Consider the following 144,179-nt stretch of genomic DNA (forward strand, 5'->3'; position numbering starts at 1 on the left):
ACCCTATGACCCAGCCATCCCATTACTGGGTATCTATCCTAAGAACCTGATATCAGATATCTCAAGAGTCCGTTGCACCCCTATGTTCATCGCAGCATTATTTACAATAGCCAAGACGTGGAACCAGCCTACATGCCCAGAAACTGATGATTGGATAAAGAAGATGTGGTATATATACACAATGGAATACTACTCAGCCATAAAAAAAGACGACATTGGCCCCTTCACAACAATGTGGATGGACCTCGAGGGCATTATGTTAAGCGAAATAAGTCAGTCAGAGAAAGACGAACTCTATATGACTCCACTCATAGGTGGAAATTAGTATATTGAGAAGGAGATCTGATCGGTGGTTACCAGGGAAAAGGGGGGGTGGGGGGAGGGCACGGAGTGGGAAGTGGTGTTCCCACAACATGACTAACAAAAATGTACAACTGAAATTTCACAAGCTTGTAATCCATCATAACATTAATAAAGAAAAAAAAAAAAAAAGATGCTTTGGGGCCCATCTGCCCCTATGGAAAGAACGCAGCACTTTGTGCCTTGCAGCTCTAGGGCAATGCAGCACACCCCGAGCAGAAGTTCTACTTTAGCCAGATCAGGCCCGCAAAGAAACTGCGTTTCACAGGCCTTTGTAAGAGATGTTCCCGGTAGGCTGTAAGAGCACTGCGCAGAGCGAGTTGTTTCTTAGCTTCCCAAAGAGCCGGAAGCAAGATGCTTTGGGGTCCTTCTCACCCTTTGTAAAGAAGGCAGCACTTTGTGCCTTGCAGCTCTAGGGCAATGTAGCACATGCAGAGCAGAAGTTCTACTTCAGCCAGATCAGGCCTGCAAAGAAACTGCGTTTCACAGGCCTTTGTAAGAGATGTTCCCTGTAGGCTGTTAGAGCACTGTGGAGAGCGAGTTGTTTCCTAGCTACCCAAAGGGCCGGAAGCAAGATGCTTTGGGGCCCTTCTCACCCTTTGGAAAGAAGGCAGCACTTTGTGCCTTGCAGCTCTAGGGCAATGTAGCACACCCAGAGCAGAAGTTCTACTTCAGCCATATCAGACCTGCAAAGAAACTGCGTTTCACAGGCCTTTGTAAGAGATGTTCCCTGTAGGCTGTTAGAGCACTGTGCAGAGCGAGTTGTTTCTTAGCTTCCCAAAGAGCTGGAAGCAAGATGCTTAGGGGCCATCTGCCCTTAAGGAAAGAAGGCAGCACTTTGTGCCTTTCAGCTCTAGGGCAATGTAGCACACCCAGAGCAGTTGTTGTACTTCTGCCAGGTCAGGCCTGCAAAGAATCTTCGTTTCACAGGCCTTTGTAAGAGATGTTCCCGGTAGGCTGTTAGAGCACTGTGCAGAGCGACTTGTTTCTTAGCTTCCCAAAGAGCTGGAAGCAAGATGCTTTGGGGCCCTTCTCACCCTTTGGAAAGAAGGCAGCACTTTGTGCCTTGCAGCTCTAGGGCAATGTAGCACACCCAGAGCCGAAGTTCTACTTCAGCTAGATCAGACCTGCAAAGAAACTTCGTTTCACAGGCCTTTGTAAGAGATGTTCCCGGTAGGCTGTAAGAGCACTGTGCAGAGCGACTAGTTTCTTAGCTTCCCAGAGAGCTGGAAGCAAGATGCTTTGGGGCCCATCTGCCCTTATGGAAAGAACGCAGCACTTTGTGCCTTGCAGCTCTAGGGCAATGTAGCACACCCCGAGCAGAAGTTCTACTTCAGCCAGATCAGGCCTGCAAAGAAACTGCGTTTCACAGGCCTTTGTAAGAGATGTTCCCGGAAGGCTGTTAGAGCACTGTGCAGAGCGAGTTGTTTCTTAGCTTCCCAGAGAGCTGGAAGCAAGATGCTTTGGGGCCCGTTAATTTTATACCCTGCTACTTTGCTGTAGTTGTTGGTTATTTCTAATAGTTTTTCTGTGGATTCTTTGGGGTTTTCTATGTATAAGATCATGTCGTCTGCAAACAACGCGAGTTTTACTTCTTCGTTACCTATTTGGATTCCTTTTATTTTTTTTTCCTGCCGAATTGCTCTGGCCAGCACCTCCAGTACTATGTTGAATAGGAGTGGTGAAAGTGGGCACCCTTGTCTTGTTCCTGTCCTCAGAGGGATGGCTTTCAGCTTTTGTCCATTGAGTATGATGTTGGCTGTGGGTCTATCATATATGGCCTTTATTATGTTGAGGTACTTTCCTTCTATACCCATTTTACTGAGGGTTTTTATCATAAATGGGTGTTGGATCTTGTCGAATGCTTTCTCTGCGTCTATTGAGATGATCATGTGGTTTTTGTTTTTCATTTTGTTGATGTAGTGTATCACGTTGATTGACTTGCGGGTGTTGAACCATCCCTGTGTCCCTGGTATAAATCCCACTTGATCATGGTGTATAATCTTTTTGATGTATTGCTGTAATCGGTTTGCCAAAATTTTGTTGAGGATTTTTGCATCTATGTTCATCAGTGATATCGGCCTGTAGTTCTCCTTCTTTGTGTTGTCCTTGTCAGGTTGGGGGATCAGAGTGATGTTGGCTTCATAGAATGTGTTAGGGAGTTCTCCATCTTTCTCAATTTTCCGGAACAGTTTGAGGAGAATAGGTACAAAGAACTCACACTGCTTAACAACAAAAAAACAAACAACCCGATCAAAAAATGGGCAGAGGACATGAACAGACATTTCTCCAAAGAAGATATGAATATGGCCAATAGACACATGAAAAGATGTTCATCATCGCTAATCATCAGGGAAATGCAAATCAAAACTACACTAAGATATCACCTTACCCCCGTTAGATTGGCAAAAACATCCAAAACCAAGAACGACGAATGTTGGAGAGGTTGTGGAGAAAGAGGAACCCTCATACACTGTTGGTGGGAATGCAAACTGGTACAGCCACTATGGAAAACAGTATGGAGACTTCTCAAAAAGTTAAAAATAGAAATACCCTATGACCCAGCCATCCCATTACTGGGTATCTATCCTAAGAACCTGATATCAGATATCTCAAGAGTCCGTTGCACCCCTATGTTCATCGCAGCATTATTTACAATAGCCAAGACGTGGAACCAGCCTACATGCCCAGAAACTGATGATTGGATAAAGAAGATGTGGTATATATACACAATGGAATACTACTCAGCCATAAAAAAAGACGACATTGGCCCCTTCACAACAATGTGGATGGACCTCGAGGGCATTATGTTAAGCGAAATAAGTCAGTCAGAGAAAGACGAACTCTATATGACTCCACTCATAGGTGGAAATTAGTATATTGAGAAGGAGATCTGATCGGTGGTTACCAGGGAAAAGGGGGGTGGGGGGAGGGCACGGAGTGGGAAGTGGTGTTCCCACAACATGACTAACAAAAATGTACAACTGAAATTTCACAAGCTTGTAATCCATCATAACATTAATAAAGAAAAAAAAAAAAAAAGATGCTTTGGGGCCCATCTGCCCCTATGGAAAGAACGCAGCACTTTGTGCCTTGCAGCTCTAGGGCAATGCAGCACACCCCGAGCAGAAGTTCTACTTTAGCCAGATCAGGCCCGCAAAGAAACTGCGTTTCACAGGCCTTTGTAAGAGATGTTCCCGGTAGGCTGTAAGAGCACTGCGCAGAGCGAGTTGTTTCTTAGCTTCCCAAAGAGCCGGAAGCAAGATGCTTTGGGGCCCTTCTCACCCTTTGGAAAGAAGGCAGCACTTTGTGCCTTGCAGCTCTAGGGCAATGTAGCACATGCAGAGCAGAAGTTCTACTTCAGCCAGATCAGGCCTGCAAAGAAACTGCGTTTCACAGGCCTTTGTAAGAGATGTTCCCTGTAGGCTGTTAGAGCACTGTGCAGAGCTAGTTGTTTCTTAGCTTCCCAGAGAGCTGAAAGCAAGATGCTTTGGGGCCCATCTGCCCCTATGGAAAGAACGCAGCACTTTGTGCCTTGCAGCTCTAGGGCAATGCAGCACACCCCAAGCAGAAGTTCTACTTCAGCCAGATCAGGCCTGCAAAGAAACTTCGTTTCACAAGCCTTTGTAAGAGATCTTCCCGGTAGGCTGTTAGAGCACTGTGTAGAGCGAGTTGTTTCTTAGCTTCACAGAGAGCTGGAAGCAAGGTGCTTTGGGGCCCGTTAATTTTATACCCTGCTACTTTGCTGTAGTTGTTGATTATTTCTAATAGTTTTTCTGTGGATTCTTTGGGGTTTTCTATGTATAAGATCATGTCGTCTGCAAACAACGCGAGTTTTACTTCTTCGTTACCTATTTGGATTCCTTTTATTTTTTTTTCCTGCCGAATTGCTCTGGCCAGCACCTCCAGTACTATGTTGAATAGGAGTGGTGAAAGTGGGCACCCTTGTCTTGTTCCTGTCCTCAGAGGGATCGCTTTCAGCTTTTGTCCATTGAGTATGCTGTTGGCTGTGGGTCTATCATATATGGCCTTTATTATGTTGAGGTACTTTCCTTCTATACCCATTTTACTGAGGGTTTTTATCATAAATGGGTGTTGGATCTTGTCGAATGCTTTCTCTGCGTCTATTGAGATGATCATGTGGTTTTTGTTTTTCATTTTGTTGATGTAGTGTATCACGTTGATTGACTTGCGGGTGTTGAACCATCCCTGTGTCCCTGGTATAAATCCCACTTGATCATGGTGTATAATCTTTTTGATGTATTGCTGTAATCGGTTTGCCAAAATTTTGTTGAGGATTTTTGCATCTATGTTCATCAGTGATATCGGCCTGTAGTTCTCCTTCTTTGTGTTGTCCTTGTCAGGTTTGGGGATCAGAGTGATGTTGGCTTCATAGAATGTGTTAGGGAGTTCTCCATCTTTCTCAATTTTCTGGAACAGTTTGAGGAGAATAGGTACAAAGAACTCACACTGCTTAACAACAAAAAAACAAACAACCCGATCAAAAAATGGGCAGAGGACATGAACAGACATTTCTCCAAAGAAGATATGAATATGGCCAATAGACACATGAAAAGATGTTCATCATCGCTAATCATCAGGGAAATGCAAATCAAAACTACACTAAGATATCACCTTACCCCCGGTACATTGGCAAAAACATCCAAAACCAAGAACGACGAATGTTGGAGAGGTTGTGGAGAAAGAGGAACCCTCATACACTGTTGGTGGGAATGCAAACTGGTACAGCCACTATGGAAAACAGTATGGAGATTTCTCAAAAAGTTAAAAATAGAAATACCCTATGACCCAGCCATCCCATTACTGGGTATCTATCCTAAGAACCTGATATCAGATATCTCAAGAGTCCGTTGCACCCCTATGTTCATCGCAGCATTATTTACAATAGCCAAGACGTGGAACCAGCCTACACGCCCAGAAACTGATGATTGGCTAAAGAAGATGTGGTATATATACACAATGGAATACTACTCAGCCATAAAAAAAGACGACATTGGCCCCTTCACAACAATGTGGATGGACCTCGAGGGCATTATGTTAAGCGAAATAAGTCAGTCAGAGAAAGACGAACTCTATATGACTCCACTCATAGGTGGAAATTAGTATATTGAGAAGGAGATCTGATCGGTGGTTACCAGGGAAAAGGGGGGGTGGGGGGAGGGCACGGAGTGGGAAGTGGTGTTCCCACAACATGACTAACAAAAATGTACAACTGAAATTTCACAAGCTTCTAATCCATCATAACATTAATAAACAAAAAAAAAAAAGATGCTTTGGGGCCCATCTGCCCCTATGGAAAGAACGCAGCACTTTGTGCCTTGCAGCTCTAGGGCAATGTAGCACACCCAGAGCAGAAGTTCTACTTCAGCCAGATCAGGCCCGCAAAGAAACTGCGTTTCACAGGCCTTTGTAAGAGATGTTCCCAGTAGGCTGTTAGAGCACTGTGCAGAGCGAGTTGTTTCTCAGCTTCCAAAAGAGTTGGAAGCAAGATGCTTTGGGGCTCATCTGCCCCTTTGAGATGAAGGCAGCACTTTGTGCCTTGCAGCTCTAGGGCAATGTAGCACACCCTGAGCAGAAGTTCTACTTCAGCCAGATCAGGCCTGCAAAGAAACTGTGTTTCACAGGCCTTTGTAAGAGATGTTCCCGGTAGGCTGTTAGAGCACTGTGCAGAGCAAGTTGTTTCCTAGCTTCCCAAAGAGCTGGAAGCAAGATGCTTTGGGACCCTTCTCACCCTTTGGAAAGAAGGCAGCACTTTGTGCCTTGCAGCTCTAGGGCAATGTAGCACACCCAAAGCAGAAGTTCTACTTCAGCCACATCAGACCTGCAAAGAAACTGCGTTTCACAGACCTTTGTAAAAGATGTTCCCTGTAGGCTGTTAGAGCACTGTGCAGAGCGACTTGTTTCTTAGCTTCCCAAGGAGCTGGAAGCAAGATGCTTTAGGGACCATCTGCCCTTAAGGAAAGAAGGCAGCACTTTGTGCCTTGCAGCTGTAGGGCAATGTAGCACACCCAGAGAAGTTGTTCTACTTCTGCCAGGTCAGGCCTGCAAAGAAACTTCGTTTCACGGGCCTTTGTAAGAGATGTTCCTGGTAGGCTGTTAGAGCACTGTGCAGAGCGACTTGTTTCTTAGCTTCCCAAAGAGCTGGAAGCAAGATGCTTTGGGGCCCTTCTCACCCTTTGGAAAGAAGGCAGCACTGTGTGCCTTGCAGCTCTAGGACAATGTAGCACACCCAGAGCAGAAGTTCTACTTCAGCTAGATCAGACCTGCAAAGAAACTGCGTTTCACAGGCCTTTGTAAGAGATGTTCCCGGTAGGCTGTTAGAGCACTGTGTAGAGCGAGTTGTTTCTTAGCTTCCCAGAGAGCTGGAAGCAAGATGCTTTGGGGCCCGTTAATTGTATCCCCTGCTACTTTGCTGTAGTTGTTGATTATTTCTAATAGTTTTTCCGTGGATTCTTTGGGGTTTTCTATGTATAAGATCATGTCGTCTGCAAACAACGCGAGTTTTACTTCTTCGTTACCTATTTCGATTCCTTTTATTTTTTTTTCCTGCCGAATTGCTCTGGCCAGCACCTCCAGTACTATGTTGAATAGGAGTGGTGAAAGTGGGCACCCTTGTCTTGTTCCTGTCCTCAGAGGGATGGCTTTCAGCTTTTGTCCATTGAATATGATTTTGGCTGTGGGTCTATCATATATGGCCTTTATTATGTTGAGGTACTTTCCTTCTATAGCCATTTTACTGAGGGTTTTTATCATAAATGGGTGTTGGATCTTGTCGAATGCTTTCTCTGCGTCTATTGAGATGATCATGTGGTTTTTGTTTTTCATTTTGTTGATGTAGTGTATCACGTTGATTGACTTGCGGGTGTTGAACCATCCCTGTGTCCCTGGTATAAATCCCACTTGATCATGGTGTATAATCTTTTTGATGTATTGCTGTAATCGGTTTGCCAAAATTTTGTTGAGGATTTTTGCATCTATGTTCATCAGTGATATCGGCCTGTAGTTCTCCTTCTTTGTGTTGTCCTTGTCAGGTTTGGGGATCAGAGTGATGTTGGCTTCATAGAATGTGTTAGGGAGTTCTCCATCTTTCTCAATTTTCTGGAACAGTTTTAGGAGAATAGGTACAAAGAACTCACACTGCTTAACAACAAAAAAACAAACAACCCGATCAAAAAATGGGCAGAGGACATGAACAGACATTTCTCCAAAGAAGATATGAATATGGCCAATAGACACATGAAAAGATGTTCATCATCGCTAATCATCAGGGAAATGCAAATCAAAACTACACTAAGATATCACCTTACCCCCGTTAGATTGGCAAAAACATCCAAAACCAAGAACGACGAATGTTGGAGAGGTTGTGGAGAAAGAGGAACCCTCATACACTGTTGGTGGGAATGCAAACTGGTACAGCCACTATGGAAAACAGTATGGAGATTTCTCAAAAAGTTAAAAATAGAAATACCCTATGACCCAGCCATCCCATTACTGGGTATCTATCCTAAGAACCTGATATCAGATATCTCAAGAGTCCGTTGCACCCCTATGTTCATCGCAGCATTACTTACAATAGCCAAGACGTGGAACCAGCCTACATGCCCAGAAACTGATGATTGGATAAAGAAGATGTGGTATATATACACAATGGAATACTACTCAGCCATAAAAAAAGACGACATTGGCCCATTCACAACAATTTGGATGGACCTCGAGGGCATTATGTTAAGCGAAATAAGACAGTCAGAGAAAGACGAACTCTATATGACTCCACTCATAGGTGGAAATTAGTATATTGAGAAGGAGATCTGATCGGTGGTTACCAGGGAAAACGGGGGGTGGGGGGAGGGCACGGAAGGGGAAGTGGTGTTCCCACAACATGACTAACAAAAATGTACAACTGAAATTTCACAAGCTTGTAATCCATCATAACATTAATAAACAAACAAACAAAAAAAAGATGCTTTGGGGCCCATCTGCCCCTATGGAAAGAACGCAGCACTTTGTGCCTTGCAGCTCTAGGGCAATGTAGCACACCCAGAGCAGAAGTTCTACTGCAGCCAGATCTGGCCCGCAAAGAAACTGCGTTTCACAGGCCTTTGTAAGAGATGTTCCCGGTAGGCTGTTAGAGCACTGTGCAGAGCGAGTTGTTTCTCAGCTTCCAAAAGAGTTGGAAGCAAGATGCTTTGGGCCTCATCTGCCCCTTTGAGATGAAGGCAGCACTTTGTGCCTTGCAGCTCTAGGGCAATGTAGCACACCCAGAGCAGAAGTTCTACTTCAGCCAGATCAGGCCTGCAAAGAAACTGCGTTTCACAGGCCTTTGTAAGAGATGTTCCCGGTAGGCTGTTAGAGCACTGTGCAGAGCAAGTTGTTTCCTAGCTTCCCAAAGAGCTGGAAGCAAGATGCTTTGGGGCCCTTCCCACCCTTTGGAAAGAAGGCAGCACTTTGTGCCTTGCAGCTCTAGGGCAATGTAGCACACCCAAAGCAGAAGTTCTACTTCAGCTAGATCAGACCTGCAAAGAAACTGCGTTTCACAGACCTTTGTAAAAGATGTTCCCTGTAGGCTGTTAGAGAACTGTGCAGAGCGAGTTGTTTCTTAGCTTCCCAAGGAGCTGGAAGCAAGATGCTTTAGGGACCATCTGCCCTTAAGGAAAGAAGGCAGCACTTTGTGCCTTGCAGCTCTAGGGCAATTTAGCACACCAAGAGAAGTTGTTCTACTTCTGCCAGGTCAGGCCTGCAAAGAAACTTCGTTTCACAGGCCTTTGTAAAAGATGTTCACGGTAGGCTGTTAGAGCACTGTGCAGAGCGACTTGTTTCTTAGCTTCCCAAAGAGCCGGAAGCAAGATGCTTTGGGGCCATTCTCACCCTTTGGAAAGAAGGCAGCACTGTGTGCCTTGCAGCTCTAGGGCAATGTAGCACACCCAGAGCAGAAGTTCTACTTCAGCTAGATCAGACCTGCAAAGAAACTGCGTTTCACAGGCCTTTGTAAGAGATGTTCCCGGTAGGCTGTTAGAGCACTGTGCAGAGCGAGTTGTTTCTTAGCTTCCCAGAGAGCTGGAAGCAAGATGCTTTGGGGCCCGTTAATTGTATCCCCTGCTACTTTGCTGTAGTTGTTGATTATTTCTAATAGTTTTTCTGTGGATTCTTTGGGGTTTTCTATGTATAAGATCATGTCGTCTGCAAACAACACGAGTTTTACTTCTTCGTTACCTATTTGGATTCCTTTCATTTTTTTTTCCTGCCGAATTGCTCTGGCCAGCACCTCCAGTACTATGTTGAATAGGAGTGGTGAAAGTGGGCACCCTTGTCTTGTTCCTGTCCTCAGAGGGATGGCTTTCAGCTTTTGTCCATTGAGTATGCTGTTGGCTGTGGGTCTATCATATATGGCCTTTATTATGTTGAGGTACTTTCCTTCTATACCCATTTTACTGAGGGTTTTTATCATAAATGGGTGTTGGATCTTGTCGAATGCTTTCTCTGCGTCTATTGAGATGATCATGTGGTTTTTGTTTTTCATTTTGTTGATGTAGTGTATCACGTTGATTGACTTGCGGGTGTTGAACCATCCCTGTGTCCCTGGTATAAATCCCACTTGATCATGGTGTATAATCTTTTTGATGTATTGCTGTAATCGGTTTGCCAGAATTTTGTTGAGGATTTTTGCATCTATGTTCATCAGTGATATCGGCCTGTAGTTCTCCTTCTTTGTGTTGTCCTTGTCAGGTTGGGGGATCAGAGTGATGTTGGCTTCATAGAATGTGTTAGGGAGTTCTCCATCTTTCTCAATTTTCTGGAACAGTTTGAGGAGAATAGGTACAAAGAACTCACACTGCTTAACAACAAAAAAACAAACAACCCGATCAAAAAATGGGCAGAGGACATGAGCAGACATTTCTCAAAAGAAGATATGAATATGGCCAATAGACACATGAAAAGATGTTCATCATCGCTAATCATCAGGGAAATGCAAATCAAAACTACACTAAGATATCACCTTACCCACGTTAGATTGGCAAAAACATCCAAAACCAAGAAAGACGAATGTTGGAGAGGTTGTGGAGAAAGAGGAACCCTCATACACTGTTGGTGGGAATGCAAACTGGTACAGCCACTATGGAAAACAGTATGGAGATTTCTCAAAAAGTTAAAAATAGAAATACCCTATGACCCAGCCATCCCATTACTGGGTATCTATCCTAAGAACCTGATATCAGATATCTCAAGAGTCCGTTGCACCCCTATGTTTATCGCAGCATTATTTACAATAGCCGAGACGTGGAACCAGCCTACATGCCCAGAAACTGATGATTGGATAAAGAAGATGTGGTATATATACACAATGGAATACTACTCAGCCATAAAAAAAGACGACATTGGCCCCTTCACAACAATGTGGATGGACCTCGAGGGCATTATGTTAAGCGAAATAAGTCAGTCAGAGAAAGACAGACTCTATATGACTCCACTCATAGGTGGAAATTAGTATATTGAGAAGGAGATCTGATCGGTGGTTACCAGGGAAAAGGGGGGGTGGGGGGAGGGCACGGAGGGGGAAGTGGTGTTCCCACAACATGACTAACAAAAATGTACAACTGAAATTTCACAAGCTTGTAATCCATCATAACATTAACAAACAAACAAAAAAAAAAGATGCTTTGGGGCCCATCTGCCCCTATGGAAAGTACGCAGCACTTTGTGCCTTGCAGCTCTAGGGCAATGTAGCACACCCAGAGCAGTAGTTCTACTTCAGCCAGATCAGGCCTGCAAAGAAACTGCGTTTCACAGGCCTTTGTAAGAGATGTTCCCGGTAGGCTGTTAGAGCACTGTGCAGAGCGAGTTGTTTCTTAGCATGCCAAAGAGCTGGAAGCAAGATGCTTTGGGGCCCTTCTCACCCTTTGGCAAGAAGGCAGCACTTTGTGCCTTGCAGCTCTAAGGCAATGTAGCACAAACAGAGCAGAAGTTCTACTTCAGCCAGATCAGGCCTGCAAAGAAACTGCGTTTCACAGGCCTTTGTAAGAGATGTTCCCGGTAGGCTGTTAGAGCACTGTGCAGAGCGAGTTGTTTCTCAGCTTCCAAAAGAGTTGGAAGCAAGATGCTTTGGGGCTCATCTGCCCCTTTGAGATGAAGGCAGCACTTTGTGCCTTGCAGCTCTAGGGCAATGTAGCACACCCAGAGCAGAAGTTGTACTTCAGCCAGATCAGGCCTGCAAAGAAACTGCGTTTCACAGGCCTTTGTAAGAGATGTTCGCGGTAGGCTGTTAGAGCACTGTGGAGAGCGAGTTGTTTCCTAGCTTCCCAAAGGGCCGGAAGCAAGATGCTTTGGGGCCCTTCTCACCCTTTGGAAAGAAGGCAGCACTTTGTGCCTTGCAGCTCTAGGGCAATGTAGCACACCCAGAACATAAGTTCTACTTCAGCCATATCAGACCTGCAAAGAAACTGCGTTTCACAGGCCTTTGTAAGAGATGTTCCCTGTAGGCTGTTAGAGCACTGTGCAGAGCGAGTTGTTTCTTAGCTTCCCAAAGAGCTGGAAGCAAGATGCTTTGGGGCCCTTCTCACCCTTTGGAAAGAAGGCAGCACTTTGTGCCTTGCAGCTCTAGGGCAATGTAGCACACCCAGAGCAGAAGTTCTACTTCAGCTAGATCAGACCTGCAAAGAAACTTCGTTTCACAGGCCTTTGTAAGAGATGTTCCCGGTAGGCTGTAAGAGCACTGTGCAGAGCGACTAGTTTCTTAGCTTCCCAGAGAGCTGGAAGCAAGATGCTTTGGGGCCCATCTGCCCCTATGGAAAGAACGCAGCACTTTGTGCCTTGCAGCGCTAGGGCAACGCAGCACACCCCGAGCAGAAGTTCTACTTCAGCCAGATCAGGCCTGCAAAGAAACTGCGTTTCACAGGCCTTTGTAAGAGATGTTCCCGGTAGGCCGTTAGAGCACTGTGCAGAGCGAGTTGTTTCTTAGCTTCCCAGAGAGCTGGAAGCAAGATGCTTTGGGGCCCGTTAATTTTATACCCTGCTCCTTTGCTGTAGTTGTTGATTATTTCTAATAGTTTTTCTGTGGATTCTTTGGGGTTTTCTATGTATAAGATCATGTCGTCTGCAAACAACGCGAGTTTTACTTCTTCGTTACCTATTTGGATTCCTTTTATTTTTTTTTCCTGCCGAATTGCTCTGGCCACCACCTCCAGTACTATGTTGAATAGGAGTGGTGAAAGTGGGCACCCTTGTCTTGTTCCTGTCCTCAGAGGGATGGCTTTCAGCTTTTGTCCATTGAGTATGATGTTGGCTGTGGGTCTATCATATATGGCCTTTATTATGTTGAATTTCTTTCCTTCTATACCCATTTTACTGAGGGTTTTTATCATAAATGGGTGTTGGATCTTGTCGAATGCTTTCTGTGCGTCTATTGAGATGATAATGTGGTTTTTGTTTTTCATTTTGTTGATGTAGTGTATCACTTTGATTGACTTGCGGGTCTTGAACCATCCCTGTGTCCCTGGTATAAATCCCACTTGATCATGGTGTATAATCTTTTTGATGTATTGCTGTAATCGGTTTGCCAAAATTTGGTTGAGGATTTTTGCATCAATGTTCATCAGTGATATCGGCCTGTAGTTCTCCTTCTTTGTGTTGTCCTTGTCAGGTTTGGGGATCAGAGTGATGTTGGCTTCATAGAATGTGTTAGGGAGTTCTCCATCTTTCTCAATTTTCTGGAACAGTTTGAGGAGAATAGGTAGAAAGAACTCACACTGCTTAAAAACAAAAAAACAAACAACCCGATCAAAAAATGGGCAGAGGACATGAACAGACATTTCTCCAAAGAAGATATGAATATGGCCAATAGACACATGAAAAGATGTTCATCATCGCTAATCATCAGGGAAATGCAAATCAAAACTAGACTAAGATATCACCTTACCCCCGTTAGATTGGCAAAAACATCCAAAACCAAGAACGACAAATGGTGGAGAGGTTGTGGAGAAAGAGGAACCCTCATACACTGTTGGTGGGAATGCAAACTGGTACAGCCACTATGGAAAACAGTATGGAGATTTCTCAAAAAGTTAAAAATAGAAATACCCTATGACCCAGCCATCCCATAACTGGGTATCTATCCTAAGAACCTGATATCAGATATCTCAAGAGTCCGTTGCACCCCTATGTTCATCGCAGCATTATTTACAATAGCCAAGACGTGGAACCAGACTACATGCCCAGAAACTGATGATTGGATAAAGAAGATGTGGTATATATACACAATGGAATACTACTCAGCCATAAAAAAGACGACATTGGCCCCTTCACAACAATGTGGATGGACCTCGAGGGCATTATGTTAAGCGAAATAAGTCAGTCAGAGAAACACGAACTCTATATGACTCCACTCATAGGTGGAAATTAGTATATTGAGAAGGAGATCTGATCGGTGGTTACCAGGGAAAAGGGGGGGTGGGGGGAGGGCACGGAGGGGGAAGTGGTGTTCCCACAACATGACTAACAAAAATGTACAACTGAAATTTCACAAGCTTGTAATCCATCATAACATTAATAAACAAAAAAAAAAAAAAGATGCTTTGGGGCCCATCTGCCCCTATGGAAAGTACGCAGCACTTTCTGCCTTGCAGCTCTAGGGCAATGTAGCACACCCAGAGCAGAAGTTGTACTTCAGCCAGATCAGGCCTGCAAAGAAACTGCGTTTCACCGGCCTTTGTATGAGATGTTCCCGGTAGGCTGTTAGAGCACTGTGCAGAGCGAGTTGTTTCCTAGCTTCCCAAAGAGCTGGAAGCAAGATGCTTTGGGGCCCTTCTCACCCTTTGGAAAGAAGGCAGCACTTTGTGCCTTGCAGCTCTAGGGCAATGTAGCACACCCAAAGCAGAAGTTCTACTTCTGCCAGGTCAGGCCTGCAAAGAAACTTCGTTTCACAGGCCTTTGTAACAGATGTTCCCGGTAGGCTGTTAGAGCACTGTGCAGAGCGACTTGTTCCTTAGCTTCCAAGGAGCTGGAAGCAAGATGCTTTGGGGCCCTTCTCACCCTTTGGAAAGAAGGCAGCACTTTGTGCCTTGCAGCTCTAGGGCAATGTAGCACACCCAGAGCAGAATTTCTACTTCAGCTAGATCAGACCTGCAAAGAAACTTCGTTTCACAGGCCTTTGTAAGAGATGTTCCCGGTAGGCTGTAAGAGCACTGTGCAGAGCGACTAGTTTCTTAGCTTCCCAGAGAGCTGGAAGCAAGATGCTTTGGGGCCCATCTGCCCCTATGGAAATAACGCAGCACTTTGTGCCTTGCAGCTCTAGGGCAATGCAGCACACCCCGAGCAGAAGTTCTACTTCAGCCAGATCAGGCCTGCAAAGAAACTGCGTTTCACAGGCCTTTGTAAGAGATGTTCCCGGAAGGCTGTTAGAGCACTGTGCAGAGCGAGTTGTTTCTTAGCTTCCCAGAGAGCTGGAAGCAAGATGCTTTGGGGCCCGTTAATTTTATACCCTGCTACTTTGCTGTAGTTGTTGATTATTTCTAATAGTTTTTCTGTGGATTCTTTGGGGTTTTCTATGTATAAGATCATGTCGTCTGCAAACAACGCGAGTTTTACTTCTTCGTTACCTATTTGGATTCCTTTCATTTTTTTTTCCTGCCGAATTGCTCTGGCCAGCACCTCCAGTACTATGTTGAATAGGAGTGGTGAAAGTGGGCACCCTTGTCTTGTTCCTGTCCTCAGAGGGATGGCTTCCAGCTTTTGTCCATTGAGTATGATGTTGGCTGTGGGTCTATCATATATGGCCTTTATTATGTTGAGGTACTTTCCTTCTATACCCATTTTACTGAGGGTTTTTATCATAAATGGGTGTTGGATCTTGTCGAATGCTTTCTCTGCGTCTATTGAGATGATCATGTGGTTTTTGTTTTTCATTTTGTTGTTGTAGTGTATCACGTTGATTGACTTGCGGGTGTTGAACCATCCCTGTGTCCCTGGTATAAATCCCACTTGATCATGGTGTATAATCTTTTTGATGTATTGCTGTAATCGGTTTGCCAAAATTTTGTTGAGGATTTTTGCATCTATGTTCATCAGTGATATCGGCCTGTAGTTCTCCTTCTTTGTGTTGTCCTTGTCAGGTTTGGGGATCAGAGTGATGTTGGCTTCATAGAATGTGTTAGGGAGTTCTCCATCTTTCTCAATTTTCTGGAACAGTTTGAGGAGAATAGGTACAAAGAACTCACACTGCTTAACAACAAAAAAACAAACAACCCGATCCAAAAATGGGCAGAGGACATGAACAGACATTTCTCCAAAGAAGATATGAATATGGCCAATAGACACATGAAAAGATGTTCATCATCGCTAATCATCAGGGAAATGCAAATCAAAACTACACTAAGATATCACCTTACCCCCGTTAGATTGGCAAAAACATCCAAAACCAAGAACGACGAATGTTGGAGAGGTTGTGGAGAAAGAGGAACCCTCATACACTGTTGGTGGGAATGCAAACTGGTACAGCCACTATGGAAAACAGTATGGAGATTTCTCAAAAAGTTAAAAATAGAAATACCCTATGACCCAGCCATCCCATTACTGGGTATCTATCCTAAGAACCTGATATCAGATATCTCAAGAGTCCGTTGCACCCCTATGTTCATCGCAGCATTATTTACAATAGCCAAGACGTGGAACCAGCCTACATGCCCAGAAACTGATGATTGGGTAAAGAAGATGTGGTATATATACACAATGGAATACTACTCAGCCATAAAAAAAGACGAAATTGGCCCCTTCACAACAATGTGGATGGACCTCGAGGGCATTATGTTAAGCGAAATAAGTCAGTCAGAGAAAGACGAACTCTATATGACTCCACTCATAGGTGGAAATTAGTATATTGAGAAGGAGATCTGATCGGTGGTTACCAAGGAAAAGGGGGGGTGGGGGGAGGGCACGGAGGGGGAAGTGGTGTTCCCACAACATGACTAACAAAAATGTACAACTGAAATTTCACAAGCTTGTAATCCATCATAACATCAATAAACAAAAAAGAAAAAAAAAAAAGATGCTTTGGGGCCCATCTGCCCCTATGGAAAGAACGCAGCACTTTGTGCCTTGCAGCTCTAGGGCAATGCAGCACACCCCGAGCAGAAGTTCTACTTTAGCCAGATCAGGCCCGCAAAGAAACTGCGTTTCACAGGCCTTTGTAAGAGATGTTCCCGGTAGGCTGTAAGAGCACTGCGCAGAGCGAGTTGTTTCTTAGCTTCCCATAGAGCCGGAAGCAAGATGCTTTGGGGCCCTTCTCACCCTTTGGAAAGAAGGCAGCACTTTGTGCCTTGCAGCTCTAGGGCAATGTAGCACACCCAGAGCAGAAGTTGTACTTCAGCCAGATCAGGCCTGCAAAGAAACTGCGTTTCACAGGCATTTGTAAGAGATGTTCGCGGTAGGCTGTTAGAGCACTGTGGAGAGCGAGTTGTTTCCTAGCTTCCCAAAGGGCCGGAAGCAAGATGCTTTGGGGCCCTTCTCACCCTTTGGAAAGAAGGCAGCACTTTGTGCCTTGCAGCTCTAGGGCAATGTAGCACACCCAGAACATAAGTTCTACTTCAGCCATATCAGACCTGCAAAGAAACTGCGTTTCACAGGCCTTTGTAAGAGATGTTCCCTGTAGGCTGTTAGAGCACTGTGCAGAGCGAGTTGTTTCTTAGCTTCCCAAAGAGCTGGAAGCAAGATGCTTTGGGGCCCTTCTCACCCTTTGGAAAGAAGGCAGCACTTTGTGCCTTGCAGCTCTAGGGCAATGTAGCACACCCAGAGCAGAAGTTCTACTTCAGCTAGATCAGACCTGCAAAGAAACTTCGTTTCACAGGCCTTTGTAAGAGATGTTCCCGGTAGGCTGTAAGAGCACTGTGCAGAGCGACTAGTTTCTTAGCTTCCCAGAGAGCTGGAAGCAAGATGCTTTGGGGCCCATCTGCCCCTATGGAAAGAACGCAGCACTTTGTGCCTTGCAGCTCTAGGGCAACGCAGCACACCCCGAGCAGAAGTTCTACTTCAGCCAGATCAGGCCTGCAAAGAAACTGCGTTTCACAGGCCTTTGTAAGAGATGTTCCCGGTAGGCCGTTAGAGCACTGTGCAGAGCGAGTTGTTTCTTAGCTTCCCAGAGAGCTGGAAGCAAGATGCTTTGGGGCCCGTTAATTTTATACCCTGCTCCTTTGCTGTAGTTGTTGATTATTTCTAATAGTTTTTCTGTGGATTCTTTGGGGTTTTCTATGTATAAGATCATGTCGTCTGCAAACAACGCGAGTTTTACTTCTTCGTTACCTATTTGGATTCCTTTTATTTTTTTTCCTGCCGAATTGCTCTGGCCACCACCTCCAGTACTATGTTGAATAGGAGTGGTGAAAGTGGGCACCCTTGTCTTGTTCCTGTCCTCAGAGGGATGGCTTTCAGCTTTTGTCCATTGAGTATGATGTTGGCTGTGGGTCTATCATATATGGCCTTTATTATGTTGAATTTCTTTCCTTCTATAGCCATTTTACTGAGGGTTTTTATCATAAATGGGTGTTGGATCTTGTCGAATGCTTTCTCTGCGTCTATTGAGATGATAATGTGGTTTTTGTTTTTCATTTTGTTGATGTAGTGTATCACTTTGATTGACTTGCGGGTCTTGAACCATCCCTGTGTCCCTGGTATAAATCCCACTTGATCATGGTGTATAATCTTTTTGATGTATTGCTGTAATCGGTTTGCCAAAATTTGGTTGAGGATTTTTGCATCTATGTTCATCAGTGATATCGGCCTGTAGTTCTCCTTCTTTGTGTTGTCCTTGTCAGATTTGGGGATCAGAGTGATGTTGGCTTCATAGAATGTGTTAGGGAGTTCTCCATCTTTCTCAATTTTCTGGAACAGTTTGAGGAGAATAGGTAGAAAGAACTCACACTGCTTAACAACAAAAAAACAAACAACCCGATCAAAAAATGGGCAGAGGACATGAACAGACATTTCTCCAAAGAAGATATGAATATGGCCAATAGACACATGAAAAGATGTTCATCATCGCTAATCATCAGGGAAATGCAAATCAAAACTACACTAAGATATCACCTTACCCCCGTTAGATTGGCAAAAACATCCAAAACCAAGAACGACAAATGGTGGAGAGGTTGTGGAGAAAGAGGAACCCTCATACACTGTTGGTGGGAATGCAAACTGGTACAGCCACTATGGAAAACAGTATGGAGATTTCTCAAAAAGTTAAAAATAGAAATACCCTATGACCCAGCCATCCCATTACTGGGTATCTATCCTAAGAACCTGATATCAGATATCTCAAGAGTCCGTTGCACCCCTATGTTCATCGCAGCATTATTTACAATAGCCAAGACATGGAACCAGCCTACATGCCCAGAAACTGATGATTGGATAAAGAAGATGTGGTATATATACACAATGGAATACTACTCAGCCATAAAAAAAGACGACATTGGCCCCTTCACAACAATGTGGATGGACCTCGAGGGCATTATGTTAAGCGAAATAAGTCAGTCAGAGAAAGACGAACTCTATATGACTCCACTCATAGGTGGAAATTAGTATATTGAGAAGGAGATCTGATCGGTGGTTACCAGGGAAAAGGGGGGGTGGGGGGAGGGCACGGAGGGGGAAGTCGTGTTCCCACAACAAGACTAACAAAAATGTACAACTGAAATTTCACAAGCTTGTAATCCATCATAACATTAATAAACAAACAAAAAAAAAAAGATGCTTTGTGGCCCATCTGCCCCTATGGAAAGAACGCAGCACTTTCTGCCTTGCAGCTCTAGGGCAATGTAGCACACACAGAGCAGAAGTTCTACTTCAGCCAAATCAGGCCCGCAAAGAAACTGCGTTTCACAGGCCTTTGTAAGAGATGTTCCCGGTAGGCTGTTAGAGCACTGTGCAGAGCGAGTTGTTTCTTAGATTCCCAAATAGCTGGAAGCAAGATGCTTTGGGGCCCTTCTCACCCTTTGGCAAGAAGGCAGCACTTTGTGCCTTGCAGCTCTAAGGCAATGTAGCACACCCAGAGCAGAAGTTCTACTTCAGCCAGATCAGGCATGCAAAGAAACTGCGTTTCACAGGCCTTTGTAAGAGATGTTCGCGGTAGGCTGTTAGAGCACTGTGCAGAGCGAGTTGTTTCCCAGCTTCCCAAAGAGCCGGAAGCAAGATGCTTTGGGGCCCTTCTCACCCTTTGGAAAGAAGGCAGCACTTTGTGCCTTGCAGCTCTAGGGCAATGTAGCACACCCAGAGCAGAAGTTCTACTTCAGCCAGATCAGACCTGCAAAGAAACTGCGTTTCACAGGCCTTTGTAAGAGATGTTCCCTGTAGGCTGTTAGAGCACTGTGCAGAGCAAGTTGTTTCTCAGCTTCCAAAAGAGTTGGAAGCAAGATGCTTTGGGGCTCATCTGCCTCTTTGAAAGGAAGGCAGCATTTTGTGCCTTGCAGCTCTAGGGCAATGTAGCACACCCAGAGCAGAAGTTCTACTTCAGCCAGATCAGGCCCGCAAAGAAACTGCATTTCACAGGCCTTTGTAAGAGATGTTCCCCGTAGGCTGTTAGAGCACTGTGCAGAGCGAGTTGTTTCTTAGCTTCCCAAACAGCTGGAAGCAAGATGCTTTGGGGCCCTACTCACCCTTTGGAAAGAAGGCAGCACTTTGTGCCTTGCAGCTCTAGGGCAATGTAGCACACCCACAGCAGATGTTCTACTTCGGCCAGGTCAGGCCTGCAAAGAAACTGCGTTTCACAGGCCTTTGTAAGAGATGTTCCCGGTAGGCTGTTAGAGCACTGTGGAGAGCGAGTTGTTTCCTAGCTTCCCAAAGAGCCGGAAGCAAGATGCTTTGGGGCCCTTCTCACCCTTTGGAAAGAAGGCAGCACTTTGTGCCTTGCAGCTCTAGGGCAATGTAGCACACCCAGAGCAGAAGTTCTACTTCAGCTAGATCAGACCTGCAAAGAAACTGCGTTTCACAGGCCTTTGTAAGAGATGTTCCCTGTAGGCTGTAAGAGCACTGTGCAGAGCGACTAGTTTCTTAGCTTCCCAGATTGCTGGAAGCAGGATGCTTTGGGGCCCATCTGCCCCTATGGAAAGAACGCAGCACTTTGTGCCTTGCAGCTCTAGGGCAATGTAGCACACCCAGAGCAGAAGTTCTACTTCAGCCAGATCAGGCCTGCAAAGAAACTGCGTTTCACAGGCCTTTGTAAGAGATGTTCCCGGTAGGCTGTTAGAGCACTGTGGAGAGCGAGTTGTTTCCTAGCTTCCCAAAGGGCCGGAAGCAAGATGCTTTGGGGCCCTTCTCACCCTTTGGAAAGAAGGCAGCACTTTGTGCCTTGCAGCTCTAGGGCAATGTAGCACACCCAGAACATAAGTTCTACTTCAGCCATATCAGACCTGCAAAGAAACTGCGTTTCACAGGCCTTTGTAAGAGATGTTCCCGGTAGGCTGTAAGAGCACTGTGCAGAGCGACTAGTTTCTTAGCTTCCCAGAGAGCTGGAAGCAAGATGCTTTGGGGCCCCTCTGCCCCTATGGAAAGAACGCAGCACTTTGTGCCTTGCAGCTCTAGGGCAACGCAGCACACCCCGAGCAGAAGTTCTACTTCAGCCAGATCAGGCCTGCAAAGAAACTGCGTTTCACAGGCCTTTGTAAGAGATGTTCCCAGTAGGCCGTTAGAGCACTGTGCAGAGCGAGTTGTTTCTTAGCTTCCCAGAGAGCTGGAAGCAAGATGCTTTGGGGCCCGTTAATTTTATACCCTGCTCCTTTGCTGTAGTTGTTGATTATTTCTAATAGTTTTTCTGTGGATTCTTTGGGGTTTTCTATGTATAAGATCATGTCGTCTGCAAACAACGCGAGTTTTACTTCTTCGTTACCTATTTGGATTCCTTTCATTTTTTTTTCCTGCCGAATTGCTCTGGCCAGCACCTCCAGTACTATGTTGAATAGGAGTGGTGAAAGTGGGCACCCTTGTCTTGTTCCTGTCCTCAGAGGGATGGCTTCCAGCTTTTGTCCATTGAGTATGATGTTGGCTGTGGGTCTATCATATATGGCCTTTATTATGTTGAGGTACTTTCCTTCTATACCCATTTTACTGAGGGTTTTTATCATAAATGGGTGTTGGATCTTGTCGAATGCTTTCTCTGCGTCTATTGAGATGATCATGTGGTTTTTGTTTTTCATTTTGTTGTTGTAGTGTATCACGTTGATTGACTTGCGGGTGTTGAACCATCCCTGTGTCCCTGGTATAAATCCCACTTGATCATGGTGTATAATCTTTTTGATGTATTGCTGTAATCGGTTTGCCAAAATTTTGTTGAGGATTTTTGCATCTATGTTCATCAGTGATATCGGCCTGTAGTTCTCCTTCTTTGTGTTGTCCTTGTCAGGTTTGGGGATCAGAGTGATGTTGGCTTCATAGAATGTGTTAGGGAGTTCTCCATCTTTCTCAATTTTCTGGAACAGTTTGAGGAGAATAGGTACAAAGAACTCACACTGCTTAACAACAAAAAAACAAACAACCCGATCCAAAAATGGGCAGAGGACATGAACAGACATTTCTCCAAAGAAGATATGAATATGGCCAATAGACACATGAAAAGATGTTCATCATCGCTAATCATCAGGGAAATGCAAATCAAAACTACACTAAGATATCACCTTACCCCCGTTAGATTGGCAAAAACATCCAAAACCAAGAACGACGAATGTTGGAGAGGTTGTGGAGAAAGAGGAACCCTCATACACTGTTGGTGGGAATGCAAACTGGTACAGCCACTATGGAAAACAGTATGGAGATTTCTCAAAAAGTTAAAAATAGAAATACCCTATGACCCAGCCATCCCATTACTGGGTATCTATCCTAAGAACCTGATATCAGATATCTCAAGAGTCCGTTGCACCCCTATGTTCATCGCAGCATTATTTACAATAGCCAAGACGTGGAACCAGCCTACATGCCCAGAAACTGATGATTGGGTAAAGAAGATGTGGTATATATACACAATGGAATACTACTCAGCCATAAAAAAAGACGAAATTGGCCCCTTCACAACAATGTGGATGGACCTCGAGGGCATTATGTTAAGCGAAATAAGTCAGTCAGAGAAAGACGAACTCTATATGACTCCACTCATAGGTGGAAATTAGTATATTGAGAAGGAGATCTGATCGGTGGTTACCAAGGAAAAGGGGGGGTGGGGGGAGGGCACGGAGGGGGAAGTGGTGTTCCCACAACATGACTAACAAAAATGTACAACTGAAATTTCACAAGCTTGTAATCCATCATAACATCAATAAACAAAAAAGAAAAAAAAAAAAGATGCTTTGGGGCCCATCTGCCCCTATGGAAAGAACGCAGCACTTTGTGCCTTGCAGCTCTAGGGCAATGCAGCACACCCCGAGCAGAAGTTCTACTTTAGCCAGATCAGGCCCGCAAAGAAACTGCGTTTCACAGGCCTTTGTAAGAGATGTTCCCGGTAGGCTGTAAGAGCACTGCGCAGAGCGAGTTGTTTCTTAGCTTCCCATAGAGCCGGAAGCAAGATGCTTTGGGGCCCTTCTCACCCTTTGGAAAGAAGGCAGCACTTTGTGCCTTGCAGCTCTAGGGCAATGTAGCACACCCAGAGCAGAAGTTGTACTTCAGCCAGATCAGGCCTGCAAAGAAACTGCGTTTCACAGGCATTTGTAAGAGATGTTCGCGGTAGGCTGTTAGAGCACTGTGGAGAGCGAGTTGTTTCCTAGCTTCCCAAAGGGCGGGAAGCAAGATGCTTTGGGGCCCTTCTCACCCTTTGGAAAGAAGGCAGCACTTTGTGCCTTGCAGCTCTAGGGCAATGTAGCACACCCAGAACATAAGTTCTACTTCAGCCATATCAGACCTGCAAAGAAACTGCGTTTCACAGGCCTTTGTAAGAGATGTTCCCTGTAGGCCGTTAGAGCACTGTGCAGAGCGAGTTGTTTCTTAGCTTCCCAGAGAGCTGGAAGCAAGATGCTTTGGGGCCCGTTAATTTTATACCCTGCTCCTTTGCTGTAGTTGTTGATTATTTCTAATAGTTTTTCTGTGGATTCCTTGGGGTTTTCTATGTATAAGATCATGTCGTCTGCAAACAACGCGAGTTTTACTTCTTCGTTACCTATTTGGATTCCTTTTATTTTTTTTTCCTGCCGAATTGCTCTGGCCACCACCTCCAGTACTATGTTGAATAGGAGTGGTGAAAGTGGGCACCCTTGTCTTGTTCCTGTCCTCAGAGGGATGGCTTTCAGCTTTTGTCCATTGAGTATGATGTTGGCTGTGGGTCTATCATATATGGCCTTTATTATGTTGAATTTCTTTCCTTCTATAGCCATTTTACTGAGGGTTTTTATCATAAATGGGTGTTGGATCTTGTCGAATGCTTTCTCTGCGTCTATTGAGATGATAATGTGGTTTTTGTTTTTCATTTTGTTGATGTAGTGTATCACTTTGATTGACTTGCGGGTCTTGAACCATCCCTGTGTCCCTGGTATAAATCCCACTTGATCATGGTGTATAATCTTTTTGATGTATTGCTGTAATCGGTTTGCCAAAATTTGGTTGAGGATTTTTGCATCTATGTTCATCAGTGATATCGGCCTGTAGTTCTCCTTCTTTGTGTTGTCCTTGTCAGATTTGGGGATCAGAGTGATGTTGGCTTCATAGAATGTGTTAGGGAGTTCTCCATCTTTCTCAATTTTCTGGAACAGTTTGAGGAGAATAGGTAGAAAGAACTCACACTGCTTAACAACAAAAAAACAAACAACCCAATCCAAAAATGGGCAGAGGACATGAACAGACATTTCTCCAAAGAAGATATGAATATGGCCAATAGACACATGAAAAGATGTTCATCATCGCTAATCATCAGGGAAATGCAAATCAAAACTACACTAAGATATCACCTTACCCCCGTTAGATTGGCAAAAACATCCAAAACCAAGAACGACGAATGTTGGAGAGGTTGTGGAGAAAGAGGAACCCTCATACACTGTTGGTGGGAATGCAAACTGGTACAGCCACTATGGAAAACAGTATGGAGATTTCTCAAAAAGTTAAAAATAGAAATACCCTATGACCCAGCCATCCCATTACTGGGTATCTATCCTAAGAACCTGATATCAGATATCTCAAGAGTCCGTTGCACCCCTATGTTCATCGCAGCATTATTTACAATAGCCAAGACATGGAACCAGCCTACATGCCCAGAAACTGATGATTGGATAAAGAAGATGTGGTATATATACACAATGGAATACTACTCAGCCATAAAAAAAGACGACATTGGCCCCTTCACAACAATGTGGATGGACCTCGAGGGCATTATGTTAAGCGAAATAAGTCAGTCAGAGAAAGACGAACTCTATATGACTCCACTCATAGGTGGAAATTAGTATATTGAGAAGGAGATCTGATCGGTGGTTACCAGGGAAAAGGGGGGGTGGGGGGAGGGCACGGAGGGGGAAGTCGTGTTCCCACAACAAGACTAACAAAAATGTACAACTGAAATTTCACAAGCTTGTAATCCATCATAACATTAATAAACAAACAAAAAAAAAAAGATGCTTTGGGGCCCATCTGCCCCTATGGAAAGAACGCAGCACTTTCTGCCTTGCAGCTCTAGGGCAATGTAGCACACACAGAGCAGAAGTTCTACTTCAGCCAAATCAGGCCCGCAAAGAAACTGCGTTTCACAGGCCTTTGTAAGAGATGTTCCCGGTAGGCTGTTAGAGCACTGTGCAGAGCGAGTTGTTTCTTAGATTCCCAAATAGCTGGAAGCAAGATGCTTTGGGGCCCTTCTCACCCTTTGGCAAGAAGGCAGCACTTTGTGCCTTGCAGCTCTAAGGCAATGTAGCACACCCAGAGCAGAAGTTCTACTTCAGCCAGATCAGGCATGCAAAGAAACTGCGTTTCACAGGCCTTTGTAAGAGATGTTCGCGGTAGGCTGTTAGAGCACTGTGCAGAGCGAGTTGTTTCCCAGCTTCCCAAAGAGCCGGAAGCAAGATGCTTTGGGGCCCTTCTCACCCTTTGGAAAGAAGGCAGCACTTTGTGCCTTGCAGCTCTAGGGCAATGTAGCACACCCAGAGCAGAAGTTCTACTTCAGCCAGATCAGACCTGCAAAGAAACTGCGTTTCACAGGCCTTTGTAAGAGATGTTCCCTGTAGGCTGTTAGAGCACTGTGCAGAGCAAGTTGTTTCTCAGCTTCCAAAAGAGTTGGAAGCAAGATGCTTTGGGGCTCATCTGCCTCTTTGAAAGGAAGGCAGCATTTTGTGCCTTGCAGCTCTAGGGCAATGTAGCACACCCAGAGCAGAAGTTCTACTTCAGCCAGATCAGGCCCGCAAAGAAACTGCATTTCACAGGCCTTTGTAAGAGATGTTCCCCGTAGGCTGTTAGAGCACTGTGCAGAGCGAGTTGTTTCTTAGCTTCCCAAACAGCTGGAAGCAAGATGCTTTGGGGCCCTACTCACCCTTTGGAAAGAAGGCAGCACTTTGTGCCTTGCAGCTCTAGGGCAATGTAGCACACCCACAGCAGATGTTCTACTTCGGCCAGGTCAGGCCTGCAAAGAAACTGCGTTTCACAGGCCTTTGTAAGAGATGTTCCCGGTAGGCTGTTAGAGCACTGTGGAGAGCGAGTTGTTTCCTAGCTTCCCAAAGAGCCGGAAGCAAGATGCTTTGGGGCCCTTCTCACCCTTTGGAAAGAAGGCAGCACTTTGTGCCTTGCAGCTCTAGGGCAATGTAGCACACCCAGAGCAGAAGTTCTACTTCAGCTAGATCAGACCTGCAAAGAAACTGCGTTTCACAGGCCTTTGTAAGAGATGTTCCCTGTAGGCCGTTAGAGCACTGTGCAGAGCGAGTTGTTTCTTAGCTTCCCAGAGAGCTGGAAGCAAGATGCTTTGGGGCCCGTTAATTTTATACCCTGCTCCTTTGCTGTAGTTGTTGATTATTTCTAATAGTTTTTCTGTGGATTCCTTGGGGTTTTCTATGTATAAGATCATGTCGTCTGCAAACAACGCGAGTTTTACTTCTTCGTTACCTATTTGGATTCCTTTTATTTTTTTTTCCTGCCGAATTGCTCTGGCCACCACCTCCAGTACTATGTTGAATAGGAGTGGTGAAAGTGGGCACCCTTGTCTTGTTCCTGTCCTCAGAGGGATGGCTTTCAGCTTTTGTCCATTGAGTATGATGTTGGCTGTGGGTCTATCATATATGGCCTTTATTATGTTGAATTTCTTTCCTTCTATAGCCATTTTACTGAGGGTTTTTATCATAAATGGGTGTTGGATCTTGTCGAATGCTTTCTCTGCGTCTATTGAGATGATAATGTGGTTTTTGTTTTTCATTTTGTTGATGTAGTGTATCACTTTGATTGACTTGCGGGTCTTGAACCATCCCTGTGTCCCTGGTATAAATCCCACTTGATCATGGTGTATAATCTTTTTGATGTATTGCTGTAATCGGTTTGCCAAAATTTGGTTGAGGATTTTTGCATCTATGTTCATCAGTGATATCGGCCTGTAGTTCTCCTTCTTTGTGTTGTCCTTGTCAGATTTGGGGATCAGAGTGATGTTGGCTTCATAGAATGTGTTAGGGAGTTCTCCATCTTTCTCAATTTTCTGGAACAGTTTGAGGAGAATAGGTAGAAAGAACTCACACTGCTTAACAACAAAAAAACAAACAACCCGATCCAAAAATGGGCAGAGGACATGAACAGACATTTCTCCAAAGAAGATATGAATATGGCCAATAGACACATGAAAAGATGTTCATCATCGCTAATCATCAGGGAAATGCAAATCAAAACTACACTAAGATATCACCTTACCCCCGTTAGATTGGCAAAAACATCCAAAACCAAGAACGACGAATGTTGGAGAGGTTGTGGAGAAAGAGGAACCCTCATACACTGTTGGTGGGAATGCAAACTGGTACAGCCACTATGGAAAACAGTATGGAGATTTCTCAAAAAGTTAAAAATAGAAATACCCTATGACCCAGCCATCCCATTACTGGGTATCTATCCTAAGAACCTGATATCAGATATCTCAAGAGTCCGTTGCACCCCTATGTTCATCGCAGCATTATTTACAATAGCCAAGACATGGAACCAGCCTACATGCCCAGAAACTGATGATTGGATAAAGAAGATGTGGTATATATACACAATGGAATACTACTCAGCCATAAAAAAAGACGACATTGGCCCCTTCACAACAATGTGGATGGACCTCGAGGGCATTATGTTAAGCGAAATAAGTCAGTCAGAGAAAGACGAACTCTATATGACTCCACTCATAGGTGGAAATTAGTATATTGAGAAGGAGATCTGATCGGTGGTTACCAGGGAAAAGGGGGGGTGGGGGGAGGGCACGGAGGGGGAAGTCGTGTTCCCACAACAAGACTAACAAAAATGTACAACTGAAATTTCACAAGCTTGTAATCCATCATAACATTAATAAACAAACAAAAAAAAAAAGATGCTTTGGGGCCCATCTGCCCCTATGGAAAGAACGCAGCACTTTCTGCCTTGCAGCTCTAGGGCAATGTAGCACACACAGAGCAGAAGTTCTACTTCAGCCAAATCAGGCCCGCAAAGAAACTGCGTTTCACAGGCCTTTGTAAGAGATGTTCCCGGTAGGCTGTTAGAGCACTGTGCAGAGCGAGTTGTTTCTTAGATTCCCAAATAGCTGGAAGCAAGATGCTTTGGGGCCCTTCTCACCCTTTGGCAAGAAGGCAGCACTTTGTGCCTTGCAGCTCTAAGGCAATGTAGCACACCCAGAGCAGAAGTTCTACTTCAGCCAGATCAGGCATGCAAAGAAACTGCGTTTCACAGGCCTTTGTAAGAGATGTTCGCGGTAGGCTGTTAGAGCACTGTGCAGAGCGAGTTGTTTCCCAGCTTCCCAAAGAGCCGGAAGCAAGATGCTTTGGGGCCCTTCTCACCCTTTGGAAAGAAGGCAGCACTTTGTGCCTTGCAGCTCTAGGGCAATGTAGCACACCCAGAGCAGAAGTTCTACTTCAGCCAGATCAGACCTGCAAAGAAACTGCGTTTCACAGGCCTTTGTAAGAGATGTTCCCTGTAGGCTGTTAGAGCACTGTGCAGAGCAAGTTGTTTCTCAGCTTCCAAAAGAGTTGGAAGCAAGATGCTTTGGGGCTCATCTGCCTCTTTGAAAGGAAGGCAGCATTTTGTGCCTTGCAGCTCTAGGGCAATGTAGCACACCCAGAGCAGAAGTTCTACTTCAGCCAGATCAGGCCCGCAAAGAAACTGCATTTCACAGGCCTTTGTAAGAGATGTTCCCCGTAGGCTGTTAGAGCACTGTGCAGAGCGAGTTGTTTCTTAGCTTCCCAAACAGCTGGAAGCAAGATGCTTTGGGGCCCTACTCACCCTTTGGAAAGAAGGCAGCACTTTGTGCCTTGCAGCTCTAGGGCAATGTAGCACACCCACAGCAGATGTTCTACTTCGGCCAGGTCAGGCCTGCAAAGAAACTGCGTTTCACAGGCCTTTGTAAGAGATGTTCCTGGTAGGCTGTTAGAGCACTGTGGAGAGCGAGTTGTTTCCTAGCTTCCCAAAGAGCCGGAAGCAAGATGCTTTGGGGCCCTTCTCACCCTTTGGAAAGAAGGCAGCACTTTGTGCCTTGCAGCTCTAGGGCAATGTAGCACACCCAGAGCAGAAGTTCTACTTCAGCTAGATCAGACCTGCAAAGAAACTGCGTTTCACAGGCCTTTGTAAGAGATGTTCCCTGTAGGCTGTAAGAGCACTGTGCAGAGCGACTAGTTTCTTAGCTTCCCAGATTGCTGGAAGCAGGATGCTTTGGGGCCCATCTGCCCCTATGGAAAGAACGCAGCACTTTGTGCCTTGCAGCTCTAGGGCAATGTAGCACACCCAGAGCAGAAGTTCTACTTCAGCCAGATCAGGCCTGCAAAGAAACTGCGTTTCACAGGCCTTTGTAAGAGATGTTCCCGGTAGGCTGTTAGAGCACTGTGCAGAGCGAGTTGTTTCTTAGCTTCCCAGAGAGCTGGAAGCAAGATGCTTTGGGGCCCGTTAATTTTATACCCTGCTACTTTGCTGTAGTTGTTGATTATTTCTAATAGTTTTTCTGTGGATTCTTTGGGGTTTTCTATGTATAAGATCATGTCGTCTGCAAACAACGCGAGTTTTACTTCTTCGTTACCTATTTGGATTCCTTTTATTTTTTTTTCCTGCCGAATTGCTCTGGCCAGCACCTCCAGTACTATGTTGAATAGGAGTGGTGAAAGTGGGCACCCTTGTCTTGTTCCTGTCCTCAGAGGGATGGCTTTCAGCTTTTGTCCATTGAGTATGATGTTGGCTTTGGGTCTATCATATATGGCCTTTATTATGTTGAGGTACTTTCCTTCTATAGCCATTTTACTGAGGGTTGTTATCATAAATGGGTGTTGGATCTTGTCGAATGCTTTCTCTGCGTCTATTGAGATGATCATGTGGTTTTTGTTTTTCATTTTGTTGATGTAGTGTATCACGTTGATTGACTTGCGGGTGTTGAACCATCCCTGTGTCCCTGGTATAAATCCCACTTGATCATGGTGTATAATCTTTTTGATGTATTGCTGTAATCGGTTTGCCAAAATTTTCTTGAGGATTTTTGCATCTATGTTCATCAGTGATATCGGCCTGTAGTTCTCCTTCTTTGTGTTGTCCTTGTCAGGTTTGGGGATCAGAGTGATGTTGGCTTCATAGAATGTGTTAGGGAGTTCTCCATCTTTCTCAATTTTCTGGAACAGTTTGAGGAGAATAGGTACAAAGAACTCACACTGCTTAACAACAAAAAAACAAACAACCCGATCAAAAAATGGGCAGAGGACATGAACAGACATTTCTCCAAAGAAGATATGAATATGGCCAATAGACACATGAAAAGTTGTTCATCATCGCTAATCATCAGGGAAATGCAAATCAAAACTACACTAAGATATCACCTTACCCCCGTTAGATTGGCAAAAACATCCAAAACCAAGAACGACAAATGTTGGAGAGGTTGTGGAGAAAGAGGAACCCTCATACACTGTTGGTGGGAATGCAAACTGGTACAGCCACTATGGAAAACAGTATGGAGATTTCTCAAAAAGTTAAAAATAGAAATACCCTATGACCCAGCCATCCCATTACTGGGTATCTATCCTAAGAACCTGATATCAGATATCTCAAGAGTCCGTTGCACCCCTATGTTCATCGCAGCATTATTTACAATACCCAAGACGTGGAACCAGCCTACATGCCCAGAAACTGATGATTGGGTAAAGAAGATGTGGTATATATACACAATGGAATACTACTCAGCCATAAAAAAAGACGAAATTGGCCCCTTCACAACAATGTGGATGGACCTCGAGGGCATTATGTTAAGCGAAATAAGTCAGTCAGAGAAAGACGAACTCTATATGACTCCACTCATAGGTGGAAATTAGTATATTGAGAAGGAGATCTGATCGGTGGTTACCAGGGAAAAGGGGGGGTGGGGGGAGGGCACGGAGGGGGAAGTGGTGTTCCCACAACATGACTAACAAAAATGTACAACTGAAATTTCACAAGCTTGTAATCCATCATAACATCAATAAACAAAAAAAAAAAAAAAAAAGATGCTTTGGGGCCCTTCTCACCCTTTGGAAAGAAGGCAGCACTTTGTGCCTTGCAGCTCTAGGGCAATGCAGCACACCCCGAGCAGAAGTTCTACTTTAGCCAGATCAGGCCCGCAAAGAAACTGCGTTTCACAGGCCTTTGTAAGAGATGTTCCCGGTAGGCTGTAAGAGCACTGCGCAGAGCGAGTTGTTTCTTAGCTTCCCATAGAGCCGGAAGCAAGATGCTTTGGGGCCCTTCTCACCCTTTGGAAAGAAGGCAGCACTTTGTGCCTTACAGCTCTAGGGCAATGTAGCACACCCAGAGCAGAAGTTGTACTTCAGCCAGATCAGGCCTGCAAAGAAACTGCGTTTCACAGGCATTTGTAAGAGATGTTCGCGGTAGGCTGTTAGAGCACTGTGGAGAGCGAGTTGTTTCCTAGCTTCCCAAAGGGCCGGAAGCAAGATGCTTTGGGGCCCTTCTCACCCTTTGGAAAGAAGGCAGCACTTTGTGCCTTGCAGCTCTAGGGCAATGTAGCACACCCAGAACATAAGTTCTACTTCAGCCATATCAGACCTGCAAAGAAACTGCGTTTCACAGGCCTTTGTAAGAGATGTTCCCTGTAGGCTGTTAGAGCACTGTGCAGAGCGAGTTGTTTCTTAGCTTCCCAAAGAGCTGGAAGCAAGATGCTTTGGGGCCCTTCTCACCCTTTGGAAAGAAGGCAGCACTTTGTGCCTTGCAGCTCTAGGGCAATGTAGCACACCCAGAGCAGAAGTTCTACTTCAGCTAGATCAGACCTGCAAAGAAACTTCGTTTCACAGGCCTTTGTAAGAGATGTTCCCGGTAGGCTGTAAGAGCACTGTGCAGAGCGACTAGTTTCTTAGCTTCCCAGAGAGCTGGAAGCAAGATGCTTTGGGGCCCATCTGCCCCTATGGAAAGAACGCAGCACTTTGTGCCTTGCAGCTCTAGGGCAACGCAGCACACCCCGAGCAGAAGTTCTACTTCAGCCAGATCAGGCCTGCAAAGAAACTGCGTTTCACAGGCCTTTGTAAGAGATGTTCCCGGTAGGCCGTTAGAGCACTGTGCAGAGCGAGTTGTTTCTTAGCTTCCCAGAGAGCTGGAAGCAAGATGCTTTGGGGCCCGTTAATTTTATACCCTGCTCCTTTGCTGTAGTTGTTGATTATTTCTAATAGTTTTTCTGTGGATTCTTTGGGGTTTTCTATGTATAAGATCATGTCGTCTGCAAACAACGCGAGTTTTACTTCTTCGTTACCTATTTGGATTCCTTTTATTTTTTTTTCCTGCCGAATTGCTCTGGCCACCACCTCCAGTACTATGTTGAATAGGAGTGGTGAAAGTGGGCACCCTTGTCTTGTTCCTGTCCTCAGAGGGATGGCTTTCAGCTTTTGTCCATTGAGTATGATGTTGGCTGTGGGTCTATCATATATGGCCTTTATTATGTTGAATTTCTTTCCTTCTATAGCCATTTTACTGAGGGTTTTTATCATAAATGGGTGTTGGATCTTGTCGAATGCTTTCTCTGCGTCTATTGAGATGATAATGTGGTTTTTGTTTTTCATTTTGTTGATGTAGTGTATCACTTTGATTGACTTGCGGGTCTTGAACCATCCCTGTGTCCCTGGTATAAATCCCACTTGATCATGGTGTATAATCTTTTTGATGTATTGCTGTAATCGGTTTGCCAAAATTTGGTTGAGGATTTTTGCATCTATGTTCATCAGTGATATCGGCCTGTAGTTCTCCTTCTTTGTGTTGTCCTTGTCAGATTTGGGGATCAGAGTGATGTTGGCTTCATAGAATGTGTTAGGGAGTTCTCCATCTTTCTCAATTTTCTGGAACAGTTTGAGGAGAATAGGTAGAAAGAACTCACACTGCTTAACAACAAAAAAACAAACAACCCGATCAAAAAATGGGCAGAGGACATGAACAGACATTTCTCCAAAGAAGATATGAATATGGCCAATAGACACATGAAAAGATGTTCATCATCGCTAATCATCAGGGAAATGCAAATCAAAACTACACTAAGATATCACCTTACCCCCGTTAGATTGGCAAAAACATCCAAAACCAAGAACGACGAATGTTGGAGAGGTTGTGGAGAAAGAGGAACCCTCATACACTGTTGGTGGGAATGCAAACTGGTACAGCCACTATGGAAAACAGTATGGAGATTTCTCAAAAAGTTAAAAATAGAAATACCCTATGACCCAGCCATCCCATTACTGGGTATCTATCCTAAGAACCTGATATCAGATATCTCAAGAGTCCGTTGCACCCCTATGTTCATCGCAGCATTATTTACAATAGCCAAGACATGGAACCAGCCTACATGCCCAGAAACTGATGATTGGATAAAGAAGATGTGGTATATATACACAATGGAATACTACTCAGCCATAAAAAAAGACGACATTGGCCCCTTCACAACAATGTGGATGGACCTCGAGGGCATTATGTTAAGCGAAATAAGTCAGTCAGAGAAAGACGAACTCTATATGACTCCACTCATAGGTGGAAATTAGTATATTGAGAAGGAGATCTGATCGGTGGTTACCAGGGAAAAGGGGGGGTGGGGGGAGGGCACGGAGGGGGAAGTCGTGTTCCCACAACAAGACTAACAAAAATGTACAACTGAAATTTCACAAGCTTGTAATCCATCATAACATTAATAAACAAACAAAAAAAAAAAGATGCTTTGGGGCCCATCTGCCCCTATGGAAAGAACGCAGCACTTTCTGCCTTGCAGCTCTAGGGCAATGTAGCACACACAGAGCAGAAGTTCTACTTCAGCCAAATCAGGCCCGCAAAGAAACTGCGTTTCACAGGCCTTTGTAAGAGATGTTCCCGGTAGGCTGTTAGAGCACTGTGCAGAGCGAGTTGTTTCTTAGATTCCCAAATAGCTGGAAGCAAGATGCTTTGGGGCCCTTCTCACCCTTTGGCAAGAAGGCAGCACTTTGTGCCTTGCAGCTCTAAGGCAATGTAGCACACCCAGAGCAGAAGTTCTACTTCAGCCAGATCAGGCATGCAAAGAAACTGCGTTTCACAGGCCTTTGTAAGAGATGTTCGCGGTAGGCTGTTAGAGCACTGTGCAGAGCGAGTTGTTTCCCAGCTTCCCAAAGAGCCGGAAGCAAGATGCTTTGGGGCCCTTCTCACCCTTTGGAAAGAAGGCAGCACTTTGTGCCTTGCAGCTCTAGGGCAATGTAGCACACCCAGAGCAGAAGTTCTACTTCAGCCAGATCAGACCTGCAAAGAAACTGCGTTTCACAGGCCTTTGTAAGAGATGTTCCCTGTAGGCTGTTAGAGCACTGTGCAGAGCAAGTTGTTTCTCAGCTTCCAAAAGAGTTGGAAGCAAGATGCTTTGGGGCTCATCTGCCTCTTTGAAAGGAAGGCAGCATTTTGTGCCTTGCAGCTCTAGGGCAATGTAGCACACCCAGAGCAGAAGTTCTACTTCAGCCAGATCAGGCCCGCAAAGAAACTGCATTTCACAGGCCTTTGTAAGAGATGTTCCCCGTAGGCTGTTAGAGCACTGTGCAGAGCGAGTTGTTTCTTAGCTTCCCAAACAGCTGGAAGCAAGATGCTTTGGGGCCCTACTCACCCTTTGGAAAGAAGGCAGCACTTTGTGCCTTGCAGCTCTAGGGCAATGTAGCACACCCACAGCAGATGTTCTACTTCGGCCAGGTCAGGCCTGCAAAGAAACTGCGTTTCACAGGCCTTTGTAAGAGATGTTCCCAGTAGGCCGTTAGAGCACTGTGCAGAGCGAGTTGTTTCTTAGCTTCCCAGAGAGCTGGAAGCAAGATGCTTTGGGGCCCGTTAATTTTATACCCTGCTCCTTTGCTGTAGTTGTTGATTATTTCTAATAGTTTTTCTGTGGATTCTTTGGGGTTTTCTATGTATAAGATCATGTCGTCTGCAAACAACGCGAGTTTTACTTCTTCGTTACCTATTTGGATTCCTTTCATTTTTTTTTCCTGCCGAATTGCTCTGGCCAGCACCTCCAGTACTATGTTGAATAGGAGTGGTGAAAGTGGGCACCCTTGTCTTGTTCCTGTCCTCAGAGGGATGGCTTCCAGCTTTTGTCCATTGAGTATGATGTTGGCTGTGGGTCTATCATATATGGCCTTTATTATGTTGAGGTACTTTCCTTCTATACCCATTTTACTGAGGGTTTTTATCATAAATGGGTGTTGGATCTTGTCGAATGCTTTCTCTGCGTCTATTGAGATGATCATGTGGTTTTTGTTTTTCATTTTGTTGTTGTAGTGTATCACGTTGATTGACTTGCGGGTGTTGAACCATCCCTGTGTCCCTGGTATAAATCCCACTTGATCATGGTGTATAATCTTTTTGATGTATTGCTGTAATCGGTTTGCCAAAATTTTGTTGAGGATTTTTGCATCTATGTTCATCAGTGATATCGGCCTGTAGTTCTCCTTCTTTGTGTTGTCCTTGTCAGGTTTGGGGATCAGAGTGATGTTGGCTTCATAGAATGTGTTAGGGAGTTCTCCATCTTTCTCAATTTTCTGGAACAGTTTGAGGAGAATAGGTACAAAGAACTCACACTGCTTAACAACAAAAAAACAAACAACCCGATCCAAAAATGGGCAGAGGACATGAACAGACATTTCTCCAAAGAAGATATGAATATGGCCAATAGACACATGAAAAGATGTTCATCATCGCTAATCATCAGGGAAATGCAAATCAAAACTACACTAAGATATCACCTTACCCCCGTTAGATTGGCAAAAACATCCAAAACCAAGAACGACGAATGTTGGAGAGGTTGTGGAGAAAGAGGAACCCTCATACACTGTTGGTGGGAATGCAAACTGGTACAGCCACTATGGAAAACAGTATGGAGATTTCTCAAAAAGTTAAAAATAGAAATACCCTATGACCCAGCCATCCCATTACTGGGTATCTATCCTAAGAACCTGATATCAGATATCTCAAGAGTCCGTTGCACCCCTATGTTCATCGCAGCATTATTTACAATAGCCAAGACGTGGAACCAGCCTACATGCCCAGAAACTGATGATTGGGTAAAGAAGATGTGGTATATATACACAATGGAATACTACTCAGCCATAAAAAAAGACGAAATTGGCCCCTTCACAACAATGTGGATGGACCTCGAGGGCATTATGTTAAGCGAAATAAGTCAGTCAGAGAAAGACGAACTCTATATGACTCCACTCATAGGTGGAAATTAGTATATTGAGAAGGAGATCTGATCGGTGGTTACCAAGGAAAAGGGGGGGTGGGGGGAGGGCACGGAGGGGGAAGTGGTGTTCCCACAACATGACTAACAAAAATGTACAACTGAAATTTCACAAGCTTGTAATCCATCATAACATCAATAAACAAAAAAGAAAAAAAAAAAAGATGCTTTGGGGCCCATCTGCCCCTATGGAAAGAACGCAGCACTTTGTGCCTTGCAGCTCTAGGGCAATGCAGCACACCCCGAGCAGAAGTTCTGCTTTAGCCAGATCAGGCCCGCAAAGAAACTGCGTTTCACAGGCCTTTGTAAGAGATGTTCCCGGTAGGCTGTAAGAGCACTGCGCAGAGCGAGTTGTTTCTTAGCTTCCCATAGAGCCGGAAGCAAGATGCTTTGGGGCCCTTCTCACCCTTTGGAAAGAAGGCAGCACTTTGTGCCTTGCAGCTCTAGGGCAATGTAGCACACCCAGAGCAGAAGTTGTACTTCAGCCAGATCAGGCCTGCAAAGAAACTGCGTTTCACAGGCATTTGTAAGAGATGTTCGCGGTAGGCTGTTAGAGCACTGTGGAGAGCGAGTTGTTTCCTAGCTTCCCAAAGGGCCGGAAGCAAGATGCTTTGGGGCCCTTCTCACCCTTTGGAAAGAAGGCAGCACTTTGTGCCTTGCAGCTCTAGGGCAATGTAGCACACCCAGAACATAAGTTCTACTTCAGCCATATCAGACCTGCAAAGAAACTGCGTTTCACAGGCCTTTGTAAGAGATGTTCCCTGTAGGCTGTTAGAGCACTGTGCAGAGCGAGTTGTTTCTTAGCTTCCCAAAGAGCTGGAAGCAAGATGCTTTGGGGCCCTTCTCACCCTTTGGAAAGAAGGCAGCACTTTGTGCCTTGCAGCTCTAGGGCAATGTAGCACACCCAGAGCAGAAGTTCTACTTCAGCTAGATCAGACCTGCAAAGAAACTTCGTTTCACAGGCCTTTGTAAGAGATGTTCCCGGTAGGCTGTAAGAGCACTGTGCAGAGCGACTAGTTTCTTAGCTTCCCAGAGAGCTGGAAGCAAGATGCTTTGGGGCCCATCTGCCCCTATGGAAAGAACGCAGCACTTTGTGCCTTGCAGCTCTAGGGCAACGCAGCACACCCCGAGCAGAAGTTCTACTTCAGCCAGATCAGGCCTGCAAAGAAACTGCGTTTCACAGGCCTTTGTAAGAGATGTTCCCGGTAGGCCGTTAGAGCACTGTGCAGAGCGAGTTGTTTCTTAGCTTCCCAGAGAGCTGGAAGCAAGATGCTTTGGGGCCCGTTAATTTTATACCCTGCTCCTTTGCTGTAGTTGTTGATTATTTCTAATAGTTTTTCTGTGGATTCTTTGGGGTTTTCTATGTATAAGATCATGTCGTCTGCAAACAACGCGAGTTTTACTTCTTCGTTACCTATTTGGATTCCTTTTATTTTTTTTTCCTGCCGAATTGCTCTGGCCACCACCTCCAGTACTATGTTGAATAGGAGTGGTGAAAGTGGGCACCCTTGTCTTGTTCCTGTCCTCAGAGGGATGGCTTTCAGCTTTTGTCCATTGAGTATGATGTTGGCTGTGGGTCTATCATATATGGCCTTTATTATGTTGAATTTCTTTCCTTCTATAGCCATTTTACTGAGGGTTTTTATCATAAATGGGTGTTGGATCTTGTCGAATGCTTTCTCTGCGTCTATTGAGATGATAATGTGGTTTTTGTTTTTCATTTTGTTGATGTAGTGTATCACTTTGATTGACTTGCGGGTCTTGAACCATCCCTGTGTCCCTGGTATAAATCCCACTTGATCATGGTGTATAATCTTTTTGATGTATTGCTGTAATCGGTTTGCCAAAATTTGGTTGAGGATTTTTGCATCTATGTTCATCAGTGATATCGGCCTGTAGTTCTCCTTCTTTGTGTTGTCCTTGTCAGATTTGGGGATCAGAGTGATGTTGGCTTCATAGAATGTGTTAGGGAGTTCTCCATCTTTCTCAATTTTCTGGAACAGTTTGAGGAGAATAGGTAGAAAGAACTCACACTGCTTAACAACAAAAAAACAAACAACCCGATCAAAAAATGGGCAGAGGACATGAACAGACATTTCTCCAAAGAAGATATGAATATGGCCAATAGACACATGAAAAGATGTTCATCATCGCTAATCATCAGGGAAATGCAAATCAAAACTACACTAAGATATCACCTTACCCCCGTTAGATTGGCAAAAACATCCAAAACCAAGAACGACAAATGGTGGAGAGGTTGTGGAGAAAGAGGAACCCTCATACACTGTTGGTGGGAATGCAAACTGGTACAGCCACTATGGAAAACAGTATGGAGATTTCTCAAAAAGTTAAAAATAGAAATACCCTATGACCCAGCCATCCCATTACTGGGTATCTATCCTAAGAACCTGATATCAGATATCTCAAGAGTCCGTTGCACCCCTATGTTCATCGCAGCATTATTTACAATAGCCAAGACATGGAACCAGCCTACATGCCCAGAAACTGATGATTGGATAAAGAAGATGTGGTATATATACACAATGGAATACTACTCAGCCATAAAAAAAGACGACATTGGCCCCTTCACAACAATGTGGATGGACCTCGAGGGCATTATGTTAAGCGAAATAAGTCAGTCAGAGAAAGACGAACTCTATATGACTCCACTCATAGGTGGAAATTAGTATATTGAGAAGGAGATCTGATCGGTGGTTACCAGGGAAAAGGGGGGGTGGGGGGAGGGCACGGAGGGGGAAGTCGTGTTCCCACAACAAGACTAACAAAAATGTACAACTGAAATTTCACAAGCTTGTAATCCATCATAACATTAATAAACAAACAAAAAAAAAAAGATGCTTTGGGGCCCATCTGCCCCTATGGAAAGAACGCAGCACTTTCTGCCTTGCAGCTCTAGGGCAATGTAGCACACACAGAGCAGAAGTTCTACTTCAGCCAAATCAGGCCCGCAAAGAAACTGCGTTTCACAGGCCTTTGTAAGAGATGTTCCCGGTAGGCTGTTAGAGCAGTGTGCAGAGCGAGTTGTTTCTTAGATTCCCAAATAGCTGGAAGCAAGATGCTTTGGGGCCCTTCTCACCCTTTGGCAAGAAGGCAGCACTTTGTGCCTTGCAGCTCTAAGGCAATGTAGCACACCCAGAGCAGAAGTTCTACTTCAGCCAGATCAGGCATGCAAAGAAACTGCGTTTCACAGGCCTTTGTAAGAGATGTTCGCGGTAGGCTGTTAGAGCACTGTGCAGAGCGAGTTGTTTCCCAGCTTCCCAAAGAGCCGGAAGCAAGATGCTTTGGGGCCCTTCTCACCCTTTGGAAAGAAGGCAGCACTTTGTGCCTTGCAGCTCTAGGGCAATGTAGCACACCCAGAGCAGAAGTTCTACTTCAGCCAGATCAGACCTGCAAAGAAACTGCGTTTCACAGGCCTTTGTAAGAGATGTTCCCTGTAGGCTGTTAGAGCACTGTGCAGAGCAAGTTGTTTCTCAGCTTCCAAAAGAGTTGGAAGCAAGATGCTTTGGGGCTCATCTGCCTCTTTGAAAGGAAGGCAGCATTTTGTGCCTTGCAGCTCTAGGGCAATGTAGCACACCCAGAGCAGAAGTTCTACTTCAGCCAGATCAGGCCCGCAAAGAAACTGCATTTCACAGGCCTTTGTAAGAGATGTTCCCCGTAGGCTGTTAGAGCACTGTGCAGAGCGAGTTGTTTCTTAGCTTCCCAAACAGCTGGAAGCAAGATGCTTTGGGGCCCTACTCACCCTTTGGAAAGAAGGCAGCACTTTGTGCCTTGCAGCTCTAGGGCAATGTAGCACACCCACAGCAGATGTTCTACTTCGGCCAGGTCAGGCCTGCAAAGAAACTGCGTTTCACAGGCCTTTGTAAGAGATGTTCCCGGTAGGCTGTTAGAGCACTGTGGAGAGCGAGTTGTTTCCTAGCTTCCCAAAGAGCCGGAAGCAAGATTCTTTGGGGCCCTTCTCACCCTTTGGAAAGAAGGCAGCACTTTGTGCCTTGCAGCTCTAGGGCTATGTAGCACACCCAGAGCAGAAGTTCTACTTCAGCTAGATCAGACCTGCAAAGAAACTGCGTTTCACAGGCCTTTGTAAGAGATGTTCCCTGTAGGCTGTAAGAGCACTGTGCAGAGCGACTAGTTTCTTAGCTTCCCAGATTGCTGGAAGCAGGATGCTTTGGGGCCCATCTGCCCCTATGGAAAGAACGCAGCACTTTGTGCCTTGCAGCTCTAGGGCAATGTAGCACACCCAGAGCAGAAGTTCTACTTCAGCCAGATCAGGCCTGCAAAGAAACTGCGTTTCACAGGCCTTTGTAAGAGATGTTCCCGGTAGGCTGTTAGAGCACTGTGCAGAGCGAGTTGTTTCTTAGCTTCCCAGAGAGCTGGAAGCAAGATGCTTTGGGGCCCGTTAATTTTATACCCTGCTACTTTGCTGTAGTTGTTGATTATTTCTAATAGTTTTTCTGTGGATTCTTTGGGGTTTTCTATGTATAAGATCATGTCGTCTGCAAACAACGCGAGTTTTACTTCTTCGTTACCTATTTGGATTCCTTTTATTTTTTTTTCCTGCCGAATTGCTCTGGCCAGCACCTCCAGTACTATGTTGAATAGGAGTGGTGAAAGTGGGCACCCTTGTCTTGTTCCTGTCCTCAGAGGGATGGCTTTCAGCTTTTGTCCATTGAGTATGATGTTGGCTTTGGGTCTATCATATATGGCCTTTATTATGTTGAGGTACTTTCCTTCTATAGCCATTTTACTGAGGGTTGTTATCATAAATGGGTGTTGGATCTTGTCGAATGCTTTCTCTGCGTCTATTGAGATGATCATGTGGTTTTTGTTTTTCATTTTGTTGATGTAGTGTATCACGTTGATTGACTTGCGGGTGTTGAACCATCCCTGTGTCCCTGGTATAAATCCCACTTGATCATGGTGTATAATCTTTTTGATGTATTGCTGTAATCGGTTTGCCAAAATTTTCTTGAGGATTTTTGCATCTATGTTCATCAGTGATATCGGCCTGTAGTTCTCCTTCTTTGTGTTGTCCTTGTCAGGTTTGGGGATCAGAGTGATGTTGGCTTCATAGAATGTGTTAGGGAGTTCTCCATCTTTCTCAATTTTCTGGAACAGTTTGAGGAGAATAGGTACAAAGAACTCACACTGCTTAACAACAAAAAAACAAACAACCCGATCAAAAAATGGGCAGAGGACATGAACAGACATTTCTCCAAAGAAGATATGAATATGGCCAATAGACACATGAAAAGTTGTTCATCATCGCTAATCATCAGGGAAATGCAAATCAAAACTACACTAAGATATCACCTTACCCCCGTTAGATTGGCAAAAACATCCAAAACCAAGAACGACAAATGTTGGAGAGGTTGTGGAGAAAGAGGAACCCTCATACACTGTTGGTGGGAATGCAAACTGGTACAGCCACTATGGAAAACAGTATGGAGATTTCTCAAAAAGTTAAAAATAGAAATACCCTATGACCCAGCCATCCCATTACTGGGTATCTATCCTAAGAACCTGATATCAGATATCTCAAGAGTCCGTTGCACCCCTATGTTCATCGCAGCATTATTTACAATAGCCAAGACGTGGAACCAGCCTACATGCCCAGAAACTGATGATTGGGTAAAGAAGATGTGGTATATATACACAATGGAATACTACTCAGCCATAAAAAAAGACGAAATTGGCCCCTTCACAACAATGTGGATGGACCTCGAGGGCATTATGTTAAGCGAAATAAGTCAGTCAGAGAAAGACGAACTCTATATGACTCCACTCATAGGTGGAAATTAGTATATTGAGAAGGAGATCTGATCGGTGGTTACCAGGGAAAAGGGGGGGTGGGGGGAGGGCACGGAGGGGGAAGTGGTGTTCCCACAACATGACTAACAAAAATGTACAACTGAAATTTCACAAGCTTGTAATCCATCATAACATCAATAAACAAAAAAAAAAAAAAAAAAGATGCTTTGGGGCCCTTCTCACCCTTTGGAAAGAAGGCAGCACTTTGTGCCTTGCAGCTCTAGGGCAATGTAGCACACCCAGAGCAGAAGTTGTACTTCAGCCAGATCAGGCCTGCAAAGAAACTGCGTTTCACAGGCCTTTGTAAGAGATGTTCGCGGTAGGCTGTTAGAGCACTGTGGAGAGCGAGTTGTTTCCTAGCTTCCCAAAGGGCTGGAAGCAAGATGCTTTGGGGCCCTTCTCACCCTTTGGAAAGAAGGCAGCACTTTGTGCCTTGCAGCTCTAGGGCAATGTAGCACACCCAGAACATAAGTTCTACTTCAGCCATATCAGACCTGCAAAGAAACTGCGTTTCACAGGCCTTTGTAAGAGATGTTCCCGGTAGGCTGTAAGAGCACTGTGCAGAGCGACTAGTTTCTTAGCTTCCCAGAGAGCTGGAAGCAAGATGCTTTGGGGCCCCTCTGCCCCTATGGAAAGAACGCAGCACTTTGTGCCTTGCAGCTCTAGGGCAACGCAGCACACCCCGAGCAGAAGTTCTACTTCAGCCAGATCAGGCCTGCAAAGAAACTGCGTTTCACAGGCCTTTGTAAGAGATGTTCCCGGTAGGCCGTTAGAGCACTGTGCAGAGCGAGTTGTTTCTTAGCTTCCCAGAGAGCTGGAAGCAAGATGCTTTGGGGCCCGTTAATTTTATACCCTGCTCCTTTGCTGTAGTTGTTGATTATTTCTAATAGTTTTTCTGTGGATTCTTTGGGGTTTTCTATGTATAAGATCATGTCGTCTGCAAACAACGCGAGTTTTACTTCTTTGTTACCTATTTGGATTCCTTTTATTTTTTTTTCCTGCCGAATTGCTCTGGCCACCACCTCCAGTACTATGTTGAATAGGAGTGGTGAAAGTGGGCACCCTTGTCTTGTTCCTGTCCTCAGAGGGATGGCTTTCAGCTTTTGTCCATTAAGTATGATGTTGGCTGTGGGTCTATCATATATGGCCTTTATTATGTTGAATTTCTTTCCTTCTATACCCATATTACTGAGGGTTTTTATCATAAATGGGTGTTGGATCTTGTCGAATGCTTTCTCTGCGTCTATTGAGATGATAATGTGGTTTTTGTTTTTCATTTTGTTGATGTAGTGTATCACTTTGATTGACTTGCGGGTCTTGAACCATCCCTGTGTCCCTGGTATAAATCCCACTTGATCATGGTGTATAATCTTTTTGATGTATTGCTGTAATCGGTTTGCCAAAATTTGGTTGAGGATTTTTGCATCTATGTTCATCAGTGATATCGGCCTGTAGTTCTCCTTCTTTGTGTTGTCCTTGTCAGATTTGGGGATCAGAGTGATGTTGGCTTCATAGAATGTGTTAGGGAGTTCTCCATCTTTCTCAATTTTCTGGAACAGTTTGAGGAGAATAGGTAGAAAGAACTCACACTGCTTAACAACAAAAAAACAAACAACCCGATCAAAAAATGGGCAGAGGACATGAACAGACATTTCTCCAAAGAAGATATGAATATGGCCAATAGACACATGAAAAGATGTTCATCATCGCTAATCATCAGGGAAATGCAAATCAAAACTGCACTAAGATATCACCTTACCCCCGTTAGATTGGCAAAAACATCCAAAACCAAGAACGACAAATGGTGGAGAGGTTGTGGAGAAAGAGGAACCCTCATACACTGTTGGTGGGAATGCAAACTGGTACAGCCACTATGGAAAACAGTATGGAGATTTCTCAAAAAGTTAAAAATAGAAATACCCTATGACCCAGCCATCCCATTACTGGGTATCTATCCTAAGAACCTGATATCAGATATCTCAAGAGTCCGTTGCACCCCTATGTTCATCGCAGCATTATTTACAATAGCCAAGACATGGAACCAGCCTACATGCCCAGAAACTGATGATTGGATAAAGAAGATGTGGTATATATACACAATGGAATACTACTCAGCCATAAAAAAAGACGACATTGGCCCCTTCACAACAATGTGGATGGACCTCGAGGGCATTATGTTAAGCGAAATAAGTCAGTCAGAGAAAGACGAACTCTATATGACTCCACTCATAGGTGGAAATTAGTATATTGAGAAGGAGATCTGATCGGTGGTTACCAGGGAAAAGGGGGGGTGGGGGGAGGGCACGGAGGGGGAAGTCGTGTTCCCACAACAAGACTAACAAAAATGTACAACTGAAATTTCACAAGCTTGTAATCCATCATAACATTAATAAACAAACAAAAAAAAAAAGATGCTTTGGGGCCCATCTGCCCCTATGGAAAGAACGCAGCACTTTCTGCCTTGCAGCTCTAGGGCAATGTAGCACACACAGAGCAGAAGTTCTACTTCAGCCAAATCAGGCCCGCAAAGAAACTGCGTTTCACAGGCCTTTGTAAGAGATGTTCCCGGTAGGCTGTTAGAGCACTGTGCAGAGCGAGTTGTTTCTTAGATTCCCAAATAGCTGGAAGCAAGATGCTTTGGGGCCCTTCTCACCCTTTGGCAAGAAGGCAGCACTTTGTGCCTTGCAGCTCTAAGGCAATGTAGCACACCCAGAGCAGAAGTTCTACTTCAGCCAGATCAGGCATGCAAAGAAACTGCGTTTCACAGGCCTTTGTAAGAGATGTTCGCGGTAGGCTGTTAGAGCACTGTGCAGAGCGAGTTGTTTCCCAGCTTCCCAAAGAGCCGGAAGCAAGAAGCTTTGGGGCCCTTCTCACCCTTTGGAAAGAAGGCAGCACTTTGTGCCTTGCAGCTCTAGGGCAATGTAGCACACCCAGAGCAGAAGTTCTACTTCAGCCAGATCAGACCTGCAAAGAAACTGCGTTTCACAGGCCTTTGTAAGAGATGTTCCCTGTAGGCTGTTAGAGCACTGTGCAGAGCAAGTTGTTTCTCAGCTTCCAAAAGAGTTGGAAGCAAGATGCTTTGGGGCTCATCTGCCTCTTTGAAAGGAAGGCAGCATTTTGTGCCTTGCAGCTCTAGGGCAATGTAGCACACCCAGAGCAGAAGTTCTACTTCAGCTAGATCAGACCTGCAAAGAAACTTCGTTTCACAGGCCTTTGTAAGAGATGTTCCCTGTAGGCTGTAAGAGCACTGTGCAGAGCGACTAGTTTCTTAGCTTCCCAGATTGCTGGAAGCAGGATGCTTTGGGGCCCATCTGCCCCTATGGAAAGAACGCAGCACTTTGTGCCTTGCAGCTCTAGGGCAATGTAGCACACCCAGAGCAGAAGTTCTACTTCAGCCAGATCAGGCCTGCAAAGAAACTGCGTTTCACAGGCCTTTGTAAGAGATGTTCCCGGTAGGCTGTTAGAGCACTGTGCAGAGCGAGTTGTTTCTTAGCTTCCCAGAGAGCTGGAAGCAAGATGCTTTGGGGCCCGTTAATTTTATACCCTGCTACTTTGCTGTAGTTGTTGGTTATTTCTAATAGTTTTTCTGTGGATTCTTTGGGGTTTTCTATGTATAAGATCATGTCGTCTGCAAACAACGCGAGTTTTACTTCTTCGTTACCTATTTGGATTCCTTTTATTTTTTTTTCCTGCCGAATTGCTCTGGCCAGCACCTCCAGTACTATGTTGAATAGGAGTGGTGAAAGTGGGCACCCTTGTCTTGTTCCTGTCCTCAGAGGGATGGCTTTCAGCTTTTGTCCATTGAGTATGATGTTGGCTGTGGGTCTATCATATATGGCCTTTATTATGTTGAGGTACTTTCCTTCTATACCCATTTTACTGAGGGTTTTTATCATAAATGGGTGTTGGATCTTGTCGAATGCTTTCTCTGCGTCTATTGAGATGATCATGTGGTTTTTGTTTGTCATTTTGTTGATGTAGTGTATCACGTTGATTGACTTGCGGGTGTTGAACCATCCCTGTGTCCCTGGTATAAATCCCACTTGATCATGGTGTATAATCTTTTTGATGTATTGCTGTAATCGGTTTGCCAAAATTTGGTTGAGGATTTTTGCATCTATGTTCATCAGTGATATCGGCCTGTAGTTCTCCTTCTTTGTGTTGTCCTTGTCAGGTTGGGGGATCAGAGTGATGTTGGCTTCATAGAATGTGTTAGGGAGTTCTCCATCTTTCTCAATTTTCTGGAACAGTTTGAGGAGAATAGGTACAAAGAACTCACACTGATTAACAACCAAAAAACAAACAACCCGATCAAAAAATGGGCAGAGGATATGAACAGACATTTCTCCAAAGAAGATATGAATATGGCCAATAGACACATGAAAAGATGTTCATCATCGCTAATCATCAGGGAAATGCAAATCAAAACTACACTAAGATATCACCTTACCCCCGTTAGATTGGCAAAAACATCCAAAACCAAGAACGACAAATGTTGGAGAGGTTGTGGAGAAAGAGGAACCCTCATACACTGTTGGTGGGAATGCAAACTGGTACAGCCACTATGGAAAACAGTATGGAGATTTCTCAAAAAGTTAAAAATAGAAATACCCTATGACCCAGCCATCCCATTACTGGGTATCTATCCTAAGAACCTGATATCAGATATCTCAAGAGTCCGTTGCACCCCTATGTTCATCGCAGCATTATTTACAATAGCCAAGACGTGGAACCAGCCTACATGCCCAGAAACTGATGATTGGATAAAGAAGATGTGGTATATATACACAATGGAATACTACTCAGCCATAAAAAAAGACGACATTGGCCCCTTCACAACAATGTGGATGGACCTCGAGGGCATTATGTTAAGCGAAATAAGTCAGTCAGAGAAAGACGAACTCTATATGACTCCACTCATAGGTGGAAATTAGTATATTGAGAAGGAGATCTGATCGGTGGTTACCAGGGAAAAGGGGGGGTGGGGGGAGGGCACGGAGGGGGAAGTCGTGTTCCCACAACAAGACTAACAAAAATGTACAACTGAAATTTCACAAGCTTGTAATCCATCATAACATTAATAAACAAACAAAAAAAAAAAGATGCTTTGGGGCCCATCGGCCCCTATGGAAAGAACGCAGCACTTTGTGCCTTGCAGCTCTAGGGCAATGTAGCACACACAGAGCAGAAGTTCTACTTCAGCCAAATCAGGCCCGCAAAGAAACTGCGTTTCACAGGCCTTTGTAAGAGATGTTCCCGGTAGGATGTTAGAGCACTGTGCAGAGCGAGTTGTTTCTTAGCTTCCCAAATAGCTGGAAGCAAGATGCTTTGGGGCCCTTCTCACCCTTTGGCAAGAAGGCAGCACTTTGTGCCTTGCAGCTCTAAGGCAATGTAGCACACCCAGAGCAGAAGTTCTACTTCAGCCAGATCAGGCATGCAAAGAAACTGCGTTTCACAGGCCTTTGTAAGAGATGTTCGCGGTAGGCTGTTAGAGCACTGTGCAGAGCGAGTTGTTTCCCAGCTTCCCAAAGAGCCGGAAGCAAGATGCTTTGGGGCCCTTCTCACCCTTTGGAAAGAAGGCAGCACTTTGTGCCTTGCAGCTCTAGGGCAATGTAGCACACCCAGAGCAGAAGTTGTACTTCAGCCAGATCAGGCCTGCAAAGAAACTGCGTTTCACAGGCCTTTGTAAGAGATGTTCGCGGTAGGCTGTTAGAGCACTGTGGAGAGCGAGTTGTTTCCTAGCTTCCCAAAGGGCCGGAAGCAAGATGCTTTGGGGCCCTTCTCACCCTTTGGAAAGAAGGCAGCACTTTGTGCCTTGCAGCTCTAGGGCAATGTAGCACACCCAGAACATAAGTTCTACTTCAGCCATATCAGACCTGCAAAGAAACTGCGTTTCACAGGCCTTTGTAAGAGATGTTCCCTGTAGGCTGTTAGAGCACTGTGCAGAGCGAGTTGTTTCTTAGCTTCCCAAAGAGCTGGAAGCAAGATGCTTTGGGGCCCTTCTCACCCTTTGGAAAGAAGGCAGCACTTTGTGCCTTGCAGCTCTAGGGCAATGTAGCACACCCAGAACATAAGTTCTACTTCAGCCATATCAGACCTGCAAAGAAACTGCGTTTCACAGGCCTTTGTAAGAGATGTTACCTGTAGGCTGTTAGAGCACTGTGCAGAGCGAGTTGTTTCTTAGCTTCCCAAAGAGCTGGAAGCAAGATGCTTTGGGGCCCTTCTCACCCTTTGGAAAGAAGGCAGCACTTTGTGCCTTGCAGCTCTAGGGCAATGTAGCACACCCAGAGCAGAAGTTCTACTTCAGCTAGATCAGACCTGCAAAGAAACTTCGTTTCACAGGCCTTTGTAAGAGATGTTCCCGGTAGGCTGTAAGAGCACTGTGCAGAGCGACTAGTTTCTTAGCTTCCCAGAGAGCTGGAAGCAAGATGCTTTGGGGCCCATCTGCCCCTATGGAAAGAACGCAGCACTTTGTGCCTTGCAGCTCTAGGGCAACGCAGCACACCCCGAGCAGAAGTTCTACTTCAGCCAGATCAGGCCTGCAAAGAAACTGCGTTTCACAGGCCTTTGTAAGAGATGTTCCCGGTAGGCCGTTAGAGCACTGTGCAGAGCGAGTTGTTTCTTAGCTTCCCAGAGAGCTGGAAGCAAGATGCTTTAGGGCCCGTTAATTTTATACCCTGCTCCTTTGCTGTAGTTGTTGATTATTTCTAATAGTTTTTCTGTGGATTCTTTGGGGTTTTCTATGTATAAGATCATGTCGTCTGCAAACAACGCGAGTTTTACTTCTTCGTTACCTATTTGGATTCCTTTTATTTTTTTTTCCTGCCGAATTGCTCTGGCCAGCACCTCCAGTACTATGTTGAATAGGAGTGGTGAAAGTGGGCACCCTTGTCTTGTTCCTGTCCTCAGAGGGATGGCTTTCAGCTTTTGTCCATTGAGTATGATGTTGGCTGTGGGTCTATCATATATGGCCTTTATTATGTTGAATTTCTTTCCTTCTATACCCATTTTACTGAGGGTTTTTATCATAAATGGGTGTTGGATCTTGTCGAATGCTTTCTCTGCGTCTATTGAGATGATAATGTGGTTTTTGTTTTTCATTTTGTTGATGTAGTGTATCACTTTGATTGACTTGCGGGTCTTGAACCATCCCTGTGTCCCTGGTATAAATCCCACTTGATCATGGTGTATAATCTTTTTGATGTATTGCTGTAATCGGTTTGCCAAAATTTGGTTGAGGATTTTTGCATCTATGTTCATCAGTGATATCGGCCTGTAGTTCTCCTTCTTTGTGTTGTCCTTGTCAGATTTGGGGATCAGAGTGATGTTGGCTTCATAGAATGTGTTAGGGAGTTCTCCATCTTTCTCAATTTTCTGGAACAGTTTGAGGAGAATAGGGAGAAAGAACTCACACTGCTTAACAACAAAAAACAAACAACCCGATCAAAAAATGGGCAGAGGACATGAACAGACATTTCTCCAAAGAAGATATGAATATGGCCAATAGACACATGAAAAGATGTTCATCATCGCTAATCATCAGGGAAATGCAAATCAAAACTACACTAAGATATCACCTTACCCCCGTTAGATTGGCAAAAACATCCAAAACCAAGAACGACAAATGGTGGAGAGGTTGTGGAGAAAGAGGAACCCTCATACACTGTTGGTGGGAATGCAAACTGGTACAGCCACTATGGAAAACAGTATGGAGATTTCTCAAAAAGTTAAAAATAGAAATACCCTATGACCCAGCCATCCCATTACTGGGTATCTATCCTAAGAACCTGATATCAGATATCTCAAGAGTCCGTTGCACCCCTATGTTCATCGCAGCATTATTTACAATAGCCAAGACATGGAACCAGCCTACATGCCCAGAAACTGATGATTGGATAAAGAAGATGTGGTATATATACACAATGGAATACTACTCAGCCATAAAAAAAGACGACATTGGCCCCTTCACAACAATGTGGATGGACCTCGAGGGCATTATGTTAAGCGAAATAAGTCAGTCAGAGAAAGACGAACTCTATATGACTCCACTCATAGGTGGAAATTAGTATATTGAGAAGGAGATCTGATCGGTGGTTACCAGGGAAAAGGGGGGGTGGGGGGAGGGCACGGAGGGTGAAGTGGTGTTCCCACAACATGACTAACAAAAATGTACAACTGAAATTTCACAAGCTTGTAATCCATCATAACATTAATAAACAAACAAAAAAAAAAAGATGCTTTGGGGCCCATCTGCCCCTATGGAAAGAACGCAGCACTTTGTGCCTTGCAGCTCTAGGGCAATGTAGCACACACAGAGCAGAAGTTCTACTTCAGCCAAATCAGGCCCGCAAAGAAACTGCGTTTCACAGGCCTTTGTAAGAGATGTTCCCGGTAGGCTGTTAGAGCACTGTGCAGAGCGAGTTGTTTCTTAGCTTCCCAAATAGCTGGAAGCAAGATGCTTTGGGGCCCTTCTCACCCTTTGGCAAGAAGGCAGCACTTTGTGCCTTGCAGCTCTAAGGCAATGTAGCACACCCAGAGCAGAAGTTCTACTTCAGCCAGATCAGGCATGCAAAGAAACTGCGTTTCACAGGCCTTTGTAAGAGATGTTCGCGGTAGGCTCTTAGAGCACTGTGCAGAGCAAGTTGTTTCTCAGCTTCCAAAAGAGTTGGAAGCAAGATGCTTTGGGGCTCATCTGCCTCTTTGAAAGGAAGGCAGCATTTTGTGCCTTGCAGCTCTAGGGCAATGTAGCACACCCAGAGCAGAAGTTCTACTTCAGCCAGATCAGGCCCGCAAAGAAACTGCATTTCACAGGCCTTTGTAAGAGATGTTCCCCGTAGGCTGTTAGAGCACTGTGCAGAACGAGTTGTTTCTTAGCTTCCCAAACAGCTGGAAGCAAGATGCTTTGGGGCCCTACTCACCCTTTGGAAAGAAGGCAGCACTTTGTGCCTTGCAGCTCTAGGGCAATGTAGCACACCCAGAGCAGATGTTCTACTTCTGCCAGGTCAGGCCTGCAAAGAAACTGCGTTTCACAGGCCTTTGTAAGAGATGTTCCCGGTAGGCTGTTAGAGCACTGTGGAGAGCGAGTTGTTTCCTAGCTTCCCAAAGAGCCGGAAGCAAGATGCTTTGGGGCCCTTCTCACCCTTTGGAAAGAAGGCAGCACTTTGTGCCTTGCAGCTCTAGGGCAATGTAGCACACCCAGAGCAGAAGTTCTACTTCAGCTAGATCAGACCTGCAAAGAAACTTCGTTTCACAGGCCTTTGTAAGAGATGTTCCCGGTAGGCTGTAAGAGCACTGTGCAGAGCGACTAGTTTCTTAGCTTCCCAGATTGCTGGAAGCAGGATGCTTTGGGGCCCATCTGCCCCTATGGAAAGAACGCAGCACTTTGTGCCTTGCAGCTCTAGGGCAATGTAGCACACCCAGAGCAGAAGTTCTACTTCAGCCAGATCAGGCCTGCAAAGAAACTGCGTTTCACAGGCCTTTGTAAGAGATGTTCCCGGTAGGCTGTTAGAGCACTGTGCAGAGCGAGTTGTTTCTTAGCTTCCCAGAGAGCTGGAAGCAAGATGCTTTGGGGCCCGTTAATTTTATACCCTGCTACTTTGCTGTAGTTGTTGGTTATTTCTAATAGTTTTTCTGTGGATTCTTTGGGGTTTTCTATGTATAAGATCATGTCGTCTGCAAACAACGCGAGTTTTACTTCTTCGTTACCTATTTGGATTCCTTTTATTTTTTTTTCCTGCCGAATTGCTCTGGCCAGCACCTCCAGTACTATGTTGAATAGGAGTGGTGAAAGTGGGCACCCTTGTCTTGTTCCTGTCCTCAGAGGGATGGCTTTCAGCTTTTGTCCATTGAGTATGATGTTGGCTGTGGGTCTATCATATATGGCCTTTATTATGTTGAGGTACTTTCCTTCTATAGCCATTTTACTGAGGGTTGTTATCATAAATGGGTGTTGGATCTTGTCGAATGCTTTCTCTGCGTCTATTGAGATGATCATGTGGTTTTTGTTTTTCATTTTGTTGATGTAGTGTATCACGTTGATTGACTTGCGGGTGTTGAACCATCCCTGTGTCCCTGGTATAAATCCCACTTGATCATGGTGTATAATCTTTTTGATGTATTGCTGTAATCGGTTTGCCAAAATTTTCTTGAGGATTTTTGCATCTATGTTCATCAGTGATATCGGCCTGTAGTTCTCCTTCTTTGTGTTGTCCTTGTCAGGTTTGGGGATCAGAGTGATGTTGGCTTCATAGAATGTGTTAGGGAGTTCTCCATCTTTCTCAAATTTCTGGAACAGTTTGAGGAGAATAGGTACAAAGAACTCACACTGATTAACAACAAAAAAACAAACAACCCGATCAAAAAATGGGCAGAGGATATGAACAGACATTTCTCCAAAGAAGATATGAATATGGCCAATAGACACATGAAAAGATGTTCATCATCGCTAATCATCAGGGAAATGCAAATCAAAACTACACTAAGATATCACCTTACCCCCGTTAGATTGGCAAAAACATCCAAAACCAAGAACGACAAATGTTGGAGAGGTTGTGGAGAAAGAGGAACCCTCATACACTGTTGGTGGGAATGCAAACTGGTACAGCCACTATGGAAAACAGTATGGAGATTTCTCAAAAAGTTAAAAATAGAAATACCCTATGACCCAGCCATCCCATTACTGGGTATCTATCCTAAGAACCTGATATCAGATATCTCAAGAGTCCGTTGCACCCCTATGTTCATCGCAGCATTATTTACAATAGCCAAGACGTGGAACCAGCCTACATGCCCAGAAACTGATGATTGGATAAAGAAGATGTGGTATATATACACAATGGAATACTACTCAGCCATAAAAAAAGACGACATTGGCCCCTTCACAACAATGTGGATGGACCTCGAGGGCATTATGTTAAGCGAAATAAGTCAGTCAGAGAAAGACGAACTCTATATGACTCCACTCATAGGTGGAAATTAGTATATTGAGAAGGAGATCTGATCGGTGGTTACCAGGGAAAAGGGGGGGTGGGGGGAGGGCACGGAGGGTGAAGTGGTGTTCCCACAACATGACTAACAAAAATGTACAACTGAAATTTCACAAGCTTGTAATCCATCATAACATCAATAAACAAAAAAAAAAAAAAAAAGATGCTTTGGGGTCCATCTGCCCCTATGGAAAGAACGCAGCACTTTGTGCCTTGCAGCTCTAGGGCAATGCAGCACACCCCGAGCAGAAGTTCTACTTCAGCCAGATCAGGCCCGCAAAGAAACTGCGTTTCACAGGCCTTTGTAAGAGATGTTCCCGGTAGGCTGTTAGAGCACTGTGCAGAGCGAGTTGTTTCTTAGCTTCCCAAAGAGCTGGAAGCAAGATGCTTTGGGGCCCTTCTCACCCTTTGGCAAGAAGGCAGCACTTTGTGCCTTGCAGCTCTAAGGCAATGTAGCACACCCAGAGCAGAAGTTCTACTTCAGCCAGATCAGGCATGCAAAGAAACTGCGTTTCACAGGCCTTTGTAAGAGATGTTCGCGGTAGGCTGTTAGAGCACTGTGCAGAGCGAGTTGTTTCCCAGCTTCCCAAAGAGCCGGAAGCAAGATGCTTTGGGGCCCTTCTCACCCTTTGGAAAGAAGGCAGCACTTTGTGCCTTGCAGCTCTAGGGCAATGTAGCACACCCAGAGCAGATGTTCTACTTCTGCCAGGTCAGGCCTGCAAAGAAACTGCGTTTCACAGGCCTTTGTAAGAGATGTTCCCGGTAGGCTGTTAGAGCACTGTGCAGAGCGAGTTGTTTCTCAGCTTCCCAAACAGCCGGAAGCAAGATGCTTTGAGGGCCATCTGCCCTTAAGGAAAGAAGGCAGCACTTTGTGCCTTGCAGCTCTAGGGCAATGCAGCACACCCCGAGCAGAAGTTCTACTTCAGCCAGATCAGGCCTGCAAAGAAACTGCGTTACACAGGCCTTTGTAAGAGATGTTCCCTGTAGGCTGTTAGAGCACTGTGCAGAGCGAGTTGTTTCTTAGCTTCCCAGAGAGCTGGAAGCAAGATGCTTTGGGGACCGTTAATTTTATACCCTGCTACTTTGCTGTAGTTGTTGATTATTTCTAATAGTTTTTCTGTGGATTCTTTGGGGTTTTCTATGTATAAGATCATGTCGTCTGCAAACAACACGAGTTTTACTTCTTCGTTACCTATTTGGATTCCTTTTATTTTTTTTTTCCTGTCGAATTGCTCTGGCCAGCACCTCCAGTACTATGTTGAATAGGAGTGGTGAAAGTGGGCACCCTTGTCTTGTTCCTGTCCTCAGAGGGATGGCTTTCAGCTTTTGTCCATTGAGTATGATGTTGGCTGTGGGTCTATCATATATGGCCTTTATTATGTTGAGGTACTTTCCTTCTATACCCATTTTACTGAGGGTTTTTATCATAAATGGGTGTTGGATCTTGTCGAATGCTTTCTCTGCGTCTATTGAGATGATCATGTGGTTTTTGTTTTTCATTTTGTTGATGTAGTGTATCACGTTGATTGACTTGCGGGTGTTGAACCATCCCTGTGTCCCTGGTATAAATCCCACTTGATCATGGTGTATAATCTTTTTGATGTATTGCTGTAATCGGTTTGCCAAAATTTTGTTGAGGATTTTTCAATCTATGTTCATCAGTGATATCGGCCTGTAGTTCTCCTTCTTTGTGTTGTCCTTATCAGATTTGGGGATCAGAGTGATGTTGGCTTCATAGAATGTGTTAGGGGGTTCTCCATCTTTCTCAATTTTCTGGAACAGTTTGAGGAGAATAGGTACAAAGAACTAACACTGCTTAACAACAAAAAAACAAACAACCCAATCAAAAAATGGGCAGAGGACATGAACAGACATTTCTCAAAAGAAGATATGAATATGGCCAATAGACACATGAAAAGATGTTCATCATCGCTAATCATCAGGGAAATGTAAATCAAAACTACACTAAGATATCACCTTACCCCCGTTAGATTGGCAAAAACATCCAAAACCAAGAACGACAAATGTTGGAGAGGTTGTGGAGAAAGAGGAACCCTCATACACTGTTGGTGGGAATGCAAACTGGTACAGCCACTATGGAAAACAGTATGGAGATTTCTCAAACAGTTAAAAATAGAAATACCTTATGACCCAGCCATCCCATTACTGGGTATCTATCCTAAGAACCTGATATCAGATATCTCAAGAGTCTGTTGCACCCCTATGTTCATCGCAGCCTTATTTACAATAGCCAAGACGTGGAACCAGCCTACATGCCCAGAAACTGATGATTGGATAAAGAAGATGTGGTATATATACACAATGGAATACTACTCAGCCATAAAAAAGACGACATTGGCCCCTTCACAACAATGTGAATGGACCTCGAGGGCATTATGTTAAGCGAAATAAGTCAGTCAGAGAAAGACGAACTCTATATGACTCCACTCATAGGTGGAAATTAGTATATTGAGAAGGAGATCTGATCGGTGGTTACCAGGGAAAAGGGGGGTGGGGGGAGCGCACAGAGGGGGAAGTGGTGTTCCCACAACATGACTAACAAAAATGTACAACTGAAATTTCACAAGCTTGTAATCCATCATAAGATTTATAAACAAAAAAAAAAAAAAAAGATGCTTTGGGGCCCATCTGCCCCCATGGAAAGAAGGCAGCACTTTGTGCCTTGCAGCTCTAGGGCAATGTAGCACACCCAGAGCAGAAGTTCTACTTCAGCCAGATCAGACCTGCAAAGAAACTGCGTTTCACAGGCCTTTGTAAGAGATGTTCCCTGTAGGCTGTTAGAGCACTGTGCAGAGCAAGTTGTTTCTCAGCTTCCAAAAGAGTTGGAAGCAAGATGCTTTGGGGCTCATCTGCCTCTTTGAAAGGAAGGCAGCATTTTGAGCCTTGCAGCTCTAGGGCAATGTAGCACACCCAGAGCAGAAGTTCTACTTCAGCTAGATCAGACCTGCAAAGAAACTGCGTTTCACAGGCCTTTGTAAGAGATGTTCCCGGAAGGCTGTAAGAGCACTGTGCAGAGCGACTAGTTTCTTAGCTTCCCAGAGAGCTGGAAGCAAGATGCTTTGGGGCCCATCTGCCCCTATGGAAAGAACGCAGCACTTTGTGCCTTGCAGCTCTAGGGCAATGTAGCACACCCCGAGCAGAAGTTCTACTTCAGCCAGATCAGGCCCGCAAAGAAACTGCGTTTCACAGGCCTTTGTAAGAGATGTTCCCGGTAGGCTGTTAGAGCACTGTGCAGAGCGAGTTGTTTCTCAGCTTCCCAAACAGCCGGAAGCAAGATGCTTTGTGGGCCATCTGCCCTTAAGGAAAGAAGGCAGCACTTTCTGCCTTGCAGCTCTAGGGCAATGCAGCACACCCAGAGCAGAAGTTCTACTTCAGCCAGATCAGGCCTGCAAAGAAACTGCGTTTCACAGGCCTTTGTAAGAGATGTTCCCGGTAGGCTGTTAGAGCACTGTGCAGAGCGAGTTGTTTCTTAGCTTCCCAGAGAGCTGGAAGCAAGATGCTTTGGGGCCCGTTAATTTTATACCCTGCTACTTTGCTGTAGTTGTTGATTATTTCTAATAGTTTTTCTGTGGATTCTTTGGGGTTTTGTATGTATAAGATCATGTCGTCTGCAAACAACGCGAGTTTTACTTCTTCGTTACCTATTTCGATACCTTTTATTTTTTTTTCCTGCCGAATTGCTCTGGCCAGCACCTCCAGTACTATGTTGAATAGGAGTGGTGAAAGTGGGCACCCTTGCCTTGTTCCTGTCCTCAGAGGGATGGCTTTCAGCTTTTGTCCATTGAGTATGATGTTGGCTGTGGATCTATCATATATGGCCTTTATTATGTTGAGGTACTTTCCTTCTATACCCATTTTACTGAGGGTTTTTATCATAAATGGGTGTTGGATCTTGTCGAATGCTTTCTCTGCGTCTATTGAGATGATCATGTGGTTTTTGTTTTTCATTTTGTTGATGTAGTGTATCACGTTGATTGACTTGCGGGTGTTGAACCATCCCTGTGTCCCTGGTATAAATCCCACTTGATCATGGTGTATAATCTTTTTGATGTATTGCTGTAATCGGTTTGCCAAAATTTGGTTGAGGATTTTTGCATCTATGTTCATCAGTGATATCGGCCTGTAGTTCTCCTTCTTTGTGTTGTCCTTGTCAGATTTGGGGATCAGAGTGATGTTGGCTTCATAGAATGTGTTAGGGGGTTCTCCATCTTTCTCAATTTTCTGGAACAGTTTGAGGAGAATAGGTACAAAGAACTCACACTGCTTAACAACAAAAAAACAAACAACCCGATCAAAAAATGGGCAGAGGACATGAACAGACATTTCTCAAAAGAAGATATGAATATGGCCAATAGACACATGAAAAGATGTTCATCATCGCTAATCATCAGGGAAATGCAAATCAAAACTACCCTAAGATATCACCTTACCCCCGTTAGATTGGCAAAAACATCCAAAACCAAGAACGACAAATGTTGGAGAGGTTGTGGAGAAAGAGGAACCCTCATACACTGTTGGTGGGAATGCAAACTGGTACAGCCACTATGGAAAACAGTATGGAGATTTCTCAAAAAGTTAAAAATAGAAATACCTTATGACCCAGCCATCCCATTACTGGGCATCTATCCTAAGAACCTGATATCAGATATCTCAAGAGTCCGTTGCACCCCTATGTTCATCGCAGCATTATTTACAATAGCCAAGACGTGGAACCAGCCTACATGCCCAGAAACTGATGATTGGATAAAGAAGATGTGGTATATATACACAATGGAATACTACTCAGCCATAAAAAAGACGACATTGGCCCCTTCACAACAATGTGGATGGACCTCGAGGGCATTATGTTAAGCGAAATAAGTCAGTCAGAGAAAGACGAACTCTATATGACTCCACTCATAGGTGGAAATTAGTATATTGAGAAGGAGATCTGATCGGTGGTTACCAGGGAAAAGGGGGGTGGGGGGAGGGCACAGAGGGGGAAGTGGCGTTCCCACAACATGACTAACAAAAATGTACAACTGAAATTTCACAAGCTTGTAATCCATCATAAGATTAATAAACAAACAAACAAAAAAAAGATGCTTTGGGGCCCATCTGCCCCTATGGAAAGAACGCAGCACTTTGTGCCTTGCAGCTCTAGGGCAATGTAGCACACCCAGAGCAGAAGTTCTACTTCAGCTAGATCAGACCTGCAAAGAAACTGCGTTTCACAGGCCTTTGTAAGAGATGTTCCCGGTAGGCCGTTAGAGCACTGTGCAGAGCGAGTTGTTTCTTAGCTTCCCAGAGAGCTGGAAGCAAGATGCTTTAGGGCCCGTTAATTTTATACCCTGCTCCTTTGCTGTAGTTGTTGATTATTTCTAATAGTTTTTCTGTGGATTCTTTGGGGTTTTCTATGTATAAGATCATGTCGTCTGCAAACAACGCGAGTTTTACTTCTTCGTTACCTATTTGGATTCCTTTTATTTTTTTTTCCTGCCGAATTGCTCTGGCCAGCACCTCCAGTACTATGTTGAATAGGAGTGGTGAAAGTGGGCACCCTTGTCTTGTTCCTGTCCTCAGAGGGATGGCTTTCAGCTTTTGTCCATTGAGTATGATGTTGGCTGTGGGTCTATCATATATGGCCTTTATTATGTTGAGGTACTTTCCTTCTATACCCATTTTACTGAGGGTTTTTATCATAAATGGGTGTTGGATCTTGTCGAATGCTTTCTCTGCGTCTATTGAGATGATAATGTGGTTTTTGTTTTTCATTTTGTTGATGTAGTGTATCACTTTGATTGACTTGCGGGTCTTGAACCATCCCTGTGTCCCTGGTATAAATCCCACTTGATCATGGTGTATAATCTTTTTGATGTATTGCTGTAATCGGTTTGCCAAAATTTGGTTGAGGATTTTTGCATCTATGTTCATCAGTGATATCGGCCTGTAGTTCTCCTTCTTTGTGTTGTCCTTGTCAGATTTGGGGATCAGAGTGATGTTGGCTTCATAGAATGTGTTAGGGAGTTCTCCATCTTTCTCAATTTTCTGGAACAGTTTGAGGAGAATAGGGAGAAAGAACTCACACTGCTTAACAACAAAAAACAAACAACCCGATCAAAAAATGGGCAGAGGACATGAACAGACATTTCTCCAAAGAAGATATGAATATGGCCAATAGACACATGAAAAGATGTTCATCATCGCTAATCATCAGGGAAATGCAAATCAAAACTACACTAAGATATCACCTTACCCCCGTTAGATTGGCAAAAACATCCAAAACCAAGAACGACAAATGGTGGAGAGGTTGTGGAGAAAGAGGAACCCTCATACACTGTTGGTGGGAATGCAAACTGGTACAGCCACTATGGAAAACAGTATGGAGATTTCTCAAAAAGTTAAAAATAGAAATACCCTATGACCCAGCCATCCCATTACTGGGTATCTATCCTAAGAACCTGATATCAGATATCTCAAGAGTCCGTTGCACCCCTATGTTCATCGCAGCATTATTTACAATAGCCAAGACATGGAACCAGCCTACATGCCCAGAAACTGATGATTGGATAAAGAAGATGTGGTATATATACACAATGGAATACTACTCAGCCATAAAAAAAGACGACATTGGCCCCTTCACAACAATGTGGATGGACCTCGAGGGCATTATGTTAAGCGAAATAAGTCAGTCAGAGAAAGACGAACTCTATATGACTCCACTCATAGGTGGAAATTAGTATATTGAGAAGGAGATCTGATCGGTGGTTAACAGGGAAAAGGGGGGGTGGGGGGAGGGCACGGAGGGTGAAGTGGTGTTCCCACAACATGACTAACAAAAATGTACAACTGAAATTTCACAAGCTTGTAATCCATCATAACATTAATAAACAAACAAAAAAAAAAAGATGCTTTGGGGCCCATCTGCCCCTATGGAAAGAACGCAGCACTTTGTGCCTTGCAGCTCTAGGGCAATGTAGCACACCCAGAGCAGAAGTTCTACTTCAGCCAGATCAGGCCCGCAAAGAAACTGCATTTCACAGGCCTTTGTAAGAGATGTTCCCCGTAGGCTGTTAGAGCACTGTGCAGAACGAGTTGTTTCTTAGCTTCCCAAACAGCTGGAAGCAAGATGCTTTGGGGCCCTACTCACCCTTTGGAAAGAAGGCAGCACTTTGTGCCTTGCAGCTCTAGGGCAATGTAGCACACCCAGAGCAGATGTTCTACTTCTGCCAGGTCAGGCCTGCAAAGAAACTGCGTTTCACAGGCCTTTGTAAGAGATGTTCCCGGTAGGCTGTTAGAGCACTGTGGAGAGCGAGTTGTTTCCTAGCTTCCCAAAGAGCCGGAAGCAAGATGCTTTGGGGCCCTTCTCACCCTTTGGAAAGAAGGCAGCACTTTGTGCCTTGCAGCTCTAGGGCAATGTAGCACACCCAGAGCAGAAGTTCTACTTCAGCTAGATCAGACCTGCAAAGAAACTTCGTTTCACAGGCCTTTGTAAGAGATGTTCCCGGTAGGCTGTAAGAGCACTGTGCAGAGCGACTAGTTTCTTAGCTTCCCAGATTGCTGGAAGCAGGATGCTTTGGGGCCCATCTGCCCCTATGGAAAGAACGCAGCACTTTGTGCCTTGCAGCTCTAGGGCAATGTAGCACACCCAGAGCAGAAGTTCTACTTCAGCCAGATCAGGCCTGCAAAGAAACTGCGTTTCACAGGCCTTTGTAAGAGATGTTCCCGGTAGGCTGTTAGAGCACTGTGCAGAGCGAGTTGTTTCTTAGCTTCCCAGAGAGCTGGAAGCAAGATGCTTTGGGGCCCGTTAATTTTATACCCTGCTACTTTGCTGTAGTTGTTGGTTATTTCTAATAGTTTTTCTGTGGATTCTTTGGGGTTTTCTATGTATAAGATCATGTCGTCTGCAAACAACGCGAGTTTTACTTCTTCGTTACCTATTTGGATTCCTTTTATTTTTTTTTCCTGCCGAATTGCTCTGGCCAGCACCTCCAGTACTATGTTGAATAGGAGTGGTGAAAGTGGGCACCCTTGTCTTGTTCCTGTCCTCAGAGGGATGGCTTTCAGCTTTTGTCCATTGAGTATGATGTTGGCTGTGGGTCTATCATATATGGCCTTTATTATGTTGAGGTACTTTCCTTCTATAGCCATTTTACTGAGGGTTGTTATCATAAATGGGTGTTGGATCTTGTCGAATGCTTTCTCTGCGTCTATTGAGATGATCATGTGGTTTTTGTTTTTCATTTTGTTGATGTAGTGTATCACGTTGATTGACTTGCGGGTGTTGAACCATCCCTGTGTCCCTGGTATAAATCCCACTTGATCATGGTGTATAATCTTTTTGATGTATTGCTGTAATCGGTTTGCCAAAATTTTCTTGAGGATTTTTGCATCTATGTTCATCAGTGATATCGGCCTGTAGTTCTCCTTCTTTGTGTTGTCCTTGTCAGGTTTGGGGATCAGAGTGATGTTGGCTTCATAGAATGTGTTAGGGAGTTCTCCATCTTTCTCAAATTTCTGGAACAGTTTGAGGAGAATAGGTACAAAGAACTCACACTGATTAACAACAAAAAAACAAACAACCCGATCAAAAAATGGGCAGAGGATATGAACAGACATTTCTCCAAAGAAGATATGAATATGGCCAATAGACACATGAAAAGATGTTCATCATCGCTAATCATCAGGGAAATGCAAATCAAAACTACACTAAGATATCACCTTACCCCCGTTAGATTGGCAAAAACATCCAAAACCAAGAACGACAAATGTTGGAGAGGTTGTGGAGAAAGAGGAACCCTCATACACTGTTGGTGGGAATGCAAACTGGTACAGCCACTATGGAAAACAGTATGGAGATTTCTCAAAAAGTTAAAAATAGAAATACCCTATGACCCAGCCATCCCATTACTGGGTATCTATCCTAAGAACCTGATATCAGATATCTCAAGAGTCCGTTGCACCCCTATGTTCATCGCAGCATTATTTACAATAGCCAAGACGTGGAACCAGCCTACATGCCCAGAAACTGATGATTGGATAAAGAAGATGTGGTATATATACACAATGGAATACTACTCAGCCATAAAAAAAGACGACATTGGCCCCTTCACAACAATGTGGATGGACCTCGAGGGCATTATGTTAAGCGAAATAAGTCAGTCAGAGAAAGACGAACTCTATATGACTCCACTCATAGGTGGAAATTAGTATATTGAGAAGGAGATCTGATCGGTGGTTACCAGGGAAAAGGGGGGGTGGGGGGAGGGCACGGAGGGTGAAGTGGTGTTCCCACAACATGACTAACAAAAATGTACAACTGAAATTTCACAAGCTTGTAATCCATCATAACATCAATAAACAAAAAAAAAAAAAAAAAGATGCTTTGGGGTCCATCTGCCCCTATGGAAAGAACGCAGCACTTTGTGCCTTGCAGCTCTAGGGCAATGCAGCACACCCCGAGCAGAAGTTCTACTTCAGCCAGATCAGGCCCGCAAAGAAACTGCGTTTCACAGGCCTTTGTAAGAGATGTTCCCGGTAGGCTGTTAGAGCACTGTGCAGAGCGAGTTGTTTCTTAGCTTCCCAAAGAGCTGGAAGCAAGATGCTTTGGGGCCCTTCTCACCCTTTGGCAAGAAGGCAGCACTTTGTGCCTTGCAGCTCTAAGGCAATGTAGCACACCCAGAGCAGAAGTTCTACTTCAGCCAGATCAGGCATGCAAAGAAACTGCGTTTCACAGGCCTTTGTAAGAGATGTTCGCGGTAGGCTGTTAGAGCACTGTGCAGAGCGAGTTGTTTCCCAGCTTCCCAAAGAGCCGGAAGCAAGATGCTTTGGGGCCCTTCTCACCCTTTGGAAAGAAGGCAGCACTTTGTGCCTTGCAGCTCTAGGGCAATGTAGCACACCCAGAGCAGATGTTCTACTTCTGCCAGGTCAGGCCTGCAAAGAAACTGCGTTTCACAGGCCTTTGTAAGAGATGTTCCCGGTAGGCTGTTAGAGCACTGTGCAGAGCGAGTTGTTTCTCAGCTTCCCAAACAGCCGGAAGCAAGATGCTTTGAGGGCCATCTGCCCTTAAGGAAAGAAGGCAGCACTTTGTGCCTTGCAGCTCTAGGGCAATGCAGCACACCCCGAGCAGAAGTTCTACTTCAGCCAGATCAGGCCTGCAAAGAAACTGCGTTACACAGGCCTTTGTAAGAGATGTTCCCTGTAGGCTGTTAGAGCACTGTGCAGAGCGAGTTGTTTCTTAGCTTCCCAGAGAGCTGGAAGCAAGATGCTTTGGGGACCGTTAATTTTATACCCTGCTACTTTGCTGTAGTTGTTGATTATTTCTAATAGTTTTTCTGTGGATTCTTTGGGGTTTTCTATGTATAAGATCATGTCGTCTGCAAACAACACGAGTTTTACTTCTTCGTTACCTATTTGGATTCCTTTTATTTTTTTTTCCTGCCGAATTGCTCTGGCCAGCACCTCCAGTACTATGTTGAATAGGAGTGGTGAAAGTGGGCACCCTTGCCTTGTTCCTGTCCTCAGAGGGATGGCTTTCAGCTTTTGTCCATTGAGTATGATGTTGGCTGTGGGTCTATCATATATGGCCTTTATTATGTTGAGGTACTTTCCTTCTATACCCATTTTACTGAGGGTTTTTATCATAAATGGGTGTTGGATCTTGTCGAATGCTTTCTCTGCGTCTATTGAGATGATCATGTGGTTTTTGTTTTTCATTTTGTTGATGTAGTGTATCACGTTGATTGACTTGCGGGTGTTGAACCATCCCTGTGTCCCTGGTATAAATCCCACTTGATCATGGTGTATAATCTTTTTGATGTATTGCTGTAATCGGTTTGCCAAAATTTTGTTGAGGATTTTTCAATCTATGTTCATCAGTGATATCGGCCTGTAGTTCTCCTTCTTTGTGTTGTCCTTATCAGATTTGGGGATCAGAGTGATGTTGGCTTCATAGAATGTGTTAGGGGGTTCTCCATCTTTCTCAATTTTCTGGAACAGTTTGAGGAGAATAGGTACAAAGAACTAACACTGCTTAACAACAAAAAAACAAACAACCCAATCAAAAAATGGGCAGAGGACATGAACAGACATTTCTCAAAAGAAGATATGAATATGGCCAATAGACACATGAAAAGATGTTCATCATCGCTAATCATCAGGGAAATGTAAATCAAAACTACACTAAGATATCACCTTACCCCCGTTAGATTGGCAAAAACATCCAAAACCAAGAACGACAAATGTTGGAGAGGTTGTGGAGAAAGAGGAACCCTCATACACTGTTGGTGGGAATGCAAACTGGTACAGCCACTATGGAAAACAGTATGGAGATTTCTCAAACAGTTAAAAATAGAAATACCTTATGACCCAGCCATCCCATTACTGGGTATCTATCCTAAGAACCTGATATCAGATATCTCAAGAGTCTGTTGCACCCCTATGTTCATCGCAGCCTTATTTACAATAGCCAAGACGTGGAACCAGCCTACATGCCCAGAAACTGATGATTGGATAAAGAAGATGTGGTATATATACACAATGGAATACTACTCAGCCATAAAAAAGACGACATTGGCCCCTTCACAACAATGTGAATGGACCTCGAGGGCATTATGTTAAGCGAAATAAGTCAGTCAGAGAAAGACGAACTCTATATGACTCCACTCATAGGTGGAAATTAGTATATTGAGAAGGAGATCTGATCGGTGGTTACCAGGGAAAAGGGGGGTGGGGGGAGCGCACAGAGGGGGAAGTGGTGTTCCCACAACATGACTAACAAAAATGTACAACTGAAATTTCACAAGCTTGTAATCCATCATAAGATTTATAAACAAAAAAAAAAAAAAAAGATGCTTTGGGGCCCATCTGCCCCCATGGAAAGAAGGCAGCACTTTGTGCCTTGCAGCTCTAGGGCAATGTAGCACACCCAGAGCAGAAGTTCTACTTCAGCCAGATCAGACCTGCAAAGAAACTGCGTTTCACAGGCCTTTGTAAGAGATGTTCCCTGTAGGCTGTTAGAGCACTGTGCAGAGCAAGTTGTTTCTCAGCTTCCAAAAGAGTTGGAAGCAAGATGCTTTGGGGCTCATCTGCCTCTTTGAAAGGAAGGCAGCATTTTGAGCCTTGCAGCTCTAGGGCAATGTAGCACACCCAGAGCAGAAGTTCTACTTCAGCTAGATCAGACCTGCAAAGAAACTGCGTTTCACAGGCCTTTGTAAGAGATGTTCCCGGAAGGCTGTAAGAGCACTGTGCAGAGCGACTAGTTTCTTAGCTTCCCAGAGAGCTGGAAGCAAGATGCTTTGGGGCCCATCTGCCCCTATGGAAAGAACGCAGCACTTTGTGCCTTGCAGCTCTAGGGCAATGTAGCACACCCCGAGCAGAAGTTCTACTTCAGCCAGATCAGGCCCGCAAAGAAACTGCGTTTCACAGGCCTTTGTAAGAGATGTTCCCGGTAGGCTGTTAGAGCACTGTGCAGAGCGAGTTGTTTCTCAGCTTCCCAAACAGCCGGAAGCAAGATGCTTTGTGGGCCATCTGCCCTTAAGGAAAGAAGGCAGCACTTTCTGCCTTGCAGCTCTAGGGCAATGCAGCACACCCAGAGCAGAAGTTCTACTTCAGCCAGATCAGGCCTGCAAAGAAACTGCGTTTCACAGGCCTTTGTAAGAGATGTTCCCGGTAGGCTGTTAGAGCACTGTGCAGAGCGAGTTGTTTCTTAGCTTCCCAGAGAGCTGGAAGCAAGATGCTTTGGGGCCCGTTAATTTTATACCCTGCTACTTTGCTGTAGTTGTTGATTATTTCTAATAGTTTTTCTGTGGATTCTTTGGGGTTTTGTATGTATAAGATCATGTCGTCTGCAAACAACGCGAGTTTTACTTCTTCGTTACCTATTTCGATACCTTTTATTTTTTTTTCCTGCCGAATTGCTCTGGCCAGCACCTCCAGTACTATGTTGAATAGGAGTGGTGAAAGTGGGCACCCTTGCCTTGTTCCTGTCCTCAGAGGGATGGCTTTCAGCTTTTGTCCATTGAGTATGATGTTGGCTGTGGATCTATCATATATGGCCTTTATTATGTTGAGGTACTTTCCTTCTATACCCATTTTACTGAGGGTTTTTATCATAAATGGGTGTTGGATCTTGTCGAATGCTTTCTCTGCGTCTATTGAGATGATCATGTGGTTTTTGTTTTTCATTTTGTTGATGTAGTGTATCACGTTGATTGACTTGCGGGTGTTGAACCATCCCTGTGTCCCTGGTATAAATCCCACTTGATCATGGTGTATAATCTTTTTGATGTATTGCTGTAATCGGTTTGCCAAAATTTTGTTGAGGATTTTTGCATCTATGTTCATCAGTGATATCGGCCTGTAGTTCTCCTTCTTTGTGTTGTCCTTGTCAGATTTGGGGATCAGAGTGATGTTGGCTTCATAGAATGTGTTAGGGGGTTCTCCATCTTTCTCAATTTTCTGGAACAGTTTGAGGAGAATAGGTACAAAGAACTCACACTGCTTAACAACAAAAAAACAAACAACCCGATCAAAAAATGGGCAGAGGACATGAACAGACATTTCTCAAAAGAAGATATGAATATGGCCAATAGACACATGAAAAGATGTTCATCATCGCTAATCATCAGGGAAATGCAAATCAAAACTACCCTAAGATATCACCTTACCCCCGTTAGATTGGCAAAAACATCCAAAACCAAGAACGACAAATGTTGGAGAGGTTGTGGAGAAAGAGGAACCCTCATACACTGTTGGTGGGAATGCAAACTGGTACAGCCACTATGGAAAACAGTATGGAGATTTCTCAAAAAGTTAAAAATAGAAATACCTTATGACCCAGCCATCCCATTACTGGGCATCTATCCTAAGAACCTGATATCAGATATCTCAAGAGTCCGTTGCACCCCTATGTTCATCGCAGCATTATTTACAATAGCCAAGACGTGGAACCAGCCTACATGCCCAGAAACTGATGATTGGATAAAGAAGATGTGGTATATATACACAATGGAATACTACTCAGCCATAAAAAAGACGACATTGGCCCCTTCACAACAATGTGGATGGACCTCGAGGGCATTATGTTAAGCGAAATAAGTCAGTCAGAGAAAGACGAACTCTATATGACTCCACTCATAGGTGGAAATTAGTATATTGAGAAGGAGATCTGATCGGTGGTTACCAGGGAAAAGGGGGGTGGGGGGAGGGCACAGAGGGGGAAGTGGCGTTCCCACAACATGACTAACAAAAATGTACAACTGAAATTTCACAAGCTTGTAATCCATCATAAGATTAATAAACAAACAAACAAAAAAAAGATGCTTTGGGGCCCATCTGCCCCTATGGAAAGAACGCAGCACTTTGTGCCTTGCAGCTCTAGGGCAATGTAGCACACCCAGAGCAGAAGTTCTACTTCAGCTAGATCAGACCTGCAAAGAAACTGCGTTTCACAGGCCTTTGTAAGAGATGTTCCCGGAAGGCTGTAAGAGCACTGTGCAGAGCGACTAGTTTCTTAGCTTCCCAGAGAGCTGGAAGCAAGATGCTTTGGGGCCCATCTGCCCCTATGGAAAGAACGCAGCACTTTCTGACTTGCAGCTCTAGGGCAATGCAGCACACCCCGAGCAGAAGTTGTACTTCAGCCAGATCAGGCCTGCAAAGAAACTGCGTTTCACAGGCCTTTGTAAGAGATGTTCCCGGTAGGCTGTTAGAGCACTGTGCAGAGCGAGTTGTTTCTTAGCTTCCCAAGGAGCTGGAAGCAAGATGCTTTAGGGACCATCTGCCCTTAAGGAAAGAAGGCAGCACTTTGTGCCTTGCAGCTCTAGGGCAATGTAGCACACCCAGAGCAGAAGTTCTACTTCAGCCAGATCACACCTGCAAAGAAACTGCGTTTCACAGGTCTTTGTAAGAGATGTTCCCTGTAGGCTGTTAGAGCACTGTGCAGAGCAAGTTGTTTCTCAGCTTCCAAAAGAGTTGGAAGCAAGATGCTTTGGGGCTCATCTGCCTCTTTGAAAGGAATTCAGCATTTTGAGCCTTGCAGCTCTAGGGCAATGTAGCACACCCCGAGCAGAAGTTCTACTTCAGCCAGATCAGACCTGCAAAGAAACTGCATTTCACAGGCCTTTGTAAGAGATGTTCCCGGTAGGCTGTTAGAGCACTGTGCAGAGCGAGTTGTTTCTTAGCTTCCCAGAGAGCTGGAAGCAAGATGCTTTGGGGCCCGTTAATTGTATCCCCTGCTACTTTGCTGTAGTTGTTGATTATATCTAATAGTTTTTCTGTGGATTCTTTGGGGTTTTCTATGTATAAGATCATGTCGTCTGCAAACAACGCGAGTTTTAATTCTTCGTTACCTATTTCGATTCCTTTTATTTTTTTTTCCTGCCGTATTGCTCTGGCCAGCACCTCCAGTACTATGTTGAATAGGAGTGGTGAAAGTGGACACCCTTGTCTTGTTCCTGTCCTCCGAGGGATGGCTTTCAGCTTTTGTCCATTGAGTATTATGTTGGCTGTGGGTCTATCATATATGGCCTTTATTATGTTGAGGTACTTTCCTTCTATACCCATTTTACTGAGGGTTTTTATCATAAATGGGTGTTGGATCTTGTCGAATGCTTTCTCTGCGTCTATTGAGATGATCATGTGGTTTTTGTTTTTCATTTTGTTGATGTAGTGTATCACGTTGATTGACTTGCGGGTGTTGAACCATCCCTGTGTCCCTGGTATAAATCCCACTTGATCATGGTGTATAATCTTTTTGATGTATTGCTGTAATCGGTTTGCCAAAATTTTGTTGAGGATTTTTGCATCTATGTTCATCAGTGATATCGGCCTGTAGTTCTCCTTCTTTGTGTTGTCCTTGTCAGGTTGGGGGATCAGAGTGATGTTGGCTTCATAGAATGTGTTAGGGAGTTCTCCATCTTTCTCAATTTTCTGGAACAGTTTGAGGAGAATAGGTACAAAGAACTCACACTGCTTAACAACAAAAAAACAAACAACCCGATCAAAAAATGGGCAGAGGACATGAACAGACATTTCTCAAAAGAAGATATGAATATGGCCAATAGACACATGAAAAGATGTTCATCATCGCTAATCATCAGGGAAATGCAAATCAAAACTACACTAAGATATCACCTTACCCCCATTAGATTGGCAAAAACATCCAAAACCAAGAACGACGAATGTTGGAGAGGTTGTGGAGAAAGAGGAACCCTCATACACTGTTGGTGGGAATGCAAACTGGTACAGCCACTATGGAAAACAGTATGGAGATTTCTCAAAAAGTTAAAAATAGAAATACCCTATGACCCAGCCATCCCATTACTGGGTATCTATCCTAAGAACCTGATATCAGATATCTCAAGAGTCCGTTGCACCCCTATGTTCATCGCAGCATTATTTACAATAGCCAAGACGTGGAACCAGCCTACATGCCCAGAAACTGATGATTGGGTAAAGAAGATGTGGTATATATACACAATGGAATACTACTCAGCCATAAAAAAAGACGAAATTGGCCCCTTCACAACAATGTGGATGGACCTCGAGGGCATTATGTTAAGCGAAATAAGTCAGTCAGAGAAAGACGAACTCTATATGACTCCACTCATAGGTGGAAATTAGTATATTGAGAAGGAGATCTGATCGGTGGTTACCAGGGAAAAGGGGGGGTGGGGGGAGGGCACGGAGGGGGAAGTGGTGTTCCCACACATGACTAACAAAAATGTACAACTGAAATTTCACAAGCATGTAATCCATCATAACATTAATAAACAAAAAAAAAAAAAAAGATGCTTTGGGGCCCATCTGCCCCTATGGAAAGATCGCAGCACTTTGTGCCTTGCAGCTCTAGGGCGATGTAGCACACCCAGAGCAGAAGTTCTACTTCAGCCAGATCAGGCACGCAAAGAAACTGCGTTTCACAGGCCTTTGTAAGAGATGTCCCCGGTAGGCTGTTAGAGCACTGTGCAGAGCGAGTTGTTTCTTAGCTTCCCAAAGAGCTGGAAGCAAGATGCTTTGGGGCCCTTCTCACCCTTTGGAAAGAAGGCAGCACTTTGTGCCTTACAGCTCTAGGGCAATGTAGCACACCCAGAGCAGAAGTTCTTCAGCCAGATCAGGCCTGCAAAGAAACTGCATTTCACAGGCCTTTGTAAGAGATGTTCCCGGTAGGCTGTTAGAGCACTGTGCAGAGCGAGTTGTTTCTTAGCTTCCCAGAGATCTGGAAGCAAGATGCTTTGGGGCCCGTTAATTGTATCCCCTGCTACTTTGCTGTAGTTGTTGATTATATCTAATAGTTTTTCTGTGGATTCTTTGGGGTTTTCTATGTATAAGATCATGTCGTCTGCAAACAACGCGAGTTTTAGTTCTTCGTTAACTATTTGGATTCCTTTTATTTTTTTTTCCTGCCGAATTGCTCTGGCCAGCACCTCCAGTACTATGTTGAATAGGAGTGGTGAAAGTGGACACCCTTGTCTTGTTCCTGTCCTCCGAGGGATGGCTTTCAGCTTTTGTCCATTGAGTATGCTGTTGGCTGTGGGTCTATCATATATGGCCTTTATTATGTTGAGGTACTTTCCTTCTATACCCATTTTACTGAGGGTTTTTATCATAAATGGGTGTTGGATCTTGTCGAATGCTTTCTCTGCGTCTATTGAGATGATCATGTGGTTTTTGTTTTTCATTTTGTTGATGTAGTGTATCACGTTGATTGACTTGCGGGTGTTGAACCATCCCTGTGTCCCTGGTATAAATCCCACTTGATCATGGTGTATAATCTTTTTGATGTATTGCTGTAATCGGTTTGCCAAAATTTTGTTGAGGATTTTTGCATCTATGTTCATCAGTGATATCGGCCTGTAGTTCTCCTTCTTTGTGTTGTCCTTGTCAGGTTGGGGGATCAGAGTGATGTTGGCTTCATAGAATGTGTTAGGGAGTTCTCCACCTTTCTCAATTTTCTGGAACAGTTTGAGGAGAATAGGTACAAAGAACTCACACTGCTTAACAACAAAAAAACAAACAACCCGATCAAAAAATGGGCAGAGGACATGAACAGACATTTCTCCAAAGAAGATATGAATATGGCCAATAGACACATGAAAAGATGTTCATCATCGCTAATCATCAGGGAAATGCAAATCAAAACTACACTAAGATATCACCTTACCCCCGTTAGATTGGCAAAAACATCCAAAACCAAGAAAGACGAATGTTGGAGAGGTTGTGGAGAAAGAGGAACCCTCATACACTGTTGGTGGGAATGCAAACTGGTACAGCCACTATGGAAAACAGTATGGAGATTTCTCAAAAAGTTAAAAATAGAAATACCCTATGACCCAGCCATCCCATTACTGGGTATCTATCCTAAGAACCTGATATCAGATATCTCAAGAGTCCGTTGCACCCCTATGTTCATCGCAGCATTATTTACAATAGCCAAGACGTGGAACCAGCCTACATGCCCAGAAACTGATGATTGGATAAAGAAGATGTGGTATATATACACAATGGAATACTACTCAGCCATAAAAAAAGACGACATTGGCCCAATCACAACAATGTGGATGGACCTCGAGGGCATTATGTTAAGCGAAATAAGTCAGTCAGAGAAAGACGAACTCTATATGACACCACTCATAGGTGGAAATTAGTATATTGAGAAGGAGATCTGATCAGTGGTTACCAGGGAAAAGGGGGGGTGGGGGGAGGGCACGGAGTGAGAAGTGTTGTTAACACAACATGACTAACAAAAATGTACAACTGAAATTTCACAAGCTTGTAATCCATCATAACATTAATAAACAAAAAAAAAAAAAAAAAGATGCTTTGGGGCCCATCTGCCCCTATGGAAAGAATGCAGCACTTTGTGCCTTGCAGCTCTAGCGCAATGTAGCACACCCAGAGCAGAAGTTCTACTTCAGCCAGATCAGGCCCGCAAAGAAACTGCGTTTCACAGGCCTTTGTAAGAGATGTTCCTGGTAGGCTGTTAGAGCACTGTGCAGAGCGAGTTGTTTCTTAGCTTCCCAACGAGCTGCAAGCAAGATGCTTTAGGGGCCATCTGCCCTTAAGGAAAGAAGGCAGCCCTTCTGCCTTGCAGCTCTAGGGCAATGTAGCACACCCAGAGCAGTTGTTCTACTTCTGCCAGGTCAGGCCTGCAAAGAAACTTCGTTTCACAGGCCTTTGTAAGAGATGTTCGCGGTAGGCTGTTAGAGCACTGTGCAGAGCGACTTGTTTCTTAGCTTCCCAGAGAGCTGGAAGCAAGATGCTTTGGGGGCCTTCTCACCCTTTGGAAAGAAGGCAGCACTTTGTGCCCTACAGCTCTATGGCAATGTAGCACACCCAGAGCAGATGTTCTACTTCTGCCAGATCAGGCCTGCAAAGAAACTGCATTTCACAGGCCTTTGTAAGAGATGTTCCCGGTAGGCTGTAAGAGCACTGTGCAGAGCGACTTGTTTCTTAGCTTCCCAGAGAGCTGGAAGCAAGATGCTTTGGGGGCCTTCTCACCCTTTGGAAAGAAGGCAGCACTTTCTGCCTTGCAGCTCTAGGGCAATGTAGCACACCCAGAGCAGAAGTTCTACTTCAGCTAGATGAGACCTGCAAAGCAACTGCGTTTCACAGGCCTTTGTAAGAGATGTTCCCTTTAGGCTGTTAGAGCACTGTGCAGAGCGAGTTGTTTCTTCGCTTCCCAAAGAGCTGGAAGCAAGATGCTTTGGGGCCCTTCTCACCCTTTGGAAAGAAGGCAGCACTTTGTGCCTTACAGCTCTATGGCAATGTAGCACACCCAGAGCAGATGTTCTACTTCTGCCAGATCAGGCCTGCAAAGAAACTGCATTTCACAGGCCTTTGTAAGTGATGTTCCCGGTAGGCTGTTAGAGCACTGTGCAGATCGAGTTGTTTCTTAGCTTCCCAGAGAGCTGGAAGCAAGATGCTTTGGGGCCCGTTAATTTTATACCCTGCTACTTTGCTGTAGTTGTTGATTATTTCTAATAGTTTTTCTGTGGATTCTTTGGGGTTTTTTATGTATAAGATCATGTCGTCTGCAAACAACGCGAGTTTTACTTCTTCGTTACCTATTTGGATTCCTTTTATTTTTTTTTCCTGCCGAATTGCTCTGGCCAGCACCTCCAGTACTATGCTGAATAGGAGTGGTGAAAGTGGGCACCCTTGTCTTGTTCCTGTCCTCAGAGGGATGGCTTTCAGCTTTTGTCCACTGAGTATGATGTTGGCTGTGGGTCTATCATATTTGGCCTTTATTATGTTGAGGTACTTTCCTTCTATACCCATTTTACTGAGGGTTTTTATCATAAATGGGTGTTGGATCTTGTCGAATGCTTTCTCTGCGTCTATTGAGATGATCATGTGGTTTTTGTTTTTCATTTTGTTGATGTAGTGTATCACGTTGATTGACTTGCGGGTGTTGAACCATCCCTGTGTCCCTGGTATAAATCCCACTTGATCATGGTGTATAATCTTTTTGATGTATTGCTGTAAGCGGTTTGCCAAAATTTTGTTGAGGATTTTTGCATCTATGTTCATCAGTGATATCGGCCTGTAGTTCTCCTTCTTTGTGTTGTCCTTGTCAGGTTGGGGGATCAGAGTGATGTTGGCTTCATAGAATGTGTTAGGGAGTTCTCCATCTTTCTCAATTTTCTGGAACAGTTTGAGGAGAATAGGTACAAAGAACTCACACTGCTTAACAACAAAAAAACAAACAACCCGATCAAAAAATGGGCAGAGGACATGAACAGACATTTCTCAAAAGAAGATATGAATATGGCCAATAGACACATGAAAAGATGTTCATCATCGCTAATCATCAGGGAAATGCAAATCAAAACTACACTAAGATATCACCTTACCCCCGTTAGATTGGCAAAATCATCCAAAACCAAGAACGACAAATGTTGGAGAGGTTGTGGAGAAAGAGGAACCCTCATACACTGTTGGTGGGAATGCAAACTGGTACAGCCACTATGGAAAACAGTATGGAGATTTCTCAAAAAGTTAAAAATAGAAATACCCTATGACCCAGCCATCCCATTACTGGGTATCTATTTTAAGAACCTGATATCAGATATCTCAAGAGTCCGTTGCACCCCTATGTTCATCGCAGCATTATTTACAATAGCCAAGACGTGGAACCAGCCTACATGCCCAGAAACTGATGATTGGATAAAGAAGATGTGGTATATATACACAATGGAATACTACTCAGCCATAAAAAAAGACGACATTGGCCCAATCACAACAATGTGGATGGACCTCGAGGGCATTATGTTAAGCGAAATAAGTCAGTCAGAGAAAGACGAACTCTATATGACTCCACTCATAGGTGGAATCTAGTATATTGAGAAGGAGATCTGATCTGTGGTTACCAGGGAAAAGGGGGGGTGGGGGGAGGGCACGGAGGGGGAAGTGGTGTTCCCACAACATGACTAACAAAAATGTACAACTGAAATTTCACAAGCTTGTAATCCATCATAACATTAATAAAAAAAAATATAAAAAGATGCTTTGGGGCCCATCTGCCCCTATGGAAAGAACGCAGCACTTTGTGCCTTGCAGCTCTAGGGCAATGTAGCACACCCAGAGCCGAAGTTCTAGTTCAGCTAGATCAGACCTGCAAAGAAACTTCGTTTCACAGGCCTTTGTAAGAGATGTTCCCGGTAGGCTGTAAGAGCACTGTGCGGAGCGACTAGTTTCTTAGCTTCCCCGACAGCCGGAAGCAAGATGCTTTGGGGCACAGCTGCCCCTATGGAAAGAACGCAGCACTTTGTGCCTTGCAGCTCTAGGGCAATGCAGCACACCCCGAGCAGAAGTTCTACTTCAGCCAGATTAGGCCTGCAAAGAAACTGCGTTTCACAGGCCTTTGTAAGAGATGTTCCCTGTAGGCTGTTAGAGCACTGTGCAGAGCGAGTTGTTTCTTAGCTTCCCAGAGAGCTGGAAGCAAGATGCTTTGGGGCCCGTTAATTTTATACCCTGCTACTTTGCTGTAGTTGTTGATTATTTCTAATAGTTTTTCTGTGGATTCTTTGGGGTTTTCTATGTATAAGATCATGTCGTCTGCAAACAACGCGAGTTTTACTTCTTCGTTACCTATTTGGATTCCTTTTATTTTTTTTTCCTGCCGAATTGCTCTGGCCAGCACCTCCAGTACTATGCTGAATAGGAGTGGTGAAAGTGGGCACCCTTGTCTTGTTCCTGTCCTCAGAGGGATGGCTTTCAGCTTTTGTCCATTGAGTATGATGTTGGCTGTGGGTCTATCATATTTGGCCTTTATTATGTTGAGGTACTTTCCTTCTATACCCATTTTACTGAGGGTTTTTATCATAAATGGGTGTTGGATCTTGACGAATGCTTTCTCTGCATCTATTGAGATGATCATGTGGTTTTTGTTTTTCATTTTGTTGATGTAGTGTATCACGTTGATTGACTTGCGGGTGTTGAACCATCCCTGTGTCCCTGGTATAAATCCCACTTGATCATGGTGTATAATCTTTTTGATGTATTGCTGTAATCGGTTTGCCAAAATTTTGTTGAGGATTTTTGCATCTATGTTCATCAGTGATATCGGCCTGTAGTTCTCCTTCTTTGTGTTGTCCTTGTCAGGTTGGGGGATCAGAGTGATGTTGGCTTCATAGAATGTGTTAGGGAGTTCTCCATCTTTCTCAATTTTCTGGAACAGTTTGAGGAGAATAGGTACAAAGAACTCACACTGCTTAACAACAAAAAAACAAACAACCCGATCCAAAAATGGGCAGAGGACATGAACAGACATTTCTCAAAAGAAGATATGAATATGGCCAATAGACACATGAAAAGATGTTCATCATCGCTAATCATCAGGGAAATGCAAATCAAAACTACACTAAGATATCACCTTACCCCCGTTAGATTGGCAAAAACATCCAAAACCAAGAACGACAAATGTTGGAGAGGTTTTGGAGAAAGAGGAACCCTCATACACTGTTGGTGGGAATGCAAACTGGTACAGCCACTATGGAAAACAGTATGGAGATTTCTCAAAAAGTTAAAAATAGAAATACCCTATGACCCAGCCATCCCATTACTGGGTATCTATCCTAAGAACCTGATATCAGATATCTCAAGAGTCCGTTGCACCCCTATGTTCATCGCAGCATTATTTACAATAGCCAAGACGTGGAACCAGCCTACATGCCCAGAAACTGATGATTGGATAAAGGAGATGTGGTATATATACACAATGGAATACTACTCAGCCATAAAAAAAGACGACATTGGCCCAATCACAACAATGTGGATGGACCTCGAGGGCATTATGTTAAGCGAAATAAGTCAGTCAGAGAAAGACGAACTCTATGTGACTCCACTCATAGGTGGAATCTAGTATATTGAGAAGGAGATCTGATCTGTGGATACCAGGGAAAAGGGGGGGTGGGGGGAGGGCACGGAGGGGGAAGTGGTGTTCCCACAACATGACTAACAAAAATGTACAACTGAAATTTCACAAGCTTGTAATCCATCATAACATTAATAAAAAAAAATATAAAAAGATGCTTTGGGGCCCATCTGCCCCTATGGAAAGAACGCAGCACTTTGTGCCTTGCAGCTCTAGGGCAATATAGCACACCCAGAGCAGAAGTTCTACTTCAGCCAGATCAGGCCCGCAAAGAAACTGCGTTTCACAGGACTTTGTAAGAGATGTTCCCTGTAGGCTGTTAGAGCACTGTGCAGAGCGAGTTGTTTCTTAGCTTCCCAACGAGCTGGAAGCAAGATGCTTTGGGGCCCTTCTCACCCTTTGGAAAGAAGGCAGCACTTTGTGCCTTGCAGCTCTAGGGCAATGTAGCACACCCAGAGCCGAAGTTCTAGTTCAGCTAGATCAGACCTGCAAAGAAACTTCGTTTCACAGGCCTTTGTAAGAGATGTTCCCGGTAGGCTGTAAGAGCACTGTGCGGAGCGACTAGTTTCTTAGCTTCCCCGACAGCCGGAAGCAAGATGCTTTGGGGCACAGCTGCCCCTATGGAAAGAACGCAGCACTTTGTGCCTTGCAGCTCTAGGGCAATGCAGCACACCCCGAGCAGAAGTTCTACTTCAGCCAGATCAGGCCCGCAAAGAAACTGCGTTTCACAGGCCTTTGTAAGAGATGTTCCCGGTAGGCTGTTAGAGCACTGTGCAGAGCAAGTTGTTTCTTAGCTTCCGAAAGAGCTGGAAGCAAGATGCTTTGGGGCCCTTCTCACCCTTTGGCAAGAAGGCAGCACTTTGTGCCTTGCAGCTCTAAGGCAATGTAGCACACCCAGAGCAGAAGTTCTACTTCAGCCAGATCAGGCCTGCAAAGAAACTGCGTTTCACAGGCCTTTGTAAGAGATGTTCGCGGTAGGCTGTTAGAGCACTGTGCAGAGCGAGTTGTTTCTCAGCTTCCAAAAGAGTTGGAAGCAAGATGCTTTGGGGCTCATCTGCCCCTTTGAAATGAAGACAGCACTTTGTGCCTTGCAGCTCTAGGGCAATGTGGCACACCCAGAGCAGAAGTTCTACTTTAGCCAGATCAGGCCTGCAAAGAAACTGCGTTTCACAGGCCTTTGTAAGAGATGTTCCCGGTAGGCTGTTAGAGCACTGTGCAGAGCGAGTTGTTTCTTAGCTTCCCAGAGAGCTGGAAGCAAGATGCTTTGGGGCCCGTTAATTTTATACCCTGCTACTTTGCTGTAGTTGTTGATTATTTCTAATAGTTTTTCTGTGGATTCTTTGGGGTTTTCTATGTATAAGATCATGTCGTCTGCAAACAACGCGAGTTTTACTTCTTCGTTACCTATTTGGATTCCTTTTATTTTTTTTTCCTGCCGAATTGCTCTGGCCAGCACCTCCAGTACTATGTTGAATAGGAGTGGTGAAAGTGGGCACCCTTGTCTTGTTCCTGTCCTCAGAGGGATATCTTTCAGCTTTTGTCCATTGAGTATGATGTTGGCTGTGGGTCTATCATATATGGCCTTTATTAGGTTGAATTTCTTTCCTTCTATACCCATTTTACTGAGGGTTTTTATCATAAATGGGTGTTGGATCTTGTCGAATGCTTTCTCTGCGTCTATTGAGATGATCATGTGGTTTTTGTTTTTCATTTTGTTGATGTAGTGTATCACGTTGATTGACTTGCGGGTCTTGAACCATCCCTGTGTCCCTGGTATAAATCCCACTTGATCATGGTGTATAATCTTTTTGATGTATTGCTGTAATCGGTTTGCCAAAATTTTGTTGAGGATTTTTGCATCTATGTTCATCAGTGATATCGGCCTGTAGTTCTCCTTCTTTGTGTTGTCCTTGTCAGGTTTGGGGATCAGAGTGATGTTGGCTTCATAGAATGTGTTAGGGAGTTCTCCATCTTTCTCAATTTTCTGGAACAGTTTGAGGAGAATAGGTACAAAGAACTCACACTGCTTAACAACAAAAAAACAAACAACCCGATCAAAAAATGGGCAGAGGACATGAACAGACAGTTCTCAAAAGAAGATATGAATATGGCCAATAGACACATGAAAAGATGTTCATCATCGCTAATCATCAGGGAAATGCAAATCAAAACTACACTAAGATATCACCTTACCCCCGTTAGATTGGCAAAAACATCCAAAACCAAGAACGACAAATGTTGGAGAGGTTGTGGAGAAAGAGGAACCCTCATACACTGTTGGTGGGAATGCAAACTGGTACAGCCACTATGGAAAACAGTATGGAGATTTCTCAAAAAGTTAAAAATAGAAATACCCTATGACCCAGCCATCCCATTACTGGGTATCTATCCTAAGAACCTGATATCAGATATCTCAAGTGTCCGTTGCACCCCTATGTTCATCGCAGCATTATTTACAATAGCCAAGACGTGGAACCAGCCTACATGCCCAGAAACTGATGATTGGATAAAGAAGATGTGGTATATATACACAATGGAATACTACTCAGCCATAAAAAAAGACGACATTGGCCCCTTCACAACAATGTGGATGGACCTCGAGGGCATTATGTTAAGCGAAATAAGTCAGTCAGAGAAAGACGAACTCTATATGACTCCACTCATAGGTGGAAATTAGTATATTGAGAAGGAGATCTGTTCGGTGGTTACCAGGGAAAAGGGGGGGTGGGGGGAGGGCACGGAGTGGGAAGTGGTGTTCCCACAACATGACTAACAAAAATGTACAACTGAAATTTCACAAGCTTGTAATCCATCAAAACATTAATAAACAAAAAAAAAAAAAAAAGATGCTTTGGGGCCCATCTGCCCCTATGGAAAGAACGCAGCACTTTGTGCCTTGCAGCTCTAGGGCAATGTAGCACACCCAGAGCAGAAGTTCTACTTCAGCCAGATCAGGCCCGCAAAGAAACTGCGTTTCACAGGCCTTTGTAAGAGATGTTCCCGGTAGGCTGTTAGAGCACTGTGCAGAGCAAGTTTTTTCTTAGCTTCCGGAAGAGCTGGAAGCAAGATGCTTTGGGGCCCTTCTCACCCTTTGGGAAGAAGGCAGCACTTTGTGCCTTGCAGCTCTAAGGCAATGTAGCACACCCAGAGCAGAAGTTCTACTTCAGCCAGATCAGGCCTGCAAAGAAACTGCGTTTCACAGGCCTTTGTAAGAGATGTTCCCGGTAGTCTGTTAGAGCACTGTGCAGAGCGAGTTGTTTCTCAGCTTCCAAAAGAGTTGGAAGCAAGATGCTTTGGGGCTCATCTGCCCCTTTGAAATGAAGACAGCACTTTGTGCCTTGCAGCTCTAGGGCAATGTGGCACACCCAGAGCAGAAGTTCTACTTCAGCCAGATCAGGCCTGCAAAGAAACTGCGTTTCACAGGCCTTTGTAAGAGATGTTCCTGGTAGGCTGTTAGAGCACTGTGCAGAGCGAGTTGTTTCTTAGCTTCCCAGAGAGCTGGAAGCAAGATGCTTTGCGGCCCGTTAATTGTATACCCTGCTACTTTGCTGTAGTTGTTGATTATTTCTAATAGTTTTTCTGTGGATTCTTTGGGGTTTTCTATGTATAAGATCATGTCGTCTGCAAACAACGCGAGTTTTACTTCTTCGTTACCTATTTGGATTCCTTTTATTTTTTTTTCCTGCCGAATTGCTCTGGCCAGCACCTCCAGTACTATGTTGAATAGGAGTGGTGAAAGTGGGCACCCTTGTCTTGTTCCTGTCCTCAGAGGGATGGCTTTCAGCTTTTGTCCATTGAGTATGATGTTGGCTGTGGGTCTATCATATATGGCCTTTATTATGTTGAGGTACTTTCCTTCTATACCCATTTTACTTAGGGTTTTTATCATGAATGGGTGTTGGATCTTGTCGAATGCTTTCTCTGCGTCTATTGAGATGATCATGTGGTTTTTGTTTTTCATTTTGTTGATGTAGTGTATCACGTTGATTGACTTGCGGGTGTTGAACCATCCCTGTGTCCCTGGTATAAATCCCACTTGATCATGGTGTATAATCTTTTTGATGTATTGCTGTAATCGGTTTGCCAAAATTTTGTTGAGGATTTTTGCATCTATGTTCATCAGTGATATCGGCCTGTAGTTCTCCTTCTTTGTGTTGTCCTTGTCAGGTTTGGGGATCAGAGTGATGTTGGCTTCATAGAATGTGTTAGGGAGTTCTCCATCTTTCTCAATTTTCTGGAACAGTTTGAGGAGAATAGGTACAAAGAACTCACACTGCTTAACAACAAAAAAACAAACAACCCGATCAAAAAATGGGCAGAGGACATGAACAGACAGTTCTCAAAAGAAGATATGAATATGGCCAATAGACACATGAAAAGATGTTCATCATCGCTAATCATCAGGGAAATGCAAATCAAAACTACACTAAGATATCACCTTACCCCCGTTAGATTGGCAAAAACATCCAAAACCAAGAACGACAAATGTTGGAGAGGTTGTGGAGAAAGAGGAACCCTCATACACTGTTGGTGGGAATGCAAACTGGTACAGCCACTATGGAAAACAGTATGGAGATTTCTCAAAAAGTTAAAAATAGAAATACCCTATGACCCAGCCATCCCATTACTGGGTATCTATCCTAAGAACCTGATATCAGATATCTCAAGAGTCCGTTGCACCCCTATGTTCATCGCAGCATTATTTACAATAGCCAAGACGTGGAACCAGCCTACATGCCCAGAAACTGATGATTGGATAAAGAAGATGTGGTATATATACACAATGGAATACTACTCAGCCATAAAAAAAGACGACATTGGCCCCTTCACAACAATGTGGATGGACCTCGAGGGCATTATGTTAAGCGAAATAAGTCAGTCAGAGAAAGACGAACTCTATATGACTCCACTCATAGGTGGAAATTAGTATATTGAGAAGGAGATCTGTTCGGTGGTTACCAGGGAAAAGGGGGGGTGGGGGGAGGGCACGGAGTGGGAAGTGGTGTTCCCACAACATGACTAACAAAAATGTACAACTGAAATTTCACAAGCTTGTAATCCATCAAAACATTAATAAACAACAAAAAAAAAAAAGATGCTTTGGGGCCCATCTGCCCCTATGGAAAGAACGCAGCACTTTGTGCCTTGCAGATCTAGGGCAATGTAGCACACCCAGAGCAGAAGTTCTACTTCAGCCAGATCAGGCCCGCAAAGAAACTGCGTTTCACAGGCCTTTGTAAGAGATGTTCCCGGTAGGCTGTTAGAGCACTGTGCAGAGCAAGTTTTTTCTTAGCTTCCGAAAGAGCTGGAAGCAAGATGCTTTGGGGCCCTTCTCACCCTTTGGCAAGAAGGCAGCACTTTGTGCCTTGCAGCTCTAAGGCAATGTAGCACACCCAGAGCAGAAGTTCTACTTCAGCCAGATCAGGCCTGCAAAGAAACTGCGTTTCACAGGCCTTTGTAAGAGATGTTCCCGGTAGTCTGTTAGAGCACTGTGCAGAGCGAGTTGTTTCTCAGCTTCCAAAAGAGTTGGAAGCAAGATGCTTTGGGGCTCATCTGCCCCTTTGAAATGAAGACAGCACTTTGTGCCTTGCAGCTCTAGGGCAATGTGGCACACCCAGAGCAGAAGTTCTACTTCAGCCAGATCAGGCCTGCAAAGAAACTGCGTTTCACAGGCCTTTGTAAGAGATGTTCCTGGTAGGCTGTTAGAGCACTGTGCAGAGCGAGTTGTTTCTTAGCTTCCCAGAGAGCTGGAAGCAAGATGCTTTGGGGCCCGTTAATTTTATACCCTGCTACTTTGCTGTAGTTGTTGATTATTTCTAATAGTTTTTCTGTGGATTCTTTGGGGTTTTCTATGTATAAGATCATGTCGTCTGCAAACAACGCGAGTTTTACTTCTTCGTTACCTATTTGGATTCCTTTTATTTTTTTTTCCTGCCGAATTGCTCTGGCCAGCACCTCCAGTACTATGTTGAATAGGAGTGGTGAAAGTGGGCACCCTTGTCTTGTTCCTGTCCTCAGAGGGATGGCTTTCAGCTTTTGTCCATTGAGTATGATGTTGGCTGTGGGTCTATCATATATGGCCTTTATTATGTTGAGGTACTTTCCTTCTATACCCATTTTACTGAGGGTTTTTATCATAAATGGGTGTTGGATCTTGTCGAATGCTTTCTCTGCGTCTATTGAGATGATCATGTGGTTTTTGTTTTTCATTTTGTTGATGTAGTGTATCACGTTGATTGACTTGCGGGTGTTGAACCATCCCTGTGTCCCTGGTATAAATCCCACTTGATCATGGTGTATAATCTTTTTGATGTATTGCTGTAATCGGTTTGCCAAAATTTTGTTGAGGATTTTTGCATCTATGTTCATCAGTGATATCGGCCTGTAGTTCTCCTTCTTTGTGTTGTCCTTGTCAGGTTGGGGGATCAGAGTGATGTTGGCTTCATAGAATGTGTTAGGGAGTTCTCCATCTTTCTCAATTTTCTGGAACAGTTTGAGGAGAATAGGTACAAAGAACTCACACTGCTTAACAACAAAAAAACAAACAACCCGATCAAAAAATGGGCAGAGGACATGAACAGACATTTCTCCAAAGAAGATATGAATATGGCCAATAGACACATGAAAAGATGTTCATCATCGCTAATCATCAGGGAAATGCAAATCAAAACTACACTAAGATATCACCTTACCCCCGTTAGATTGGCAAAAACATCCAAAACCAAGAACGACGAATGTTGGAGAGGTTGTGGAGAAAGAGGAACCCTCATACACTGTTGGTGGGAATGCAAACTGGTACAGCCACTATGGAAAACAGTATGGAGATTTCTCAAAAAGTTAAAAATAGAAATACCCTATGACCCAGCCATCCCATTACTGGGTATCTATCCTAAGAACCTGATATCAGATATCTCAAGAGTCCGTTGCACCCCTATGTTCATCGCAGCATTATTTACAATAGCCAAGACGTGGAACCAGCCTACATGCCCAGAAACTGATGATTGGATAAAGAAGATGTGGTATATATACACAATGGAATACTACTCAGCCATAAAAAAAGACGACATTGGCCCCTTCACAACAATGTGGATGGACCTCGAGGGCATTATGTTAAGCGAAATAAGTCAGTCAGAGAAAGACGAACTCTATATGACTCCACTCATAGGTGGAAATTAGTATATTGAGAAGGAGATCTGATCGGTGGTTACCAGGGAAAAGGGGGGGTGGGGGGAGGGCACGGAGGGGGAAGTGGTTTTCCCACACATGACTAACAAAAATGTACAACTGAAATTTCACAAGCATGTAATCCATCATAACATTAATAAACAAAAAAAAAAAAAAGATGCTTTGGGGCCCATCTGCCCCTATGGAAAGATCGCAGCACTTTGTGCCTTGCAGCTCTAGGGCAATGTAGCACACCCAGAGCAGAAGTTCTACTTCAGCCAGATCAGGCACGCAAAGAAACTGCGTTTCACAGGCCTTTGTAAGAGATGTCCCCGGTAGGCTGTTAGAGCACTGTGCAGAGCGAGTTGTTTCTTAGCTTCCCAAAGAGCTGGAAGCAAGATGCTTTGGGGCCCTTCTCACCCTTTGGAAAGAAGGCAGCACTTTGTGCCTTACAGCTCTAGGGCAATGTAGCACACCCAGAGCAGAAGTTCTTCAGCCAGATCAGGCCTGCAAAGAAACTGCGTTTCACAGGCCTTTGTAAGAGATGTTCCCGGTAGGCTGTTAGAGCACTGTGCAGAGCGAGTTGTTTCTTAGCTTCCCAAAGAGCTGGAAGCAAGATGCTTTGGGGCCCTTCTCACCCTTTGGAAAGAAGGCAGCACTTTGTGCCTTACAGCTCTAGGGCAATGTAGCACACTCAGGGCAGAAGTTCTACTTCAGCCAGATCAGGCCTGCAAAGACACTGCGTTTCACAGGCCTTTGTAAGAGATGTTCCCGGTAGGCTGTTAGAGCACTGTGCAGAGCGAGTTGTTTCCTAGCTTCCCAATGAGCTGGAAGCAAGATGCTTTGGGGCCCTTCTCACCCTTTGGAAAGAAGGCAGCACTTTGTGCCTTGCAGCTCTAGGGCAATGTAGCACACCCAAAGCAGAAGTTGTACTTCAGCCAGATCAGACCTGCAAAGAAACTCCGTTTCACAGGCCTTTGTAAGAGATGTTCCCTGTAGGCTGTTGGAGCAATTGCAGAGCGAGTTGTTTCTTAGCTTCCCAAGGAGCTGGAAGCAAGATGCTTTAGGGGCCATCTGCTCTTAAGGAAAGAAGGCAGCACTTTGTGCCTTGCATCTCTAGGGCAATGTAGCACACCCAGAGCAGTTGTTGTACTTCTGCCAGGTCAGGCATGCAAAGAAACTGCGTTTCACAGGCCTTTGTAAGAGATGTTCCCGGTAGGCTGTTAGAGCACTGTGCAGAGCGAGTTGTTTCTTAGCTTACCAAAGAGCTGGAAGCAAGATGCTTTGGGGCCCTCTCACCCTTTGGAAAGAAGGCAGCACTTTGTGCCTTGCAGCTCTAGGGCAATGTAGCACACCCAGAGCCGAAGTTCTACTTCAGCTAGATCAGACCTGCAAAGAAACTTCGTTTCACAGGCCTTTTTAAGAGATGTTCCTGGTAGGCTGTAAGAGCACTGTTCAGAGCGACTAGTTTCTTAGCTTCCCAGAGAGCTGGAAGCAAGATGCTTTGGGGCCCATCTGTCCCTATGGAAAGAACGCAGCACTTTGTGCCTTTCAGCTCTAGGGTAATGCAGCACACCCCGAGCAGAAGTTCTACTTCAGCCAGATCAGGCCTGCAAAGAAACTGCGTTTCACAGGCCTTTGTAAGAGATGTTCCCGGTAGGCTGTTAGAGCACTGTGCAGAGCGAGTTGTTTCTTAGCTTCCCAGAGAGCTGGAAGCAAGATGCTTTGGGGCCCGTTAATTTTATACCCTGCTACTTTGCTGTAGTTGTTGATTATTTCTAATAGTTTTTCTGTGGATTCTTTGGGGTTTTCTATGTATAAGATCATGTCGTCTGCAAACAACGCGAGTTTTACTTCTTCGTTACCTATTTCGATTCCTTTTATTCTTTTTTCCTGCCGAATTGCTCTGGCCAGCACCTCCAGTACTATGTTGAATAGGAGTGGTGAAAGTGGGTACCCTTGTCTTGATCCTGTCCTCAGAGGGATGGCTTTCAGCTTTTGTCCATTGAGTATGCTGTTGGCTGTGGGTCTATCATATATGGCCTTTATTATGTTGAGGTACTTTCCTTCTATACCCATTTTACTGAGGGTTTTTATCATAAATGGGTGTTGGATCTTGTCGAATGCTTTCTCTGCGTCTATTGAGATGATCCTGTGGTTTTTGTTTGTCATTTTGTTGATGTAGTGTATCACGTTGATTGACTTGCGGGTGTTGAACCATCCCTGTGTCCCTGGTATAAATCCCACTTGATCATGGTGTATAATCTTTTTGATGTATTGCTGTAATCGGTTTGCCAAAATTTTGTTGAGGATTTTTGCATCTATGTTCATCAGTGATATCGGCCTGTAGTTCTCCTTCTTTGTGTTGTCCTTGTCAGGTTTGGGGATCAGAGTGATGTTGGCTTCATAGAATGTGTTAGGGAGTTCTCCATCTTTCTCAATTTTCTGGAACAGTTTGAGGAGAATAGGTACAAAGAACTCACACTGCTTAACAACAAAAAAACAAACAACCCGATCAAAAAATGGGCAGAGGACATGAACAGACATTTCTCCAAAGAAGATATGAATATGGCCAATAGACACATGAAAAGATGTTCATCATCGCTAATCATCAGGGAAATGCAAATCAAAACTACACTAAGATATCACCTTACCCCCGTTAGATTGGCATAAACATCCAAAACCAAGAACGACAAATGTTGGAGAGGTTGTGGAGAAAGAGGAACCCTCATACACTGTTGGTGGGAATGCAAACTGGTACAGCCACTATGGAAAACAGTATGGAGATTTCTCAAAAAGTTAAAAATAGAAATACCCTATGACCCAGCCATCCCATTACTGGGTATCTATCCTAAGAACCTGATATCAGATATCTCAAGAGTCCGTTGCACCCCTATGTTCATCGCAGCATTATTTACAATAGCCAAGACGTGGAACCAGCCTACATGCCCAGAAACTGATGATTGGATAAAGAAGATGTGGTATATATACACAATGGAATACTACTCAGCCATAAAAAAAGACGACATTGGCCCCTTCACAACAATGTGGATGGACCTCGAGGGCATTATGTTAAGCGAAATAAGTCAGTCAGAGAAAGACGAACTCTATATGACTCCACTCATAGGTGGAAATTAGTATATTGAGAAGGAGATCTGATCGGTGGTTACCAGGGAAAAGGGGGGGTGGGGGGAGGGCACGGAGGGGGAAGTGGTGTTCCCACACATGACTAACAAAAATGTACAACTGAAATTTCACAAGCATGTAATCCATCATAACATTAATAAACAAAAAAAAAAAAAAAGATGCTTTGGGGCCCATCTGCCCCTATGGAAAGATCGCAGCACTTTGTGCCTTGCAGCTCTAGGGCGATGTAGCACACCCAGAGCAGAAGTTCTACTTCAGCCAGATCAGGCACGCAAAGAAACTGCGTTTCACAGGCCTTTGTAAGAGATGTCCCCGGTAGGCTGTTAGAGCACTGTGCAGAGCGAGTTGTTTCTTAGCTTCCCAAAGAGCTGGAAGCAAGATGCTTTGGGGCCCTTCTCACCCTTTGGAAAGAAGGCAGCACTTTGTGCCTTACAGCTCTAGGGCAATGTAGCACACCCAGAGCAGAAGTTCTTCAGCCAGATCAGGCCTGCAAAGAAACTGCGTTTCACAGGCCTTTGTAAGAGATGTTCCCGGTAGGCTGTTAGAGCACTGTGCAGAGCGAGTTGTTTCCTAGCTTCCCAAAGAGCTGGAAGCAAGATGCTTTGGGGCCCTTCTAACCCTTTGGAAAGAAGGCAGCACTTTGTGCCTTGCAGCTCTAGGGCAATGTAGCACACCCAAAGCAGAAGTTGTACTTCAGCCAGATCAGACCTGCAAAGAAACTCCGTTTCACAGGCCTTTGTAAGAGATGTTCCCTGTAGGCTGTTGGAGCACTGTGCAGAGCGAGTTGTTTCTTAGCTTCCCAAGGAGCTGGAAGCAAGATGCTTTAGGGGCCATCTGCTCTTAAGGAAAGAAGGCAGCACTTTGTGCCTTGCATCTCTAGGGCAATGTAGCACACCCAGAGCAGTTGTTCTACTTCTGCCAGGTCAGGCATGCAAAGAAACTGCGTTTCACAGGCCTTTGTAAGAGATGTTCCCGGTAGGCTGTTAGAGCACTGTGCAGAGCGACTTGTTTCTTAGCTTACCAAAGAGCTGGAAGCAAGATGCTTTGGGGCCCTCTCACCCTTTGGAAAGAAGGCAGCACTTTGTGCCTTGCAGCTCTAGGGCAATGTAGCACACCCAGAGCCGAAGTTCTACTTCAGCTAGATCAGACCTGCAAAGAAACTTCGTTTCACAGGCCTTTTTAAGAGATGTTCCCGGTAGGCTGTAAGAGCACTGTTCAGAGCGACTAGTTTCTTAGCTTCCCAGAGAGCTGGAAGCAAGATGCTTTGGGGCCCATATGTCCCTATGGAAAGAACGCAGCACTTTGTGCCTTTCAGCTCTAGGGTAATGCAGCACACCCCGAGCAGAAGTTCTACTTCAGCCAGATCAGGCCTGCAAAGAAACTGCGTTTCACAGGCCTTTGTGAGAGATGTTCCCGGTAGGCTGTTAGAGCAATGTGCAGAGCGAGTTGTTTCTTAGCTTCCCAAACAGCCGGAAGCAAGATGCTTTGGAGCCCTTCTCACCCTTTGGAAAGAAGTCAGAACTTTGTGCCTTGCAGCTATAGGGCAATGTAGCACACTCAGGGCAGAAGTTCTACTTCAGCCAGATCAGGCCTGCAAAGACACTGCGTTTCACAGGCCTTTGTAAGAGATGTTCCCGGTAGGCTGTTAGAGCACTGTGCAGAGCGAGTTGTTTCCTAGCTTCCCAATGAGCTGGAAGCAAGATGCTTTGGGGCCCTTCTCACCCTTTGGAAAGAAGGCAGCACTTTGTGCCTTGCAGCTCTAGGGCAATGTAGCACACCCAAAGCAGAAGTTGTACTTCAGCCAGATCAGACCTGCAAAGAAACTCCGTTTCACAGGCCTTTGTAAGAGATGTTCCCTGTAGGCTGTTGGAGCAATTGCAGAGCGAGTTTTTTCTTAGCTTCCCAAGGAGCTGGAAGCAAGATGCTTTAGGGGACATCTGCTCTTAAGGAAAGAAGGCAGCACTTTGTGCCTTGCATCTCTAGGGCAATGTAGCACACCCAGAGCAGTTGTTCTACTTCTGCCAGGTCAGGCATGCAAAGAAACTGCGTTTCACAGGCCTTTGTAAGAGATGTTCCCGGTAGGCTGTTAGAGCACTGTGCAGAGCGAGTTGTTTCTTAGCTTACCAAAGAGCTGGAAGCAAGATGCTTTGGGGCCCTCTCACCCTTTGGCAAGAAGGCAGCACTTTGTGCCTTGCAGCTCTAAGGCAATGTAGCACACCCAGAGCAGAAGTTCTACTTCAGCCAGATCAGGCCTGCAAAGAAACTGCGTTTCACAGGCCTTTGTAAGAGATGTTCCCGGTAGTCTGTTAGAGCACTGTGCAGAGCGAGTTGTTTCTCAGCTTCCAAAAGAGTTGGAAGCAAGATGCTTTGGGGCTCATCTGCCCCTTTGAAATGAAGACAGCACTTTGTGCCTTGCAGCTCTAGGGCAATGTGGCACACCCAGAGCAGAAGTTCTACTTCAGCCAGATCAGGCCTGCAAAGAAACTGCGTTTCACAGGCCTTTGTAAGAGATGTTCCTGGTAGGCTGTTAGAGCACTGTGCAGAGCGAGTTGTTTCTTAGCTTCCCAGAGAGCTGGAAGCAAGATGCTTTGGGGCCCGTTAATTTTATACCCTGCTACTTTGCTGTAGTTGTTGATTATTTCTAATAGTTTTTCTGTGGATTCTTTGGGGTTTTCTATGTATAAGATCATGTCGTCTGCAAACAACGCGAGTTTTACTTCTTCGTTACCTATTTGGATTCCTTTTATTTTTTTTTCCTGCCGAATTGCTCTGGCCAGCACCTCCAGTACTATGTTGAATAGGAGTGGTGAAAGTGGGCACCCTTGTCTTGTTCCTGTCCTCAGAGGGATGGCTTTCAGCTTTTGTCCATTGAGTATGATGTTGGCTGTGGGTCTATCATATATGGCCTTTATTATGTTGAGGTACTTTCCTTCTATACCCATTTTACTGAGGGTTTTTATCATAAATGGGTGTTGGATCTTGTCGAATGCTTTCTCTGCGTCTATTGAGATGATCATGTGGTTTTTGTTTTTCATTTTGTTGATGTAGTGTATCACGTTGATTGACTTGCGGGTGTTGAACCATCCCTGTGTCCCTGGTATAAATCCCACTTGATCATGGTGTATAATCTTTTTGATGTATTGCTGTAATCGGTTTGCCAAAATTTTGTTGAGGATTTTTGCATCTATGTTCATCAGTGATATCGGCCTGTAGTTCTCCTTCTTTGTGTTGTCCTTGTCAGGTTGGGGGATCAGAGTGATGTTGGCTTCATAGAATGTGTTAGGGAGTTCTCCATCTTTCTCAATTTTCTGGAACAGTTTGAGGAGAATAGGTACAAAGAACTCACACTGCTTAACAACAAAAAAACAAACAACCCGATCAAAAAATGGGCAGAGGACATGAACAGACATTTCTCCAAAGAAGATATGAATATGGCCAATAGACACATGAAAAGATGTTCATCATCGCTAATCATCAGGGAAATGCAAATCAAAACTACACTAAGATATCACCTTACCCCCGTTAGATTGGCAAAAACATCCAAAACCAAGAACGACCAATGTTGGAGAGGTTGTGGAGAAAGAGGAACCCTCATACACTGTTGGTGGGAATGCAAACTGGTACAGCCACTATGGAAAACAGTATGGAGATTTCTCAAAAAGTTAAAAATAGAAATACCCTATGACCCAGCCATCCCATTACTGGGTATCTATCCTAAGAACCTGATATCAGATATCTCAAGAGTCCGTTGCACCCCTATGTTCATCGCAGCATTATTTACAATAGCCAAGACGTGGAACCAGCCTACATGCCCAGAAACTGATGATTGGATAAAGAAGATGTGGTATATATACACAATGGAATACTACTCAGCCATAAAAAAAGACGACATTGGCCCCTTCACAACAATGTGGATGGACCTCGAGGGCATTATGTTAAGCGAAATAAGTCAGTCAGAGAAAGACGAACTCTATATGACTCCACTCATAGGTGGAAATTAGTATATTGAGAAGGAGATCTGATCGGTGGTTACCAGGGAAAAGGGGGGGTGGGGGGAGGGCACGGAGGGGGAAGTGGTTTTCCCACACATGACTAACAAAAATGTACAACTGAAATTTCACAAGCATGTAATCCATCATAACATTAATAAACAAAAAAAAAAAAAAGATGCTTTGGGGCCCATCTGCCCCTATGGAAAGATCGCAGCACTTTGTGCCTTGCAGCTCTAGGGCAATGTAGCACACCCAGAGCAGAAGTTCTACTTCAGCCAGATCAGGCACGCAAAGAAACTGCGTTTCACAGGCCTTTGTAAGAGATGTCCCCGGTAGGCTGTTAGAGCACTGTGCAGAGCGAGTTGTTTCTTAGCTTCCCAAAGAGCTGGAAGCAAGATGCTTTGGGGCCCTTCTCACCCTTTGGAAAGAAGGCAGCACTTTGTGCCTTACAGCTCTAGGGCAATGTAGCACACCCAGAGCAGAAGTTCTTCAGCCAGATCAGGCCTGCAAAGAAACTGCGTTTCACAGGCCTTTGTAAGAGATGTTCCCGGTAGGCTGTTAGAGCACTGTGCAGAGCGAGTTGTTTCCTAGCTTCCCAAAGAGCTGGAAGCAAGATGCTTTGGGGCCCTTCTAACCCTTTGCAAAGAAGGCAGCACTTTGTGCCTTGCAGCTCTAGGGCAATGTAGCACACCCAAAGCAGAAGTTGTACTTCAGCCAGATCAGACCTGCAAAGAAACTCCGTTTCACAGGCCTTTGTAAGAGATGTTCCCTGTAGGCTGTTGGAGCACTGTGCAGAGCGAGTTGTTTCTTAGCTTCCCAAGGAGCTGGAAGCAAGATGCTTTAGGGGCCATCTGCTCTTAAGGAAAGAAGGCAGCACTTTGTGCCTTGCATCTCTAGGGCAATGTAGCACACCCAGAGCAGTTGTTCTACTTCTGCCAGGTCAGGCATGCAAAGAAACTGCGTTTCACAGGCCTTTGTAAGAGATGTTCCCGGTAGGCTGTTAGAGCACTGTGCAGAGCGACTTGTTTCTTAGCTTACCAAAGAGCTGGAAGCAAGATGCTTTGGGGCCCTCTCACCCTTTGGAAAGAAGGCAGCACTTTGTGCCTTGCAGCTCTAGGGCAATGTAGCACACCCAGAGCCGAAGTTCTACTTCAGCTAGATCAGACCTGCAAAGAAACTTCGTTTCACAGGCCTTTTTAAGAGATGTTCCCGGTAGGCTGTAAGAGCACTGTTCAGAGCGACTAGTTTCTTAGCTTCCCAGAGAGCTGGAAGCAAGATGCTTTGGGGCCCATATGTCCCTATGGAAAGAACGCAGCACTTTGTGCCTTTCAGCTCTAGGGTAATGCAGCACACCCCGAGCAGAAGTTCTACTTCAGCCAGATCAGGCCTGCAAAGAAACTGCGTTTCACAGGCCTTTGTGAGAGATGTTCCCGGTAGGCTGTTAGAGCAATGTGCAGAGCGAGTTGTTTCTTAGCTTCCCAAACAGCCGGAAGCAAGATGCTTTGGGGCCCTTCTCACCCTTTGGAAAGAAGTCAGCACTTTGTGCCTTGCAGCTATAGGGCAATGTAGCACACTCAGGGCAGAAGTTCTACTTCAGCCAGATCAGGCCTGCAAAGACACTGCGTTTCACAGGCCTTTGTAAGAGATGTTCCCGGTAGGCTGTTAGAGCACTGTGCAGAGCGAGTTGTTTCCTAGCTTCCCAATGAGCTGGAAGCAAGATGCTTTGGGGCCCTTCTCACCCTTTGGAAAGAAGGCAGCACTTTGTGCCTTGCAGCTCTAGGGCAATGTAGCACACCCAAAGCAGAAGTTGTACTTCAGCCAGATCAGACCTGCAAAGAAACTCCGTTTCACAGGCCTTTGTAAGAGATGTTCCCTGTAGGCTGTTGGAGCAATTGCAGAGCGAGTTGTTTCTTAGCTTCCCAAGGAGCTGGAAGCAAGATGCTTTAGGGGCCATCTGCTCTTAAGGAAAGAAGGCAGCACTTTGTGCCTTGCATCTCTAGGGCAATGTAGCACACCCAGAGCAGTTGTTGTACTTCTGCCAGGTCAGGCATGCAAAGAAACTGCGTTTCACAGGCCTTTGTAAGAGATTTTCCCGGTAGGCTGTTAGAGCACTGTGCAGAGCGAGTTGTTTCTTAGCTTACCAAAGAGCTGGAAGCAAGATGCTTTGGGGCCCTCTCACCCTTTGGAAAGAAGGCAGCACTTTGTGCCTTGCAGCTCTAGGGCAATGTAGCACACCCAGAGCCGAAGTTCTACTTCAGCTAGATCAGACCTGCAAAGAAACTTCGTTTCACAGGCCTTTTTAAGAGATGTTCCTGGTAGGCTGTAAGAGCACTGTTCAGAGCGACTAGTTTCTTAGCTTCCCAGAGAGCTGGAAGCAAGATGCTTTGGGGCCCATCTGTCCCTATGGAAAGAACGCAGCACTTTGTGCCTTTCAGCTCTAGGGTAATGCAGCACACCCCGAGCAGAAGTTCTACTTCAGCCAGATCAGGCCTGCAAAGAAACTGCGTTTCACAGGCCTTTGTAAGAGATGTTCCCGGTAGGCTGTTAGAGCACTGTGCAGAGCGAGTTGTTTCTTAGCTTCCCAGAGAGCTGGAAGCAAGATGCTTTGGGGCCCGTTAATTTTATACCCTGCTACTTTGCTGTAGTTGTTGATTATTTCTAATAGTTTTTCTGTGGATTCTTTGGGGTTTTCTATGTATAAGATCATGTCGTCTGCAAACAACGCGAGTTTTACTTCTTCGTTACCTATTTCGATTCCTTTTATTCTTTTTTCCTGCCGAATTGCTCTGGCCAGCACCTCCAGTACTATGTTGAATAGGAGTGGTGAAAGTGGGTACCCTTGTCTTGATCCTGTCCTCAGAGGGATGGCTTTCAGCTTTTGTCCATTGAGTATGCTGTTGGCTGTGGGTCTATCATATATGGCCTTTATTATGTTGAGGTACTTTCCTTCTATACCCATTTTACTGAGGGTTTTTATCATAAATGGGTGTTGGATCTTGTCGAATGCTTTCTCTGCGTCTATTGAGATGATCCTGTGGTTTTTGTTTGTCATTTTGTTGATGTAGTGTATCACGTTGATTGACTTGCGGGTGTTGAACCATCCCTGTGTCCCTGGTATAAATCCCACTTGATCATGGTGTATAATCTTTTTGATGTATTGCTGTAATCGGTTTGCCAAAATTTTGTTGAGGATTTTTGCATCTATGTTCATCAGTGATATCGGCCTGTAGTTCTCCTTCTTTGTGTTGTCCTTGTCAGGTTTGGGGATCAGAGTGATGTTGGCTTCATAGAATGTGTTAGGGAGTTCTCCATCTTTCTCAATTTTCTGGAACAGTTTGAGGAGAATAGGTACAAAGAACTCACACTGCTTAACAACAAAAAAACAAACAACCCGATCAAAAAATGGGCAGAGGACATGAACAGACATTTCTCCAAAGAAGATATGAATATGGCCAATAGACACATGAAAAGATGTTCATCATCGCTAATCATCAGGGAAATGCAAATCAAAACTACACTAAGATATCACCTTACCCCCGTTAGATTGGCATAAACATCCAAAACCAAGAACGACAAATGTTGGAGAGGTTGTGGAGAAAGAGGAACCCTCATACACTGTTGGTGGGAATGCAAACTGGTACAGCCACTATGGAAAACAGTATGGAGATTTCTCAAAAAGTTAAAAATAGAAATACCCTATGACCCAGCCATCCCATTACTGGGTATCTATCCTAAGAACCTGATATCAGATATCTCAAGAGTCCGTTGCACCCCTATGTTCATCGCAGCATTATTTACAATAGCCAAGACGTGGAACCAGCCTACATGCCCAGAAACTGATGATTGGATAAAGAAGATGTGGTATATATACACAATGGAATACTACTCAGCCATAAAAAAAGACGACATTGGCCCCTTCACAACAATGTGGATGGACCTCGAGGGCATTATGTTAAGCGAAATAAGTCAGTCAGAGAAAGACGAACTCTATATGACTCCACTCATAGGTGGAAATTAGTATATTGAGAAGGAGATCTGATCGGTGGTTACCAGGGAAAAGGGGGGGTGGGGGGAGGGCACGGAGGGGGAAGTGGTGTTCCCACACATGACTAACAAAAATGTACAACTGAAATTTCACAAGCATGTAATCCATCATAACATTAATAAACAAAAAAAAAAAAAAAGATGCTTTGGGGCCCATCTGCCCCTATGGAAAGATCGCAGCACTTTGTGCCTTGCAGCTCTAGGGCGATGTAGCACACCCAGAGCAGAAGTTCTACTTCAGCCAGATCAGGCACGCAAAGAAACTGCGTTTCACAGGCCTTTGTAAGAGATGTCCCCGGTAGGCTGTTAGAGCACTGTGCAGAGCGAGTTGTTTCTTAGCTTCCCAAAGAGCTGGAAGCAAGATGCTTTGGGGCCCTTCTCACCCTTTGGAAAGAAGGCAGCACTTTGTGCCTTACAGCTCTAGGTCAATGTAGCACACCCAGAGCAGAAGTTCTTCAGCCAGATCAGGCCTGCAAAGAAACTGCGTTTCACAGGCCTTTGTAAGAGATGTTCCCGGTAGGCTGTTAGAGCACTGTGCAGAGCGAGTTGTTTCCTAGCTTCCCAAAGAGCTGGAAGCAAGATGCTTTGGGGCCCTTCTAACCCTTTGGAAAGAAGGCAGCACTTTGTGCCTTGCAGCTCTAGGGCAATGTAGCACACCCAAAGCAGAAGTTGTACTTCAGCCAGATCAGACCTGCAAAGAAACTCCGTTTCACAGGCCTTTGTAAGAGATGTTCCCTGTAGGCTGTTGGAGCACTGTGCAGAGCGAGTTGTTTCTTAGCTTCCCAAGGAGCTGGAAGCAAGATGCTTTAGGGGCCATCTGCTCTTAAGGAAAGAAGGCAGCACTTTGTGCCTTGCATCTCTAGGGCAATGTAGCACACCCAGAGCAGTTGTTCTACTTCTGCCAGGTCAGGCATGCAAAGAAACTGCGTTTCACAGGCCTTTGTAAGAGATGTTCCCGGTAGGCTGTTAGAGCACTGTGCAGAGCGACTTGTTTCTTAGCTTACCAAAGAGCTGGAAGCAAGATGCTTTGGGGCCCTCTCACCCTTTGGAAAGAAGGCAGCACTTTGTGCCTTGCAGCTCTAGGGCAATGTAGCACACCCAGAGCCGAAGTTCTACTTCAGCTAGATCAGACCTGCAAAGAAACTTCGTTTCACAGGCCTTTTTAAGAGATGTTCCCGGTAGGCTGTAAGAGCACTGTTCAGAGCGACTAGTTTCTTAGCTTCCCAGAGAGCTGGAAGCAAGATGCTTTGGGGCCCATATGTCCCTATGGAAAGAACGCAGCACTTTGTGCCTTTCAGCTCTAGGGTAATGCAGCACACCCCGAGCAGAAGTTCTACTTCAGCCAGATCAGGCCTGCAAAGAAACTGCGTTTCACAGGCCTTTGTGAGAGATGTTCCCGGTAGGCTGTTAGAGCAATGTGCAGAGCGAGTTGTTTCTTAGCTTCCCAAACAGCCGGAAGCAAGATGCTTTGGAGCCCTTCTCACCCTTTGGAAAGAAGTCAGAACTTTGTGCCTTGCAGCTATAGGGCAATGTAGCACACTCAGGGCAGAAGTTCTACTTCAGCCAGATCAGGCCTGCAAAGACACTGCGTTTCACAGGCCTTTGTAAGAGATGTTCCCGGTAGGCTGTTAGAGCACTGTGCAGAGCGAGTTGTTTCCTAGCTTCCCAATGAGCTGGAAGCAAGATGCTTTGGGGCCCTTCTCACCCTTTGGAAAGAAGGCAGCACTTTGTGCCTTGCAGCTCTAGGGCAATGTAGCACACCCAAAGCAGAAGTTGTACTTCAGCCAGATCAGACCTGCAAAGAAACTCCGTTTCACAGGCCTTTGTAAGAGATGTTCCCTGTAGGCTGTTGGAGCAATTGCAGAGCGAGTTTTTTCTTAGCTTCCCAAGGAGCTGGAAGCAAGATGCTTTAGGGGACATCTGCTCTTAAGGAAAGAAGGCAGCACTTTGTGCCTTGCATCTCTAGGGCAATGTAGCACACCCAGAGCAGTTGTTCTACTTCTGCCAGGTCAGGCATGCAAAGAAACTGCGTTTCACAGGCCTTTGTAAGAGATGTTCCCGGTAGGCTGTTAGAGCACTGTGCAGAGCGAGTTGTTTCTTAGCTTACCAAAGAGCTGGAAGCAAGATGCTTTGGGGCCCTCTCACCCTTTGGAAAGAAGGCAGCACTTTGTGCCTTGCAGCTCTAGGGCAATGTAGCACACCCAGAGCCGAAGTTCTACTTCAGCCATATCAGACCTGCAAAGAAACTGCGTTTCACAGGCCTTTTTAAGAGATGTTCCTGGTAGGCTGTAAGAGCACTGTTCAGAGCGACTAGTTTCTTAGCTTCCCAGAGAGCTGGAAGCAAGATGCTTTGGGGCCCATCTGTCCCTATGGAAAGAACGCAGCACTTTGTGCCTTTCAGCTCTAGGGTAATGCAGCACACCCCGAGCAGAAGTTCTACTTCAGCCAGATCAGGCCTGCAAAGAAACTGCGTTTCACAGGCCTTTGTAAGAGATGTTCCCGGTAGGCTGTTAGAGCACTGTGCAGAGCGAGTTGTTTCTTAGCTTCCCAGAGAGCTGGAAGCAAGATGCTTTGGGGCCCGTTAATTTTATACCCTGCTACTTTGCTGTAGTTGTTGATTATTTCTAATAGTTTTTCTGTGGATTCTTTGGGGTTTTCTATGTGTAAGATCATGTCGTCTGCAAACAACGCGAGTTTTACTTCTTCGTTACCTATTTCGATTCCTTTTATTCTTTTTTCCTGCTGAATTGCTCTGGCCAGCACCTCCATTACTATGTTGAATAGGAGTGGTGAAAGTGGGTACCCTTGTCTTGATCCTGTCCTCAGAGGGATGGCTTTCAGCTTTTGTCCATTGAGTATGCTGTTGGCTGTGGGTCTATCATATATGGCCTTTATTATGTTGAGGTACTTTCCTTCTATACCCATTTTACTGAGGGTTTTTATCATAAATGGGTGTTGGATCTTGTCGAATGCTTTCTCTGCGTCTATTGAGATGATCCTGTGGTTTTTGTTTGTCATTTTGTTGATGTAGAGTATCACGTTGATTGACTTGCGGGTGTTGAACCATCCCTGTGTCCCTGGTATAAATCCCACTTGATCATGGTGTATAATCTTTTTGATGTATTGCTGTAATCGGTTTGCCAAAATTTTGTTGAGGATTTTTGCATCTATGTTCATCAGTGATATCGGCCTGTAGTTCTCCTTCTTTGTGTTGTCCTTGTCAGGTTTGGGGATCAGAGTGATGTTGGCTTCATAGAATGTGTTAGGGAGTTCTCCATCTTTCTCAATTTTCTGGAACAGTTTGAGGAGAATAGGTACAAAGAACTCACACTGCTTAACAACAAAAAAACAAACAACCCGATCAAAAAATGGGCAGAGGACATGAACAGACATTTCTCCAAAGAAGATATGAATATGGCCAATAGACACATGAAAAGATGTTCATCATCGCTAATCATCAGGGAAATGCAAATCAAAACTACACTAAGATATCACCTTACCCCCGTTAGATTGGCATAAACATCCAAAACCAAGAACGACAAATGTTGGAGAGGTTGTGGAGAAAGAGGAACCCTCATACACTGTTGGTGGGAATGCAAACTGGTACAGCCACTATGGAAAAGAGTATGGAGATTTCTCAAAAAGTTAAAAATAGAAATACCCTATGACCCAGCCATCCCATTACTGGGTATCTATCCTAAGAACCTGATATCAGATATCTCAAGAGTCCGTTGCACCCCTATGTTCATCGCAGCATTATTTACAATAGCCAAGACGTGGAACCAGCCTACATGCCCAGAAACTGATGATTGGATAAAGAAGATGTGGTATATATACACAATGGAATACTACTCAGCCATAAAAAAAGACGACATTGGCCCCTTCACAACAATGTGGATGGACCTCGAGGGCATTATGTTAAGCGAAATAAGTCAGTCAGAGAAAGACGAACTCTATATGACTCCACTCATAGGTGGAAATTAGTATATTGAGAAGGAGATCTGTTCGGTGGTTACCAGGGAAAAGGGGGGGTGGGGGGAGGGCACGGAGTGGGAAGTGGTGTTCCCACAACATGACTAACAAAAATGTACAACTGAAATTTCACAAGCTTGTAATCCATCAAAACATTAATAAACAAAAAAAAAAAAAAAAAAGATGCTTTGGGGCCCATCTGCCCCTATGGAAAGAACGCAGCACTTTGTGCCTTGCAGCTCTAGGGCAATGTGGCACACCCAGAGCAGAAGTTCTACTTCAGCCAGATCAGGCCTGCAAAGAAACTGCGTTTCACAGGCCTTTGTAAGAGATGTTCCTGGTAGGCTGTTAGAGCACTGTGCAGAGCGAGTTGTTTCTTAGCTTCCCAGAGAGCTGGAAGCAAGATGCTTTGGGGCCCGTTAATTTTATATCCTGCTACTTTGCTGTAGTTGTTGATTATTTCTAATAGTTTTTCTGTGGATTCTTTGGGGTTTTCTATGTATAAGATCATGTCGTCTGCAAACAACGCGAGTTTTACTTCTTCGTTACCTATTTGGATTCCTTTTATTTTTTTTTCCTGCCGAATTGCTCTGGCCAGCACCTCCAGTACTATGTTGAATAGGAGTGGTGAAAGTGGGCACCCTTGTCTTGTTCCTGTCCTCAGAGGGATGGCTTTCAGCTTTTGTCCATTGAGTATGATGTTGGCTGTGGGTCTATCATATATGGCCTTTATTATGTTGAGGTACTTTCCTTCTACACCCATTTTACTGAGGGTTTTTATCATAAATGCGTGTTGGATCTTGTCGAATGCTTTCTCTGTGTCTATTGAGATGATCATGTGGTTTTTGTTTTTCATTTTGTTGATGTAGTGTATCACGTTGATTGACTTGCGGGTGTTGAACCATCCCTGTGTCCCTGGTATAAATCCCACTTGATCATGGTGTATAATCTTTTTGATGTATTGCTGTAATCGGTTTGCCAAAATTTTGTTGAGGATTTTTGCATCTATGTTCATCAGTGATATCGGCCTGTAGTTCTCCTTCTTTGTGTTGTCCTTGTCAGGTTTGGGGATCAGAGTGATGTTGGCTTCATAGAATGTGTTAGGGAGTTCTCCATCTTTCTCAATTTTCTGGAACAGTTTGAGGAGAATAGGTACAAAGAACTCACACTGCTTAACAACAAAAAAACAAACAACCCGATCAAAAAATGGGCAGAGGACATGAACAGACATTTCTCCAAAGAAGATATGAATATGGCCAATAGACACATGAAAAGATGTTCATCATCGCTAATCATCAGGGAAATGCAAATCAAAACTACACTAAGATATCACCTTACCCCCGTTAGATTGGCAAAAACATCCAAAACCAAGAACGACAAATGTTGGAGAGGTTGTGGAGAAAGAGGAACCCTCATACACTGTTGGTGGGAATGCAAACTGGTACAGCCACTATGGAAAACAGTATGGAGATTTCTCAAAAAGTTAAAAATAGAAATACCCTATGACCCAGCCATCCCATTACTGGGTATCTATCCTAAGAACCTGATATCAGATATCTCAAGAGTCCGTTGCACCCCTATGTTCATCGCAGCATTATTTACAATAGCCAAGACGTGGAAATAGCCTACATGCCCAGAAACTGATGATTGGATAAAGAAGATGTGGTATATATACACAATGGAATACTACTCAGCCAAAAAAAAGACGACATTGGCCCCTTCACAACAATGTGGATGGACCTCGAGGGCATTATGTTAAGCGAAATAAGTCAGTCAGAGAAAGACGAACTCTATATGACTCCACTCATAGGTGGAAATTAGTATATTGAGAAGGAGATCTGATCGGTGGTTACCAGGGAAAAGGGGGGGTGGGGGGAGGGCACGGAGGGGGAAGTGGTGTTCCCACACATGACTAACAAAAATGTACAACTGAAATTTCACAAGCATGTAATCCATCATAACATTAATAAACAAAAAAAAAAAAAAGATGCTTTGGGGCCCATCTGCCCCTATGGAAAGATCGCAGCACTTTGTGCCTTGCAGCTCTAGGGCGATGTAGCACACCCAGAGCAGAAGTTCTACTTCAGCCAGATCAGGCACGCAAAGAAACTGCGTTTCACAGGCCTTTGTAAGAGATGTCCCCGGTAGGCTGTTAGAGCACTGTGCAGAGCGAGTTGTTTCTTAGCTTCCCAAAGAGCTGGAAGCAAGATGCTTTGGGGCCCTTCTCACCCTTTGGAAAGAAGGCAGCACTTTGTGCCTTACAGCTCTAGGGCAATGTAGCACACCCAGAGCAGAAGTTCTTCAGCCAGATCAGGCCTGCAAAGAAACTGCGTTTCACAGGCCTTTGTAAGAGATGTTCCCGGTAGGCTGTTAGAGCACTGTGCAGAGCGAGTTGTTTCCTAGCTTCCCAAAGAGCTGGAAGCAAGATGCTTTGGGGCCCTTCTAACCCTTTGGAAAGAAGGCAGCACTTTGTGCCTTGCAGCTCTAGGGCAATGTAGCACACCCAAAGCAGAAGTTGTACTTCAGCCAGATCAGACCTGCAAAGAAACTCCGTTTCACAGGCCTTTGTAAGAGATGTTCCCTGTAGGCTGTTGGAGCACTGTGCAGAGCGAGTTGTTTCTTAGCTTCCCAAGGAGCTGGAAGCAAGATGCTTTAGGGGCCATCTGCTCTTAAGGAAAGAAGGCAGCACTTTGTGCCTTGCATCTCTAGGGCAATGTAGCACACCCTGAGCAGTTGTTCTACTTCTGCCAGGTCAGGCATGCAAAGAAAGTGCGTTTCACAGGCCTTTGTAAGAGATGTTCCCGGTAGGCTGTTAGAGCACTGTGCAGAGCGACTTGTTTCTTAGCTTACCAAAGAGCTGGAAGCAAGATGCTTTGGGGCCCTCTCACCCTTTGGAAAGAAGGCAGCACTTTGTGCCTTGCAGCTCTAGGGCAATGTAGCACACCCAGAGCCGAAGTTCTACTTCAGCTAGATCAGACCTGCAAAGAAACTTCGTTTCACAGGCCTTTTTAAGAGATGTTCCCGGTAGGCTGTAAGAGCACTGTTCAGAGCGACTAGTTTCTTAGCTTCCCAGAGAGCTGGAAGCAAGATGCTTTGGGGCCCATATGTCCCTATGGAAAGAACGCAGCACTTTGTGCCTTTCGGCTCTAGGGTAATGCAGCACACCCCGAGCAGAAGTTCTACTTCAGCCAGATCAGGCCTGCAAAGAAACTGCGTTTCACAGGCCTTTGTGAGAGATGTTCCCGGTAGGCTGTTAGAGCAATGTGCAGAGCGAGTTGTTTCTTAGCTTCCCAAACAGCCGGAAGCAAGATGCTTTGGGGCCCTTCTCACCCTTTGGAAAGAAGGCAGCACTTTGTGCCTTGCAGCTCTAGGGCAATGTAGCACACCCAAAGCAGAAGTTGTACTTCAGCCAGATCAGACCTGCAAAGAAACTCCGTTTCACAGGCCTTTGTAAGAGATGTTCCCTGTAGGCTGTTGGAGCAATTGCAGAGCGAGTTGTTTCTTAGCTTCCCAAGGAGCTGGAAGCAAGATGCTTTAGGGGACATCTGCTCTTAAGGAAAGAAGGCAGCACTTTGTGCCTTGCATCTCTAGGGCAATGTAGCACACCCAGAGCAGTTGTTCCACTTCTGATAGGTCAGGCATGCAAAGAAACTGCGTTTCACAGGCCTTTGTAAGAGATGTTCCCGGTAGGCTGTTAGAGCACTGTGCAGAGCGAGTTGTTTCTTAGCTTACCAAAGAGCTGGAAGCAAGATGCTTTGGGGCCCTCTCACCCTTTGGAAAGAAGGCAGCACTTTGTGCCTTGCAGCTCTAGGGCAATGTAGCACACCCAGAGCCGAAGTTCTGCTTCAGCTAGATCAGACCTGCAAAGAAACTTCGTTTCACAGGCCTTTTTAAGAGATGTTCCCGGTAGGCTGTAAGAGCACTGTTCAGAGCGACTAGTTTCTTAGCTTACCAAAGAGCTGGAAGCAAGATGCTTTGGGGCCCATCTGTCCCTATGGAAAGAACGCAGCACTTTGTGCCTTTCAGCTCTAGGGTAATGCAGCACACCCCGAGCAGAAGTTCTACTTCAGCCAGATCAGGCCTGCAAAGAAACTGCGTTTCACAGGCCTTTGTAAGAGATGTTCCCGGTAGGCTGTTAGAGCACTGTGCAGAGCGAGTTGTTTCTTAGCTTCCCAGAGAGCTGGAAGCAAGATGCTTTGGGGCCCGTTAATTTTATACCCTGCTACTTTGCTGTAGTTGTTGATTATTTCTAATAGTTTTTCTGTGGATTCTTTGGGGTTTTCTATGTATAAGATCATTTCGTCTGCAAACAACGCGAGTTTTACTTCTTCGTTACCTATTTGGATTCCTTCTATTTTTTTTTCCTGCCGAATTGCTCTGGCCAGCACCTCCAGTACTATGTTGAATAGGAGTGGTGAATGTGGGCACCCTTGTCTTGTTCCTGTCCTCAGAGGGATGGCTTTCAGCTTTTGTCCATTGAGTATGATGTTGGCTGTGGGTCTATCATATATGGCCTTTATTATGTTGAGGTACTTTCCTTCTATACCCATTTTACTGAGGGTTTTTATCATAAATGGGTGTTGGATCTTGTCGAATGCTTTCTCTGCGTCTATTGAGATGATCATGTGGTTTTTGTTTTTCATTTTGTTGATGTAGTGTATCACGTTGATTGACTTGCGGGTGTTGAACCATCCCTGTGTCCCTGGTATAAATCCCACTTGATCATGGTGTATAATCTTTTTGATGTATTGCTGTAATCGGTTTGCCAAAATTTTGTTGAGGATTTTTGCATCTATGTTCATCAGTGATATCGGCCTGTAGTTCTCCTTCTTTGTGTTGTCCTTGTCAGGTTTGGGGATCAGAGTGATGTTGGCTTCATAGAATGTGTTAGGGAGTTCTCCATCTTTCTCAATTTTCTGGAACAGTTTGAGGAGAATAGGTACAAAGAACTCACACTGCTTAACAACAAAAAAACAAACAACCCGATCAAAAAATGGGCAGAGGACATGAACAGACATTTCTCCAAAGAAGATATGAATATGGCCAATAGACACATGAAAAGATGTTCATCATCGCTAATCATCAGGGAAATGCAAATCAAAACTACACTAAGATATCACCTTACCCCTGTTAGATTGGCAAAAACATCCAAAACCAAGAACGACAAATGTTGGAGAGGTTGTGGAGAAAGAGGAACCCTCATACACTGTTGGTGGGAATGCAAACTGGTACAGCCACTATGGAAAACAGTATGGAGATTTCTCAAAAAGTTAAAAATAGAAATACCCTATGACCCAGCCATCCCATTACTGGGTATCTATCCTAAGAACCTGATATCAGATATCTCAAGAGTCCGTTGCACCCCTATGTTCATCGCAGCATTATTTACTATAGCCAAGACGTGGAACCAGCCTACATGCCCAGAAACTGATGATTGGATAAAGAAGATGTGGTATATATACACAATGGAATACTACTCAGCCATAAAAAAAGACGAAATTGGCCCCTTCACAACAATGTGGATGGACCTCGAGGGCATTATGTTAAGCGAAATAAGTCAGTCAGAGAAAGACGAACTCTATATGACTCCACTCATAGGTGGAAATTAGTATATTGAGAAGGAGATCTGATCGGTGGTTACCAGGGAAAAGGGGGGGTGGGGGGAGGGCACGGAGGGGGAAGTGGTGTTCCCACAACATGACTAACAAAAATGTACAACTGAAATTTCACAAGCATGTAATCCATCATAACATTATTAAACAAAAAAAAAAAAAAAAAGAGAGATGCTTTGGGGCCCATCTGCCCCTATGGAAAGAACGCAGCACTTTGTGCCTTGCAGCTCTAGGGCAATGTAGCACACCCAGAGCAGAAGTTCTACTTCAGCCAGATCAGGCCCGCAATGAAACTGCATTTCACAGGCCTTTGTAAGAGATGTTCTCGGTAGGCTGTTAGAGCACTGTGCAGAGCGAGTTGTTTCTTAGCTTCCCAAAGAGCTGGAAGAAAGATGCTTTGGGGCCCTTCTCACCCTTTGGAAAGAAGGCAGCACTTTGTGCCTTACAGCTCTAGGGCAATGTAGCACACGCAGAGCAGAAGTTGTACTTCAGCCAGATCAGGCCTGCAAAGAAACTGCGTTTCACAGGCCTTTGTAAGAGATGTTCCCTGTAGGCTGTTAGAGCACTGTGCAGAGCGAGTTCTTTCTTAGCTTCCCAAAATCCTGGAAGCAAGATGCTTTGGGGGCCATCTGCCGTTAAGTAAAGAAGGCCCCACTTTGTGCCTTTCAGCTCTAGGGCAATGTATCACACCCAGAGCAGATGTTCTACTTCTGCCAGGTCAGGCCTGCAAAGAAACTGCGTTTCACAGGCCTTTGTAAGAGATGTTCGCGTTAGGCTGTTAGAGCACTGTGCAGAGCGAGTTGTTTCTTAGCTTCCCAAACAGCCGGAAGCAAGATGCTTTGGGGCCCTTCTCACCCTTTGGAAAGATGGCAGCACTTTGTGCCTTACAGCTCTAGGGCAATGTAGCACACCCAGAGCAGAAGTTGTACTTCAGCCAGATCAGGCCTGCAAAGAAACTGCGTTTCACAGGCCTTTGTAAGAGATGTTCCCGGTAGGCTGTTAGAGCACTGTGCAGAGCGAGTTGTTTCCTAGCTTCCCAAAGAGCTGGAAGCAAGATGCTTTGGGGCCCTTCTCACCCTTTGGAAAGAAGGCAGCACTTTGTGCCTTGCAGCTCTAGGGCAATGTAGCACACCCAAAGCAGAAGTTCTACTTCTGCCAGGTCAGGCCTGCAAAGAAACTTCGTTTCACAGGCCTTTGTAAGATATGTTCCCGGTAGGCTGTTAGAGCACTGTGCAGAGCGACTTGTTTCTTAGCTTCCCAAGGAGCTGGAAGCAAGATGCTTTGGGGTCCTTCTCACACTTTGGAAAGAAGGCAGCACTTTGTGCCTTGCCGCTCTAGGGCAATGTAGCACACCCAGAGCCGAAGTTCTACTTCAGCTAGATCAGACCTGCAAAGAAACTTCGTTTCACAGGCCTTTGTAAGCGATGTTCCCGGTAGGCTGTAAGAGCACTGTGCAGAGTGACTAGTTTCTTAGCTTCCCAGAGAGCTGGAAGCAAGATGCTTTGGGGCCCATATGCCCCTATGGAAAGAACGCAGCACTTTGTGCCTTGCAGCTCTAGGGCAATGTAGCACACTCAGAGCAGAAGTTGTACTTCAGCCAGATCACGCCTGCAAAGAAACTGCGTTTCACCGGCCTTTGTAAGAGATGTTCCCTGTAGGCTGTTAGAGCACTGTGCAGAGCGAGTTCTTTCTTAGCTTCCCAAGGTCCTGGAAGCAAGATGCTTTGGGGGCCATCTGCCGTTAAGTAAAGAAGGCAGCACTTTGTGCCTTTCAGCTCTAGGGCAATGTAGCACACATAGAGCAGATGTTCTACTTCTGCCAGGTCAGGCCTGCAAAGAAACTGCGTTTCATAGGCCTTTGTAAGAGATGTTCCCGGTAGGCTGTTAGAGCACTGTGCAGAGCGAGTTGTTTCTTAGCTTCCCAAACAGCCGGAAGCAAGATGCTTTGGGGCCCTTCTCACCCTTTGAAAGAAGGCAGCACTTTGTGCCTTGCAGCTCTAGGGCAATGTTGCACACCCAGAGCAGAAGTTGTACTTCAGCCAGATCAGGCCTGCAAAGAAACTGCGTTTCACAGGCCTTTGTAAGAGATGTTCCCGGTAGGCTGTTAGAGCACTGTGCAGAGCGAGTTGTTTCCTAGCTTCCCAAAGAGCTGGAAGCAAGATGCTTTGGGGCCCTTCTCACCCTTTGGAAAGAAGGCAGCACTTTGTGCCTTGCAGCTCTAGGGCAATGTAGCACACCCAGAGCCGAAGTTCTACTTCAGCTAGATCAGACCTGCAAAGAAACTTCGTTTCAGAGGCCTTTGTAAGAGATGTTCCCGGTAGGCTGTAAGAGCACTGTGCAGAGTGACTAGTTTCTTAGCTTCCCAGAGAGCTGGAAGCAAGATGCTTTGGGGCCCCTTAATTTTATACCCTGCTACTTTGCTGTAGTTGTTGATTATTTCTAATAGTTTTTCTGTGGATTCTTTGGGGTTTTCTATGTATAAGATCATGTCGTCTGCAAACAACGCGAGTTTTACTTCTTCGTTACCTATTTGGATTCCTTCTATTTTTTTTTCCTGCCGAATTGCTCTGGCCAGCACCTCCAGTACTATGTTGAATAGGAGTGGTGAAAGTGGGCACCCTTGTCTTCTTCCTGTCCTCAGAGGGATGGCTTTCAGCTTTTGTCCATTGAGTATGATGTTGGCTGTGGGTCTATCATATATGGCCTTTATTATGTTGAGGTACTTTCCTTCTATACCCATTTTACTGAGGGTTTTTATCATAAATGGGTGTTGGATCTTGTCGAATGCTTTCTCTGCGTCTATTGAGATGATCATGTGGTTTTTGTTTTTCATTTTGTTGATGTAGTGTATCACGTTGATTGACTTGCGGGTGTTGAACCATCCCTGTGTCCCTGGTATAAATCCCACTTGATCATGGTGTATAATCTTTTTGATGTATTGCTGTAATCGGTTTGCCAAAATTTTGTTGAGGATTTTTGCATCTATGTTCATCAGTGATATCGGCCTGTAGTTCTCCTTCTTTGTGTTGTCCTTGTCAGGTTTGGGGATCAGAGTGATGTTGGCTTCATAGAATGTGTTAGGGAGTTCTCCATCTTTCTCAATTTTCTGGAACAGTTTGAGGAGAATAGGTACAAAGAACTCACACTGCTTAACAACAAAAAAACAAACAACCCGATCAAAAAATGGGCAGAGGACATGAACAGACATTTCTCCAAAGAAGATATGAATATGGCCAATAGACACATGAAAAGATGTTCATCATCGCTAATCATCAGGGAAATGCAAATCAAAACTACACTAAGATATCACCTTACCCCTGTTAGATTGGCAAAAACATCCAAAACCAAGAACGACAAATGTTGGAGAGGTTGTGGAGAAAGAGGAACCCTCATACACTGTTGGTGGGAATGCAAACTGGTACAGCCACTATGGAAAACAGTATGGAGATTTCTCAAAAAGTTAAAAATAGAAATACCCTATGACCCAGCCATCCCATTACTGGGTATCTATCCTAAGAACCTGATATCAGATATCTCAAGAGTCCGTTGCACCCCTATGTTCATCGCAGCATTATTTACAATAGCCAAGACGTGGAACCAGCCTACATGCCCAGAAACTGATGATTGGATAAAGAAGATGTGGTATATATACACAATGGAATACTACTCAGCCATAAAAAAAGACGAAATTGGCCCCTTCACAACAATGTGGATGGACCTCGAGGGCATTATGTTAAGCGAAATAAGTCAGTCAGAGAAAGACGAACTCTATATGACTCCACTCATAGGTGGAAATTAGTATATTGAGAAGGAGATCTGATCGGTGGTTACCAGGGAAAAGGGGGGGTGGGGGAAGGGAACGGAGGGGGAAGTGGTGTTCCCACAACATGACTAACAAAAATGTACAACTGAAATTTCACGAGCTTGTAATCCATCATAACATTAATAAAGAAAAAAAAAAAAAAGATGCTTTGGGGCCCATCTGCCCCTATGGAAAGAACGCAGCACTTTGTGCCTTGCAGCTCTAGGGCAATGTAGCACACGCAGAGCAGAAGTTCTACTTCAGCCAGATCAGGACTGCAAAGAAACTGCGTTTCACAGGCCTTTGTAAGAGATGCTCCCGGTAGGCTGTTAGAGCACTGTGCAGAGCTAGTTGTTTCTTAGCTTCCCAAGGAGCTGGAAGCAAGATGCTTTGGGGCCCTTCTCAGCCTTTGGAAAGAAGGCCCCACTTTGTGCCTTGCAGCTCTAGGGCAATGTAGCACACCCAGAGCCGAAGTTCTACTTCAGCTAGATCAGACCTGCAAAGAAACTTCGTTTCACAAGCCTTTGTAAGAGATCTTCCCGGTAGGCTGTTAGAGCACTGTGCAGAGCGAGTTGTTTCTTAGCTTCCCAAGGAGCTGGAAGCAAGATGCTTTAGGGGCCATCTGCCCTTAAGGAAAGAAGGTAGCACTTTGTGCCTTGCAGCTCTAGGGCAATGTAGCACACCCAGAGAAGTTGTTCTACTTCTGCCAGGTCAGGCCTGCAAAGAAACTTCGTTTCACAGGCCTTTGTAAGAGATGTTCCGGGAGGCTGTAAGAGCACTGTGCACAGCGACTAGTTTCTTAGCTTCCAAGAGAGCTGGAAGCAAGATGCTTTGGGGCCCATCTGCCCCTATGGAAAGAACGCAGCACTTTGTGCCTTGCAGCTCTAGGGCAATGCAGCACACCCCGAGCAGAAGTTCTACTTCAGCCAGATCAGGCTTGCAATGAAACTGCGTTTCACAGGCCTTTGTAAGAGATGTTCCCGGTAGGCTGTTAGAGCACTGTGCAGAGCGAGTTGTTTCTTAGCTTCCCAGAGAGCTGGAAGCAAGATGCTTTGGGGACCATCTGCCCTTAAGGAAAGAAGGCAGCACTGTGTGCCTTGCAGCTCTAGTGCAATGTAGCACACCCAGAGCAAATGTTCTACTTCTGCCACGTCAGCCCTGCAAAGAAACTGCGTTTCACAGGCCTTTGTAAGACATGTTCCCCATAGGCTGTTAGAGCACTGTGTAGAGCGAGTTGTTTCTCAGCTTCCCAAACAGCTGGAAGCAAGATGCTTTGGGGCCCTTCTCACCCTTTGGAAAGAAGGCAGCACTTTGTGCCTTGCAGCTCTAGGGCAATGTAGCACACCCACAGCAGAAGTTCTACTTCAGCCAGATCAGGCCCGCAAAGAAACTGCATTTCACAGGCCTTTGTAAGAGATGTTCCCGGTAGGCTGATAGAGCACTGTGCAGAGCGAGTTGTTTCTTAGCTTCCCAAAGAGCTGGAAGCAAGATGCTTTGGGGCCCTTCTCACCCTTTGGAAAGAAGGCAGCACTTTGTGCCTTGCAGCTCTAGGGCAATGTAGCACACCCAAATCAGAAGGTCTACTTCAGCCAGATCAGACCTGCAAAGAAACTGCGTTTCACAGGCCTTTGTAAGAGATGTTCCCTGTAGGCTGTTAGAGCACTGTGCAGAGCGAGTTGTTTCTTAGCTTCCCAAGGAGCTGGAAGCAAGATGCTTTAGGGGCCATCTGCCCTTAAGGAAAGAAGGCAGCACTTTGTGCCTTGCAGCTCTAGGGCAATGTAGCACACCCAGAGAAGTTGTTCTACTTCTGCCAGGTCAGGCCTGCAAAGAAACTTCGTTTCACAGGCCTTTGTAAGAGATGTTCCGGGAGGCTGTAAGAGCACTGTGCACAGCGACTAGTTTCTTAGCTTCCAAGATAGCTGGAAGCAAGATGCTATGGGGCCCATCTGCCCCTATGGAAAGAACGCAGCACTTTGTGCCTTGCAGCTCTAGGGCAATGCAGCACACCCCGAGCAGAAGTTCTACTTCAGCCAGATCAGCCTTGCAATGAAACTGCGTTTCACAGGCCTTTGCAAGAGATGTTCCCGGTAGGCTGTTAGAGCACTGTGCAGAGCGAGTTGTTTCTTAGCTTCCCAGAGAGCTGGAAGCAAGATGCTTTGGGGCCCGTTAATTTTATACCCTGCTACTTTGCTGTAGTTGTTGATTATTTCTAATAGTTTTTCTGTGGATTCTTTGGGGTTTTTTATGTATAAGATCATGTCGTCTGCAAACAACGCGAGTTTTACTTCTTCGTTACCTATTTGGATTCCTTTTATTTTTTTTTCCTGCCGAATTGCTCTGGCCAGCACCTCCAGTACTATGTTGAATAGGAGTGGTGAAAGTGGGCACCATTGTCTTGTTCCTGTCCTCAGAGGGATGGCTTTCAGCTTTTGTCCATTGAGTATGCTGTTGGCTGTGGGTCTATCATATATGGCCTTTATTATGTTGAGGTTCTTTCCTTCTATACCCATTTTACTGAGGGTTTTTATCATAAATGGGTGTTGGATCTTGTCGAATGCTTTCTCTGCGTCTATTGAGATGATCATGTGGTTTTTGTTTTTCATTTTATTGATGTAGTGTATCACGTTGATTGACTTGCGGGTGTTGAACCATCCCTGTGTCCCTGGTATAAATCCCGCTTGATCATGGTGTATAATCTTTTTGATGTATTGCTGTAATCGGTTTGCCAAAATTTTGTTGAGGATTTTTGCATCTATGTTCATCAGTGATATCGGCCTGTAGTTCTCCTTCTTTGTGTTGTCCTTGTCAGGTTTGGGGATCAGAGTGATGTTGGCTTCATAGAATGTGTTAGGGAGTTCTCCATCTTTCTCAATTTTCTGGAACAGTTTGAGGAGAATAGGTACAAAGAACTCACACTGCTTAACAACAAAAAAACAAACAACCCGATCAAAAAATGGGCAGAGGACATGAACAGACATTTCTCCAAAGAAGATATGAATATGGCCAATAGACACATGAAAAGATGTTCATCATCGCTAATCATGAGGGAAATGCAAATCAAAACTACACTAAGATATCACCTTACCCCCGTTAGATTGGCAAAAACATCCAAAACCAAGAACGACAAATGTTGGAGAGGTTGTGGAGAAAGAGGAACCCTCATACACTGTTGGTGGGAATGCAAACTGGTACAGCCACTATGGAAAACAGTATGGAGATTTCTCAAAAAGTTAAAAATAGAAATACCCTATGACCCAGCCATCCCATTACTGGGTATCTATCCTAAGAACCTGATATCAGATATCTCAAGAGTCCGTTGCACCCCTATGTTCATCGCAGCATTATTTACAATAGCCAAGACGTGGAACCAGCCTACATGCCCAGAAACTGATGATTGGATAAAGAAGATGTGGTATATATACACAATGGAATACTACTCAGCCATAAAAAAAGACGAAATTGGCCCCTTCACAACAATGTGGATGGACCTCGAGGGCATTATGTTAAGCGAAATAAGTCAGTCAGAGAAAGACGAACTCTATATGACTCCACTCATAGGTGGAAATTAGTATATTGAGAAGGAGATCTGATCGGTGGTTACCAGGGAAAAGGGGGGGTGGGGGAAGGGAACGGAGGGGGAAGTGGTGTTCCCACAACATGACTAACAAAAATGTACAACTGAAATTTCACGAGCTTGTAATCCATCATAACATTAATAAAGAAAAAAAAAAAAAAGATGCTTTGGGGCCCATCTGCCCCTATGGAAAGAACGCAGCACTTTGTGCCTTGCAGCTCTAGGGCAATGTAGCACACGCAGAGCAGAAGTTCTACTTCAGCCAGATCAGGACTGCAAAGAAACTGCGTTTCACAGGCCTTTGTAAGAGATGCTCCCGGTAGGCTGTTAGAGCACTGTGCAGAGCTAGTTGTTTCTTAGCTTCCCAAGGAGCTGGAAGCAAGATGCTTTGGGGCCCTTCTCAGCCTTTGGAAAGAAGGCCCCACTTTGTGCCTTGCAGCTCTAGGGCAATGTAGCACACCCAGAGCCGAAGTTCTACTTCAGCTAGATCAGACCTGCAAAGAAACTTCGTTTCACAAGCCTTTGTAAGAGATCTTCCCGGTAGGCTGTTAGAGCACTGTGCAGAGCGAGTTGTTTCTTAGCTTCCCAAGGAGCTGGAAGCAAGATGCTTTAGGGGCCATCTGCCCTTAAGGAAAGAAGGTAGCACTTTGTGCCTTGCAGCTCTAGGGCAATGTAGCACACCCAGAGAAGTTGTTCTACTTCTGCCAGGTCAGGCCTGCAAAGAAACTTCGTTTCACAGGCCTTTGTAAGAGATGTTCCGGGAGGCTGTAAGAGCACTGTGCACAGCGACTAGTTTCTTAGCTTCCAAGAGAGCTGGAAGCAAGATGCTTTGGGGCCCATCTGCCCCTATGGAAAGAACGCAGCACTTTGTGCCTTGCAGCTCTAGGGCAATGCAGCACACCCCGAGCAGAAGTTCTACTTCAGCCAGATCAGGCTTGCAATGAAACTGCGTTTCACAGGCCTTTGTAAGAGATGTTCCCGGTAGGCTGTTAGAGCACTGTGCAGAGCGAGTTGTTTCTTAGCTTCCCAGAGAGCTGGAAGCAAGATGCTTTGGGGACCATCTGCCCTTAAGGAAAGAAGGCAGCACTGTGTGCCTTGCAGCTCTAGTGCAATGTAGCACACCCAGAGCAAATGTTCTACTTCTGCCACGTCAGCCCTGCAAAGAAACTGCGTTTCACAGGCCTTTGTAAGACATGTTCCCCATAGGCTGTTAGAGCACTGTGTAGAGCGAGTTGTTTCTCAGCTTCCCAAACAGCTGGAAGCAAGATGCTTTGGGGCCCTTCTCACCCTTTGGAAAGAAGGCAGCACTTTGTGCCTTGCAGCTCTAGGGCAATGTAGCACACCCACAGCAGAAGTTCTACTTCAGCCAGATCAGGCCCGCAAAGAAACTGCATTTCACAGGCCTTTGTAAGAGATGTTCCCGGTAGGCTGATAGAGCACTGTGCAGAGCGAGTTGTTTCTTAGCTTCCCAAAGAGCTGGAAGCAAGATGCTTTGGGGCCCTTCTCACCCTTTGGAAAGAAGGCAGCACTTTGTGCCTTGCAGCTCTAGGGCAATGTAGCACACCCAAATCAGAAGGTCTACTTCAGCCAGATCAGACCTGCAAAGAAACTGCGTTTCACAGGCCTTTGTAAGAGATGTTCCCTGTAGGCTGTTAGAGCACTGTGCAGAGCGAGTTGTTTCTTAGCTTCCCAAGGAGCTGGAAGCAAGATGCTTTAGGGGCCATCTGCCCTTAAGGAAAGAAGGCAGCACTTTGTGCCTTGCAGCTCTAGGGCAATGTAGCACACCCAGAGAAGTTGTTCTACTTCTGCCAGGTCAGGCCTGCAAAGAAACTTCGTTTCACAGGCCTTTGTAAGAGATGTTCCGGGAGGCTGTAAGAGCACTGTGCACAGCGACTAGTTTCTTAGCTTCCAAGATAGCTGGAAGCAAGATGCTATGGGGCCCATCTGCCCCTATGGAAAGAACGCAGCACTTTGTGCCTTGCAGCTCTAGGGCAATGCAGCACACCCCGAGCAGAAGTTCTACTTCAGCCAGATCAGCCTTGCAATGAAACTGCGTTTCACAGGCCTTTGCAAGAGATGTTCCCGGTAGGCTGTTAGAGCACTGTGCAGAGCGAGTTGTTTCTTAGCTTCCCAGAGAGCTGGAAGCAAGATGCTTTGGGGCCCGTTAATTTTATACCCTGCTACTTTGCTGTAGTTGTTGATTATTTCTAATAGTTTTTCTGTGGATTCTTTGGGGTTTTTTATGTATAAGATCATGTCGTCTGCAAACAACGCGAGTTTTACTTCTTCGTTACCTATTTGGATTCCTTTTATTTTTTTTTCCTGCCGAATTGCTCTGGCCAGCACCTCCAGTACTATGTTGAATAGGAGTGGTGAAAGTGGGCACCATTGTCTTGTTCCTGTCCTCAGAGGGATGGCTTTCAGCTTTTGTCCATTGAGTATGCTGTTGGCTGTGGGTCTATCATATATGGCCTTTATTATGTTGAGGTTCTTTCCTTCTATACCCATTTTACTGAGGGTTTTTATCATAAATGGGTGTTGGATCTTGTCGAATGCTTTCTCTGCGTCTATTGAGATGATCATGTGGTTTTTGTTTTTCATTTTATTGATGTAGTGTATCACGTTGATTGACTTGCGGGTGTTGAACCATCCCTGTGTCCCTGGTATAAATCCCGCTTGATCATGGTGTATAATCTTTTTGATGTATTGCTGTAATCGGTTTGCCAAAATTTTGTTGAGGATTTTTGCATCTATGTTCATCAGTGATATCGGCCTGTAGTTCTCCTTCTTTGTGTTGTCCTTGTCAGGTTTGGGGATCAGAGTGATGTTGGCTTCATAGAATGTGTTAGGGAGTTCTCCATCTTTCTCAATTTTCTGGAACAGTTTGAGGAGAATAGGTACAAAGAACTCACACTGCTTAACAACAAAAAAACAAACAACCCGATCAAAAAATGGGCAGAGGACATGAACAGACATTTCTCCAAAGAAGATATGAATATGGCCAATAGACACATGAAAAGATGTTCATCATCGCTAATCATGAGGGAAATGCAAATCAAAACTACACTAAGATATCACCTTACCCCCGTTAGATTGGCAAAAACATCCAAAACCAAGAACGACAAATGTTGGAGAGGTTGTGGAGAAAGAGGAACCCTCATACACTGTTGGTGGGAATGCAAACTGGTACAGCCACTATGGAAAACAGTATGGAGATTTCTCAAAAAGTTAAAAATAGAAATACCCTATGACCCAGCCATCCCATTACTGGGTATCTATCCTAAGAACCTGATATCAGATATCTCAAGAGTCCGTTGCACCCCTATGTTCATCGCAGCATTATTTACAATAGCCAAGACGTGGAACCAGCCTACATGCCCAGAAACTGATGATTGGATAAAGAAGATGTGGTATATATACACAATGGAATACTACTCAGCCATAAAAAAAGACGAAATTGGCCCCTTCACAACAATGTGGATGGACCTCGAGGGCATTATGTTAAGCGAAATAAGTCAGTCAGAGAAAGACGAACTCTATATGACTCCACTCATAGGAGGAAATTAGTATATTGAGAAGGAGATCTGATCGGTGGTTACCAGGGAAAAGGTGGGGTGGGTGGAGGGCACGGAGGGGGAAGTGGTGTTCCCACAACATGACTAACAAAAATGTACAACTGAAATTTCACAAGCTTGTAATCCATCATAACATTAATAAACAAAAAAAAAATAAAAAAAAATAAAGATGATTTGGGGCCCATCTGCCCCTATGGAAAGAACGCAGCACTTTGTGCCTTGCAGCTCTAGGGCAATGTAGCACACCCAGAGCAGAAGTTCTACTTCATCCAGATCAGGCCTTCAAAGAAACTGCGTTTCACAGGCCTTTGTAAGAGATGTTCCTGGTAGGCTGTTAGATCACTGTGCAGAGCGAGTTGTTTATTAGCTTCCCAGAGAGCTGGAAGCAAGATGCTTTGGGGCCCTTCTCACCCTTTGGCAAGAAGGCAGCACTTTGTGAATTGCAGCTCTAGGGCAATGTAGCACACGCAGAGCAGAAGTTCTACTTCACCCAGACCAGGCCTGCAAAGAAACTGCGTTTCACAGGCCTTTGTAAGAGATGTTCGCGGTAGGCTGTTAGAGCACTGTGCAGAGCGAGTTGTTTCTTAGCTTCCCAAAGAGCTGGAAGCAAGATGCTTTGGGGCCCTTCTCACCCTTTGGCAAGAAGGCAGCACTTTGTGCCTTGCAGCTCTAGGGCAATGTAGCACACCCAGAGCATAAGTTCTACTTCAGCCAGATCAGGCCTGCAAAGAAACTGCGTTTCACAGGCCTTTGTAAGAGATGTTCCCGGTAGGCTGTTAGAGCACTGTGCAGAGCGAGTTGTTTCTTAGCTTCCCAAAGAGCTGGAAGCAAGATCATTTAGGGGCCATCTGCCCTTAAGGAAAGAAGGCAGCACTTTGTGCCTTGCATCTCTAGGGCAATGTAGCACACCCAGAGCAGTTGTTCTACTTCTGCCAGGTCAGGCCTGCAAAGAAACTGCGTTTCACAGGCCTTTCTAAGAGATGTTCCCGGTAGGCTGTTAGAGCACTGTGCAGAGCGACTTGTTTCTTAGCTTCCCAAACAGCTGGAAGCAAGATGCTTTAGGGCCCTACTCACCCTTTGCAAACAAGGCTGCACTTTGTGCCTTGCAGCTCTAGGGCAATGTAGCACACCCAGAGCCGAAGTTCTACTTCAGCTAGATCAGACCTGCAAAGAAACTTCGTTTCACAGGCCTTTCTAAGAGATGTTCCCGGTAGGCAGTAAGAGCACTGTGCAGAGCGACTAGTTTCTTAGCTTCCCAGAGAGCCGGAAGCAAGATGCTTTGGGGCCCGTTAATTTTATACCCTGCTACTTTGCTGTAGTTGTTGATTATTTCTAATAGTTTTTCTGTGGATTCTTGGGGGTTTTCTATGTATAAGATCATGTCGTCTGCAAACAACGCGAGTTTTACTTCTTCGTTACCTATTTCGATTCCTTTTATTTTTTTTCCTGCCGAATTGCTCTGGCCAGCACCTCCAGTACTATGTTGAATAGGAGTGGTGAAAGTGGGCACCCTTGTCTTGTTCCTGTCCTCAGAGGGATGGCTTTCAGCTTTTGTCCATTGAGTATGATGTTGGCTGTGGGTCTATCATATATGGCCTTTATTATGTTGAGGTACTTTCCTTCTATACCCATTTTACTGAGGGTTGTTATCATAAATGGGTGTTGGATCTTGTCGAATGCTTTCTCTGCGTCTATTGAGATGATCATGTGGTTTTTGTTTTTCATTTTGTTGATGTAGTGTATCACGTTGATTGACTTGCGGGTGTTGAACCATCCCTGTGTCCCTGGTATAAATCCCACTTGATCATGGTGTATAATCTTTTTGATGTATTGCTGTAATCGGTTTGCCAAAATTTTGTTGAGGATTTTTGCATCTATGTTCATCAGTGATATCGGCCTGTAGTTCTCCTTCTTTGTGTTGTCCTTGTCAGGTTTGGGGATCAGAGTGATGTTGGCTTCATAGAATGTGTTAGGGAGTTCTCCATCTTTCTCAATTTTCTGGAACAGTTTGAGGAGAATAGGTACAAAGAACTCACACTGCTTAACAACAAAAAAACAAACAACCCGATCAAAAAATGGGCAGAGGACATGAACAGACATTTCTCCAAAGAAGATATGAATATGGCCAATAGACACATGAAAAGATGTTCATCATCGCTAATCATCAGGGAAATGCAAATCAAAACTACACTAAGATATCACCTTACCCCCGTTAGATTGGCAAAATCATCCAAAACCAAGAACGACGAATGTTGGAGAGGTTGTGGAGAAAGAGGAACCCTCATACACTGTTGGTGGGAATGCAAACTGGTACAGCCACTATGGAAAACAGTATGGAGATTTCTCAAAAAGTTAAAAATAGAAATACCCTATGACCCAGCCATCCCATTACTGGGTATCTATCCTAAGAACCTGATATCAGATATCTCAAGAGTCCGTTGCACCCCTATGTTCATCGCAGCATTATTTACAATAGCCAAGACGTGGAACCAGCCTACATGCCCAGAAACTGATGATTGGATAAAGAAGATGTGGTATATATACACAATGGAATACTACTCAGCCATAAAAAAAGACGACATTGGCCCCTTCACAACAATGTGGATGGACCTCGAGGGCATTATGTTAAGCGAAATAAGTCAGTCAGAGAAAGACGAACTCTATATGACTCCACTCATAGGTGGAAATTAGTATATTGAGAAGGAGATCTGATCGGTGGTTACCAGGGAAAAGGGGGGGTGGGGGGAGGGCACGGAGGGGGAAGTGGTGTTCCCACAACATGACTAACAAAAATGTACAACTGAAATTTCACAAGCTTGTAAACCATCATTACATTAATAAACAAACAAAAAAAAAAAGATGCTTTGGGGCCCATCTGCCCCTATGGAAAGAACGCAGCACTTTCTGCCTTGCAGCTCTAGGGCAATGTAGCACACCCAGAGCAGAAGTTCTACTTCAGCCAGATCAGGCCCTCAAAGAAACTGCGTTTCACAGGCCTTTGTAAGAGATGTCCCCGGTAGGCTGTTAGAGCACTGTGCAGAGCGAGTTGTTTCTTAGCTTCCCAAAGAGCTGGAAGCAAGATGCTTTGGGGCCCTTCTCACCCTTTGGCAAGAAGGCAGCACTTTGTGCCTTGCAGCTCTAAGGCAATGTAGCACACCCAGAGCAGAAGTTCTACTTCAGCCAGATCAGGCCCGCAAAGAAACTGCGTTTCACAGGCCTTTGTAAGAGATGTTCGCGTTAGGCTGTTAGAGCATTTTGCAGAGCGAGTTGTTTCTCAGCTTCCTAAAGAGTTGGAAGCAAGATGCTTTGGGGCCCTTCTCACCCTTTGGAAAGAAGGCAGCACTTTGTGCCTTGCAGCTCTAGGGCAATGTAGCACACCCAGAGCCGAAGTTCTAGTTCAGCTAGATCAAACCTGCAAAGAAACTTCGCTTCACAGGCCTTTGTAAGAGATGTTCCCGGTAGGCTGTAAGAGCAAAGTGCAGAGCGACTAGTTTCTTAGCTTCCCAGAGAGCCGGAAGCAAGATGCTTTGGGGCCCATGTGGCCCTATGGAAAGAACGCAGCACTTTGTGCCTTGCAGCTCTAGGGCAATGCAGCACACCCCGAGCAGAAGTTCTACTTCAGCCAGATCAGGCCTGCAAAGAAACTGCGTTTCACAGGCCTTTGTAAGCGATGTTCCCGGTAGGCTGTTAGAGCACTGTGCAGAGCGAGTTGTTTCTTAGCTTCCCAGAGAGCCGGAAGCAAGATGCTTTGGGGCCCATTAATTTTATACCCTGCTACTTTGCTGTAGTTGTTGATTATTTCTAATAGTTTTTCTGTGGATTCTTTGGGGTTTTCTATGTATAAGATCATGTCGTCTGCAAACAACGCGAGTTTTACTTCTTCGTTACCTATTTCGATTCCTTTTATTTTTTTTTCCAGCCGAATTGCTCTGGCCAGCACCTCCAGTACTATGTTGAATAGGAGTGGTGAAAGTGGGCACCCTTGTCTTGTTCCTGTCCTCAGAGGGATGGCTTTCAGCTTTTGTCCATTGACTATGATGTTGGCTGTGGGTCTATCATATATGGCCTTTAATATGTTGAGGTACTTTCCTTCTATACCCATTTTACTGAGGGTTGTTATCATAAATGGGTGTTGGATCTTGTCGAATGCTTTCTCTGCGTCTATTGAGATGATCATGTGGTTTTTGTTTTTCATTTTGTTGATGTAGTGTATCACGTTGATTGACTTGCGGGTGTTGAACCATCCCTGTGTCCCTGGTATAAATCCCACTTGATCATGGTGTATAATCTTTTTGTTGTATTGCTGTAATCTGTTTGTCAAAATTTTGTTGAGGATTTTTGCATCTATGTTCATCAGTGATATCGGCCTGTAGTTCTCCTTCTTTGTGTTGTCCTTGTCAGGTTGGGGGATCAGAGTGATGTTGGCTTCATAGAATGTGTTAGGGAGTTCTCCATCTTTCTCAATTTTCTGGAACAGTTTGAGGAGAATAGGTACAAAGAACTCACACTGCTTAACAACAAAAAAACAAGCAACCCGATCAAAAAATGGGCAGAGGACATGAACAGACATTTCTCAAAAGAAGATATGAATATGGCCAATAGACACATGAAAAGATGTTCATCATCGCTAATCATTAGGGAAATGCAAATCAAAACTACACTAAGATATCACCTTACCCCCGTTAGATTGGCAAAAACATCCAAAACCAAGAACGACAAATGTTGGAGAGGTTGTGGAGAAAGAGGAACCCTCATAAACAGTTGGTGGGAATGCAAACTGGTACAGCCACTATGGAAAACAGTATGGAGATTTCTCAAAAAGTTAAAAATAGAAATACCCTATGACCCAGCCATCCCATTACTGGGTATCTATCCTAAGAACCTGATATCAGATATCTCAAGAGTCCGTTGCACCCCTATGTTCATCGCAGCATTATTTACAATAGCCAAGACGTGGAACCAGCCTACATGCCCAGAAACTGATGATTGGATAAAGAAGATGTGGTATATATACACAATGGAATACTACTCAGCCATAAAAAAAGACGACATTGGCCCCTTCACAACAATGTGGATGGACCTCGAGGGCATTATGTTAAGCGAAATAAGTCAGTCAGAGAAAGACGAACTCTATATGACTCCACTCATAGGTGGAAATTAGTATATTGAGAAGGAGATCTGATCGGTGGTTACCAGGGAAAAGGGGGGGTGGGGGGAGGGCACGGAGGGGGAAGTGGTGTTCCCACAACATGACTAACAAAAATGTACAACTGAAATTTCACAAGCTTGTAAACCATCATAACATTAATAAACAAACAAAAAAAAAAGATGCTTTGGGGCCCATCTGCCCCTATGGAAAGAACGCAGCACTTTCTGCCTTGCAGCTCTAGGGCAATGTAGCACACCCAGAGCAGTTGTTCTACTTCTGCCAGGTCAGGCCTGCAAAGAAACTGCGTTTCACAGGCCTTTCTAAGAGATGTTCCCGGTAGGCTGTTAGAGCACTGTGCAGAGCGACTTGTTTCTTAGCTTCCCAAACAGCTGGAAGCAAGATGCTTTAGGGCCCTACTCACCCTTTGCAAACAAGGCTGCACTTTGTGCCTTGCAGCTCTAGGGCAATGTAGCACACCCAGAGCCGAAGTTCTACTTCAGCTAGATCAGACCTGCAAAGAAACTTCGTTTCACAGGCCTTTCTAAGAGATGTTCCCGGTAGGCAGTAAGAGCACTGTGCAGAGCGACTAGTTTCTTAGCTTCCCAGAGAGCCGGAAGCAAGATGCTTTGGGGCCCGTTAATTTTATACCCTGCTACTTTGCTGTAGTTGTTGATTATTTCTAATAGTTTTTCTGTGGATTCTTGGGGGTTTTCTATGTATAAGATCATGTCGTCTGCAAACAACGCGAGTTTTACTTCTTCGTTACCTATTTCGATTCCTTTTATTTTTTTTCCTGCCGAATTGCTCTGGCCAGCACCTCCAGTACTATGTTGAATAGGAGTGGTGAAAGTGGGCACCCTTGTCTTGTTCCTGTCCTCAGAGGGATGGCTTTCAGCTTTTGTCCATTGAGTATGATGTTGGCTGTGGGTCTATCATATATGGCCTTTATTATGTTGAGGTACTTTCCTTCTATACCCATTTTACTGAGGGTTGTTATCATAAATGGGTGTTGGATCTTGTCGAATGCTTTCTCTGCGTCTATTGAGATGATCATGTGGTTTTTGTTTTTCATTTTGTTGATGTAGTGTATCACGTTGATTGACTTGCGGGTGTTGAACCATCCCTGTGTCCCTGGTATAAATCCCACTTGATCATGGTGTATAATCTTTTTGATGTATTGCTGTAATCGGTTTGCCAAAATTTTGTTGAGGATTTTTGCATCTATGTTCATCAGTGATATCGGCCTGTAGTTCTCCTTCTTTGTGTTGTCCTTGTCAGGTTTGGGGATCAGAGTGATGTTGGCTTCATAGAATGTGTTAGGGAGTTCTCCATCTTTCTCAATTTTCTGGAACAGTTTGAGGAGAATAGGTACAAAGAACTCACACTGCTTAACAACAAAAAAACAAACAACCCGATCAAAAAATGGGCAGAGGACATGAACAGACATTTCTCCAAAGAAGATATGAATATGGCCAATAGACACATGAAAAGATGTTCATCATCGCTAATCATCAGGGAAATGCAAATCAAAACTACACTAAGATATCACCTTACCCCCGTTAGATTGGCAAAATCATCCAAAACCAAGAACGACGAATGTTGGAGAGGTTGTGGAGAAAGAGGAACCCTCATACACTGTTGGTGGGAATGCAAACTGGTACAGCCACTATGGAAAACAGTATGGAGATTTCTCAAAAAGTTAAAAATAGAAATACCCTATGACCCAGCCATCCCATTACTGGGTATCTATCCTAAGAACCTGATATCAGATATCTCAAGAGTCCGTTGCACCCCTATGTTCATCGCAGCATTATTTACAATAGCCAAGACGTGGAACCAGCCTACATGCCCAGAAACTGATGATTGGATAAAGAAGATGTGGTATATATACACAATGGAATACTACTCAGCCATAAAAAAAGACGACATTGGCCCCTTCACAACAATGTGGATGGACCTCGAGGGCATTATGTTAAGCGAAATAAGTCAGTCAGAGAAAGACGAACTCTATATGACTCCACTCATAGGTGGAAATTAGTATATTGAGAAGGAGATCTGATCGGTGGTTACCAGGGAAAAGGGGGGGTGGGGGGAGGGCACGGAGGGGGAAGTGGTGTTCCCACAACATGACTAACAAAAATGTACAACTGAAATTTCACAAGCTTGTAAACCATCATTACATTAATAAACAAACAAAAAAAAAAAGATGCTTTGGGGCCCATCTGCCCCTATGGAAAGAACGCAGCACTTTCTGCCTTGCAGCTCTAGGGCAATGTAGCACACCCAGAGCAGAAGTTCTACTTCAGCCAGATCAGGCCCTCAAAGAAACTGCGTTTCACAGGCCTTTGTAAGAGATGTCCCCGGTAGGCTGTTAGAGCACTGTGCAGAGCGAGTTGTTTCTTAGCTTCCCAAAGAGCTGGAAGCAAGATGCTTTGGGGCCCTTCTCACCCTTTGGCAAGAAGGCAGCACTTTGTGCCTTGCAGCTCTAAGGCAATGTAGCACACCCAGAGCAGAAGTTCTACTTCAGCCAGATCAGGCCCGCAAAGAAACTGCGTTTCACAGGCCTTTGTAAGAGATGTTCGCGTTAGGCTGTTAGAGCATTTTGCAGAGCGAGTTGTTTCTCAGCTTCCTAAAGAGTTGGAAGCAAGATGCTTTGGGGCCCTTCTCACCCTTTGGAAAGAAGGCAGCACTTTGTGCCTTGCAGCTCTAGGGCAATGTAGCACACCCAGAGCCGAAGTTCTAGTTCAGCTAGATCAAACCTGCAAAGAAACTTCGCTTCACAGGCCTTTGTAAGAGATGTTCCCGGTAGGCTGTAAGAGCAAAGTGCAGAGCGACTAGTTTCTTAGCTTCCCAGAGAGCCGGAAGCAAGATGCTTTGGGGCCCATGTGGCCCTATGGAAAGAACGCAGCACTTTGTGCCTTGCAGCTCTAGGGCAATGCAGCACACCCCGAGCAGAAGTTCTACTTCAGCCAGATCAGGCCTGCAAAGAAACTGCGTTTCACAGGCCTTTGTAAGCGATGTTCCCGGTAGGCTGTTAGAGCACTGTGCAGAGCGAGTTGTTTCTTAGCTTCCCAGAGAGCCGGAAGCAAGATGCTTTGGGGCCCATTAATTTTATACCCTGCTACTTTGCTGTAGTTGTTGATTATTTCTAATAGTTTTTCTGTGGATTCTTTGGGGTTTTCTATGTATAAGATCATGTCGTCTGCAAACAACGCGAGTTTTACTTCTTCGTTACCTATTTCGATTCCTTTTATTTTTTTTTCCAGCCGAATTGCTCTGGCCAGCACCTCCAGTACTATGTTGAATAGGAGTGGTGAAAGTGGGCACCCTTGTCTTGTTCCTGTCCTCAGAGGGATGGCTTTCAGCTTTTGTCCATTGACTATGATGTTGGCTGTGGGTCTATCATATATGGCCTTTAATATGTTGAGGTACTTTCCTTCTATACCCATTTTACTGAGGGTTGTTATCATAAATGGGTGTTGGATCTTGTCGAATGCTTTCTCTGCGTCTATTGAGATGATCATGTGGTTTTTGTTTTTCATTTTGTTGATGTAGTGTATCACGTTGATTGACTTGCGGGTGTTGAACCATCCCTGTGTCCCTGGTATAAATCCCACTTGATCATGGTGTATAATCTTTTTGTTGTATTGCTGTAATCTGTTTGTCAAAATTTTGTTGAGGATTTTTGCATCTATGTTCATCAGTGATATCGGCCTGTAGTTCTCCTTCTTTGTGTTGTCCTTGTCAGGTTGGGGGATCAGAGTGATGTTGGCTTCATAGAATGTGTTAGGGAGTTCTCCATCTTTCTCAATTTTCTGGAACAGTTTGAGGAGAATAGGTACAAAGAACTCACACTGCTTAACAACAAAAAAACAAGCAACCCGATCAAAAAATGGGCAGAGGACATGAACAGACATTTCTCAAAAGAAGATATGAATATGGCCAATAGACACATGAAAAGATGTTCATCATCGCTAATCATTAGGGAAATGCAAATCAAAACTACACTAAGATATCACCTTACCCCCGTTAGATTGGCAAAAACATCCAAAACCAAGAACGACAAATGTTGGAGAGGTTGTGGAGAAAGAGGAACCCTCATAAACAGTTGGTGGGAATGCAAACTGGTACAGCCACTATGGAAAACAGTATGGAGATTTCTCAAAAAGTTAAAAATAGAAATACCCTATGACCCAGCCATCCCATTACTGGGTATCTATCCTAAGAACCTGATATCAGATATCTCAAGAGTCCGTTGCACCCCTATGTTCATCGCAGCATTATTTACAATAGCCAAGACGTGGAACCAGCCTACATGCCCAGAAACTGATGATTGGATAAAGAAGATGTGGTATATATACACAATGGAATACTACTCAGCCATAAAAAAAGACGACATTGGCCCCTTCACAACAATGTGGATGGACCTCGAGGGCATTATGTTAAGCGAAATAAGTCAGTCAGAGAAAGACGAACTCTATATGACTCCACTCATAGGTGGAAATTAGTATATTGAGAAGGAGATCTGATCGGTGGTTACCAGGGAAAAGGGGGGGTGGGGGGAGGGCACGGAGGGGGAAGTGGTGTTCCCACAACATGACTAACAAAAATGTACAACTGAAATTTCACAAGCTTGTAAACCATCATAACATTAATAAACAAACAAAAAAAAAAGATGCTTTGGGGCCCATCTGCCCCTATGGAAAGAACGCAGCACTTTCTGCCTTGCAGCTCTAGGGCAATGTAGCACACCCAGAGCAGAAGTTCTACTTCAGCCAGATCAGGCCCTCAAAGAAACTGCGTTTCACAGGCCTTTGTAAGAGATGTTCCCGGTAGGCTGTTAGAGCACTGTGCAGAGCGAGTTGTTTCTTAGCTTCCCAAAGAGCTGGAAGCAAGATGCTTTGGGGCCCTTCTCACCCTTTGGCAAGAAGGCAGCACTTTGTGCCTTGCAGCTCTAAGGCAATGTAGCACACCCAGAGCAGAAGTTCTACTTCAGCCAGATCAGGCCCGCAAAGAAACTGCGTTTCACAGGCCTTTGTAAGAGATGTTCGCGTTAGGCTGTTAGAGCATTTTGCAGAGCGAGTTGTTTCTCAGCTTCCTAAAGAGTTGGAAGCAAGATGCTTTGGGGCCCTTCTCACCCTTTGGAAAGAAGGCAGCACTTTGTGCCTTGCAGCTCTAGGGCAATGTAGCACACCCAGAGCCGAAGTTCTAGTTCAGCTAGATCAAACCTGCAAAGAAACTTCGCTTCACAGGCCTTTGTAAGAGATGTTCCCGGTAGGCTGTAAGAGCAAAGTGCAGAGCGACTAGTTTCTTAGCTTCCCAGAGAGCCGGAAGCAAGATGCTTTGGGGCCCATGTGGCCCTATGGAAAGAACGCAGCACTTTGTGCCTTGCAGCTCTAGGGCAATGCAGCACACCCCGAGCAGAAGTTCTACTTCAGCCAGATCAGGCCTGCAAAGAAACTGCGTTTCACAGGCCTTTGTAAGCGATGTTCCCGGTAGGCTGTTAGAGCACTGTGCAGAGCGAGTTGTTTCTTAGCTACCCAGAGAGCTGGAAGCAAGATGCTTTGGGGCCCGTTAATTTTATACCCTGCTACTTTGCTGTAGTTGTTGATTATTTCTAATAGTTTTTCTGTGGATTCTTTGGGGTTTTCTATGTATAAGATCATGTCGTCTGCAAACAAGCGAGTTTTAATTCTTCGTTACCTATTTCGATTCCTTTTATTTCTTTTTCCTGCCGTATTGCTCTGGCCAGCACCTCCAGTACTATGTTGAATACGAGTGGTGAAAGTGGGCACCCTTGTCTTGTTCCTGTCCTCAGAGGGATGGCTTTCAGCTTTTGTCCATTGAGTATGCTGTTGGCTGTGGGTCTATCATATATGGCCTTTATTATGTTGAATTTCTTTCCTTCTATACCCATTTTACTGAGGGTTTTTATCATAAATGGGTGTTGGATCTTGTCGAATGCTTTCTCTGCGTCTATTGAGATGATCATGTGGTTTTTGTTTTTCATTTTGTTGATGTAGTGTATCACGTTGATTGACTTGCGGGTGTTGAACCATCCCTGTGTCCCTGGTATAAATCCCACTTGATCATGGTGTATAATCTTTTTGATGTATTGCTGTAATCGGTTTGCCAAAATTTTGTTGAGGATTTTTGCATCTATGTTCATCAGTGATATCGGCCTGTAGTTCTCCTTCTTTGTGTTGTCCTTGTCAGTTTGGGGGATGAGAGTGATGTTGGCTTCATAGAATGTGTTAGGGAGTTCTCCATCTTTCTCAATTTTCTGGAACAGTTTGAGGAGAATAGGTACAAAGAACTCACACTGCTTAACAACAAAAAAACAAACAACCCGATCAAAAAATGGGCAGAGGACATGAACAGACATTTCTCCAAAGAAGATATGAATATGGCCAATAGACACATGAAAAGATGTTCATCATCGCTAATCATCAGGGAAATGCAAATCAAAACTACACTAAGATATCACCTTACCCCCGTTAGATTGGCAAAAACATCCAAAACCAAGAACGACAAATGTTGGAGAGGTTGTGGAGAAAGAGGAACCCTCATACACTGTTGGTGGGAATGCAAACTGGTACAGCCACTATGGAAAACAGTATGGAGATTTCTCAAAAAGTTAAAAATAGAAATACCCTATGACCCAGCCATCCCATTACTGGGTATCTATCCTAAGAACCTGATATCAGATATCTCAAGAGTCCGTTGCACCCCTATGTTCATCGCAGCATTATTTACAATAGCCAAGACGTGGAACCAGCCTACATGCACAGAAACTGATGATTGGATAAAGAAGATGTGGTATATATACACAACGGAATACTACTCAGCCATAAAAAAGACGACATTGGCCCATTCACAACAATGTGGATGGACCTCGAGGGCATTATGTTAAGCGAAATAAGTCAGTCAGAGAAAGACAGACTCTATATGACTCCACTCATAGGTGGAAATTAGTATATTGAGAAGGAGATCTGATCGGTGGTTACCAGGGAAAAGGGGGGGTGGGGGCAGGGCACGGAGGGGGAAGTGGTGTTCCCACAACATGACTAACAAAAATGTACAACTGAAATTTCACAAGCTTGTAATCCATCATAACATTAATAAACAAAAAAAAAAATAAAAGATGCTTTGGGGCCCATCTGCCCCTATGGAAAGAACGCAGCACTTTGTGCCTTGCAGCTCTAGGGCAATGTAGCACACCCAGAGCAGGAGTTCTACTTCAGCCAGATCAGGCCCGCAAAGAAACTGCGTTTCACAGGCCTTTGTAAGAGGTGTTCCCGGTAGGCTGTTAGAGCACTGTGCAGAGCGAGTTGTTTCTTAGCTTCCCAAAGAGCTGGAAGCAAGATGCTTTGGGGCCCTTCTCACCCTTTGGCAAGAAGGCAGCACTTTGTGCCTTGCAGCTCTAAGGCAATGTAGCACACCCAGAGCAGAAGTTCTACTTCAGCCAGATCAGGCCCTCAAAGAAACTGCGTTTCACAGGCCTTTGTAAGAGATGTTCGCGTTAGGCTGTTAGAGCACTGTGCAGAGCGAGTTCTTTCTTAGCTTTCCAAAGACCTGGAAGCAAGATGCTTTGGGGGCCATCTGCCCCTAAGGAAAGAAGGCAGCAATTTGTGCCTTGCAGCTCTAGGGCAATGTAGCACACCCAGAGCAGTTGTTCTACTTCTGCAAGGTCAGGCCTGCAAAGAAACTGCGTTTCACAGGCCTTTGTAAGAGATGTTCCCGGTAGGCTGTTAGAGCACTGTGCAGAGCGAGTTGTTTCTTAGCTTCCCAAAGAGCTGGAAGCAAGATGATTTAGGGGCCATCTGCCCTTAAGGAAAGAAGGCAGCACTTTGTGCCTTGCATCTCTAGGGCAATGTAGCACACCCAGAGCAGTTGTTCTCCTTCTGCCAGGTCAGGCCTGCAAAGAAACTGCGTTTCACAGTCCTTTGTAAGAGATGTTCCTGGTAGGCTGTTAGAGCACTATGCAGAGCGACTTGTTTCTTAGCTTCCCAAACAGCTGGAAGCAAGATGCTTTAGGGCCCTACTCACCCTTTGCAAAGAAGGCAGCACTTTGTGCCTTGCAGCTCTAGGGCAATGTAGCACACCCAGAGCCGAAGTTCTACTTCAGCTAGATCAGACCTGCAAAGAAACTTCGTTTCACAGGCCTTTGTAAGAGATGTTCCCGGTAGGCAGTAAGAGCACTGTGCAGAGCGACTAGTTTCTTAGCTTCCCAGAGAGCCGGAAGCAAGATGCTTTGGGGCCCATATGCCCCTATGGAAAGAATGCAGCACTTTGTGCCTTGCAGCTCTAGGGCAATGCAGCACACCCCGAGCAGAAGTTCTACTTCAGCCAGATCAGGCCTGCAAAGAAACTGCGTTTCACAGGCCTTTGTAAGAGATGTTCCCGGTAGGCTGTTAGAGCACTGTGCAGAGCGAGTTGTTTCTTAGCTTCCCAGAGAGCTGGAAGCAAGATGCTTTGGGGCCCGTTAATTTTATACCCTGCTACTTTGCTGTAGTTGTTGATTATTTCTAATAGTTTTTCTGTGGATTCTTTGGGGTTTTCTATGTATAAGATCATGTCGTCTGCAAACAAGCGAGTTTTAATTCTTCGTTACCTATTTCGATTCCTTTTATTTCTTTTTCCTGCCGTATTGCTCTGGCCAGCACTTCCAGTACTATGTTGAATAGGAGTGGTGAAAGTGGGCACCCTTGTCTTGTTCCTGTCCTCAGAGGGATGGCTTTCAGCTTTTGTCCATTGAGTATGCTGTTGGCTGTGGGTCTATCATATATGGCCTTTATTATGTTGAGGTACTTTCCTTCTATACCCATTTTACTGAGGGTTTTTATCATAAATGGGTGTTGGATCTTGTCGAATGCTTTCTCTGCGTCTATTGAGATGATCATGTGGTTTTTGTTTTTCATTTTGTTGATGTAGTGTATCACGTTGATTGACTTGCGGGTGTTGAACCATCCCTGTGTCCCTGGTATAAATCCCACTTGATCATGGTGTATAATCTTTTTGATGTATTGCTGTAATCGGTTTGCCAAAATTTTGTTGAGGATTTTTGCATCTATGTTCATCAGTGATATCGGCCTGTAGTTCTCCTTCTTTGTGTTGTCCTTGTCAGGTTGGGGGATCAGAGTGATGTTGGCTTCATAGAATGTGTTAGGGAGTTCTCCATCTTTCTCAATTTTCTGGAACAGTTTGAGGAGAATAGGTACAAAGAACTCACACTGCTTAACAACAAAAAAACAAACAACCCGATCAAAAAATGGGCAGAGGACATGAACAGACATTTCTCCAAAGAAGATATGAATATGGCCAATAGACACATGAAAAGATGTTCATCATCGCTAATCATCAGGGAAATGCAAATCAAAACTACACTAAGATATCACCTTACCCCCGTTAGATTGGCAAAAACATCCAAAACCAAGAACGACAAATGTTGGAGAGGTTGTGGAGAAAGAGGAACCCTCATACACTGTTGGTGGGAATGCAAACTGGTACAGCCACTATGGAAAACAGTATGGAGATTTCTCAAAAAGTTAAAAATAGAAATACCCTATGACCCAGCCATCCCATTACTGGGTATCTATCCTAAGAACCTGATATCAGATATCTCAAGAGTCCGTTGCACCCCTATGTTCATCGCAGCATTATTTACAATAGCCAAGACGTGGAACCAGCCTACATGCCCAGAAACTGATGATTGGATAAAGAAGATGTGGTATATATACACAATGGAATACTACTCAGCCATAAAAAAAGACGAAATTGGCCCCTTCACAACAATGTGGATGGACCTCGAGGGCATTATGTTAAGCGAAATAAGTCAGTCAGAGAAAGACGAACTCTATATGACTCCACTCATAGGTGGAAATTAGTATATTGAGAAGGAGATCTGATCGGTGGTTACCAGGGAAAAGGGGGGGTGGGGGGAGGGCACGGAGGGGGAAGTGGTGTTCCCACAACATGACTAACAAAAATGTACAACTGAAATTTCACAAGCTTGTAAACCATCATAACATTAATAAACAAACAAAAAAAAAAGATGCTTTGGGGCCCATCTGCCCCTATGGAAAGAACGCAGCACTTTCTGCCTTGCAGCTCTAGGGCAATGTAGCACACCCAGAGCAGAAGTTCTACTTCAGCCAGATCAGGCCCGCAAAGAAACTGCGTTTCACAGGCCTTTGTAAGAGATGTTCCCGGTAGGCTGTTAGAGCACTGTGCAGAGCGAGTTCTTTCTTAGCTTCCCAAAGAGCTGGAAGCAAGATGCTTTGGGGCCCTTCTCACCGTTTGGCAAGAAGGCAGCACTTTGTGCCTTGCAGCTCTAAGGCAATGTAGCACACCCAGAGCAGAAGTTCTACTTCAGCCAGATCAGGCCCTCAAAGAAACTGCGTTTCACAGGCCTTTGTAAGAGATGTTCGCGTTAGGCTGTTAGAGCACTGTGCAGAGCGAGTTCTTTCTTAGCCTCCCAAAGACCTGGAAGCAAGATGCTTTGGGGGCCATCTGCCCCTAAGGAAAGAAGGCAGCAATTTGTGCCTTGCAGCTCTAGGGCAATGTAGCACACCCAGAGCAGTTGTTCTACTTCTGCAAGGTCAGGCCTGCAAAGAAACTGCGTTTCACAGGCCTTTGTAAGAGATGTTCCCGGTAGGCTGTTAGAGCACTGTGCAGAGCGAGTTGTTTCTTAGCTTCCCAAAGAGCTGGAAGCAAGATGATTTAGGGGCCATCTGCCCTTAAGGAAAGAAGGCAGCACTTTGTGCCTTGCATCTCTAGGGCAATGTAGCACACCCAGAGCAGTTGTTCTACTTCTGCCAGGTCAGGCCTGCAAAGAAACTGCGTTTCACAGGCCTTTGTAAGAGATGTTCCCGGTAGGCTGTTAGAGCACTGTGCAGAGCGACTTGTTTCTTAGCTTCCCAAACAGCTGGAAGCAAGATGCTTTAGGGCCCTACTCACCCTTTGCAAAGAAGGCAGCACTTTGTGCCTTGCAGCTCTAGGGCAATGTAGCACACCCAGAGCCGAAGTTCTACTTCAGCTAGATCAGACCTGCAAAGAAACTTCGTTTCACAGGCCTTTGTAAGAGATGTTCCCGGTAGGCAGTAAGAGCACTGTGCAGAGCGACTAGTTTCTTAGCTTCCCAGAGAGCCGGAAGCAAGATGCTTTGGGGCCCATGTGCCCCTATGGAAAGAACGCAGCACTTTGTGCCTTGCAGCTCTAGGGCAATGCAGCACACCCCGAGCAGAAGTTCTACTTCAGCCAGATCAGGCCTGCAAAGAAACTGCGTTTCACAGGCCTTTGTAAGAGATGTTCCCGGTAGGCTGTTAGAGCACTGTGCAGAGCGAGTTCTTTCTTAGCTTCCCAAAGAGCTGGAAGCAAGATGCTTTGGGGCCCTTCTCACCCTTTGGCAAGAAGGCAGCACTTTGTGCCTTGCAGCTCTAAGGCAATGTAGCACACCCAGAGCAGAAGTTCTACTTCAGCCAGATCAGGCCCTCAAAGAAACTGCGTTTCACAGGCCTTTGTAAGAGATGTTCGCGTTAGGCTGTTAGAGCACTGTGCAGAGCGAGTTCTTTCTTAGCCTCCCAAAGACCTGGAAGCAAGATGCTTTGGGGGCCATCTGCCCCTAAGGAAAGAAGGCAGCAATTTGTGCCTTGCAGCTCTAGGGCAATGTAGCACACCCAGAGCAGTTGTTCTACTTCTGCAAGGTCAGGCCTGCAAAGAAACTGCGTTTCACAGGCCTTTGTAAGAGATGTTCCCGGTAGGCTGTTAGAGCACTGTGCAGAGCGAGTTGTTTCTTAGCTTCCCAAGAGCTGGAAGCAAGATGATTTAGGGGCCATCTGCCCTTAAGGAAAGAAGGCAGCACTTTGTGCCTTGCATCTCTAGGGCAATGTAGCACACCCAGAGCAGTTGTTCTACTTCTGCCAGGTCAGGCCTGCAAAGAAACTGCGTTTCACAGGCCTTTGTAAGAGATGTTCCCGGTAGGCTGTTAGAGCACTGTGCAGAGCGACTTGTTTCTTAGCTTCCCAAACAGCTGGAAGCAAGATGCTTTAGGGCCCTACTCACCCTTTGCAAAGAAGGCAGCACTTTGTGCCTTGCAGCTCTAGGGCAATGTAGCACACCCAGAGCCGAAGTTCTACTTCAGCTAGATCAGACCTGCAAAGAAACTTCGTTTCACAGGCCTTTGTAAGAGATGTTCCCTGTAGGCAGTAAGAGCACTGTGCAGAGCGACTAGTTTCTTAGCTTCCCAGAGAGCCGGAAGCAAGATGCTTTGGGGCCCATGTGCCCCTATGGAAAGAACGCAGCACTTTGTGCCTTGCAGCTCTAGGGCAATGCAGCACACCCCGAGCAGAAGTTCTACTTCAGCCAGATCAGGCCTGCAAAGAAACTGCGTTTCACAGGCCTTTGTAAGAGATGTTCCCGGTAGGCTGTTAGAGCACTGTGCAGAGCGAGTTGTTTCTTAGCTTCCCAGAGAGCTGGAAGCAAGATGCTTTGGGGCCCGTTAATTTTATACCCTGCTACTTTGCTGTAGTTGTTGGTTATTTCTAATAGTTTTTCTGTGGATTCTTTGGGGTTTTCTATGTATAAGATCATGTCGTCTGCAAAAAACGCGAGTTTTAATTCTTCGTTACCTATTTCGATTCCTTTTATTTTTTTTTCCTGCCGTATTGCTCTGGCCAGCACCTCCAGTACTATGTTGAATAGGAGTGGTGAAAGTGGGCACCCTTGTCTTGTTCCTGTCCTCAGAGGGATGGCTTTCAGCTTTTGTCCATTGAGTATGCTGTTGGCTGTGGGTCTATCATATATGGCCTTTATTATGTTGAGGTACTTTCCTTCTATACCCATTTTACTGAGGGTTTTTATCATAAATGGGTGTTGGATCTTGTCGAATGCTTTCTCTGCGTCTATTGAGATGATCATGTGGTTTTTGTTTTTCATTTTGTTGATGTAGTGTATCACGTTGATTGACTTGCGGGTGTTGAACCATCCCTGTGTCCCTGGTATAAATCCCACTTGATCATGGTGTATAATCTTTTTGATGTATTGCTGTAATCGGTTTGCCAAAATTTTGTTGAGGATTTTTGCATCTATGTTCATCAGTGATATCGGCCTGTAGTTCTCCTTCTTTGTGTTGTCCTTGTCAGGTTGGGGGATCAGAGTGATGTTGGCTTCATAGAATGTGTTAGGGAGTTCTCCATCTTTCTCAATTTTCTGGAACAGTTTGAGGAGAATAGGTACAAAGAACTCACACTGCTTAACAACAAAAAAACAAACAACCCGATCAAAAAATGGGCAGAGGACATGAACAGACATTTCTCCAAAGAAGATATGAATATGGCCAATAGACACATGAAAAGATGTTCATCATCGCTAATCATCAGGGAAATGCAAATCAAAACTACACTAAGATATCACCTTACCCCCGTTAGATTGGCAAAAACATCCAAAACCAAGAACGACAAATGTTGGAGAGGTTGTGGAGAAAGAGGAACCCTCATACACTGTTGGTGGGAATGCAAACTGGTACAGCCACTATGGAAAACAGTATGGAGATTTCTCAAAAAGTTAAAAATAGAAATACCCTATGACCCAGCCATCCCATTACTGGGTATCTATCCTAAGAACCTGATATCAGATATCTCAAGAGTCCGTTGCACCCCTATGTTCATCGCAGCATTATTTACAATAGCCAAGACGTGGAACCAGCCTACATGCCCAGAAACTGATGATTGGATAAAGAAGATGTGGTATATATACACAATGGAATACTACTCAGCCATAAAAAAGACGACATTGGCCCCTTCACAACAATGTGGATGGACCTCGAGGGCATTATGTTAAGCGAAATAAGTCAGTCAGAGAAAGACGAACTCTATATGACTCCACTCATAGGTGGAAATTAGTATATTGAGAAGGAGATCTGATCGGTGGTTACCAGGGAAAAGGGGGGGTGGGGGGAGGGCACGGAGTGGGAAGTGGTGTTCCCACAACATGACTAACAAAAATGTACAACTGAAATTTCACAAGCTTGTAATCCATCATAACATTAATAAACAAAAAAAATAATAAAAGATGCTTTGGGGCCCATCTGCCCCTATGGAAAGAACGCAGCACTTTCTGCCTTGCAGCTCTAGGGCAATGTAGCACACCCAGAGCAGAAGTTCTACTTCAGCCAGATCAGGCCTGCAAAGAAACTGCGTTTCACAGGCCTTTGTAAGAGATGTTCCCGGAAGGCTGTTAGAGCACTGTGCAGAGCGAGTTGTTTCTTAGCTTCCCAAACAGCCGGAAGCAAGATGCTTTGGGGCCCTTCTCACCCTTTGGAAAGAAGGCAGCACTTTTGTGCCTTGCAGCTCTAGGGCCATATAGCACACCCAGAGCCGAAGTTCTACTTCAGCTAGATTAGACCTGCAAAGAAACTTCGTTTCACAGGCCTTTGTAAGAGATGTTCCCGGTAGGCTGTTAGAGCACTGTGCAGAGCGACTAGTTTCTTAGCTTCCCACAGAGCTGGAAGCAAGATGCTTTGGGGCCCATCTGCCCATATGGAAAGAACGCAGCACTTTGTGCCTTGCAGCTCTAGGGCAATGCAGCACACCCAGAGCAGAAGTTCTACTTCAGCCAGATCAGGCCTCCAAAGAAACTGCGTTTCACAGGCCTTTGTAAGAGATGTTCCCGGTAGGCTGTTAGAGCACTGTGCAGAGCGAGTTGTTTCTCAGCTTCCAAAAGAGTTGGAAGCAAGATGCTTTGGGGCTCATCTGCCCCATTGAAATGAAGGCAGCACTTTGTGCCTTGCAGCTCTAGGGCAATGTAGCACACCCAGAGCAGAAGTTCTACTTCAGCCAGATCAGGCCTGCAAAGAAACTGCGTTTCACAGGCCTTTGTAAGAGATGTTCCCGGTAGGCTGTTAGAGCACTGTGCAGAGCGAGTTGTTTCTTAGCTTCCCAGAGAGCTGGAAGCAAGATGCTTTGGGGCCCGTTAATTGTATACCCTGCTACTTTGCTGTAGTTGTTGGTTATTTCTAATAGTTTTTCTGTGGATTCTTTGGGGTTTTCTATGTATAAGATCATGTCGTCTGCAAACAACGCGAGTTGTAATTCTTCGTTACCTATTTCGATTCCTTTTATTTTTTTTTCCTGCCGTATTGCTCTGGCCAGCACCTCCAGTACTATGTTGAATAGGAGTGGTGAAAGTGGGCACCCTTGTCTTGTTCCTGTCCTCAGAGGGATGGCTTTCAGCTTTTGTCCATTGAGTATGCTGTTGGCTGTGGGTCTATCATATATGGCCTTTATTATGTTGAGGTACTTTCCTTCTATACCCATTTTACTGAGGGTTTTTATCATAAATGGGTGTTGGATCTTGTCGAATGCTTTCTCTGCGTCTATTGAGATGATCATGTGGTTTTTGTTTTTCATTTTGTTGATGTAGTGTATCACGTTGATTGACTTGCGGGTGTTGAACCATCCCTGTGTCCCTGGTATAAATCCCACTTGATCATGGTGTATAATCTTTTTGATGTATTGCTGTAATCGGTTTGCCAAAATTTTGTTGAGGATTTTTGCATCTATGTTCATCAGTGATATCGGCCTGTAGTTCTCCTTCTTTGTGTTGTCCTTGTCAGGTTGGGGGATCAGAGTGATGTTGGCTTCATAGAATGTGTTAGGGAGTTCTCCATCTTTCTCAATTTTCTGGAACAGTTTGAGGAGAATAGGTACAAAGAACTCACACTGCTTAACAACAAAAAAACAAACAACCCGATCAAAAAATGGGCAGAGGACATGAACAGACATTTCTCCAAAGAAGATATGAATATGGCCAATAGACACATGAAAAGATGTTCATCATCGCTAATCATCAGGGAAATGCAAATCAAAACTACACTAAGATATCACCTTACCCCCGTTAGATTGGCAAAAACATCCAAAACCAAGAACGACGAATGTTGGAGAGGTTGTGGAGAAAGAGGAACCCTCATACACTGTTGGTGGGAATGCAAACTGGTACAGCCACTATGGAAAACAGTATGGAGATTTCTCAAAAAGTTAAAAATAGAAATACCCTATGACCCAGCCATCCCATTACTGGGTATCTATCCTAAGAACCTGATATCAGATATCTCAAGAGTCCGTTGCACCCCTATGTTCATCGCAGCATTATTTACAATAGCCAAGACGTGGAACCAGCCTACATGCCCAGAAACTGATGATTGGATAAAGAAGATGTGGTATATATACACAATGGAATACTACTCAGCCATAAAAAAAGACGACATTGGCCCCTTCACAACAATGTGGATGGACCTCGAGGGCATTATGTTAAGCGAAATAAGTCAGTCAGAGAAAGACGAACTCTATATGACTCCACTCATAGGTGGAAATTAGTATATTGAGAAGGAGATCTGATCGGTGGTTACCAGGGAAAAGGGGGGGTGGGGGGAGGGCACGGAGTGGGAAGTGGTGTTCCCACAACATGACTAACAAAAATGTACAACTGAAATTTCACAAGCTTGTAATCCATCATAACATTAATAAACAAAAAAAATAATAAAAGATGCTTTGGGGCCCATCTGCCCCTATGGAAAGAACGCAGCACTTTCTGCCTTGCAGCTCTAGGGCAATGTAGCACACCCAGAGCAGAAGTTCTACTTCAGCCAGATCAGGCCTGCAAAGAAACTGCGTTTCACAGGCCTTTGTAAGAGATGTTCCCGGAAGGCTGTTAGAGCACTGTGCAGAGCGAGTTGTTTCTTAGCTTCCCAAACAGCCGGAAGCAAGATGCTTTGGGGCCCTTCTCACCCTTTGGAAAGAAGGCAGCACTTTTGTGCCTTGCAGCTCTAGGGCCATATAGCACACCCAGAGCCGAAGTTCTACTTCAGCTAGATTAGACCTGCAAAGAAACTTCGTTTCACAGGCCTTTGTAAGAGATGTTCCCGGTAGGCTGTTAGAGCACTGTGCAGAGCGACTAGTTTCTTAGCTTCCCAGAGAGCTGGAAGCAAGATGCTTTGGGGCCCATCTGCCCATATGGAAAGAACGCAGCACTTTGTGCCTTGCAGCTCTAGGGCAATGCAGCACACCCAGAGCAGAAGTTCTACTTCAGCCAGATCAGGCCTCCAAAGAAACTGCGTTTCACAGGCCTTTGTAAGAGATGTTCCCGGTAGGCTGTTAGAGCACTGTGCAGAGCGAGTTGTTTCTCAGCTTCCAAAAGAGTTGGAAGCAAGATGCTTTGGGGCTCATCTGCCCCTTTGAAATGAAGGCAGCACTTTGTGCCTTGCAGCTCTAGGGCAATGTAGCACACCCAGAGCAGAAGTTCTACTTCAGCCAGATCAGGCCTGCAAAGAAACTGCGTTTCACAGGCCTTTGTAAGAGATGTTCCCGGTAGGCTGTTAGAGCACTGTGCAGAGCGAGTTGTTTCTTAGCTTCCCAGAGAGCTGGAAGCAAGATGCTTTGGGGCCCGTTAATTGTATACCCTGCTACTTTGCTGTAGTTGTTGGTTATTTCTAATAGTTTTTCTGTGGATTCTTTGGGGTTTTCTATGTATAAGATCATGTCGTCTGCAAACAACGCGAGTTGTAATTCTTCGTTACCTATTTCGATTCCTTTTATTTTTTTTTCCTGCCGTATTGCTCTGGCCAGCACCTCCAGTACTATGTTGAATAGGAGTGGTGAAAGTGGGCACCCTTGTCTTGTTCCTGTCCTCAGAGGGATGGCTTTCAGCTTTTGTCCATTGAGTATGCTGTTGGCTGTGGGTCTATCATATATGGCCTTTATTATGTTGAGGTACTTTCCTTCTATACCCATTTTACTGAGGGTTTTTATCATAAATGGGTGTTGGATCTTGTCGAATGCTTTCTCTGCGTCTATTGAGATGATCATGTGGTTTTTGTTTTTCATTTTGTTGATGTAGTGTATCACGTTGATTGACTTGCGGGTGTTGAACCATCCCTGTGTCCCTGGTATAAATCCCACTTGATCATGGTGTATAATCTTTTTGATGTATTGCTGTAATCGGTTTGCCAAAATTTTGTTGAGGATTTTTGCATCTATGTTCATCAGTGATATCGGCCTGTAGTTCTCCTTCTTTGTGTTGTCCTTGTCAGGTTGGGGGATCAGAGTGATGTTGGCTTCATAGAATGTGTTAGGGAGTTCTCCATCTTTCTCAATTTTCTGGAACAGTTTGAGGAGAATAGGTACAAAGAACTCACACTGCTTAACAACAAAAAAACAAACAACCCGATCAAAAAATGGGCAGAGGACATGAACAGACATTTCTCCAAAGAAGATATGAATATGGCCAATAGACACATGAAAAGATGTTCATCATCGCTAATCATCAGGGAAATGCAAATCAAAACTACACTAAGATATCACCTTACCCCCGTTAGATTGGCAAAAACATCCAAAACCAAGAACGACAAATGTTGGAGAGGTTGTGGAGAAAGAGGAACCCTCATACACTGTTGGTGGGAATGCAAACTGGTACAGCCACTATGGAAAACAGTATGGAGATTTCTCAAAAAGTTAAAAATAGAAATACCCTATGACCCAGCCATCCCATTACTGGGTATCTATCCTAAGAACCTGATATCAGATATCTCAAGAGTCCGTTGCACCCCTATGTTCATCGCAGCATTATTTACAATAGCCAAGACGTGGAACCAGCCTACATGCCCAGAAACTGATGATTGGATAAAGAAGATGTGGTATATATACACAATGGAATACTACTCAGCCATAAAAAAAGACGAAATTGGCCCCTTCACAACAATGTGGATGGACCTCGAGGGCATTATGTTAAGCGAAATAAGTCAGTCAGAGAAAGACGAACTCTATATGACTCCACTCATAGGTGGAAATTAGTATATTGAGAAGGAGATCTGATCGGTGGTTACCAGGGAAAAGGGGGGGTGGGGGGAGGGCACGGAGTGGGAAGTGGTGTTCCCACAACATGACTAACAAAAATGTACAACTGAAATTTCACAAGCTTGTAAACCATCATAACATTAATAAACAAACAAAAAAAAAAGATGCTTTGGGGCCCATCTGCCCCTATGGAAAGAACGCAGCACTTTGTGCCTTGCAGATCTAGGGCAATGTAGCACACCCAGAGCAGAAGTTCTACTTCAGCAAGATCAGGCCCGCAAAGAAACTGCGTTTCATAGGCCTTTGTAAGAGATGTTCCCGGTAGGCTGTTAGAGCACTGTGCAGAGCGAGTTGTTTCTTAGCTTCCCAAAGAGCTGCAAGCAAGATGCTTTGGGGCCCTTCTCACCCTTTGGCAAGAAGGCAGCACTTTGTGCCTTGCAGCTCTAAGGCAATGTAGCACACCCAGAGCAGAAGTTCTACTTCAGCCAAATCAGGCCTGCAAAGAAACTGCGTTTCACAGGCCTTTGTAAGAGATGTTCGCGTTAGGCTGTTAGAGCATTGTGCAGAGCGAGTTGTTTCTCAGCTTCCAAAAGAGTTGGAAGCAAGATGCTTTGGGGCTCATCTGCCCCTTTGAAATGAAGGCAGCACTTTGTGCCTTGCAGCTCTAGGGCAAGTAGCACACCCAGAGCAGAAGTTCTACTTCAGCCAGATCAGGCCTGCAAAGAAACTGCGTTTCACAGGCCTTTGTAAGAGATGTTCCCGGTAGGCTGTTAGAGCACTGTGCAGAGCGAGTTGTTTCTTAGCTTCCCAGAGAGCTGGAAGCAAGATGCTTTGGGGCCCGTTAATTGTATCCCCTGCTACAATGCTGTAGTTGTTGATTATTTCTAATAGTTTTTCTGTGGATTCTTTGGGGTTTTCTATGTATAAGATCATGTCGTCTGCAAACAACGCGAGTTTTACTTCTTCGTTACCTATTTCGATTGCTTATATTTTTTTTTCCTGCCGAATTGCTCTGGCCAGCACCTCCAGTACTATGTTGAATAGGAGTGGTGAAAGTGGGCACCCTTGTCTTGTTCCTGTCCTCAGAGGGATGGCTTTCAGCTTTTGTCCATTGAGTATGCTGTTGGCTGTGGGTCTATCATATATGGCCTTTATTATGTTGAGGTACTTTCCTTCTATACCCATTTTACTGAGGGTTTTTATCATAAATGGGTGTTGGATCTTGTCGAATGCTTTCTCTGCGTCTATTGAGATGATCATGTGGTTTTTGTTTTTCATTTTGTTGATGTAGTGTATCACGTTGATTGACTTGCGGGTGTTGAACCATCCCTGTGTCCCTGGTATAAATCCCACTTGATCATGGTGTATAATCTTTTTGATGTATTGCTGTAATCGGTTTGCCAAAATTTTGTTGAGGATTTTTGCATCTATGTTCATCAGTGATATCGGCCTGTAGTTCTCCTTCTTTGTGTTGTCCTTGTCAGGTTGGGGGATCAGAGTGATGTTGGCTTCATAGAATGTGTTAGGGAATTCTCCATCTTTCTCAATTTTCTGGAACAGTTTGAGGAGAATAGGTACAAAGAACTCACACTGCTTAACAACAAAAAAACAAACAACCCGATCAAAAAATGGGCAGAGAACATGAACAGACATTTCTCCAAAGAAGATATGAATATGGCCAATAGACACATGAAAAGATGTTCATCATCGCTAATCATCAGGGAAATGCAAATCAAAACTACACTAAGATATCACCTTACCCCCGTTAGATTGGCAAAAACATCCAAAACCAAGAACGACGAATGTTGGAGAGGTTGTGGAGAAAGAGGAACCCTCATACACTGTTGGTGGGAATGCAAACTGGTACAGCCACTATGGAAAACAGTATGGAGATTTCTCAAAAAGTTAAAAATAGAAATACCCTATGACCCAGCCATCCCATTACTGGGTATCTATCCTAAGAACCTGATATCAGATATCTCAAGAGTCCGTTGCACCCCTATGTTCATCGCAGCATTATTTACAATAGCCAAGACGTGGAACCAGCCTACATGCCCAGAAACTGATGATTGGATAAAGAAGATGTGGTATATATACACAATGGAATACTACTCAGCCATAAAAAAAGACGACATTGGCCCCTTCACAACAATGTGGATGGACCTCGAGGGCATTATGTTAAGCGAAATAAGTCAGTCAGAGAAAGACGAACTCTATATGACTCCACTCATAGGTGGAAATTAGTATATTGAGAAGGAGATCTGATCGGTGGTTACCAGGGAAAAGGGGGGGTGGGGGGAGGGCACGGAGTGGGAAGTGGTGTTCCCACAACATGACTAACAAAAATGTACAACTGAAATTTCACAAGCTTGTAATCCATCATAACATTAATAAACAAAAAAAATAATAAAAGATGCTTTGGGGCCCATCTGCCCCTATGGAAAGAACGCAGCACTTTCTGCCTTGCAGCTCTAGGGCAATGTAGCACACCCAGAGCAGAAGTTCTACTTCAGCCAGATCAGGCCTGCAAAGAAACTGCGTTTCACAGGCCTTTGTAAGAGATGTTCCCGGAAGGCTGTTAGAGCACTGTGCAGAGCGAGTTGTTTCTTAGCTTCCCAAACAGCCGGAAGCAAGATGCTTTGGGGCCCTTCTCACCCTTTGGAAAGAAGGCAGCACTTTTGTGCCTTGCAGCTCTAGGGCAATATAGCACACCCAGAGCCGAAGTTCTACTTCAGCTAGATTAGACCTGCAAAGAAACTTCGTTTCACAGGCCTTTGTAAGAGATGTTCCCGGTAGGCTGTTAGAGCACTGTGCAGAGCGACTAGTTTCTTAGCTTCCCAGAGAGCTGGAAGCAAGATGCTTTGGGGCCCATCTGCCCATATGGAAAGAACGCAGCACTTTGTGCCTTGCAGCTCTAGGGCAATGCAGCACACCCAGAGCAGAAGTTCTACTTCAGCCAGATCAGGCCTCCAAAGAAACTGCGTTTCACAGGCCTTTGTAAGAGATTTTCCCGGTAGGCTGTTAGAGCACTGTGCAGAGCGAGTTGTTTCTCAGCTTCCAAAAGAGTTGGAAGCAAGATGCTTTGGGGCTCATCTGCCCCTTTGAAATGAAGGCAGCACTTTGTGCCTTGCAGCTCTAGGGCAATGTAGCACACTCAGAGCAGAAGTTCTACTTCAGCCAGATCAGGCCTGCAAAGAAACTGCGTTTCACAGGCCTTTGTAAGAGATGTTCCCGGTAGGCTGTTAGAGCACTGTGCAGAGCGAGTTGTTTCTTAGCTTCCCAGAGAGCTGGAAGCAAGATGCTTTGGGGCCCGTTAATTGTATACCCTGCTACTTTGCTGTAGTTGTTGGTTATTTCTAATAGTTTTTCTGTGGATTCTTTGGGGTTTTCTATGTATAAGATCATGTCGTCTGCAAACAACGCGAGTTTTACTTCTTTGTTACCTATTTGGATTCCTTTTATTTTTTTTTCCTGCCGAATTGCTCTGGCCAGCACCTCCAGTACTATGTTGAATAGGAGTGGTGAAAGTGGGCACCCTTGTCTTGTTCCTGTCCTCAGAGGGATGGCTTTCAGCTTTTGTCCATTGAGTATGCTGTTGGCTGTGGGTCTATCATATATGGCCTTTATTATGTTGAGGTACTTTCCTTCTATACCCATTTTACTGAGGGTTTTTATCATAAATGGGTGTTGGATCTTGTCGAATGCTTTCTCTGCGTCTATTGAGATGATCATGTGGTTTTTGTTTTTCATTTTGTTGATGTAGTGTATCACGTTGATTGACTTGCGGGTGTTGAACCATCCCTGTGTCCCTGGTATAAATCCCACTTGATCATGGTGTATAATCTTTTTGATGTATTGCTGTAATCGGTTTGCCAAAATTTTGTTGAGGATTTTTGCATCTATGTTCATCAGTGATATCGGCCTGTAGTTCTCCTTCTTTGTGTTGTCCTTGTCAGGTTGGGGGATCAGAGTGATGTTGGCTTCATAGAATGTGTTAGGGAGTTCTCCATCTTTCTCAATTTTCTGGAACAGTTTGAGGAGAATAGGTACAAAGAACTCACACTGCTTAACAACAAAAAAACAAACAACCCGATCAAAAAATGGGCAGAGGACATGAACAGACATTTCTCCAAAGAAGATATGAATATGGCCAATATACACATGAAAAGATGTTCATCATCGCTAATCATCAGGGAAATGCAAATCAAAACTACACTAAGATATCACCTTACCCCCGTTAGATTGGCAAAAACACCCAAAACCAACAACGACAAATGTTGGAGAGGTTGTGGAGAAAGAGGAACCCCCATACACTGTTGGTGGGAATGCAAACTGGTACAGCCACTATGGAAAACAGTATGGAGATTTCTCAAAAAGTTAAAAATAGAAATACCCTATGACCCAGCCATCCCATTACTGGGTATCTATCCTAAGAACCTGTTATCAGATATCTCAAGAGTCCGTTGCACCCCTATGTTCATCGCAGCATTATTTACAATAGGCAAGACGTGGAACCAGCCTACATGCCCAGAAACTGATGATTGGATAAAGAAGATGTGGTATATATACACAATGGAATACTACTAAGCCATAAAAAAAGACGACATTGGCCCCTCCACAACAATGTGGATGGACCTCGAGGGCATTATGTTAAGCGAAATAAGTCAGTCAGAGAAAGACGAACTCTATATGACTCCACTCTTAGGTGGAAATTAGTATATTGAGAAGGAGATCTGATCGGTGGTTACCAGGGAAAAGGGGGGGTAGGGGGAGGGCACGGAGGGGGAAGTGGTGTTCCCGCAACATGACTAACAAAAATGTACAACTGAAATTTCACAAGCTTGTAATCCATCATAACATTAATAAAAAAAAATAATAATAAAAGATGCTTTGGGGCCCCTCTGCCCCTAT

The sequence above is a fragment of the Equus asinus genome, chromosome 1 (genome assembly GCF_041296235.1).
Source record: "Equus asinus isolate D_3611 breed Donkey chromosome 1, EquAss-T2T_v2, whole genome shotgun sequence".
NCBI lineage: Eukaryota > Metazoa > Chordata > Mammalia > Perissodactyla > Equidae > Equus > Equus asinus.